At 46.5% G+C, this 143,434-nt stretch overlaps 3 protein-coding genes and 1 long non-coding RNA gene across 12 annotated transcripts; 1 reads left to right on the top strand and 3 right to left on the bottom strand.

Annotated features, from left to right (window-relative positions):
* Positions 1-32,659: 32,659 nt before the first annotated feature.
* Positions 32,660-69,468, bottom strand: LOC110356137 (uncharacterized). 5 transcript variants are annotated; one of them, XM_065032296.1, is made up of 11 exons: positions 69,361-69,468; positions 52,285-52,406; positions 50,089-50,198; positions 39,677-39,862; positions 38,138-38,317; positions 36,351-36,544; positions 36,191-36,250; positions 35,652-35,996; positions 34,858-34,933; positions 34,326-34,412; positions 32,660-33,671 (listed from the first exon to the last, which is right to left on the bottom strand). In XM_065032296.1, the coding sequence occupies exons 4-11, from the start codon at positions 39,784-39,786 to the stop codon at positions 33,224-33,226; spliced, it is 1,500 nt and encodes a 499-aa protein (XP_064888368.1). In that variant the 5' UTR covers positions 39,787-39,862; positions 50,089-50,198; positions 52,285-52,406; positions 69,361-69,468; the 3' UTR covers positions 32,660-33,223. The 5 variants fall into 5 exon arrangements, with proteins under 5 accessions (XP_064888368.1, XP_064888367.1, XP_064888370.1 ...); XM_065032295.1 differs by lacking the exons at positions 50,089-50,198; positions 52,285-52,406; positions 69,361-69,468 and having other exon boundaries at positions 39,677-40,510; XM_065032298.1 differs by lacking the exons at positions 39,677-39,862; positions 50,089-50,198; positions 52,285-52,406; positions 69,361-69,468 and adding an exon at positions 38,452-38,694.
* Positions 64,968-68,725, top strand: NPBWR2 (neuropeptides B and W receptor 2). 4 transcript variants are annotated; one of them, XM_065032294.1, is made up of 5 exons: positions 64,968-65,033; positions 65,105-65,313; positions 65,633-65,822; positions 65,910-66,048; positions 66,335-68,725. In XM_065032294.1, exon 5 carries the CDS (start codon positions 66,951-66,953, stop codon positions 67,947-67,949), a length of 999 nt encoding a protein of 332 aa, XP_064888366.1. In that variant the 5' UTR covers positions 64,968-65,033; positions 65,105-65,313; positions 65,633-65,822; positions 65,910-66,048; positions 66,335-66,950; the 3' UTR covers positions 67,950-68,725. The 4 variants fall into 4 exon arrangements, with proteins under 4 accessions (XP_064888366.1, XP_021138325.1, XP_021138318.1 ...); XM_021282650.2 differs by having other exon boundaries at positions 64,993-65,313; positions 65,910-65,950; XM_021282643.2 differs by having other exon boundaries at positions 64,993-65,313.
* Positions 69,469-77,347: 7,879 nt separating the features above from the next.
* Positions 77,348-91,669, bottom strand: OPRL1 (opioid related nociceptin receptor 1). The gene is made up of 5 exons (XM_065032293.1): positions 91,515-91,669; positions 91,004-91,291; positions 90,279-90,532; positions 80,676-81,031; positions 77,348-80,451 (listed from the first exon to the last, which is right to left on the bottom strand). Exons 3-5 carry the CDS (start codon positions 90,503-90,505, stop codon positions 79,928-79,930), a joined length of 1,107 nt encoding a protein of 368 aa, XP_064888365.1. The 5' UTR covers positions 90,506-90,532; positions 91,004-91,291; positions 91,515-91,669; the 3' UTR covers positions 77,348-79,927.
* Positions 91,670-97,427: 5,758 nt separating this feature from the next.
* LOC135575259 (uncharacterized) lies at positions 97,428-136,694 on the bottom strand. 2 transcript variants are annotated; one of them, XR_002409222.2, is made up of 3 exons: positions 136,344-136,694; positions 100,935-101,126; positions 97,428-100,110 (listed from the first exon to the last, which is right to left on the bottom strand). It is a non-coding gene; the product is annotated as an uncharacterized LOC135575259 (long non-coding RNA). The 2 variants fall into 2 exon arrangements; XR_010466494.1 differs by lacking the exon at positions 136,344-136,694 and adding an exon at positions 113,325-113,494.
* Between the last annotated feature and the right edge of the window lie 6,740 nt (positions 136,695-143,434).

Genomic DNA, 143,434 nt, shown 5'->3' with positions numbered 1-143,434 from the left:
GCAGGGCAGAGGGGCAAGCACTGGTCCACAGCCGACCAGCAGCATCCTGAATCCAGAGCCCTCCTTCCTCTGCAAACAGTGATAAAATGGACCATGAAAGTTTATCAGCCATGAACCAAATGGCTGTTTACATGTGTTTATTACACAGTTATTTGTGATCTGCAACCCTTCTTGTAATGCCTCGTCTGTAATAGTTCCTATCCTGATATCGAGCAGTGCAGGTCCAGGGAGGTGTGGATGCATTTCTAGCAGCAGCCCTCATGAAAGGGAAAGAAAGAAGCAGCTGAATAACCCTCAACCCCAGGTCAGGACCACAGGCCACCAGGCACCCTTGACACATTTTTGGACATGAGGTGGGACTCTTCAGCCTGTCACTGCTATGGGGTAAGGGGAGCCCATCACATCGCATAAATCCAGGCTGAAGTACAGGTGCCAAAGGCCTCTCTGGGCACAAATAATCCTTACAAAGTGGGGGGAAGCCACACACACAAAAAACAGCCCCACACTAACAGAAGGAGTCACAAGCTGTGAAAAGACCGACTGCAAGCTCAAATCCCCAGACCGGAGTGAATCAGGTACCTGATGCAGCTGGGGGTGGTGCAGAGCTGGGGCAGCTTTTGGCTCCCAGGAAAGGAGGATGGATGGTTTTCTTCTCCCAGGTGAAGAGCTGACTTCTTGCAGAGATGGGAAGAGCTGATAGAGCCGTGAGCAAATATTTAAGGCCAAAAAAAAAGCAAAACCTGTGTAAGGAAACAAATGCAGACTTTATCACTCTTTGTTGGAAAACACACCTCAAGGAAGCACTGGGGGCAGCTGGTGGCATCACTCCATGGCAAGCCAAACCCAGCAAACACTGGCAAGTTTTCTGAGGAAAAAGAGGTATCAGAGACCCATGTAACCCTGGCTCATCCCTAAACCACTGTGTTAGACTGGAACAGGGTCTGAGCTTAGGAGAAGGCAATCAAAGCCCTGAGCAGACTTTTATTTTTGAGGCTCAGACATACACATTTCACCATATTTCACTTTGTTCAGTGCAGAAGAGATCAAAAATAATTAATTGCTTGAACTCCCCCTACACATCCAGACCTGTATTTATATATGGAAATTAAATCCTTGGGTGTGCAAAGCCAACCACATCCAATGGATTTACAGCAGATTCCTCACCGAGACTTGCTTGGAAGTGTCTACAAAGCACCTAGACTCAGGGGCTGAGCCACAGCATGTCCCTGAGTGGCTGCTGGCAGAGGGACAAGCAAGGGCTCAAGGATGCCCTTGACCATAGCGGTCACCCCTGCAGCAAGTGCACATGGTGCCTAGCTGGCTCCATTCACCCCCAAAAACAGAGGTTAAACCCATACACCTCTCCATCTGCAAAAGAGAGTTCAGCAGCCTATTTAAAGGACAGTGCTACCAATTAACTGATTTACGCTTTTCTAATAGAAATTACCTAGTATACCGGGGTTTGTGCTTGCAGCTGAGTGCTCCTAATTGGCCACAGCCTTGGGGAGAGGAAAAGAGATTCAAACACCCATCCTCCGCAAAGAGAGGCTTTTGTGGTTGTACAAAACTATAGGGAGAGAGAAACAACCGCCAAAATGTGAACTGTCCCTTTAATTTCTGTCAAGGCTAAAGCCCACAGACTACAAAAACAACATTTTAATTTATATTCCGATTCCACATTCATTCATGGGAGCTGGCTCTGAGCGGGGATTTCATTAAAGGCTTTAATAGATTTTATAGGACTTGTCAGATCCGGAAAGGTTATGGAGCAAATGCATTTTCTCTGCTTCCAGAATTTCAACAACGGCTCGGTAAACAAATTTACCATGAAAATGCAAAGACTCCAGCCTTGTACAGACAAGGAGAAATGAACTTCATCGGAGTGACTATAAGACATCAAGACGTGCTGCCTGTCCCCTTCCCAACTTGCTTCTCTCCATTCCTTTCCTCAGTGTACTGTGTGGCTCTGATGATGTTTCTTTTTTTTTTTTGATGAAAAACCAGAAAAGGAGAAAAATATTTTTCTATTGATTAGACCTGGGTTTGGAGATATTAGTAGAAGTCAGCAGCTTTAGCATCACTACATGGACAGGGGACTTAGGAGGAGCTGTTGAGAGATCTCTCACCCCAGAAGAGCCCAGACCTCATGCAATGATTGACTCAGGGCAGTGGGTTTTGCAGCCAGAAGTTATTTTGCTAGAAAATCCTAGGTAATTGAGGACAGATGTGCATCAGCTGGTGAAGGTGATGGGGGTGTGGGAGAGCAAATGGACAGCAGAGCTAACAACAGCCTCAGCTTTGTTCCCAACCCATTAAGAGATCCAGGGCCCCGTTTCTGAGTCTTCTTGACCTTTCCATTCAGCAGGGAGATCAATGGTGATTTTAGTTGAACAGCCATATACGTATAAACTCGGAAAAAATATCATTTTGCGAGAGTATTTTCTACTTGAAGAGATGTGGGATCAGTGCTGGGATGGCTGAGCTCACTACTCGCCGTGCTCGGGAGGTGTCGGGCATCACCAGTTAGAGCCAAACCGCAGGAATCAAAAGCTGATGCCTTGGCAACCGAGTCGTGGTGATGCTGAATAAAGTGAAGAAAAGACCTCTTGTTTTTGGATGAGCTCTGTAAACAGAGATGAATGTCAGAGGAGATTTTGCCTGAGCATCGCTTATAGGCTGTATAGTGGCATCACAGGGAGAAATCAGCTTGGAGAAAATTATAACTAATGCAAACCTCCAACCAAAAACCTTTTTTTCCTATTGGAGGGTAAGACAAGTTGATGACTTTATTATTATTATTACGATGATTATTTTCCCTCCTTATGACTTTGCAATTTGAGATTGACAGGTCCTAACACAGCTGCTCTGGATCCTTTCCCAGCTCCACAAAGAGAGATGGAATGTGAAAAGCAGACGCGTGGTTCAAGAGCTGCCGGCAGGCTGGGAATGGGGACCGGTGGCTCCATGACAGAGGCCCCATAGATGCAGGACCCAGAGCCGAGAGGTGTTGAACATCTGGGGGTCCCTTTCACTGGGAACAGGCGCTGCAGGTGGCTGGGATGTGGCTGATAACTACGCTATAATTATAGGAAGCTGAGGAGAGAAGCCGATTTAAATCGAGTGACTACTGAGTTAAAGCATGAGAATTTCCTACATAATTTATGGTACATTAAATAGCCTAAATATTCCGTCTCCATGAGTTACTCTAGGAGCTAACAGCTCTCATTTTGAGAGAGCTTTTTCTATGATTCACCTTAATCTGGATGTTTCTTCCTAGCTGGCATGTACTACGCTAAAATTTCCTCTTCCACTGAGCGGTACATACTTCAAATTACCCTTGACATCAGCTTGCTAAACTCCTGTTACAGCAACCAAGAGCGAAGCTTTAAACTCATTCACTGAATAGAGCCTCAAAAAACATGTTCAGAAGCCTTGGCATGGCTGTACCTGGGAAACTCACAGGGATGTGGCCTTAAGGTCCTGCAAACACGCCTGGAACACACTGGCAGGTATCTGCAAGGTGTCAAACAGCCTGGAAGATGCTTCTGAAGACTCATCTGTCCTGGCTCAAAAAGAGGTAGCAGACTCTGCACAATCAGTGACAACACAGAGCAAACCACATTACATTAACCAGATGAGTACAATTAGCACACACAGAGGGTCAGAGATGAGACTGACAAGTGGAGAAAACCCCTGGAAATCCCCCATCCAACCTCCTGCTCTGCACAGGGCCAAGGTCAAAGTTAACTCAGGATGTCAGAGCCTCATCCAGTCGAGTTTTGAAAAATCTCCAAGAATGGAGATGCCACAACCTCTCTGCCAGCACTGCTGCTGCTTAAACTCTGTCTCCTGTAACAGCAGCCAAAACTCTCAGCTGGCTGTGATGCCCCAGTTTGCACCAAGACTTTTGGACTGCTAGGATGCAAAGTTTTGGGCGAGCATTTGCCTGCATCCCCCCAGGCACTCACAGCTCCCTCCTGTGTACACACCAGCAGATCACTGGAGCTGGAACACACACAGAAAACTCTCCTGACCCCGCTCAGCAAAGCCTGCGAACTGGCCTGAAGTCAAGACAGGGCTGCGAACTGGCCAGGAACACCACACTGGCCATCAGCAGGAAAATACTCGCCAGAGCAGAAGTCACAAAGAAATAGGAAAATCTTTTTTCCTGCTGCCATCTGCAGTTTGCGTTGTGGCAGGAGGCTGTGCTGGGAACCAGGGGGAAAGGCTGAACTCCAGATCATTATTGCAGTTTTTCCGAGCGAAGGCTCCTCCAGCAGCACCCGGGAAGCTGCTGCCACCTACTGATGTGAGGGACACGGTGTCCGGCACAGCGATGCTCTGAGCAGCAGCACAACACAAAGGATGGAAATAACTTCGTTGCATTTGAGGTCTGAGGAGCTGCACAGACCAGAGAATTTAAGATACATGGTTTGGTCCCTGCTCTGAAAAGCTTTGCTCTTAAAAAAGAGGCCCAAAGCTGTCTCAAGCCTGATGTGCTGCTAAGTCCGTCCTGTTCAGTAGCTGGAGTTAGAGGACAGTGGCTGGAATGCCCTCAGGCAGCCTTCTCGGTACTTCTCTGGGTGAGGAAAACCATGAACCCCCATGGCTGTGGTGCCCATCACCATGCCATACCACCCCAATGTGCTTTTTGGTGTCCCCAGCAGGAGTTTTCCCCAAAGAGGAAAGCGCTGCCATGCCAACATGCCAGAGACAAGAACCCAATGAGCATCCAGGGTTAGGTGGCCAGGAAGATACCTGCCTTTCCCCTTTCTTCCCCAGAATTCTCTGAGAGGTGGGAACTTGTTCTCACACAGCATTTTTGAGTCAGGCTGATCTCCAGCTCCCCTGCCCAGGTCAGATGTGATGACATGAGGGGGCATCGTCCTCTCAGTGCCACCACCTGCATTCTGAAGGCTGCTCTACTAATTCCAGATGGTATTTTTAACCCTGTTCCTCCTCCAGGAACACTGACATTTCTAGTCTCATGCAAATCTTCTTCCAGGACTAGCTGATGGCAAATGGATGAATCCCTACATCTGCGTCTCCTCGGGCACCACGCAGAGCTTTTGCAACAGAAAAAGAGAGACGAGGAGGATGGTTGAGTAATTCCATGGCTTAGAGTCAAAAAAATTCTGTTCTGTGCATCTTCAGCTTCCTCTGCATGGTTAAGTTGCACATTCACCCTCCCCAGAGGGTTTTTGGATTTGCTTTTGCTGTTCCTCCTTCTTTGTGCCCCTGAGGTGGTGGGATGGATGGAGAGGGTCCCCTGGCCAGACCCAATTCAGGAGAAATGAGAGAAGAATTCAAACCACATCGAAAGGCCAGGGCAGAGCTGTTCCAGGCCAGCAGCTATGACAAGGGGTCACACAGCCCTGGGGTGACCAGGGATGGAGCAGGAGCAAGCAGGGTCCCTGTCCACCCAGGTATGAACACTAGGATTAGTGCTGCAGGGCGGTGGGTTTGATACTCACAAGAGATTAACCTACACTTCGTTCCAAGGCAGGGTTGAAAATAACAGTAATAAATTATTCTGGAGTTAATTTTGAGCTGGTTTATTTTGGAGATGCAGGAGGAAAGAGAGCGGTACGGCCCCCACCTGGGAAAGATCTGTGGGGAACTTGTTCAAACAAACGTGAGAGAGAAAAACGCTTTTGGATTAATAAAGCAGAGAGAATACACGCTGGTGTGTGCTGTGGGGGAAATGAGGTCAGGCCCCATGAATGGAACCCTCAGCAGGTGAAAACCACTCCAAAGCACCTCGGACTTGCTCAGGAAGGTTTCCAAGGACAAAAAAGACCCTTTCGGCTCAGCTCCCTCCTTCAATGCCGGCTTTGTGGCTCTCCCACTGCCAGGACAGGCAATGTTCCTTCCTGCTCCATCTTCCTGCAGCCCCAGGGCCACAACAGAGCCAGGTTTGTTGGGCGGCACAAAGAGACCACACAGCATCTCCTCCAGCTGCCCCTGCTCTGCTCCTCCTCCCTTCTCTTACACACAGCAGAAAATACCAATTTTCCAGTTCCAACCCAAATATCTGTTCAGTTTGGACTGCCAGCCAGCATCACCCACACCTACGCTCCTCTCCAGCTCCTCTGAGCCCAGCCCTGGAGCATCCTTCATGTCTGTCACCCGAGTGTCACCCTGCTGTCCCCACCGTGGGGACAGAACACCTTCATATCCCCACCATTCCGAATGCAGGAGCGGAGGAGTGTGAGCACTGTCAGTGCCAGCAGTGTCAGGAGGATTTTGCAGAGCGAAATGAGTTCTCTCCAAGAAACAGCTATGGAGGAAAGAGAACAGTACGGCCTTTCCAGGGGCTGAAAAAGAATATGTGGGGGTTTTTGTTTGTTTTGTTGTTTTTGTTTGTTTTTCTTTTTTCAGAGAAGCTCAGCGTTGCTCAGGTAGGCAGAGCTCAGCGTGGTGCAAAGCTTTCCCAGCATCATCCCAGCAGCAAACTAAATTATCATGTCTGACATTTCCCACCCCCCGCCACAAAGGCCAAAATAATTCCTTTGCTCTGGATACAGATCAGTTGGCAAACAAGCTTTCAGACACAATTGTTTTGCCCTGAGAGGATTCTGCAGCTGCTCCTCTTTTTCTTGAGATCAATACCTAAAGGATAATCCTGCAGATTATCCTACAGTTTGGTGGTGTTAGCTCAAGCTCCCTTGTTTGCTTTATTTCCTTTATGAATTACAACTCCTTCTGGTTAGGGGGAGGGGAAGTGGTTTTTATATTTTGTATTGTCACAAATTGTCTATAGTTGGCTCAAAATAAATTTTGTTGACTTTTTAGTCAAATTGGAACATTTCTGAGAACATACCGATTTCAGGTGGTGACTCATCCCTTTACAAAAGAGCAGAGCAAACAATAGCAACCACCTAAACAAAAACAGAGCACATTTCTTTCTTCTAAATCTAGCAACTCTATTCTTTTAAAGCAATTCAAGCCTGTAGGAGTTTATTCTCCTGCCAGTCCCGTAGGTGGGAGGAAGCAGAGAACACGCTCTTTGATATGAAGGGTTATTTCTGTTTGTTTTTAACCTGTCGCGTGGTTCTGAAACCAGCTATATGCACCCAGAATAGCAGCTCATGACTATTTACTGCCGAAAAGTTTCCCAGGTGGTAAACTTGAAAAAAAAAGTCTGTGTCACTCCCAGGGCTGCTGCTAAAATAGGATTTTATCTCAGAATTACTGCCATGGAGTATTTGTTTGCTGTCCAATAGATCAGATTCATAAAGCTCCCTGATAGATCATTAAAAGCATCTGACGTGGGATAAAGAATTTTTCAAAGCCTGAGGGTGAGAGTTTGTTGGAATTTGAGGACTTTTAAAAACCTACCCGTGACCAAGGTAGATCCAGGCAGCTCCAGCTCATCCCTCTTGATCAGCCTGTGAAGGCGGAGGGTGGAATATTCCACACACTCGCTGAAAACATTGGCCTCTCTGGCCCAAATTTAACAAGTGCAGGGGTAATTTTAAGCATTTGCCTAAATTCTGCTGGAGAAGGCTAGAGATGGCTCCACGGCAGACCTCACGTGCTTTCCTAAATGTGCAGTGTGGTGGCATTTCTGGGGCAAAATTGTCCTTGGTGCTCTTAGATTTTAGCAGATGTTTAGTGCAAAACAATCTTGGCAAAAAGAATCAGTAAGTAACGAAATACGACAAAACACGCTAGAGCTGCCAGCAAAGCTGGTGTCCTGCTTCTCCACCTCTGTCTCCTGCCCAGGGTCCTCTCACCAGCAAAAGATCTCAGAGAATCAAGTAGGAGTTCGGACTCACTGATTAAGCATCAGATCAAGGTACATGACGGTGTTTTGAAACTTGAAATGAAACTTCACTGCAGTAGCACAGCTCCAACAGGTCCTCTCCGCTGTACGGGTGCCTGTCCCTTGCAGGGACATGACGGCGATGGTGGTGACAAAGAACCTGGCATGGCTCTTAGAGGCAGCAGCGCACTCATGTAGTTAAATCAACCAACAAGGTGGAGTGGGGCACGGCCACCACAGCATCTCCTGCCACTTGACAATTCAATTATATTGGTGATCAAAGCACTGTTGGGCTGTAAGTGAGCAGACAGGAAAGGGAAGGAAGGGCCAATTAGTGAAACGCAGCAGCCCTCCTAGTCCTTTCCCCTTTAGTTTTCTTTTCAAGGCTCAAAAAGACAATCTGAACATTGATGCTAATTGTTTCTTGCAGGGGGGTGCAGCGGGCAGGGAGGGGAGTGAGGCTGGTGCCTGCAGAAACCCGGCTGGCTGATGGCAGCCCCTGCAGAACTGTGGGCTGGGGGTTAAGCCTGACTTACAGCCCTTCCAGCAGTCTGTTTGCAGAGCCCACAGCTCACGAGGATCCTTCCCAGCCCCTTTGTTCCCCACGATGTAAGCCTCAAGGATGAGACTCCCCATCCCTTTTCTCTTTCAGTCCTCAGGTGCAGGACCACATCCATCCCTGCATCTTCACCCCACCTACATTTCAGCATCTCCAGAGCAGGATCGTGCTGGGCAGCACTTGCTACTGGCTGCATCCCTGACAAGGGCATCATTTCATACCAGGAGCTATTAATATGTCCAGTTTTGCTTCTGCCATTTCTTCTGTGTCAGTGTGGGGTTCTGCTGGCCAGCAGCCACCTCCCAAAAACAAGCAAGTGCCCCAAGACACCACATACCCCCTAATCTTGATGTGCAGACCTTGCCCTGCCCCTCACAACTCCCGAGGTCCTGCACAGGAACACCACGAGAACTGAAAAGCCATGAGGGAAGAACACCAGAGTCGATACAAATGTCACATTTCTTCCAAGAGGTTGCACTGAAATTGTACCTTTTCAGCATCAGGCGTATTCCTCGTGATCTTTGAGTCACAATCAAGGGACTTCTAGTGATGTTTTCCAATATGTGGCCTTTTTTTTTTTTAATTTCTCTAAAGTGTAAGGTAAAGAAAGGGACCTTTTGGGTACATTACCCATCGGGTGAAGTGACAGGGTTACAGTCCCACAAGGTGGCAGAGCTCCATCGCTCATCGGCGGCCGCCGAAACACTGTGCAGGAGGATGCACCAAGCTTGCCTGGAAAATGCTCTGCAGCCCCTGCAAAACTGCTCCTGGCAGGGGCCTCCTTGCTTGGCTGCTTCAGCTTTTCCAAGTTGGCAACTGGGTGTAAATTCGGTGTGCAGGTGCTGGGAAAGTGGGAGAAATGGTTCTTGGGGATTTTGGCACAGATGGGGGAAACAAAAAGCAAGAAGTTCATATTTTATGTCTGCACTGAGGTTTCTAAGAAAGTTTTTCTGGGAAGGAATTAACCCACTCGAGGGAATTGTAAACTAGGAAAGAAAATGCAAACTCTCAGGCAGGCAGGATTTGGTGTAAAAGAATATGGTAGAGGGGAGGTTTTGCTGAGATTTCAGCCCTGAGGCTGCGAGGGATTAGGGTGAGGAGGGCTCCTCATGAGGTATGTGTGGAAGGGAGGGACCAAGGAGTGAAATCCTGAATTTTTAGCATCTAATATTAAGTTTTCAAATTCCTTTCCAAGCTGTTCAGAAACAGGTGATTTCTTCCTGTCCTCTCTGGAGCTGCCCCACTGCAATTCAGTTCAACAAATGGCAATAACCTGGCCACAAAGACACTTCAGCAGGAGAATAACGCCAAGGTTCTAAGCTGCAGAGCAACTAAACACCCCCTCAAAAAGTCTGAAAAGTGGAAGCATTAGAAATAATAATCAAAAAAACAACTCCAACCCTACACATTATTTCTCTGTAGTTCTTGATCAGTGTAGGAAAAGATGCAAAGTAACTGCAACTGTAAGCCCTTTGCAGTCCTCCACCACCAGTGAGGTTGGCTGCCACTCCATGCTGGGCAGGAACAAGGTTGGTTCAGTTTGGGTAAATCAGAACATTCCTGCAGATATGGTTTTTCACTGATGTCCTTCTCTTCAGAGCACACCTGTGCTTTTCTCCCATGCAATCCACTTACTTTCAATAGGTCTGAAGTCTTTTTTATCACTAAGGACTCATTTCAGAGCTGACCGGTTTTAAATAACCATCAGGTCACAAAATTGGAGACAGGTCTTCAAAAGAGAAAAATTAATCACAGTCAGTCTAGTAAGGGGACAAATGAAAGGTTTCATGCTCCGAGTTGCAATCAGGGAGATGTGATCCTCATTGAAGATGTTCTCCAAAGCAATAGGAAGCTACAGTAGGAATTTTCCGCCAAAGGCAATCGCATTCAAAAGAATGGGCTAATTTGCTGAAGCAAAATTAAACCTTCCCTCGCTCAAACACCCAAACTGATGGCCTGACAAAACAGTTACCACAGCAACCAGAGGGAAAACAAGTCACTCCCCCCACCATCAGCATTAATTGAGAAAATCAGCTTTAATTGCAGTGAGCATAACCATAGGTGTTTGCTGCAAAGCAGCCCCAGCAGCTCAGCCAGCGCAGGTTGTGGCCGGGGTTTTACACCACGATGCTGTGGAGCCAGGACAAGGCTCATGGTCTGTTATCGCAAACCTTTCCTCTTCACCAGCCTCAGAAATGCTGGGAAACTCTGACTTCTGAAGAGTTTTGTTTGCCTGCTTTCTATGATAGGAGAAGGAGAAAGCCCTCAAAGAAGCTGTGGCACAAGTGCCCCAGGAAAGAAAGAAAAACATGTTCAAAAAAATCAAATTGTGATTTATGGTGGATGGATTTGGCCCATGGAGCCAAAGAGCTTCAGGTGTGTTTGCCCCTCACACTGACCCAAAACCCTCAGCAGTGTGTTTCCAAATAATCTACCAAAAATTGAGTTAAATAGTTGTATCGATCGATTCTTGAGCTGTGCGGTACCTCGCAATCAGGGATACAGCTCCTGCATCTCTGTGCAATGTGTGCATCCCCCACACTGAGCATCATCCTCACCTTGGAGCTCCAAACCCCAATGAGATGGGCTGCAATAAAGGCATGTTTGCTGTTGGCCAGTAAAAACCTCTAAAAAAACCACATAAGAACAACCTCTGCAAACATCCCATCTCTCTAAAGACACCTCAAAGTAACCCAACAGTGTCCTGCTTTTTAATAAAAGCAGCCTTTGCCCAGTCCAAATGGTAAATGCTGGCTCCCCAGATACCTCCGTCACACCATTTGTGGATATTTTGATCTTCCCAATAGAAAACCCACCTTGGTTGAAGGAACCAGAACTTGCCTGTAAGTCCCTTTCCAAACTGGCAGCACTTTAGGGCTCATCCACCCCACAAAGAGCCTCACCCCTCTCTCTCCATATTCCTTTTGTGCCTTTTTTTTTTGACTCTGCAATCTTCAAAGTCTTTTCCAACCAAAATGATTCTATGATTCTATGGTTTTCCTTAATAAAGTGGCTTTTAATTCTGATGCAGTGCTTCCAGTTCTCAGAAACAGCGTGGAAAGGACATTGCAGTCCCCCCAGGTTTATATAAACATGTTCTGTTTATTATCCTTTGCATGACTGTCTGAGCTGAAACACTAACATTTGGTTAAAAAATAAAAAATAAAAAAGAAGAACAAAAACAACTAAAAAAAAAATAAAACCAGCAGAAATTGGATCAATTTGTTACAGTGCTCACACAGGCTGCTCCATGGCTTGGATGCTCTTTTAAGATGGTCAATAAGGTCCTTATCTAGGGAAGAATTTTTTTAATGGCTGGAAATATACTTTCTGGTGACCACCAACCCCCCTGCACAGCTGAGCACATGAACTGGCAAAGCCCCATTAGCACCCAAAACACAGTCACCCAACCCCAGTCTGCACCCATCCACAGGCTGCTGGTCCCAGCAGCATCCCCATCACACTGATTCCAATCCAGAAAATAATGCTTCACTTCTGCCTTGTTTACATCACTTCACTGAGTCATCAAGTAAACACTTTTTTGTTTGCTTTTTCTTTTTGCAAAACTATCATTTCCAGCCTGTGATTCCAGCTAATTTATAAACACAGCACTGCCAAACAACAATGAATTATGGAGAAAGATTATGGGAAGGTTTGACACCATTAATGTTTGGAGGAATAAATGGGAGTAGACTGTTAAATATTATTATTCTCGTTCATGTCTGTCTTTCCTTGGGGTGCCTATCACTAGAGCACAAGTGCCACGTGCATTAATTAATTGAAACAACACATTTACATGATTAAGAATTAACTCCTGTGCTTCTCCTTGGGCTAATTAGTGTATCTATAGATCTATTTAGAAAGAAAATACCTCAGGGAAGACAGGAGCCTTCAGAGCTTATTTCATATAAACTGGCTGTCAAATTCAAGGATTAGAAAAATGCTCACTTCTCCCTTCTCTCCCATGGCACCTTATACTTGCTCGTTTTATTTCTCTTGACTTTCATGCAGCTGTATCAAGACTTTCACTAAGCTGTATCAAGAAAACACTACTGGGTTTTTCTTCCCTCTTTTTGCTCCCCAGTTTCTTCTTAATTGTCACCCTCAAGCTGCTCATGGCTCTGACTGCCCATGCACCCAGGTGGAGAAGGATGCTTTACAATGGGGACTGCAATGGCCCCTCAGGTCTCTGCTCTCGGCTCTCAGGGAGATCTGAAATTTCAACATGAAACACGTGCTTCCTGGGTGTGGGGTTCAGATACAGCCACCCTGTGCATCCTCCAAATCCAGCTGCTCATTTCTATAGCAAACAGCTGGGATCACTTGTTTCCTTGTGGGAACATCTGTATCCGGGCTCCTGCCAACTTACAGTCCACTCACTCACCTCCCACCTTCTGACATCTCCCCTTGCCCCAAAACTCTCTTTGCATCGACATTTTTCAGCCCGCGATCCCATGCAGCCAGGGCTATCCTGGTGGTGCACGGAGGAAGGGATGCTGCATTCCTTCTCCAAACTAATTGCATTTCATTAATGAGTGAAGTTGTCCTTGCATCTCCATTGCCTGCTTTACACTTTGTAAGGGCCTCTGACCTATTCACTGAGCTGTTGGTAAAGCACAAAGCACAGAAAAATCACCTAGAGAAATGCAGGAGTTTGAGAAATAAGCTTTTTTTGGCTGCTGGAACAATGCTTGCACCCATCAAATTAGATTTTAGGAAGAAAAAGTTTTAGCACCAAAGAAAATAGTGAATACTGCTCTATGGACTTGTGGATGAAAAACTTTTCCAGCTTACTCTGGAGGAATTTCCCCGTATGCAGCCCCCAGGAGCTGTGCTCTGACACAATTCAAAGAGGCAGCATTTTTGCCTCTTTGCCAGGAGTGGGAACACTCACCTCAAGACTATTTTTTGTTTAATGAGAAATTCCTCTCAGATGAAGAACAGTTTTTTCAGGGATCTCTGCATCAGGACAGTCCCCTGGGAATTGTCAAACACTGGCCAGCATCAGCAGAAACAAAGCCAAGAGAACCGAAGCCAAGACCGTCTAACAAGTAACAAATACTGTGCAAATAGGCTGGATACACCCAAACTACTGCTTCTTCAAAGAGCAATTGGACTAGCTGAGAAACTCCAGAGAAACCTTAAGGAAAAAAAGAGACTCTCTCACTTTTCTCCACCAGGATGAATAGTCCCTATTTAATTGTCTTTTTCTTTTTGTAGGCAAAAGGATGAGAGAAAAAGAGGTAAATCTTCCCCACTCCAGATACGAATGCAGGGCTTTGTCTGTAGTAGTCTGTAGCTACAGCCCATAAAATGCTTCTTCCCCAGCAGAAAACTGCACAGAATATTGACTCTTAACACCAAGTCACCCTTTAAAGCATTACCTGATTGCACAATAACACCCCACCAACATCCAGAGAAGAGGCTTTGCTTTCCCTGTCCTCTCACAGAGGCTTTTAGAGATGTTCCTGGTGGCTTAAAGGCACCACTTGAAGGTAGAAAAAGCAATAATGAAACCCCTCTGTCCCTTCAGAACCTGCCTTGTGTCCACTTAAATGAACCCTGACGAAAATCTCTTCAAAATTACCAGCTTGACCATCAACTCAGCTCCTTCCAGAAGCAGCTCTGCTTCCCTCCCAGGCCTCTGTCACTTATAGACTGGGGAATGGAGGAGAAAGAGTTAATTAATTAATTACCTGCACTTCATCCAGCCTTATGCCTTTCCTCAGCTCCCACAGTGCAGGTTTCTATGCTCATCACAGGCTGAGGAAGAGGAAACCTCTTTTTTCCTTTACCACTTTGTAAGGCTTTCATTTCAAAGTGGAGGGAAATATTTGCTGGAGTTTCTAATACATGATATGCTAATATTACCCCCTGTGGCTTCACATTCTGCATATCCTCATGAATTGCTGAAGCATGTCCTTGTTGTACAGACAGTAGGAAATTTAAACAGAAAAACAAGTATTAGTGCTGTTTGTTTTTGGATAAGATGACGCGGGAACAACTCCTGCTGTTGGAAATCCCTGGGGAAGAGCTGTAGAACCTCCTGGATGGGCTTTCAGGAGAAATTTTGCTGACCCAACATCACAGCCCCTCACATGGCCAATCCCCCCTTCAGTGCAAAGAAATATCATTTAATGCATCAGCATCAACCAACCTGCTGCAGATCTGACCCTGTTGGCTGTAAATCCCGTTTTAGATGCCCTTTCCGAGGAGCTGGTTCCCACCTCTCCCAGCAGCAGGCAGGGGAAGCAATAAGGCTGAGCCTGATTATGGCTCTGTTTGAAACCAGCCATCAAGGGAAAATGTCGTTTCGGAGTTTTTGTGCATGTTGCAGCCTGTGAGCGAGCTTCACCACGGAGACTCATCAGCAAAGACTGTATTTTAGTGATTCACACATTTTCCGTTATTGAAGGCTCAAACTCATTTCGGAAACCCAGGAAAAGTACAAGACTCACCACAGTGAAAAATGCTTTATTTTAACCGAAAAGAAATTCAGCAACTATTGCAAAAGGAAATCCCAACACTCCTTCACAATGACCCTTGTTTATGATCTTTAGATGCCTAATTATACAGAAGGTACCTACAAGATCAGGTTTGCAAGCTGATGCCAAGAGCAAACCAAAGTTCCGATGCTGCAAACTGCCTTCGGGAGAAGCTGTATCTACTTCCACAGGTCTAGAGTTGCTGTGAAGCAGGATAATTATTTTTTTCATAATTTCTGTGATGTCTTGGCCTCTGGAAGTATCTTAATATTCTTGCAAAACAAAGTATCATGGCTATATAAGTACATCTTGACTTTTAGGCTCAAATTCCAGTTTTCTGCTCTCTACAGCTGCTGATACCCAAATGTATTTTTCTAGGAACGTATTTCACTAACTCCCACAAAAGACGATTGAAATTAAAACCAGTTAAATGGGTCTCCATCTTTTCTTAAACTCATTTTGAATTTTAATCTCTGCTAAATAAGCTTTGATGGTTGAAATAATTTAAAACAATGGTTTGGCTTAAAGCGAAAATAATCATGCAGTCGAACATCAAAAATTATTATACTTTCCTCTTGATTTTGACAGGTTTTTAAGCAAGTAACACCAGTTTTCAAAGAGGAGGTTCAAGAAACCCACTCACTTTTTTTTTCCTGTATACAGAAAGGAAAAAGAGTTTAAAAATAAAATGCTGCAGAAGTGTCTCGCTTGGCACCCATTAGTAGTCAGTCCTTCACTACATTTAATTAGTGGAGCTGTTGGCTGTGGTCGCACACGCTGCTAAAAGTCTTTCCCTGCAAGTCCAATGCTGTTCATATATTTACACTGACACCACTAATGAAGCCAGAGCAGGAGGAGACGTGTTGGTCCTTGGAATGTGTGGAGTGGGCGTCTACACTGGCTAATAGGCAATAAAAATCTGTCAAAAATCTGTCGTGTGACTCATAGGACTAAAATTAGATGGGTGCTGCATCTGGCTGGAGGGCAGAGGCAGTAAAAAGGAAAAAAAAAAAAGCAATATTAACAGGTGTGACTTACAGGAGGAAATAGGCCACTGGAATATGTTTTGGTGAAGGTGGGTAATGTTGGAAGTTGGGTGATTCGCAGCTGAAGCAAGGGAGAAGCTCTGCTGAAGCAACATTGGTGGAAAACGGAATTGTAGAATCATTGTGATTGGAAAAGACCCTCAAGATCATAGAATCCAACCCTGGCACTGACCCATGTCCCTGAGAACCTCATCTCCATGTCTGTCCAACCCTCCAGAGATGATGGCTCCAGCATTGCCCTGGGCAGCCTGTTCCAATGCCCAACAGCCCTTTCTGGGGAGAAATTGTTCCCAAGATCCAACCTCAACCTCCCCTGGCGCAACTTGAGACTGTTTTCTCTCATCCTGATGCTTGTTCCTTGGAAGAAGAGACTAAGAAGGTCCAAGCTCCCTCTAAGGTTTATGCTGCTCCTGCGAGGTTTCTGCAGGAACATCACACTCCTGTCTGGGAAAACAGCTGAAGGGATGAAGGTGAATAAACAAGAGAAGCAAAACAGGAGATAATGGGGAAGGGGACAGCAGCGACTGGGCACCTTCGGCGCTGGTTCCTTCCTTGTGCAGGATCCATACGGGGCAAGATGGAACTCTTCCTTACATATATTTGCCCGTTTGTGTTAGTAAAATGCTCTGCATAATTCATTAATTCTGTATAATTCACTAAATGCAGCCATTCGGGGGGTCTCTTCAGACTAACTGTATGTTAAAACACTTTTGCCAGGTTTCTTAGCGTTCTGTTCTTTCTTTAATCGAAAACTAACAGAAAAGTGCAGCTATTTAATGATTAAGAGAGAATCCATAACCCACAAGAAATGCTGGAGAGTCTTAGGAAAATTAGCCCCTATGTTCCTTTGCCTAATCTAAAAGCGCAGCCCCAGTTTGACAGACTTTGAAATATTTCATAACATTTGCAATATTCTCAGCTTCAGCTTTGAAGCTCTCCCCTAAGACTGGATTTTCCCGTCTCTGCATGGATTTATAATCACCTGCCAACACCTGCACGGAGCCCAAACTATTCGCAGAGCTTTGTGCTTTGAAGTGACAATGCATCAAAGTCGAAGTACAATCGATGCTGCCCCCACATCACCTCCAGTCAAATATTGACACACAACAAGGTACCACTTCCAGCTTGCAGTAATAACATCTGTACACTGCGTACAGAGAAAGTTTTATCTTATATTACTTCCTAGGACTTGTCAGGATTAAGAATAAAACAAGAGGAGAAAAAAAATGCCATCAGTCCCTGCCCAAGATGCTGGGTGTGATGCCTCCGAGGGCTCTCCTGCTTGAATTTGTCTGATACAGTCAATAAATGCTCCTTCACAGAAAACAAAGCTATTGTCACCAAGAAATATGGTTCCTAAGCCAGGATGGTGAGACTAACATACCTCACCCCCTATTTCATGTAAACTAACATTTAGTAGCACTTTTTCTCCCAAAAGGGAAACTGAGGCAGGCAGCCACCCAACTGTGGCTTGAAAAGAGACCTGGCCCTCCAAACTCCATTTCAGCTGTCTCCCATCCCAAATCCTCGTTTTAAAAAAGTACCCAGTGGTGGTTTTGGTAGCTCCTAAGCAAGAGTATTCATTTCCATTTCAGGCCCCACCGCTAACCAGACAGATCTTAGGACATATGTGTCCTCATTGCCTTAGGGACAGGGCTTTGGAGGAAAAGAGGGGACATAGTCTGAGTTCTAGTATCAGCAGTTTTTTTTAGATTTCCATCTAAACAGAAGTAATAGATGCTATATTAATGATCAGTGCAGACTGAATGCAGCTACAAAGTCCTCCAGCAGAAACTGTTCATATGCAGTCATTACCAGGTACTTACAGAAGGGGAGAGAAACACAGAGAGATCTAGAAGAGCTCCTCTGGTTCCTGCCTAGAGAGATGAGGTCTTAAAAACAAACAAACAAACAAAAATGACAACAAGAAAACCCTAAAACCCAAATGACACTCTCAAATTCTCAAAACAAACATCTGTGCTTTCCTTTAGCTGAACAAAAGCTCAGTGTGTCAGATTAGAACTGCTTTTACTTCCTGGTAATTATTGATCCTGTGGCAGCATGACTTTAAACAGTGAAAATTACACCTCTAAAATATTGTTCTTCTCTTGGAGCAATCTATAACCCTCATGTTCTGCACGAAAATTCAGGGAATAAGTGATGGTGAAAGGTGGGAGGAGAGGCAAAGGGAGAGACTGAAATGCTGTATCCAGCCCTTGGGGTCAGCGTTGGGAGGATGAGGAACCATCCAGCCCTTCAGAGAAGGTGGTGATGGAGGCAGGAGCCCAGGACCAGTCCGGTTTTGGGAAGAACCTGACTCAGCCATGCCCAGGCAGGAGGAGGGAAGGATCTAAGTTTTCTTGGTTTCGTCTCACTGGCACAGATGCCCCGAGAACTTTGGGCCATTCCTCTTTGGTCTGTGAAGGTGGGATAAGGAGATACCAGTCTTGTTTGCACAGAAGTTGTTTGTGCCTGGGAGCAAAAAGCCAGGACCTTGGCTCTGACCTGGATTTGCAACTGTGGTTAAAGTGAATTCCATCTGCTCCCTGCAAAACTGAGGAAGCTACTGAAGTTTTAGAGCACAGGCAAGTTCTTCCTGAGATACCGACTCCCTTGGGAATCTCCATTGGCCTTATCTGCTCATCAGACCCCAGCAAGATTTTGAATGGGGCTGCACTGCCAGATACTGGAAGACAAGGTCTGATCTGTGACTTGTTCACACTTTTCTCCCCATAGGAAAAGCCCAGCCTGGGTTTTGCCTCTCTCATCTGAAACAACCCCAGCTCTCACCCTAGGGAACAGCTCAACTCACACCACTGCGTCCACAGAGTCACTCAACCCAGCTTCCTCATCACAGCCCCAAGGACCCAACACAGGCAACAACGCACACAGGAAGTGGCCAAACACCCAAACCATCAGGATTAGGGAAGGAATAACTGAGAGGAAAACACTTGCGTTTTTGCAGCACAGGTTTCACAGCTGTTTGCATCTGGCACACAGATGTGTTGATGCACACCAGCAGCCAAGCAGCTGGAGCAAAGCACATTGTGACCAGGCTTGCACGTGGAAAACAGCTTTTATCCCAACTGAAGCAGCTCTGATTAACCAGCAAATAATCAACAGTAAAACTGGAGGCTGGATCTAATAAGCCTGGCCTTCGTTAGCAGTGATAGGAAGCAGATGGCTCTGAGCAGCAAGCAGCAAGGCTTCCATTTGGTGGATTTCCAAAGAGATTTTGTTTCAAAAATGTAAAGCCCTTCACTTCTTTGGTCAATTCATGGTACCCTTGAGCTTCTCAACAGAATTTTGTGTCTGTGGGGAAGCACTATATTTTATAGGAGCTTAATACGATTTAGTGAACATGCAGGTGGACTAGTGTTTGCTTTTGCAGCCATAATATACGATGACTTACAAAGAAGCCTGAGAGAAGAATTATGTTTCTGTACTTCACGATGAAGGACTTACTATCGTTTTCACTCTTATTTGTGAAAAAAAAAAACAAAAAACAACTGTTTAAAGTGGTGCTGGATTTGAACAGTCAAAAATGAAGGCCGCTATGAAGATATAAGCACAGTCACATACTGACCCTTAGCTCTCCCTGGGCAAATAAATGAGCTCATATTAATTCTCCAACAAAGTGACATCATTACACTATTTTTCTACCTGGTAAGTACCATCTGTACAAACGTACATAACTTTTTCTGCATTTCTCCCAATCCTTGCATTAATTGAATTATCAGGACCATTCTACTCCATCACGTTTTAACCACACTTTTTGGCTTCACTTGTGCTGCAAGATGAGTTGTGGGCATGACGCTGAACATTTTCCAGCCCCAGCAGCTGAGCTGCAGGCACAAATCTGCTTGGCAGAGGTGGGAGAAATCAGGTCTCTGGGATGGTTTTGCGGCCAGTTTGGGATGAGCTGAGTCCACACCACAGCCTGAAATAGTCCATTCCTGTTGCACATGTCCACAGTAAAAATATCTTGCAGCTTCTTGGCCTGGCAATGAGCTTGGAGTCAACTTTTCAGAAGATATTTGATGAGACAGTGATGTTCCACTTCATTACTATGACCCGACATGTTTCATGCAGGAGAGATATTAGATAAAATTGATCCCAGTTATCACGACAGTAAATCAGCCGGTGCTGCTAGTGCACCATCAGTGCCTGTTGCACGAGATGCCAGCTCATTTACTGTGCACTAATTAGCAATGCAAAGCCTGTGCCAGCGTTTATCTCATTTCCCAGAATACAGAAGGCTCAGTCAAGCAGAACTCAGCCTCTCAGTAACTCAGTCTATGACTATTGCAAATTCACCAACGTGCTTAGAAAAATAGTGACCTGCAAATGGAGACCAGCAGCTGGAGAGGGGCAGGATGGCCAAGGAGGGGGCTGAGCTCCTGCTGTTGGGACAGGGGGACACAGCTCACCTGTGATGGAGCAGGGCAGGGTTTGCACCTGGTACCCCTTGGAGATGAATTGGGGTGAAATCTCCTATGCTAGACATCCTGGATGGAAATTACAGACCCTCAGCTGGAGCACAAAAACCCAGGGAAGTCACCAACATCGGAGACACTCAGATGTTCCTAATTCACTACCACCTCAAGAGTCTTCTCCTCTAACCAAATGAGTCTGAAATGAAATCATGGCCTCATCCAGCCGGTGGTTTTACCACCTACTAGGAAAGTCCCATCCTTGTCTTCGTGGCTGGAGGGCTCATTCCCCCGTGGAGACCATCCTGAATGGGGATGGCAATGGCAGATTTCATCTGTCACTGGCCACGGCTGCGATGGCACCGCTGGTCTGCAGAGAGGTCCATGCTGAGCACAGCCTGAGAGCAGCTGTTTGCCATGGCAGAAGGAAGGGACAGAAAAATTAATGAGCTTCTCTTCAATGCAGACAATTGTTCTGAACTCTTTTTACAAATGCACCTATAAATAACCAGTTTCTTTCTGAAAAGTTTGTTCAAGATGATGTTTCGCTCCCTAATATCACGATCAGATGTTGCGATATTGGAGAAATCTTTTCTTTCCTCTCCCCCTGCCACAAAAAAATATTTTGTTTAAAATAATCCTGCCTTGCAAAGTAGTTGAATGTGGAGAGAAAACCCATTTTCATTAGTATGCCCAGCTGTTCCACCCCACAATGCTGAAAAGCTCTAATCAAATGGCATTCACAAGCATCCCCTGGGAGGAATTATGTAGCATCTTTTGCCAGTGAATCCCCTCTCTGAACTTTGAAAATCCTTGCAACTGGATTTTAATCTTGGTTTCCAAAGGAGATGAGGTTTCTACAACTCTGCTGGTTGATTCGGCTGCTTCTTGTGCTCAGTTCACTGCCAATTTTTAAAAATCATTCGGTTCTGAGTGGAAGGATGGCTAGAAGAGAGGAAGTAGGGGTCTCAAATGTAAGTTTTGTGAAAAGCATGGCCCAAATAAAGCAAATGAAGCAATCCAGAAAATTTCATCCCTTGCATGTTCCCCATCTCCTCCAGCCAGGATGCCTGAAGAGCAGGATACAGGATCAAGGTTACTGAAATAAAAGGGGACAGATACAGGATAAAGGATACAACCCCATGGGACATTAAAGTTCATTAGTGCCCTGGCTGTAGGAGATGCTGCAGAACAAACCCCAGGAAAGCAGAGATGCTGGTAATGGGAGCAGGATGCAATAAACCATGAATCACATACTCCAAATGAGACAGTGGAAGGCAGGACCACACTCTTCTAATATTCTTTCCCGGCAGCAATAGGAACACTTAAGGGAAAGATGCAAGGAGCTCTTGTACGTGAAGCTCTGAAAAATACTACAGAGCTCTTCAGGGGCAATGTTAAACAAAATTGCAGTCATAAAAAAAAAAAACAAAACTGCAACGTAAGTAGAGCAATCCCCATTGGAACTGGGTCTGAATATATGTTTGGGGACAAGGAGGAGGGGAGAGGGTGTCCAGAGATGCATTTCACAAGGTGCTTCCCCTGATCGGGGCTGTTTCCCCCATGGGCAGCTCTGTTTCAGCAATGTTGTGTCACAGGGGAAAAACACATGTATTTAAAAATTTGGGGCTGATGCATAGAAAACCATCTGGCAGCCCAAAGGTATGTCTTATAAAACGTACAATATTCTACTCAACCACTTTTGAAATGACATGTAAGGTTATTTGCACAATGAACTCACCTCTGGAATCCCTGTAACCCATTCTAGGTAGGAGTTAGGAACCAGAGACAGCTCCCTTGTAGTAAGGACACAAGTAATAAAGCCAGTTGTGTGAGGAACAGTGAAGTCTCCAAATTTATGAGATTTGTGAAAATGGGACAGGAAATGATGCATCATATATAGGTAGATGAAGGAGTAGACTTCTGTGGTGGCCTGATGCCTTTCCCAGCCCCGCTTTCTGTGACTCTGAGACTTTATTAATATATATCTAAGAGCAACAGGGGAATTTCAGGCTGAAATTCCAACCCTGTTGAATTTGGGTCTTGCCAAGGAGTGCTGGGCTATGCTGGGTAGCAAAGAGCAGTTCTCTCTGACTCCATGTATTGGTGTCTGTACCCAGGCAGTGCTCAGAAAGCCTGGAAACTGGGTATTCTTGCTTTTTTTTGTCTGCTTAGGTCTGCTATTATAGTCCTGCACAGTCCCATTTGCCTCAAATTACCTGTACTGCATTAAATGAAGGGTAGAGTTGCTGCTGTTGCTGTTTGGGGTCTTTCCTCCCCTGTAGTCTCAGTGTTAGGAACAGATAAAAGACAAAGGCAGAAAACATTATGAGAGCACTATCAGCTAGCTTTGAAAATAAATCAAAGGAACAGACTGTGGAAATGACGTTCGATAACACAGAATTTTGGGAAGAAGATTTTTTTCAAGGTAAGTTGTTTGAATCCTCCATGAAATCAAATAATGCACTGTCATGACTCAGAAATTGGTGGTAATTTAATTCCACTTACTCTTTCTCTCTCCTGAACTGCTGTTTCCTCATGTCCTCTTCTTCCCTTTCAGTCCGCTGTTCTGTTTTCATAGTTCATTAAGGCTTAACTATGGCTCAAAGGCTGAACGAACAGAGCCAGAAATAGGACAGTGATTTTAAATATATATATATATATATGTATATATATATATCCAAAGGTTATATCAAGGCCCTGCTGGCTTCCGCACATTGCAAAGAGTTGGCTAATGACAACAACAGGACCAAGAAGCCAATATTTTAAGTAGAAAGGCCCTGATTTTGTGATGATTTTGTTCAGCTCTAGGTATTGCTGAGATCTTGTGGCAGTGAGTTCTCCAAGTTATTTGTGCCCAAGAACAGCACCTAGGGCTTCACCTTCAATAATCTCTTCTTGCCAAAGACATAACAGAGAAAGTGGGGTTCAAATAGAGAATGAACAGCTGAAGTTGGCACATCTGTTAATGTGGATACATGGACGAGTCACTGATGTCCATAACACAGGCTTCCTTGGCTGCTAAACAAAAGGCCCTTACCCTAACTGCGAATTAACATCTTCACCAAGCCAGCACTGAGAATCAAGGTGATTTTTCCCATTTTCAGCTCTGAAGAATCCTTTGAGGCTCATATTTAAGCATCCCTGTGCTGACAGCCAGCTGCATCCATTGGCTTTGAAGGATGGGAGACGTTGCTCCATCTGAGACATCAGCTTCTGGACCTGTCTCTTCAAATTCATCCCTGTTTCTTGGCAAGTGCAGATCTCTGAGCCATGTTGTGGGTTGTATTATGAAAGGAATCTCTGCAAGAAGCTGGGAGGCCCAGCTACATTTCAGTGGTGTTTGTTTGGGGATGCTTTGGAGTGATGACGCTCGGGAGATGCTCCTCCAAGAAGCACGGCACCCGCTCCCCTTTTGTAGTTTCTTCAGCCAGTATGTACAACAACAATATTTATCCTTTGCTTGCTTACCCACCACAGAAAATTTCATTTCCTGAGTTCACCCTCCCCATCTTGTTCATTAAATTGTCTTTTCTGATTTACAGTGATGAGGCTGTTAGGATGGCACTTATGGATGTGTGCAGATATTTGAAATGTACCCACTTCAACCACTGCTCATATGAAAAGTGGGTAGTTACATTCAGACATTCTATGAAAAATAATATGCCAGGCCCAAATGTCAAATATAATCATGGGTGATATTAACCTCCCCAGTGAAAGTAATACATCCCCTTTGTGAAATAACCTGGCTTTAATGTTCAAGATTGCTACAACAGATTAAACAGCAGCCCCTGATAAGTTGCCTACACTAAAAGCATAATGGAAAGTAAAAACATAATGTACCCCACTTAAGTGATTCACACTATTAATATGTAGAGTTTTCCAAGCTATAGTTTTATCAAAGTTGAACAGTGGGAATAAGTGAGGGTTTGTTTCTTCATTTTTTTTCTGAATAACAAAAGAAAAGAGATGCATTTATGTCCAGGGAAGAAAGAAGAAGTAAAATTGCTTCTGAGAAATAAAGGTTGGCACCTTGAACAAAATCTGTTCTATTCTAGGTAGATGAAAAGGGAGAGGGCTCGCTGTTGCCCTGTCTTTTTCCTGAAGAATGGGTATGTGGTGACATTTCATATTGGCACATGCAACACGTGTCTCCATTCATTATAGAACCACCGTGATGTATCTCGCCATTGATCTCCTGTCCAGCTGGCAGCCAGCAGCTCATTTAGCCACGGGGCTCTGGTTTCAGCTCTGTCTCTCCAGTTCACGGCTGTGCTTTTTCATCTAGAAATCCACCCCCTCAACACAAGCCACTGCGGTGAGTGGGGCTGCGTAGCATCCAAAACCACCGCGGGCAAGAAGTGCTGTAATCTGCTTTGTTAAACACAATCTGCACAGCAGGGCTGAGAATTCCCACAGAAACCCACAAACCTCAGTGAGAGTATTTAAATATACAGAGGCTGACCTGAAACTTAGATGGTGCTGATCAAAGCCAGACTCCACATCTGGTAGACGATGATGGAGGAGACATACTTCAGAGCATCATTTCTCCAAGTATGGGATGTAAGAGCTGGTCATCTATATGATGTAAGAACTTGTTGCATGAGATAATAAAAAAATAGTTACCAAAAGCCCAAATCAGACACACACTCACACTTCTCCACGTAGACAAAATGGCAAAGTGAAGTAGATGCAATAAATAATTAATAAGCTTATTCTAGACTTTGATGCAAGCAGGTGCTAATTATTATGGTAATATTGAACAAGATGATCCATGGATGCTTACAAGAAGCGTTAAATGGTCCATCAGAGGATGGACACACACACAAATATGTATACACCATCACCCAATCTGTGTTCACCTGCAGCTTCCAAACTTTGTAAAATTTAGAAATATCAGATTTCCTTTCAATTACAGTCTCTCATAACCAATTTCAGCAGCAAGCCTCAGGCTGGATATTTCAGCTCTAAGAGCTAAACTGTACCATTTAATCTGCTTGTTGACTTTTCAGATTTAGTGCTGCCAGAGCTGCACCTTCGGTCTACAAAAACATCTTGCAGCTGTTCCCGTTCCCTTAAAGGCGATTTAATACCCAGAGCTCAATCTCCTCACAAGCGGTACACTGGGAGAATAGAAATCCCCAGTGCTACCCACTCCCTGCCCGACAGCACAGCCAGAGCCTCTGCAAGCCTGGGATAAAGCTGTTTTAAAGTCTCCTTCCAAATGGACATCAACACCTCACCCACATTTCATACAGCTCTCGTTTTGTTTTCGCAGTGCTGTGAAACACCTGTGTTCAGCCCCCACAGGAGATGCTGAAGGACAGAAGAGGCCAAAAGCTTTATTTTCAATGCCAAAATGAGAAGGCAAAAAGCCAGTTCTCAGCGATGCCACCTCTGTTTCTCACTTTGTCACCGCTTATGGGACACCGGTTGACTTGATGGGTTTGAACCTGGTTGTGGAGCATCAGTTGTTCCTATTTCAGGCCCCTCATGGGACTACAGCAACCAGGGACTTGAAGTAAAAGAAGCCAAAGGTTCCCAGAAAGAAATCCCAGAGTCCGTACGTATAACTGCACTTGCCAGCGCTGTGGAGGCAGTGACGGGTGTCTGAAGGACTTGTTGGTTTTGTATTGAAAGGCAAGAGTGTTGCAGAAGTTATTTCTAGAACTAAACCTAGTTAATCATTAAAAGCAAAAACTTTGTCCAGTTCACAACAGCTCCTCAATTTGGATGGAAAATGTTGCTTTTTGGTTGTGTGAGTTATGGGGCACTGGGCAAGAGAAGGAGATGTGCTGCTCATCCCTAACGTGTCTGGTGAAGGGGGACAGGACCCACTCCTTAAAAGTTGATTCTCAAAGGACATAAAGGTCAGACCTTTGTAGAATTTCTAGCCACAACACTTCCTTGGTCTTTTTCCTCTGCTTTGCAGAAAGCTCATGATATAGCCAGTGAATAAGAGTCCCAGTGCACCAAAGCAATTTTCAGCAGCAATAGCCTGTGAAAAAAATCATGAAGCATTATCACTCATTAACATTATGAGAGAGAAAAGGCTGGAGTAGAGGAAAGAGCTGAAACCTCTTTGATTCTTTTTTTTTCTGTGGTGAAGTGGATCGCTAAACAAGAAGTAGACAGGGTGAATCCACAGAGGAACCGGGAAAAAAAAAACCACCTCACCCTTGTATTTAAGTGGATAAACACGAAGGTCTGGGGGAGGCGTTTCCACTCCGAGGAAGGTTTACTCGTTTCATCTCCTCACCTGTAAATGCATCCAGCACATTTCAAGCAGAATTTCACCAATTCACTTTCGGCAGGCAGGGCTTTAAAGCGATCAAACACCACGAGAGCTCTCAGCGCCCTCTTCATTTCTGTCTGCAGGAAAAAACAGTTGCATTTTTTCTTTCTGTGGATTGTTGTTGTCAAATTGAAATCCGGGGACTGAAAATTGAATCCTGATGAGTTATGATAATTTGATTTTCTTGGATGTAAACTTCTGACAGGTGAAGGTATTGAGCATAACTCACACCAACTTCAGCAAAGAAAATCAGACCTTGCATTGGCATCCTATGGAATGGAAGGGAGAGCTGGCAGTTCAGCAGCCAACCAAAATCATCATCCCAGTTTTCTGACTAGAAAATGAAAAAACAATTTCTGTGCTCAGGTATGTTTTAGTCTGTCATCTGGGGACACATCCACTTGTCTATATTTTTATTTATAAAGACAGAGCATGATGAAGCTTAACCTGTACCAGACAGGTATCACATGTGATTTTTTTTTTGTCTGTGTGATATTCTGAATAACCAGGCATTACAAATTCAAAATGAACCTGTACGAAGGCCTCAACTTCTGTGTTTTTATTCTCTTTGAAAGTTTCTGGCATGTCTGTCCTAGGAACCATAAAACACAATAAAGCATATTATGTAGCTAATTCATGGTAACTGTCGTTATCAGGCATTTAACTTTAACAGGCAATGTCAGGATAATATCCATGCAGCCGGAAATACCTCTATTTGCTGTCTTTCCTAATCAAGAATTAATTTAGCTTTCTTCTCACAAGGGAACATAACCTTCCTCCTCTCCCACCTTCCAGTCCGCTTGTCAGAGAATACTCCAGATTTATGACACAGTTTTGCAGGGGCAGGCAGGGTTAGCAGGTTATTTTTCATAGAGAACAGATATGTGCAGATATGACTTTGAGTCACCCACTCAGTCCAGGGATTAAATCCAGCTAAACTCTACAGGCAGAAGATATTTAATATTGCTGATTTTACTCAACTTTGCACCAGAACTTGGGAAAGCCGGAACGTCCAGGAGCTGCAAAATACAGCTTGCTGTCTGCAAATGAGGTTTTTCACAACAAAAGGGGGAGTCATGGCCTGGCAAAATTAGAGAAAAAATACAAGGTAGACAGTCTCAGCTCCCAAATAATTCACCAGAAAACAGGTCTGCCCCTGGGGCTGCTGTGTCTCTCAGGAATTGCTTTCCCTCCTGAAAATAAATGTTCCTAGCTCACTCCCCAGAGTACAAACTAGATCAACAATATATATTATATAAATAGGAATTAGTTGAATTAACAACAAGACTACAATAAGCTGTAAAATATATCTACCAAAACAATGCATTAAACTCTCTGATTTCATTTTTCACCCTAGTGGTCTTGTTGGACGGGTCCTGAATACATTGATATTTGCTTTTTCCACTCCGAGCCAAGAAATACAGAAACATCTCCAAATTGAAAGGCAGTACTTCTGTAGAAAGCAAACCCAACTTCTTGACTCAGCTCAAGAGAGAATTAGAAAATAAGCTGTAAGTACACCCAAAAAAAACCATAGACGAGTTTGCACCTTCCTTTTGGTCTGTGCAAATTACAACGTTTTTTATGGGTGTTTTATAGCTATTTTTGCTTTTTATTTTCCAGGAGAGGAGCAAGTCCTCTTGTGCAGGGCATTTCCATAACATGGTGGGTTACAAAGGAACATGCTCAAGTAATTTGGGGACTGTGATGAAGAGCAGGGTTCCCACATCATTACAGTATTTTACTCTTAGTCCGAACCACTTTAAAGGAAAAACATTAAATCTCTGACAGTGGGCCCATTCATGCTAAGGCTGGAGGGGGCTTTCTATGGCTTTCCTTCACTTTTGGTAATCGCTCTTGACTTCAGAGTGTGAAAAACCTCAGGAGGATAACAAATGGGATGGACAAACGTCAGACAATCCTGCCCACAAGTGAAGGTGTGAATGTTGGGAGGTGTTTACTGTTTCCCTTCTGCCTCCTGGGAACTGAGGGCAAACTAAGTCCTAAATTTGAGACATATAGAAGAGAGATTCAACCCTTCCCCAGCACCATTCTGGTGAGCCTGTTGAACATATAATAGCAATAACACTGCTTCACTAAAGTCAGTGCTTTTATCAGTCTTCTCACTTCAGAAATGATTGATTTTCTCATATTAGCAGGGTAAAATCTAGCCTGAAATATGTAGGTCATGAACTCATCTATCCCCACCTTCCACATCTCCTGGCATGGTACATCTAGAATTAATGGTAATACTAATAAACTCCTTTGGACTCTAACGATTATTCATTATCAGGAGTACATAGGTTCTACAGTCTCCTCTTCCATTGAATGGCCGATGCTCCAGGCTACACCGCTTATATTTAAGAGAAACAATCAACCAGCACCATGCAGTCCTTGGCTTGGTGGGGTGCCAATTTCTCCATTATTGTGTTGGGCACGCAGTCCCCTTCACTCCAGCTAACTCCCCGTGCCAAATAAAAAAACCCACCCAATAAAACATACCATTAAAAGAAAGCACATCTGCAAATGGTGTCTCATGAGGAGTGAGATGTCCTGGCACAGCAGGTAAATGCTGTTGACAAGGAAGATGAATTGGGGCACATTCCTCACCAGCCCTCATCCTCCACCGCTGAGATGAAGCCGTGAAACCATGTCCATACCTCGAATCCTTCCTGGGACCCTGAGGGGATTGGAGTGGGGAAAGAAGGGGGTTGAGAAGCCACCATTCCTCTGCAGGATCCTTCCTTCACCATCAAGAGACACAGCCAAGAACCCAAGCGATGGTTGAGCCCTCAGGAGGCAGCGCAAAGCGATCTCACAGTGATTAATATTTCATTGGGAAGGGTTTAACCACCTGTGGACCTGTGACACAAGTGTTTGATCAAGTCCTGAAGCTCACTTTCCAAGTAGAACATCACACCTGGTTCCAAAGCTTCATGATGTTTCGATGTTCTACACCTGTAGGCAATGAGAGCAGTCATCCTGCAGTCAGAGGGCTCCAAGTTCTTCCTTTTCTCCCTCTAAATATGATTAATTTCAGCTCTTATGAAGCAATCCATATCCAGATTTTATCAGAAATGGAAGGCCCTTTTATTTGCTCAGTGTATTCTGCACACAGAAATCTGGCACTGTGGTTAATTTTATTTCTGTGCTTGCTGTGTTTTAATAACAATCTCTCTAGTTCCATTTGACTCTGAATAGATGTGGGAGATAGACATGAGTCAGAATAATGTAATCATGTACTGCAGACAGAGAAATACTGGTAAAAACTATGTGTAATGAATATGTGACTGAAGCGGAGACAAGAAAGATTGCTTAAAGTTATAAAATCTGATATATTTGCACATCTACCAGGTATGTGTATGCACTCTCAGAAAAATATGCAGATATACTTTCAAGAAAAATGTAAAATTATAAAAACCCCCTACTTTTGTCAAAAAATATTCCAGAAGTGCAAATACAATACACACATACAGCTCTGGAGCCGCATCTCTATGTGCATTTTCTCTCTTTCACTGTTTTTTTGAAGCTAAATAAAATAAAGACTTACCAGAATAACAAAAAAAAACATCTTCTTATGGAACTGAGCAGTTGTGTGCCAGATGTCGGCAGGAAGTGGCACGCAGCTTCAAGCTCATATAGACCAAGGCTTGTCCTTTACGTATTTCATTTTTTCCCCTCCAAGCTGAGCTGTCTGTAGGTCGCATCCCTGTTCCCCTGGCTGTCTGAAGGAGGATGTCAAACCAAACGAAGCCACAAATATGAGACAGACACTTCCACCACCCACTGAGCCACTAATTCTGCATCAGAAGATGTTTCCAAGCACATCGAATAAGCTCAGAGCATCGGACGGCAGTGACTGCCTGAGACTTGCGTAAAGGCAGCCAGGATTTGTAAGCCTTGATTAAAATCCAAGAAGAGATTTAGTTATGTTTTGACCTTATTCCTCTTATTGATACTCACAGCTCGCATAATTTCATTAAACTAACATGATGACTTCTAAGGGACACACACAGTGCAAGTGTTGAGAGACTTAGCAGTACGTATTTCTTACGAGACAAGAAACAGGCAAATTAAAATCAGCCTGTGCTGGACGCTAGAATTGCCCTGGCAGAATCAGGGAGCTAAAATTGAAATGAATGGGGCTAAACACCAATTTCCCTCTTGGTTTGGCTTTTCTTTTTCCCCTACGCGAAGTCAGCAATCCCGTCAGCAGCATCTCTGCAACTGGAAATTGCAGAAGCCTCAAGCTGTGACCCAGCTGCAGTGCAAGGACTGACATCCAGCAGGCTGGGAATGTTCCCCTTTTTCCCCAAAAAGCTGTGTATTGTTGGCAGCATTGATGCCAGTGACTAATGCACAGCTTTCAGCTGGTTCCTAAGAAAACAAGAGGTGTAAGCACACAGCGAGGTGGGGTTGGCAATGTCCCATTGCAGGGTTTTGGGGTGCTGGGGAGTGAGGACCATCAGAGCCCTCTGGGGTCCCTGCCCAGTTGCTGCAGACCCTGTTTGAATAACACAAACCCCTGAGGTCACTGCTTCTGCTCCTGCCAACAGGAGGGAGGACTGAACCTTTCAGTACCATCCGATATTTGCAAAGCAAATTTAAAGTCCCATTTCTGCTCACTTTTGCACAAAGTACAAAACCTTCCTCAAAACCACCCTGAGTTTTGACCCCAGTTTTCACTGTCCATGTCTGCCTGTCCCCTGAGAGCCTAGAAGCTGAACAGCACCATCATTTTTAACAAGATGCTGCAAATTCAGCTGAGCAATTCATTTCAGCAGAAAGACCTGTCCAGCTTCTCACAGTAATTCTTTTAAAGTGGGAGCTTAATGCAATTTAATGGAGCTGCCCTTCGTCACTTAAAGAGAGACATGGGCTTTGAACATCCCCAAGCGAAGTGGTACTGGCATAAACCCTCCTCCTCCTCCTCTATCTTCCCTGACCCCTTGATCCCGAAGGCATGCCACATCTCAGCACCGTGTGATCTTCCTTCTCAAGGCTGATTAGCCAGAGGCGAGAGCATTGACATCCTCGTGGTGACTTTTGATTGCCCCTGGCTGTGAGTGATCCCAATTAGCCTGGAAACACTGCCCCAAGTTCACAAATACCATAAAACCGAAATTTAACAAAAAGCCACCTGGGTTGCTTTTCTTCAATCCTCTCCGCTATATCAAAGCCTTTGAGAGGAGCTAAGGACAACTTTTTTTTGCCAAAAAGGGCCCACCTGAGTGTTGACTCGTGTGTGCTGTGGCTGTGCTGTACATGGATCCAAGGAGCACCCATCAGCCACCAGCCCCGCTTCTCAGGATCTCTGAATATCTGTGTGTTAGGCTGAAGTTTACCTCCACGGGAGCCGCCAAAGGGCCTTTCAAGCAGAAAGGTCACCCAGCTCATCTGAGGAGCTAATTAGAGACTACTTGCTTCGGGAGCCATCACTGCCCGCAACAAGTCCTTCCTCTCCATGCATTTTCTCCCTCCTTTTGCAGTGAAGATCTGCAGCTCATCAGAGGGGGCTCAGCAGGGGAGGACAGCAGCAGCACACATTTTAATAAATAACACTGGTGAGCTGGCTTTCAAGGCTGCAGCTTGGCGAGGGATGTGATGAAGCACCAGGAAGGAAGATTAAGGTGAAAATGAGAGCCCAGGGAAATGGCTTTGGATGCAGCCTCAGCCACACAGGAGGTGATGGTGGTCCCATCCTCTCCATTCCTCTCAGGACAAGAAAGCCCTTGAGGTGCTGGAGCGAGCTGAGAGAATGGAACAGAGCTGGCTGAAGCACAAGTGTGATGGAAGTGGCTGAGGGACCTGGAGGGTTCAGCTGGAGAACAGGAGCTGAGGGGAGACCTTCTGATCTCTGAACTGCCTGAAAGAAGGTTGGAGTGAGCCATCTGTCCTCCACTCCTATGTCATAAAAATACACAGGATTTCTTCATGGAAATAATCTGGTTTTGAAAGGAAAATTAATGTAGAGTGATTTCCCTGGGTGACTACTTCTCTTGTTCAGCACCTTTTTGTTTAGTGAAGACACTTCTGTATAGCTACATTTAAACAGAGGAAAAAAATAAATCACTTTTCTCAGAATGTTTTATGGTGTTGTTTTAATGAGTCTACCTTTCTGTTACTGCAGAATATTGTAAAACACATTCAGGGGAAGCAAAGAGAACAGATATTGCCCCACAGGCAGAAGGGGGCAAACACAGACATGCAGAGAGAAGCCGTGTTGGGTGACACAAAGTCCATCTGCGCTGGAGACCCCACCACAGAGCTGCTCCTTCTCCCTAACACCCTGCAAGCTGGAACAAAGCTGAGCTACTGACCCATACCTGGACCCAAAGGGAACCCTCAGGCTTTTGAGCGTGCCCATCAAAAAGTCCCAGAGATCATTCCATGCACCCTGCAGTGAGGTTTGCATGCAAATGTGCAAAACCAGCCAGGCTGGGCAACCTTCCAACTCAGTTAATGCAGACAGAGGTTTGGCAGTGAAGGTTTGTGTTGTGTTTAGCACATTGTTCAGTCGGGTTGGTTTCTTGGGAAGAATCAGCTGAGCAGCAGCAGATCTGACTTGTCTTTTCTGGGAGGGTTGCCTGGGTACACCGATAGGCATGGTAGGAAGAGACACCCACTCCCCCACATATTAGAGACATTCTGTCTTAAACTTCTGCCTCAGGGCTTTCTGCACATTCTGTATCTTCTCCGTGATCACTGTGTCACTGAGATGATCCCCGAACTTCTGTTTCAACAGCACCCGAATTATTTTGATGCAACGTTCATCCATCATGGGCTTCGCCTCTCGGAAAGTATTGCCCCTCCGGCCCGTGATGGAGTGGCTCTGGATGTAGTCGGATGTGAAGAGCTTGTAGAGCAGCGTCTTGCAGGCAGTGCTGATTTTCTGGTCAAACCGGATGGTTTCTTTGAGCTGTTCCTTGGTGTAGCCATTGAAGAGCTCCACCACCTCACATGGCTGCCTGTGGGGCTCCTCCTGGAAGGACAAGGATTCCAGCCTCTGCACCTTCTTCTTCAGAGAAAGGACATCCTGTTGGAGGTCCACCACCATCCTCTCCAGCTGCTCCATCTTCTCCACCCTGAAAAATTAAACCCAGAGTACATGTGTAGAGGCAAGAAGACACCGTGGCCTCACCATGGATGTTGATAAAGGATGTAACACTTCTATCCAAGCCTCCGGCAAACAAGGACAGGACAACTTCTCTACCAGGGTGCCAGCCCATTCAGCTATGCTATGCAATGCATGGAGACTTTAATGCTTAACTTTCTTATCAGCTTTAAGGAAAGACAGAAGCCCTGTCCTGCTAGTCCCAGAACGCCCATATTTGTGATATGAAACAACAGACACACTGGAAATGACAATGCAAGTGCTGTAACATGATTTTTTTGCACCCATTTCTTTGCAGTAAAACTATCCCTATTCATCACTGGATACCGGTCAAAGTAACCAACAACAAAGCAAGCAACATACAACCATTTTCAAACATGACAGATGTCATTCTGATTGTTATAGGCAAGAACTTTGTGGTCTCTGCACTATTTTAGAGCTTTCTTGCATCTCTGACTGCAGGTCCTACAATCAGAATTAAATACCTGGCTCTGATTATCAAGAGATTCAGCAGCTCTTACTTCTAAAATTGCACCATTTTGTCACTCAGCTGTGGTCTCACCACTCTTTCTTGTAGTGAGGAGGAAAACACAGTTAAGAACAAGTGCCTTCTTTTGCTAATTACCTTTCCATTTCACCGGGACCAAAATTTTTTTGAACCCTCTCAAAGTCATCCATCTCTTGCAAAACATCGAGTTTTTGTTCTTCACAGCTGGAAGAAAAAAGGTAAAAAACACCATCATGAGAAGCTTCATGCTCTTATTCATTCCTGATGAGAATTATCTGGAATTCAAAGCAAATTCAATTCTGCTTTCATTTACAGAGCAAATACAAAATATCAATGGTTCTTCATGTGGACAACCTCCTGTGCACTCTCTTTTCCATGCAGAGCAATCCCTGGCACACAGATTTGGGGAACTCTCCTGTTTGACCCACCAAGCGATCAGGATTCCAAAGCACAAGACACCCCGTTGCTCTGCAGTATCTACCAACACAAGCTCCCTTCAACTTTTGCCCTTTGGGTTTAAGTCTACATTAACCTCTGTTCAACATGAGCCCCATCAGGGCATAGAAACTGAGTGGACAGACCCCACGCTGTGAAGTTAATATATTTGGTGTGAAATATTCAGGGCCCTTGCTGTGCTTTCAAGCGTTACCTGTTCAGACAGATGTGTTGCTGGCACGGGGACAAGATGCCATCTGACTTCCTCTTCATTGCCAGGGCAACGTAATCTACAGGCAGGAATGGGAGACAAGCTGAATGAACCAACTGCTGAAGAAGTCCTGAATCTGCCTCCAGAACAGATTACCTAAGAACTCCTGCTAGATCTCATGGCAACACATTATTCCATTTGCAGAAACAAAGTGATCCAGATGTGCTTTCAAGGGCTAAACAATAGGGATTTTGTTATTAGAAAAAGGTGGTAACTAAAGGGCTGCTTCTGTTCCCATCACAAAAGACATAGCAGGCAAGGTAATCGGAGCCAAAGTGTCCCTGGACACTGCTGTTAGCCAGCAGGTAGATAATGCTTTGGTGTATTTTTATAAAAGTGCATTTACCGTATGTAGTAGTGGATGGGCAAGCAGGGAAATAAACAAATCTGGAAAGGTCTGGCCAATTGAGACACAAGGATTTAGGTATTTCAGTTATTTGGGCAGGCTGCACTGTTTCTTGGCTTGTGAAGAAAGAACTGCTAGCCCAGTAGAAGGAGTTGATGCCTGGTAGAGCAGACATCATACATTATCACACAGGTATCTCTCTTTAGACAGCCCTCCCCCAGGTTGAAAGGAGCAGAAAATGTGATCTCTAACCTTTGTAGCCCTGGGAGAAAACACACAGAGCCCTGGAGCAAAGCAGAGGTCCCTGGCAGTTCCACCCCAACCTGCTGTTCAGGATGAGACAGGAGAGACCTAAAAGCTCTAAAATGCCCCAATTTACTGCCCCGATTACCTCTGGTAGGTGGACCAGCCCTGTCCTCTTCACCCTGGGAAGTCCCTGGCACGGCCATGGTGACAAATGCGGGCGGGGGTGTGTAGGTGCTGGCTGGGTGGGGGGGCCCCACCAGCGCGCAGGGGCCTCCTGCCACATTGCCCAGAGCACATCTCTCCTTGGCTATGGAGGAGCTGCCAGCATCATGGGGCAGGCTGGCCTCGGCCGCCCGCAGCAGCGGCTTGGAAACATATGTCCTATCGCCGTGGTATTTTCTGGATGCATTCCCCGAGGTCCATTTTGGGAAGGTTTTCCTGGATTTTTTTGGCTGGGGTGGCATCATGCTGTGGACAGCTGGTTCTTCTTCTGAAAGCAAGTTAGACACCCAAGATATGCAAGGGGGTATCAGTGTTGTGTATCTCCCACCTCCCGCTTAGCGCTTTTTACCCTGATTGTAGGGCTGTGACGTTTATGCCAGGACTACAATACTCTCAGAATCCTTCCATCTTAAAACCCCAATAGAGGTAAGAAAGGTGCAATCTTCAAAAGACCCTACTTACTCAACTTCTCCAGGAGCTGTCTGTCTTCCAACAGCTTCTTCTCTAAAATATCTTTATGCTCTGTAGGAAGAGAGGATTTTTCAGCACTGAACTCATTCTCTAAAGGCTGCTCCTGAGCAGCCCCAAGTTGCAAAGCCCTGGACAGAGGGATGTCGCTCACCACTTATGCCTTCCAGCATCCCCCAGTAGAGCCCACTGAAGCCGGGGCAGCGGGCCAGCACCTGCTCGCCCACCGTGTAGAGGTGGAAGGGTTTGCGTGGCTCCTTGATGTTCTCAATGTTGATCACCCGGCTGCCATCAGGCCAGCTGATGAGCACATAGAGCTTGACCGACATCAGGGCTGCCCACCTGGTCCTGGGGAGAAGGGAAGCATCACTGCATGGCTTTGTGTTCTCCTGTGGTTAGGGAGATTAGCAAATTATGCTCTACCCAAGGCACTGTAGCCTACAGATAGAAAATACTTCTCTCTGCACCTTTTCTACCAGTTCTTGCCCTTCTGTGCTTACCTTATACTAAATCCCTTCCCTGGGACTGACCTAGGCACAGCCCCATGTGCCTTTAGCATACCCCAGTTTAATTTGGAGAGAAACTGCAGCTCCATCCATTGGCATGTGTCACCAGGGGACATGCAGGATGCCTTGAGCAGACACCGAGCAGAGACAGGCTGGTTCCCCCGCCCCTGTGAACCAGCACAGCTCAATTAACTTCAATAGGTCTACAGCAATTTGCGACAGCACAGGATCGTATCCGTGTGATATCAAGGCAGTACAGAGAATACGCTTGAAAAGACCCAGGTGTATTCCAGGAAATGATCACTTCTTCGCCTGTACAGTTATTTTCCACAGTAAATGTCAAAGTGTTTTGATAAGGAAGACAGCAAATTACCTCAATTTCACACATGGGGAAACTGAGGCACAGACTAAAGAAAGGTGCATCCAAGACAGCCAAATAGCAAAGCTGCAAAGAGCTGGTCTCCTGGGTCTTGACCCACTGACATACTCTGTTTTACCACTTACAGCTTCAGGCTTAAATCCCTGGAGAAACTGGAGTGATGGGGACAAAAACAGGCAGACATGGGGAAAACCAGATGGGGACAACCCAGCCCCTCTGCTCTGCAGCAGGATTTGGCAGAAGGGTTTGGGGACTGAGACTGAAGCCTTGTCCTGGGCACCACATGGAGAACGGCCACGGTGTCCAAAGCTGATGGGAGGGAGCCAGGACAGGGAGAGGAAAGATGGAGCAGGGATAAGCTGTCAGGAAATGCAGCTATGACCCAATTTATTGCAGTCTCTTGTTTTGCCTCCACACCGTCATTTAAGTCAAGCTTGGTTTTGATTCCTCCTGCTTGGGAGGTTCAGTTCACCCTGGAGAACTTTCTCCCTTTCCTTCCCCTCCTCCACCATCATCAGCTACAGTAAAGCTGCAGGAACCCAAAACCTTCCCCAAATGTGCCAGCCTGCCCTGTTGCCACCGACTCACATCTGCCTCATACAACGCTTTTCTCTTGGCCGAGACACACTCTGCGGTTTATTTTTATAAGGCAGCACCACATACAAATTAACTGTGCAGTACCCACCTGGCTCCCCACATCTCTGTCCCTGCCGCTGGATGCTCTGCAGCTGCATCCGACCCTCGCCTGAGCCCAGGGAAGGGCACAGACCAAGAAACTGGGATAAACGCATAGCTGAGACCTCCCAGAAACACATCTCTGGTTTAAAAAGCTCCACATTCCAAACAGCAAACAACCCCAGCCCCAAAAAGCTTTCCTTAACACAAAGTAAAAACACTGATTTTATAGATGCTGCTGCTCCTCCTGCCCCACTTACCAGTTGCTCATTTACCTTAACTAATGCAACAAAGCTGCACAAATACACACATACAGAGATAGAGAAAGAAAGAGATAAAGAAGGTATCGTAATTCTGACAGCAACAGAGCTCAGTCCTTGCCTGGTTTGCACTGCTCCAGGTGTTGAGTCTTGCAAAATGTCTCCAGTCTTTCCAGATCCCAGCTTGTGCTCCAGGAGAGGAGGTGACCGGACACTTCTTTGCCCTGGGCTTGTCCCTTCACCACAGTTGTTTGTCAGGTCTCCTTTGTCTGGCTTAGAAAGCTCCCACCTGCTGTCCCCACTGCAATGAAAAGAAAAAGACCCTTTCCTTTCTTTTTTTCCTGGTTGTTTTGTTTCAGTATTATTATTCCTGCTATTTTTCCATATACATATCTATGTTTTTTTTCCTTGGCTCATTTCAGGTCTGTTTCTTACAGGGAGAGAGAGCAGAAGAGAAGAGAAAAAGCCTTAGGTTTTTTGGAGCATGAATAAACCTTGCATTTCCATGAGTTATTCATGAATAATTCATGAAAATGCATGATTAATTCAGGTTCATGAATTATTCAGGAATAATTCTCGAACATTCCTGGTTAATTCATGCTCACACAGCGAGTGAGTCAGGCTCTGGGGCTTGGTGAATTCCTTTCTCCCTGAGACAGGAGCAGAGAGGCTCAGGGTTGGCTGCTTTGTGCCCTTCCTGCTTGTTGCATCTTAGAAGAAAACACACACACAGGAATCAAAGGGACTTCCCAAACCTAATAGATAAGGCCCTGGGCTCCTAAACCAGGGGTTTGTGGGTTTGAGTCCCAGCTAAGCTGACTCACCACCCACCCAGCAAGTGCCTCTGTTCAACAGGTGTGAGGTCCTGGATGGGGAAGGAAGGGACCTGATTTAGGTGGCAACGGGAGCACCTTGCTGCCCAGTGCAGAAGGACAAGGCACTGAATAGGAAAAAGCGCTGCACAAGACCTCCCACATGCAACCTTCTTGCAACCATACTACAACATTGAGGGAGGTGGTAGGAGGTGACAGGGTCACCCTGCATCAAAAACACCCTCCATCAAAACACCTCCTGCAAAGCAAAACAGGCAGCTTGTGAGAGCCTCCTTTCTAAAGGGAACAGAAGGCTCAACATGCAGAGTTTTCAGAGGAATGCTGCCTTGCCTGGGACCAAGGCGCAAAAAACTTACCACCCTGGTTAAAACCTCAAACCATTTAGGAACATCGTTGTGGCTGGACTTGATGATCCAACCAAAATGATGTCCTTGCACATGTGTTTGCAAGCTCCTTGACTCGGTGACCTGTGCAAGCAGAGATGTTGAGCTGGCCATGCACATCTCTGCTTTCTCTGTGCATTTCTCCCAAAAACATCACCACTGCAGTTTCCTACCACAGGGCTTTCCACAGCTGGTGTGCACAGGATGGCTGCGCATGGCGAGGGGTGATGGTCCTGGGGTCACCCCTGTGTTGGGACAGTCCCAGGGGTGATGCAGACAGGCATTGTCTGGCATTAGGGAGAGAGCCACAAGGCCAGACAATTTATTTTGTTGAGATGCTCATGAGCAAAACAAGTTTTTGCAGTGGAGCCTCTGCTGTGGGGATACTGAGCTCTGCAGCATGTTGAGACCCGCACTTCAGTGCCACTTAACAGGGGGACTTACCCTCCTCCTGAAACCAGTTGCAGTTGGTGGCTGAAGACCCCACACCTCAAGAGAGACGTCAGCACCATCTTCCCAGCTTGATGCTCAGCTTCGCAGGTCAGGCTCCCCATTTCTGTTGTGTTCTCCCCAACGTCCTTGGAGAAACATGGCCGCAGCACTGATCTGCCTTTGGGGAGGGTTTCCTGGCTGGAAAATAAAGTTCAAATCCTGACAGACCACATCTTCAGCTAAAATGTAAACCAGTAGCTTTGTCAGAGCCCACAGTGAAGAAAAGGTCCCATGTAGCATCCAGCCTGTGGTTGTCTGGGCTGGACACCAGCAGGAAAAGGTGCAGCAGGTTGGGACCATCTGCAAATGTCTGCCCACCCAAAAATCCAGCCCCACGTGAGATGGGAACATGGCAAGAGAGTGAATCCAAACAGCGCTTTCTCTTAGCCCAAAGCAGCTCCAGAGGTTGTCGGAAGAAAGGGAGACTTCAGATGTTCAGCGAGATACTAGAAAAGAACCTCGATTAGATTCACGGGGCGAGAAGATTTCTGTATCCCTGATTCGCAATATTTACAGCTCCAAGAATACATCTGTCAGCCCAGGCAAAACCAGATGTTAAACAGAGATCTAGTTGAGACAAGGTACCAGAGCAGATGCGAGAATAAAAGAAGCCATATCTGAATTCTATGTAGTTTAAAATTATGCTGCTGAAAAAGGAGAACTGCGTAGGAAGAAGAAATAGAAAAGCAATGATGAGGGGGGGAAATAAGAGTTACATGACAACGGAAATGAGATTGGATTCTGTTTTTATGCAGGACCTGGTCCAGATAAAATCTGCTTACAAAGTGGATTTGCTTAAGCAAGCATTGTTTGCTTTCCTTTGAAGAACAAACAATATGCAAAGCAAAACAGATGAACAGTCCTGGGGCAGGAGTGCAAACCACAGGAGAGGAGAGACTGCAGTGACCACAAGAGGAAGACAAATTCTAGTCTCATCAAACAACAGAAAAGTCAAGTGTCCATGTATAAATACACAGTGTTTGTGTTGAATTATTCCAGGAAAACGAGAGTCTGAAGTGAATCCCCAGTGTTTGACTTCATGAAAATTAGCAAGTCCTGATTAGATTTCCCTCCCTGTGTTTGAATACAAAAATCCCTTGGCAGAGACTCCGTTGTGGGCTGCACGTAGAATTATTATTTTCAGGAACCTCTGCTTCTGCATTTCCCAATTCTTTGACAACAAATCCCACACTGTGCCCCCAGCATCAGGACACGTTTCGCTCTCCAAGCTGCACTTGCTGAGATTTAGATTTCAGCTGCGACTAAGGCACAACAACCGCTTCTTTGTGATCTTACCCAGAGATGCACCAGAGGAATCGTGTTCTGCATCTGTTTGAATGCCACCCTGTCTTTATTAGGACAACAATAACTGATGTTTGAAGGGATTTAAATAGCAAACACAGGTGGTCTCAATCTCCCTTTGCATTTCACTCTTTATCCTAGGTTTAGCAGCCCAGACACACACTTCAGCATTTCAGAATGCAGCCACAGTTCAGTAATTGAGGGACAAGAGCTCTATCACTCATTAATTTTTATTTTCATGAGCAAATGACATGGGAACCATCAAGCACTAAGCCCGGCTCTGCATTCCTCCCATGCTGCAGGGAAAGGGGGGATCAGCATGGCCAGATACATGGCCCCGCTACAAGGAGGACACAGAGACCCCGATATTCAGCAATGTCCCTTGTCACCACTCCCCTTTGGGACGGCAGGTTGGGCTGATGGAGTCATTAGGATGGATCTGGGTGACAGTTTTGCAGCCGTCCGTGACAAACACTGCAGCGCAAGTCACTGGCTGTACCCGAGAGCGACCACCTGGTGGCATTTTGCATTTTTAATGAAACAAATACAAGTCCTATCTCTGCCTGTGGTACAAGGAGCAGTGAAATATGATCCAGGCTAATGAGCCTGGAATTAACTGCATTTTAATTAAAGCTTGTCTCTTTACTAATAAGCTAAATTACTTAGAAATGGGGAGTAAAGCAACAACCCCATGTCAGCAGCCAGCTATGTTGGTACACATAAGTCCTACCTACTGCACTTCGTTAAATGCTTTTCTAGACTGGAGCATTTGCATACTATTCCTCATGTGACAGCGGCCATAAAATGATGAGAAAAATCAGACCAAACGTGCAGGGCAGGTTGCAGAGGCGGCATGAGCTCTTGCAACAAATCCGCAGGCCTGCCAGGTGTTCACATTTACCAAAATGCAAGTTATTATTCCCCCTTTTCTGCTGCTCTGAATTCAATGAGATATTTTTTGGAGGCTAAAGCATTCTTTTTCTCTGCAGAAAAGTTTCCCCCTCTTGGAATCCCATTCCAAAAAACCTTTGTTTTCACCTCTTCAGCTTATCAAAGCCTTTTCCTTGAGCTGTCTGTATTTATTTGACCTTTGTGCTCTACAGCATGTGTTTCCTTATCTGCTCATCTGGCTGGTTTCTGGGGTTTCTATTGTGAGCTGACTGGGGAACTGGCATAAGCAGAGTTAGTAAAAAAGAAAAAAAGATCACAAAAAATATGGAAAGAACTTTGGCTGAGGGAGGGTAGAGTCATAGAACACAACAATGGCTTTTAAATACCCTCAGACCTTTTTCTGATGCTTTCAAGTGTTTAGGTTCAGCCTCTTTTCAGTATTCATAGGGAAACAAGGGAACTAGCAGGAATTAACTGCACTAAGGATGCACCAGAAACTAAATAGATCAGTCTTGTGAAACTGAAAAGGAAGAAATTAATGTAATTAAAGCTGTAGGTACCCCAATAATATAAACCTGCTTAATTTCAGGTATCTGAGCAGCTCCCGAGAGGGTGACAGGGCTGACCACATCTTTTAAATTAAGCACACGCCTGCCAAGTCACAAAATCAGGGCCAAAAGCAGAAAACTCTGAGGAGTGTCACATAGTAATAAACCACACTGAAAGCTATAGGGATATTCCTGATGTTCAGGTCAAAGTAGAAAGACCAAAAACCTAAGAATGCATTTTTTAGGTTCAGATTTCCTGACTGCAATGGTGAAGGAGCAGAAGAAACATCCGAGGGCATCATCTCACAAGGAGAGGACACAACCCAGCGAGAAAGGACTGATGTGGGAAATTCATCCCATTGCCTCTTGGCACCACATCCCCAGGGACTCATCACCCTTTTCTGCACCGTTTCTGGATGAAAAGGTGCTGCAGGGACACAAGGTCCCTGCTCAGGAGCACCAAATCTGAGTGTTCAGGTTCCATGGAGCCAACACTGTGCTCCAGCTGCTGCCAGCGCATCTTCTGAGTCATCCCCCCCCTTACCCGGCAAACGCGGGTGCGGGTACCATCAGAGGAGCTCCAGCGCTGGGAGAACATGCTGTTTCATGTTCCTCCACCAGCACAATTCTGATTCCAGAATTTCAACCTGCTGTTAATTAATTAAATATAATCAGAAGCACACTGGCAGCTGCGGAAGGGACATAGTGGGTGGCACACAGGGTGTGAGTGCCCACAAGCACGGTCAGGGTGCTGCCTCCAGCTCCCTGCAGAACCAAGTCCTGACCCCAGCATCACTCAGCTGTTTTTTTCCTCCCATTTCCTCCTGTTTCTGGCAGAAAACACAAAGAGCAGTGCTTTGCATTGGGAGGGGTTGGGCTGATTTTGGACAGGACACTGGGCCAGGTGGGACAGAGGTGCCCACAGGGAACCTCTTCCCCCTCTCCGTGATGTCCCCAGTTGCTGCATCCTGGATCAGAGCTTCTGCAGCAGCACCCGCTCCACTGCCAAAACACACGAAATCCTCTGCTTTTACCTTACACAACCACAGCTGCTAATTATTTCCTCACGGGACCTTTCATGCTGTTGAATAATTCAAATTCCCTCTTATCTGTCACAGCTTTGAATGAAAGGGGACAGAGCCCTCGCAGATGCTGGTGCATCATGCAAGTCACATTGGTGCCACCACACTAGCAGGATGGTCTCATGGAGGACCCCAACCACAGGGTTGCCAAGGGATTGGAAAACACTATCAAGCAGGCTTGTAGCAATTTCTCAGACAGCAAAATCATCCTTGAACAAGTGTCTCTCTGGGCTCTGTTTCTGGAGCTGGCATCAGCAAATGGGCTCTTGTGTGAGCAGAGCCGTCAAAACCCTCAGAAGCGCAAGCGATTCCCACCCCTGCCTATTCAGTGACATTATTTTGGTACCTGACTACTGAAAAGGTGCAAGCATGCTCTCTCTAATTTGCTAAATTGACAAATTCATTCTTCACAGGAGACAACCTCATCTCCACCTTCACTCTCTCCAGCCTTGTACACTCAGTTCATAACATGAAAAGGTTTTTCTTTAATTTCCACTCCAAGAAAGGATTTGATTTCTTATTCGTAGCAGTTTAAATGGACATGTTGACCGCAAAAATCCACTGCTCGTCACATCAAAGGCTGATCCAACAGTGCCGATTACTCCAGTAATGGAAGTGGTCTCAGGGGTGAGTGGACTAGTACAAAGGGAAGCAGGGGTGGGAGAGACAAAGTGACAGGACTGAAATGGATGGGTCTTCTCTCCAGAGATGCACATCAGTGCAAGAAGGCAGAGGAAGAATCAAAAGCTTAGGAAGCAGTGTCACTTTAAATTAGGATATTTGCTGTATAGGACAAAACATAACATGTTTCTCATCTTGTTGATGGCTGCAATTCAGCCCCCCCATCTCCAGCTGTGGGAATGCAGTGCAGAGGCTGGTCCTTGCTCACCTGGTCCAGGCTCAGCCTGAAACCCCCCACATTGACTTCACAGACTTGTACAAGATGCAACAAGCACAGCATCAACCGGTGGGGTTGGCTTCATCCCTTCCACTCCCCAGGTATTTCTCTAGTAAGATGCACTCTGCCCTGTGGACCACTTTTACCTCCTGCCAAATTTACCTGCCCAGAGTAATCATTTTGCTGACATAACTATTTATTCCAGAAAAGGCTCAAGCCATGAGAGAGGGCTCAGAAAGAAGAGTGTTCCTAACTTATTAGCATGTATAGAGAAAATATGGCTGAATCCATCCCAGTGCTGTTCTTTAGACTGACCTGATGCCTGGCACATGGTAGGTACAGTGAGTCGCAGACACCTGGCTCAAAACGTGGGTGGCAGAACTGAAAAGTCCACTGATAAGCAATAGAAATAATTAAAATAATATAGAAGTGAGCATGGTGATTAGGCCTTGGAGAAGAAAGAACCTGAAAAGGCTAGACATCATATAATAACATGTATAATGAGAGTAAAATAGATGCTGCTATTCATTGTGTATCAAAAGAGTGACAGACTGTTCAAAGAAATGAAAAAACAATATATTAACTGTCTGGGAGAACTATATTGAAAGCAACCTAGAATTAACTCCAAAACAGCAACTTTCAGAGTATCTAAAGTTTTATCAATATACAGATAAAGGTTTAGATTTTCATATAGGTAGCGTGATAACCACATTGAATTGGAGCAGAGAAGGATGTAAGTCTGCACCTTGCAGGCTGTGACAATCAGCGACAGAGAGGGACAAGGAGAGCCCAGCCATGTCTCCTCAACTTCTGACCCTGCCCTGCTCAAAACAGGTGTTAAAAGTGCTTGGCATATCTATTCTTTAACACTGATCACTGTACTTTTTAGTCAACAGAATGCCCTTATCCAGCACCATCTTTGCACATTCTCAGCTCAGCTGGGAGCTTTGAAATCTGTAGGAGAGCTCAGAGCGGCTCGAAGGGATGGGACCAACCTGCACCCAAGGGGACAAGCGACCCTTCCACATCCCAAGCCCCTTTTCCAGTGCTATGTTGTGCCCCAGAGAAGCAAAACCAGCATCAGTTCACCCTGCCTGGAGCATCCTGCATCCCCCGCCTGCCTGCTGGCTGCCGGCCAGGCTGCGCTGCTTAATTACCCCCACACAGATGGCTAGTGACTTCGTCTTCTCCTCACTGATGGACTGGAGGAGGATGGTACAAGTTTGCTTGTTAGCAGTGTGACCCTTCAGGCTGCCTGGTACAAAATAAAAGAGACTTCGAGCACTCCAGCAGTGCAAAGAATATGAGGTGGACATATTGCAGGGATATTTTGAATTTGGGAGCAGCACAGTTGATCTCTATAGATCATCATCTGGGCTCTGCATCCGTCACCTGTTCATTAACACACCCCCTTAGTGTTCTGCTGCCTGTTTTGTGACACAAACATGAAGGAAACACCAGAAAAAAAGAACATCCCACCGCTCTGATTTCCCCATATCATGTTATAGAGCATCTCCCTCCTCACTGGCTCCTGCAGCATCATCGACATGTGTGAAACACCACCCAGAAAAATGCATCAGCACTCCTAGAAAATAAGGCAGTTTTTACCTGAAGATCAAGCAGCACTAAATTTCTCTGGAAAACCCAGTGCAGGATAAGCAGGGACAGAAAAGGGATGTCTCCCTGGAGCAGTGCCTGGTTTAAATTCTCATTAGGCCGTTAACTGCTGGTTTCATTAGGCTGCCTACAGACAAAACATAATTGCTTAGTGGCTACTGCACAGTGAATAGCCATTTTGGTTTATTAATGTTCTCACAGTTGTAAACCTGCCAGTGAAGATACTTTAACATGCTTTGTAAAGTTTGCTCCTTCTCAAAGAATGTGTCAGGTCGATGGGCTGGTGGTTGGAACTAACACCCCCATAAAAAGGAGTTTTAGTGAGGTTTAACAGCGCTTGAAAGTGTTCTGCTCCGAGATTCTGTCCCACAAATCCAGGTGGACCTTTCTCTGTTGGATCTCATAGAAATCTGTGGAAGTTTCAAATTTTGTGTTAATTTCACAGGAGAATTTACAGCCCAAGAGTCAAGATCAAGGCCATAAAATTCCACTTAGGCCCTGAGCTTTGTCCAGCCACAGGAAAACTTGGATCTAAAGGTCTGTTTCAAGCCTGGGACTACAAAGTCCTCTTTAGTAGGGTTCTGTTTTAAAGCTTAACTTGCAATGAAGACAGACTCTTATCTTAATTTAGTTAAATGTTCCCCCTGAGCTGGCATAAATTATAACTGCTCTGCTAAAACTCGTGGTTTGTCCTCTCCTAGTTTGCTTTTCCTACTTGTACAAGAGCCAGTTATCTTAGCCCTAAACACTGCCCTTACTCCTACAACAGTCTGATGGCTCCCACTTAACTTGTTGCTATGCAGACAAATGTTTGATTGAAGTTTACCTGAATGAGACCATTATCCAGTTCCTGCTGGAAAAAATGAAGAAGATATTTCAGTGTATTCAATGCACCTATTATATGAGAAAAAGGATGTTGCTTACATTAGAATAAAAATTCTGCCAGAATCAGTATTCCTTTGTTTCACACAACCCTTTGGTAAAAGTTCTTGCTCATCTAGGAGGTTTTTATATCATTTCTAGTGTTCACTACATAGTCAGTTATTCAAAGAGCAGTGTAGTTAATGATGGTCTCTAGCATATTTTTTACTTTTTTTTTCTCTCTCAATATTTTCTTCAACGAAAACTAGCCAGTTGCCCTCCCCCTTTCTATCTCCTGTTTAATCCACTTACTATCATCTTTCATGGCACAGAACATGATGTTTCCACAGCACCTCCTGCACATGAGCCCATACTGGCTGCTGTTTCACCATCCACCCATAAAAACCAGCCCCCAGCCTTTCCACTCCCACCTCTTCATCTCGCCGTCCGGGAGGAAAGTCAAGGTCAGCCAGATGCAAATGAGGCATTTGAAGCCGAAGTGTGACAGGGCTGTGATTGCTTGATGGGCAGAAGAGGAGTGAAAGGTCTCGGTTGTGCCTCATTTATTAAATGACCATCAATTGCGCAGGGAAAATTAAGGACAGAGCAGTGACGCTCCTCCAACCAGCTTCCCTGTGTCATCAGTACTGTCACTAAGAGAAAGGCAGGCAGGTTACATGGATCCTCTTACCCTGACTCCTGCTGTGATAAAAACACTGGGAAAATAATAACAACAACAACAACAACAACAACAATAATAATAATAATAATAATGGATTTTGAATCACATGAGGTCTGAATTTCCACCTTTCTTACAAAGAGGGAAGATTTGGCAGGCAAATATACGAAAGAGCCTCAAATTCTCCAAAATACCAGTAAAACCATTTTTGCCTAGGCAAGCCTTAGCAATCTAAGCAAAGCAGCTTGGCTTTTCAGACCCTTTTGCACACTCCGTTTCTTTAAGTGCATCTCCCAGGGGTGTGTGTTCCCACTATCCCAGCATCCCAACACAAAACCTCACGGTGTCACACAGAGATGTCCCCAAGGAGCTGCTGCCACCCCTACAATTCACATACTTGCAATGGGCACCTCTGTGCTGATCCAAACCCGTGCCTCCCCAAAATCAGCTGGCCAATTTATCCCTGAAAAGCTGGATAATAGCGTTCTTGCTCTTTCAAGAAGAGTCATCGCTTCACACCTACAATCTCTGCACTTCACTCCTCTAAAATGGTCCAAGGACACGGGCAGCATCAAGGAAAAGCATTTAAGGGAGATGAGTTTAACCCTAGAGAGCTGCTCGCCTCCTTGTGACAGCTAGGACAAGCCATAGAGAAAGAATGAATAGTCACAGAACTGGCACCTAACAACCCCAGAGCAAGCGAAAAGTTGAATTCAGAGAATGAGGGAATATAGAATAAAAAAACAAAGAGAGAGAGAAAAAAAAAAAGAAAACATTAAGTAACAAGGAGCAAAAAAAAAAAAAAAATCCATCACTACAAGAGGCAGGGAAATGAAGATAAACAATTCAAAGAAACAGATATATAGCTAGGGAAAACTGAAAAAGCAATTAACAAATAGCGAGCATGATACCCAGAGCCAAAACTAGCCCAGGGAGATCAGGAAAGAGCCAAGATGTGCTCCAAACACGGGAGAAGTGAGTTCATGTGAAAGGGGAACAGAAGGAAGAGGCAGCCTCAAGAATGAAAAAAAAACCTTCCACACCTCTTCCTAAGTATCTAATCCATCCCCCGCCTGCTATTATTTTTTTAACCCCTAGCTTCTTGTATCATGCAACAGAAACCCCGAAGCATGAGAGTAAAAGTCAGGAGAACCACGGCTTATTGTGAATACTCCTGCATAGCAGACAAGATGCAAGCTTGTGTATCAGCAGGTTCATGTCTGGGTGGTGCAACATCTCAGAGAGATCAAGAAAAAAGCAAAGAGAAAGAAAAAGGGCTCAGAAAACACCAGAGTTTTCTCCCTCTCTCCTGCAGGGACAATTTTAGACCCAATGCTTTCTGCTGGTGATTACGGCAGGTCAGGGGGTGCTGGGGAGGTCCAGATCGCTGCCTCATTTGCAAACGCTCAGGCTAATGATGCAAACGATCCCATGCAGCGCTCACATCTTTAATTGCTTCTTTTCCTCCTCCCAGGGAAGCCACGTTGCCCTAGTTACTACAAGCAATATTTTCCTCCTCCTCCCTGCCAAATAACAAGCCCCCTCCTCCCCTTAGCAAGTGCTCCCAGGGTTACCTAATGCTCATCACACCCCTGATAAGGGGAAAGAAACAGCTTCATTTATCTCTAATTACACTGATTAACTTCCCCAGTCACTGAGTTCAAGAGCCCCAGAGAGCCTCAGGTTACAATGATCAGAAGAAAAAAGCTCCTCTGAATTAAGCTACAGACCCGTCCTCTTTGCCTGGCAAATAGATACAGCTGCTCTTTCGCTGCCTTATGAAAATACCCAAAATAATGCAAGTTCTGAAATCCCTCACCCACACAGGGCGCTGCGTGGGGTCTCCATTACAAAACGCAGTGGGGTATTTGTGATCTCCCCTTGCAAAGGCAATATTCTCAGGAAAACAGAATGTTTGCTTTGTTCCACCCATTCTTAAAATCATACCAAAAACCTCAGGGATGTATTTCTCTTGAATATTTCTATCTATTTCTATTAAACAGCTACATTTCTTAATTAAAGGCACACATCAAACCCTCTTTTTATTTGTATCCAACTCTTCAAAATCAACATGAGCTCTTTAGAAAGGGCTGCCAGCCCGTTCTCTTATTTTTCCACATTTGGTGGAACATTTTATTTCTGTTGTTGTTGTTTGCAACGGTATTTTTATGTATCTGGCTGAGGCTGCTTAAAATAGTACAATGAGATACCAAGGTGGCAGGGATGGAAAACTGTTCTTGCTCATCCAGCGTTCCTGTTGCTGGAAGCCTTAAATCCCACCTCTCTGGTGGGATGAAATAGATGCTGCTAATCTAATTTCCAAAATATCAGGCACGAAGACAACACTATTTTAAGACTGAAAAAAAGCAAATTTAATCAAACCTCTGCTATTTTCCCTGTTCTCTGTTCCAGAATTTATGATAGAAGACAAGAGAAGGAGATGGGTTTGGCAATAGGGTGTTTAAACATATGGAGTCAAAACCAACCTTCAAACCTCTGCTGAAATATTTATCGTTCTGTAGACTCCCACTTCTTCAACATCATATTACAGAATCAGGCTTTTCCCTTCGTGTTTATTCGGCCACTGTTTGTATACCTGTGGAGACAGAAGGTAACTGGAAGGGAGGCAGAAGCTGGGGGTAAAGCAGAAAATGAATCATGAGCGGTGGTTTCACAGCTGGTTTCATTGCTGACCATGAGAAAATGCTCTTGAGCTCCTGATGTGAAAACCAGGACCTTTCTTGTACTTCACGTGGACACCAGTGAGGCTGGGAGGAAAACAGCCACAGGTTTGAAAGAGCTAGGATTTATGCCCATAAGCATATAGAAAAGAAACCAGTTAATTCTGACTAGATGTAAAGTCGCAGCCCAGAGAGGGGAGCCCAGCACCTCCTGGCAGCATCCATCAAACACCCAGGTCAGAGCACTCCTTCCCCTCCCCACAATTTATTTTTAAAGCACTTTTGCTGTATTGACGTTGGGCCGTGAAAGCAACGATGGGAGCAGATGGGAAAGCGGTGGCAATGAGTACAGAGCCGCGCAGTGTGTGACGGGCGGTCGCTGGGCAGCTGTTTGCAGCAGCTGGATGCTGCAAGGGCTGGAAAACATCAGCATGGGGGACACACGGTCTCGTGTGGCTGGGCATAAATTCCTGCTGACCTTTGCAGCTTTTGGGATTGGGATTTGTCTCTGAGGTGGTAGAAGGGGTGGGATTGTCGTGGCTTTTTGCGAAGCAGGAAAGGTGACACCATCATCCTCAGGTCTACACGCACAGTTGGGAGCCTGTGCTGAGCTTTACCCTTCCAAAGAGGAGCTGTGATCCCAGGAGGGGCCAAACATCCCTGAAAAACAGGTGGGAACACTGGGGGATTTCTACAGCGAGAGACAATTTACTTTGTTCTCATGCACTCATCCAAATAGCAAACTTGCACAAAAAAGTTTGCTTTGAAATAAACTTTTCCAAAACCAAAGAGCCAGACTTTGAGTACATGCTTATTAAAAACAAAACAAAACCCAGTGACTTCAGCATCCCCAGTTCTCACTTACCAGCACCCACTTTCACTCTGTGGCAGTGATGCAGCCGCTGTGATTTACATTAATTGACACCCACAGTCATCTGGGGTCACCTTTGTCCCCAGAAATTTCCAGCTGCTGTATGACCACGCAAGGTATCTGTACATGGGACATCACTACGAGAACTCCCATGGTTCAGACATTTATTGTTCTCCTATGAATAACTACGGCATTTCTGTGCGGCAAAGCAAACATGAGGGTCTATTAATGGTCCTTGGAATTGGATGCATGAAATGAGGTACATGGAACCAGAGACCAGCAGAGTCTGATCTGTGAATGAGTCTTCACATTCCTCCCAGGAGGATGAATCGAAATCACCATTTTGCCAGTGAAACCACATCAGCTGGGAATCTGGCTTAAAAAATGTGCTTTCTGCTCCCTGCTGAGCCAAAATTCCTAAAGATTTCTTGCCCAGTTAGACAAGGACCATGTCCATCTGAGTGACAGTGAGGTGACAATCCAGGAATATACTTTTCTGCACACAGTATCATCCATGTGCATGACTGATGAAGCACAGGCACATGTGAATAAGGGAAGGAACCCAAATGCATCACTGTACATAAATAAGGTCATGGTTTTTGGAGGTGAGAGTGTCCTGCAGACAAACTGGAGACCACCTGTGAAAACCTGATTTAGGGGAAGCCTGAGCTGTTCCCTGGTTCTAGGGATGAAGATGCTCAGGAGCTTTCATGAATGCTCCACAGGCAGCAGGATTGTGCCCAAATCCCGCTCTGGAAATACCAGCAGCTCAATTGAGAACTGTGGGAATGATTTATATCATACTGAGAGGGGCCGAGGTCATGCAAGAGCCTTTCGTCAGCAGCAAACCGCAGTCTGGGGAGCTCCATCCTTCACCTTGACATGGAGCTGCCGCAGCTGGGACTGCCATTTGCCCCCAAAGGCACTGTGTATCACTATTTGTATTTCTGCTGTCACATTTATTTTTGAGCAGCTGGTATGCCTGGCTTTTCATGATGATCCTGTAGAGAACAGCCATTTGCAGGCTGGGACACACACAACTAACACCGACATCTCATATATATTTTAAACAATTACTGGTGAGGTTTACAATGCCAAACTCAAGAAAACACAAGCCAGGCCTGACTTACCAGAAGTGACATTTGACTGGGTGTAGCTGCATCCCCGGGTAGAGCTGGGCTCAGGATCCCCAGCACGTTTGCAGGGTTTGCTCTGCACCACCAGCCTGCCCAGGCTCCACGTGCTCAGCACTCTGCAAAGGGAGAGGAAGGAGGAAGATGAACACTGCACTGAGCTTCTTTTCAAATGGCAAAACCTAGGTGAGCATGACAAACAAAAGCAGGAGGGGAAAAAAGAGACAATATTAATCAGCTCAGCGCACAGACAGGTCATCACACTGTCTGATACTTTGCTTTTATTAATTTTTGACATTTTTCTTTCTATTTCTGATACAATTTGCCACCCCCAGCTTCCTTTCCTGATGGTTTAAGTCACCGCTCTCTCCATGCAGAACAGAGGAGAAAAGCACCACGGACCAAGTTGTCCCTTTGAGGTCACCTCTGTCCCCAGACTCCGGTACAAGCATCACACAACTTGATCCTCCTAGTTTAAAGGTGTGAAGTTAATTGGGATGAGTTTGCTCCTTGGACTTTATACTGCAGCAAATGTCAGCACTCGTAATCCATGTTCTACAGTCCTGCTCAGGCACCAGAACAGATGAACTCCCAGAACATCTTTAATTAGCACTGACCTGCGGAGAGATACAGGGGGAGAACACAACACCTGCAACGACACAGGGAAATAAAAAACTTGGCATTGGTAGTCTGGGTTGTAGCTGAAACCAAGGAAAGAGAAATTTTAACACCAAGAAGGGAGGTTTTTAATGCTGAATTTATTCTCCAAGAAGAAGGATAAACTTAATGAAAGCTTTAGGTCTCCTCATCCGCCACAAATGCACATTGCAAAGGTTTGCTTCTGGTTTACGACTGACTTTTATTAAGAGGTTCAGATCTTAAATATTTTTCCTGTTAAGACGCAGAGATAATACTTCAGATCAAGATGAGCTCAGCACAGCTTCTGCAACACACAGCATGACTATTCAGATCCAGACATTTAGGCCATGCAAACGGATACTTTTTCACCCCCATCTAAATATAATTATTAGTACGTCACCAGTGTGCCACAGACTTCTCAGAGCTGTCCCATCTGCCCCAAGCTCCTGAGTCCCTTTGCTGTTCTCACTCCTGAGCGCTATTGATGCCATTAAGTGACATGTGACATTTCATCCCGGTTTTCCCTTGCCTTCTCCTCCTGAGCCGTCTCCAGACACGGTGTGTGGGCACTGCCTGACAAGCCGACAGCAGCAGCATTAAAGTGTCTCCTCCTTGACACCGAGGTGCCTGTCACAACTTTTCGTCAAGAGCAGCAAACAAACGACTCACAGCGGGTCCCACGCAGCCCCATGGGGACCCTGCGTGGCTGCAGCTCCAGCACCAGCCCTGGTGCGCTGGGAAAACCCACCCAGGAGCACCCAAGGGACAAGGTGGGACATGGCTTGGGGGTGATGCTGCTGGGATGAGGCTTCCACAGGTAATGCAGCCACCCTGCAGCACTGAGCTGGGGTCTCCCGGGGGAAACAGCAGCAACACAAAGCTCTGTGGAGTCTGGCAGAACCTGAGGTTGCGTCTTTTTGTATGGTTTTATCTACTGTTTAGCAAACTATTAAAACAGCAAATAAAAAACTTGTCAGGAAAAAAAATCAATAGTAATTCGGTTTTGGAAAGACAAATATGTATATTTTATATATATATATATATATATATATATATGTTTAAAATTTCCAGCTGACTCAATTGTCTTCTCTTCGTTTATGATCCAGAGGACTCTTCAAAAACCCAAGGAACCAACTCAACTTGACGAGAAGTACAAGCCCTTGATCCCACAGAGGCAAATTTGACAGATCGGCCAGAATTAACATCAGGGCTGGACTTCGATGGCTCTTGTACCAAACAGCTTCCCTATGGACCAGTGGTGCTCCCTCCGGAGCTGGGACCGTGTTTGTTGGGCTACCGCCTTCCTCCTGTCTGGCACCTGCTCTGAGGACAACTCATGTTCCTCCCAGGAAATACTGCTTTTGGGCAGCAGAATAGAAACCAGCTGGCATGTGAGTAACTTGTGAATGTATAGAAAAAGATCAAACCCACAAAACTTTTTCAAAACTTTCTCAAAACTTTTTCTGCCCAAGCAGAGACCTCCCCTTAAAGAGGTCTGAGCTTGGTGCACAAGACAAAACCCAAGGCAGAGCATCCCTGGGATGCTGAGCCTAAACTCAGGTCCATGGCAAGGAGATTAGTCCAATTACAGCCTCTTCAGATCAGAACTAATGTTTTTCTACATGACACACATTAGTTCAAGCAGAGCTGGCTCAAAACTCCCTAATACAGCAACTCACACCCATCCCAGCTCCTGGGGACTTTGAAATACATTTATTTCCTTTAATCAGCCCATTGCAACCACTCAGAGCAGCTGAGCTTGGGAACAGGAACACTGCAGTGAATTGCCCTTGGTCACTCATCCCTGGCCACATCCCTTCTGCTGCAGGAGACCCCAGTGCCCAGCACAGCCAACAATGGCTTTTTTTTTTTAAAAAAAAAAAAAAAAATTAAAAAAAGAGCACAAGTGACTGGCTTGTAATGACATGTAATTAGCAGGAGCCTGAAGTGCCCCAGCCAGCTCTGGTTGCCCTCCAAAATGGCACATCTCAAGGGGTTCACTATTTGACACCAGCAGAACAAAGAGCTGATTGCAAAACACTGGGGTTTGGTTTTTTTGTTTGTTTGTATTTTTGAAGGCACAATAGACAAAATACAGCCATTTAGCAGCTGGAAATTGTCCTGTTCCCCATGTAGAGAGGTCATTCAGCAGCACAAACATCATTGTTTGCAGGGCATTTCAGCAGCAAGGGGAAACAGCAGGGACCCCCTGGAGACCCTGGAGCATGGTCCCACATATTGTCTGCTTCCAGAAGAGGGACAACAAGAGCCCGAGACAAGCAATATTGTCACTAAGAAGAAAAAATATGCCAAAAAAGTAAAGTAACTATTTATCTGCAGAAAAAAAAAACCAAACTTGCTACAGAATAATTCACAAGATGAGCTGAAAAGAGCCCAGGTGTTTTTTACTCATTTAATGTTTAGACTTTTCAGTTGTTTTCCAAAAGGAAGGATGCATTAAAGACACATGGGCAAGGCCAAGAAGGTGACAGATCTGTAAACACACCTCACTCAGAGATGCTCCTCCGTGCCAGCAGGATTTCATCCTCATGCCAGGCTGGGAACATCTGCTCCCGGTCCCCTTCAGACATAGGACAGACCGTGCTGTTCATCTGGCTCAATTCACCACCTGAGATAACATGTTCGCATCCCATTGCCATTTACGTAGGAATTTCAGGATAAAACACCACAGGAGTCATCAATTCACAGAGGAAACATTAATTCACCCAGTCCAAATCCCCACTACAGTGACCCAGACACTACATTTACACTTTTGCCCCTGTGCCTTATTTTTTCCCCTCTCCAAAGTCACCAGCAGCTCTTCCCATGCCCACATTCCCAAGATAATTAAAAACAGCATTAGGAAAGGGGACGGGTGACTTGTGCAAGTCCAAGGCTCAGTAAAATTTCTCAGGGCTGACATTTCCAGCCAAGAAGGGAGAAAAATCAAATCTGAGTATAATGAGAGAAGCCGGAGAGGTTTTCAACATTCAGAACAACATTAGCAGCTCCGAGCACAGGAGGAACGTGGCATTTCCCTCACTTTAACGAGTCTGTGGTACAAATTGTACCCAATATCCTTCTCCCCAGTTCTGGGGCCCATTCAGCTGCTGACGTGGTGCTGAATTTTTAAAGCAAAGCACAGGCTGGTAGGAGAGATGGTCTGCAAATAAAATCGCAGAGGACAGCTTGGAAGCAAAAAGCAGAAGAGCCAGGGCCCTGGGGTGTAGCCTGAAGCTCCAGGAAATAAATGGCTCTAGCACTTGTTTTCCTCCCCGCAGGAGATACAGAAGATGCTTTACAGACTCTTTGACTCCTTCAGGCTGTGTCAGTGTGCGGGGGGGGCACAAGGATGAAGGGTTACACTGTCTTCTGCTGCCATTTCTGTGTCCTGCCTTAAGTGTCTCCAAAAGCTGATGTTTACCAAGTCTCCCGGAGCCCCCGATGTGCTCAGTCCCTGCAGGATTTCAGGGCTGAAGAGCATGAAGGGAGATGGAGGTGCCTGCAGAGACCAGAGCTGCAATTGCTGCCCCAGGTGCACTTCACTGCCCTTCAAGTGAATGGCCCTAAAAATCATTAAAATCAACCACCTCGACAGCATCAAGCCAAGACCAGAACATCAGAGCCCACAAACAGCTGGAAATGTCATTTCTTAATATTTCTATGCCAGTCTCCCATCCCATGATGCCATCGCAGGCGGTTATCCCGTTACTCAGCAGCAGCCGCAGGGCTTGGCAATTGGCTTCTGGTGGATTTGAGCAAATATGAGGCAATTTTACTTAATCCACAGTAAAAGAGATTTCAGCTAAGTCAGATAACTTCTGCTCTGAGGCTGGCCAGCCAGTAGCCGCTGCCAGGTCCCCATGCTGAAGCCCCCTGGATGTCAAAGAGCCATCATTTCATCATGAAATGAAGCTGATGGTATCACTTAACAGCCTAACACAAGTGCTGGGCTCTTGGGGTCAAGGTGGTCATGCCCCAAGGGGACAGCCCAGGACCTGCCAGCATCCCTCTCTTCCTGCAAACAGTTCAGCAAATTGTAAATCCTTCCCTTTCTGTCTGTGAAAGAAGGAATTGAATCCTCCAGTCTTGCCTAGGTTCATCTCTGCCTCAAGGGACCATGGGGACATGCCAGGAAAAGGATTAATCAGCCCGTCCTGAGTGAGATGGGGACAATGACGATCCAGCTGCATTCATCCAGCAACAGCATCTTTACAGTGAAATGCTTTATTGCAAAAAAATGAAGTGAAGAATAGGAAGTTCCTTTGTCCCCCGAGCTGCACAATACCAAGGGGCAGCAAAAAACATCCAGTTTTCAGTTCTTGTAGTTTAAGGAGAAAACTGAGTATCAGACACAGTGGGAGGAACAGGGCGCCTGTTGGGGTTTCTTGAGGGAGATTGGGGAAATTCCACCCAATTCAAGCAAAACCAGTAAGAACTCAAGTCTCCATCCCTCAGAGCAAAAATAAATCAGTTTGACCTAAATGCCTTTAGACTGTAGCAAGTTGGAAAGGCTGGTGGGAGGCACCAGTTGTGAAGCAAATCGTCCCAGAGGGACCAGTCCTGGCCATGGGACAGGGATGTTCCCCTGGGAATCTTCCAGCATCAGCCATGAGACTCACAAGATCTGACCCCACATCCGAAAAGTTCCACCTTAAGTCTGCAGTTTGGTATTTGGCTTCTCCATCTTCCTGCTGTCACTGGGCAGCTGCTCTATGTCTGCACTCTCTGATGGGCACAAAGTTTCTTATTTCCAGTCTAAAAGGCAAGTTCTTTCTATTCATTTTTCTGCAAATACTAGGGGGTTTTGTACCTAATTTTCTCCTTCCCTCCCTGGTGTGCACTTCTACACACAGGATGCCAAGGCAAAGTGCATTTAATTGCTTAAATTATGCCATTTCTCCATGTTATTTTTCTTCTCAGATCATTGCACGGATTTGGTACTGGATAAACACTCAGAGCCTTGACACCACCGAGTTGGCAGTTTTCCTACTGATCTCCCCAGGCTTTGGATCAAGCTTGTAAAGAAGAAAATACAACAAAAATTCCAAACAGAGCCCCTAGAAAAGCTAATAAATTGCCACACGCCTGCACTTGCTGCAGGGAAGGATCAGCTTTCCCTGTTTAGTGTTGCTTATTAAGTCATTACAAACAATTAAAGCAGCAGAGGAGAGGAAGCCAGAGCGATGGTTCCCAGCTCCCCAGCCTGCCTCTCTGCCCCCCGGCATGAACTTCATAAAGCACAAATCTCCCAGCAGGAATCCCTCAGCAATTGATTTCCTACTCGTGAAATACAGCAGGCAGACAGCCTGCCTTTCCTGGCCAGAAAAGGGAAAATTTGCCTCAATTATTTCCCCTCCTAAGTCGTGTGGCTGTGATGTCAAAACTTCCCCTGGCAGGAGGCTCCTGCAGGAACATGTAACAACCCTTTGTAGACGCACCAAGAGCATCATGTGAGCATCAGCGACACCCGCAAGGACAGATCCTCATTGTCAAGCTCCGTCTTTGCTCACAAGCAGGTCCCAGAAGAAAAGTCACTGTCTGCATTTCCCCAGAAAAGTTAATTTCCAGCCTGTTTTTCTCTCCAGTTATCCTACCTCCCACAAAAGCAGCGTGCCTGCGATAGCTTCGGAGCCGAGCAAGCAGCTCCATCACCGGGAAGCAGCAAAAACCTGACGGCTGAGACAATACAAACCCACGTGTCAGTCCATCCTTGTGTCTCCTGGACTCACTTTAATGTTCAAGAGTATTAAAAAAGCCAACCTGCTTCCTAAGAAGCAGCCGTGCAATCGAAATGTAAATGACAGACACAATCTGCCGTGCTACAAGTGCCTCTCGGCAGGCGCGGTGCAGAGATCGGAGATGCTCCACCAGTGACAATGATACCAGCTCAATTGATGCTCGCTCACTATTTGGGTCACTTTTGTCACTTTTACATTAACAATGAATATCACACTCTGCAGTTGTGGGTTTTTCCCCCCTCCCTGCAGCCACATTAAAAAGATCCACTGATCGCCCATCTTTTTCTCACAGCTTTCTGCCTGATACCATTTTCCCCTTATATAATGGGCAAAATTGAGCTTGTTTTCACGCTGGAAATAAGCCCATAAACTCTTCTACCAATTTCAATGCAGTCAATGAAACTACAAAATCTCTGTTATTCAGGTGCCTCAGAGCAACAAGAAAAATAAAACGAGTAGAAGTGGGAACACCAGCCTTGGGTAACAGCATCACGCTCTGCCTCTCTCATGAACATTTTTCTTTCCAACCCAGAAAGTCCCCTGTCCCTTGTAGGGCCATAGAAAGATCCTGCTGCTCCACAAAACCCAGAGCAAGACAAGCAGAAGCTCTGCAGAACTGCACATGGAAACCAGGGGAGATGCTGCTCCAGCCCAGAAGCTTCTCTCATCTTAAATCCTGGTCAGATAACAGGGAGATTCAAAGTCTCAAAAATAAGTCGGCTGCTGAGCATAGTGTTTTTTGGCTGAGCCCATAAACTCATGAGAGAAGAGGTGCCTGATTGCAGGTGAGGAGCTGATCGGAACCTCCCTGCAGCTCCAGACAGCTCCAAGAACAAGATGTGTAATGATGCACAACCTGCAGACGTGCAGCTGCTCTGCAGTTATCTGGGACTTACTAAGCAACACAAAAAGGTTATTGATGTTGTTGGGGAGTGTTTCCATACAGCATGTGCTTCCACACCTCCTGACATCCACTGCAGAGAAACACATCACTTGGCACTTAGAAGAAGGCAGCAATTCTTATTACCAAAATAAAATAAGATAAACACAAACAGAAAAATTCAACTTCCCAGTCAGGAGCCTCAGTGTGAGTTTGCAGAAGTCTGTGGCAACGGGTCATTTACAAGGAAATAGTTTTCCTCAGCCTTCAAGTGGAATTGAGAAAGAGATGGAGAAGTCTCACAGAGGCAAGTGTGCTCCTTACTGATAAAATGAAACTGATATTGCCGACGATCACTGGTATCAGAAGTGGAAAGACTGACGTGGTCCTAACTCGGCCCTCCAACACAAAACTACTTCTCCTGCTCGCTCAGCTCTTGTCTGGAAGTACTCACATGGTAGCAGGCCCAAGGAGTGTTATGCTTTGGAAATTATTCCCAGTGGAAAATGCAGAAATATATATTTTTCTTCTTCCTCTCCATAAATATCTTCCTTATGGTGTAGTTATCTATATTTAATTCTGATGGGAACCCCATTTTCCATGCCATGCTCTGAAAACCTCAGTCAGTGACCCGGCAGCTTCAGTTCCCTGGAGAACTCAATTTTGGGGGTTTGCTTGGGTGCTGCCCAGGATTTGGGGTCCAAATTAGATTTTTAAAGGGAAAAGAACCAGGTCCTACTGACTTTTGCTGTTCCATTGGTTATTTCTGGTGCTCATATCGAATCCACTCCCTCACTTGCTCAGGGACAAATATCCATGGCCAAGGGCTGTAGATGAGCAGATGGCACCACCTGGAAACCTCACTTTGCAGCAGCATCTTCCCTTGGATTTTGTTTTTTGCCTGGCTTTTTGCAGCACACCATTTCCCACTGAAGTTCACCTCCACTACCCAGCTTCCATTTGCTCCATCACACTGACACATCCAACCAGGATCACACTCTCTAAACTGAATTTTCATTAGCAGACATTTGGCCAAATTACAGTGACCTATTTAAATAGGTCAGGCTGGCATTAATTGCAAAAGTGAGCTCTAATAAGTGATTCTAATTCAAAGCCATAGAGTCAAGTTTCACTAAGATCAAATCAGGCCGCCTGCTTTTCACTTTTTCCCCTTTTTGACAGTATTGCAAGCCTTGTACTCCACTGTGTTTGTTGGCCTGAAGAACATATGGAGAAAGGTGCTGGCTCCTTCTAATTGCACCAGAATAAGTTGTCCTAGAAGATGGATTTCAAGTGGTGTGGGTTTTTTTTTTAAACAATGAACATTGTACAAAGTATTAAAACATTTTTCTAAAACACGATACTAAGGTGAAGATGAGTCACTTCGCTGTCATAACACAGGAAGAAGGGGAAACTGGAGTGAACAAAGGAGCAAATTCATTCAGCAGCAATTTGCACTCCATAACCCTCTGATTAGGCTTTTAGGCCAGACGAGCTCTACTACTTCAGCAGACGAGATGACACATCTAGCTGTTGCTTGGAGATATTGGAATATATTGCACAGAGCCTGCTTGCCAGCGAGCATCCTCGAAGGGCTCCGCACTGGTGTTCCAAGAGTGTTTATAACCCCATTGTTTGCAAAGCCTCAGAGCTTTCAAAGTGGGTCAAGCAGCGACAGAAAGGGATGACTCTTCAGAAGCAACAGTTCAGATGCCATTAAAAGTCAAGATGACAACTTAAATAATCTGAAAGTGCACAGATGCCAAAGACCCTTAGCAGCTGTATAATAACCAGCTTAATAGCAACTAAATAATGTATAGGCCATGCATGAGATGTTCATGTGTTGCAGCATGTGTCCTCATCCCCAGCAGCACAGCATGAGAAAACAGTGCGGACCAGGACCCAGGAGAAGAGCAGATCTCTACCTGACTCACACCCATTTATTTTTGACCCAATTAGGGCAACTAACATCCTTTTATTTCTCTTTTACTCCAGTTCTTTTGAAACTAGGATTCCTTCTTATGTCTTCCTTGTTACCTCTGCAATCCAACAACTGTGCTGTCCTTTAGACATGCCCTGCATGTCTGCTAAAGGTAACCAGCAGGAAAACGGAATCCTGTGAACATTTCAGCGGTCATTGATAGTTTCAAGAGTTAACAACATTCCAAGATAGCTGCGCAAGTGAGCAATTAACTACTGCAGCACAAGGTACTATCACACATGATGCTTTTTCCTCATAGGCATAAGTCCTGCAGTCAGATTACACGAACGCTGTGACTCACGTGAGCTGACTGAGGAATCCCAAGATAGGGACCAGCAAAATCTCAAAGTGCAGAAAACAAATCACTCCAGTAATTGATCCAATACAGTAATTTCCCGTGTTTCTAGACAGAGTTAAGGAGGACGAGGCAGCCGCATCCTGAGCCATGGCAGGAGATGCTGTGGGACAGGCTTTGCTTGGTGCTGGTGGCACCTCCAGCACCCACCCCAGACCCTCAAAGGGGATGAGCAGCATGAAACAGGGCAATGGTCCCCTTCCAAAAACCTTCCTCCCCAAAAGGGCCAGGCTCTGGACTCAGCAGGCCCAGGGCAGAAAACAAACCAAGGTACAGACTCACATCCAGCTCTAGGGAAAATAGGAAAAAATACTGGAGAACTAAAGCATCCTAGAATGGAAACCTATTTTCATTTCTCTCTGGAGCAAGGCTGTTTGAAGCCCAACCAAAGGGGCATGAAAAATGAGTGTTTAAAGAAACTGCATAGTGTTCTGCCTGCAATTTTTAAATCCTGTATTAATTGACATGCTGCTGTCAGCACAGGCTCCTTGCTGGGAGCCAGGCAGCTCCTTGCAAAGCCACTCACCCTCTTCAGCTGGATGGCACCTCCAGGAACATGCCCTGGCCAGGGCTGTGACTGTCTCATGGGCCGGAGGATGTCCTGCACAAGAGGCAGCGTCTCCAAAAGCTGCAGGGGATCAGCACTGACCCATCGCAGGAGCTTCACATCCTCCTTTCCATCTTGCAGGGAGGGCACAAACAGCTCCAGCCACCCACCTTCCACCTCAGGTGCTGTAGCCTCTGTCACCCATCACCTCTGGGCTGAGAAATTATTCACACAGCATTTGCCCTGATTGCTTCCCTGCAGAGACACCAATGGGACAGTTATTGATACCTCCCTTGTCTGACAAAACCAGGCCGTTTACAAGTAAGATTCATTATTCTGGTTTTCTTTAAAGCAACTCCAGTACCACTTAAGTGTCACTGGGTGCTGGATCCATTGCAATTGTTATTACCGTTGAAAGGCACTTTCTTCACCCACAACACGCCAGTTCCCTGATGCAGAAATCTGCTCTGTCCTCCTTCCCCTGAAAAAGCAGCATTACACCCCTTTCCTGGTTCCCAGGGGTGTCCCACAAGCTGAACACCATCACCTGCCTAAAACAACCTGGCTCACCTTGGCTGGGAAGGGTTAGGAAGCAGAAGGACACATCCCAGCATGAGCAGCCAGCACAGGGGTGATGAATAAGCTTGAGTTTCCCCTTTCCAGCTCCACCCAACACCCACCAACTGCTCCTTGGTTGAGCCAGTACCACAGCCAGGAGGAGCAGGTGTCTCCTGGGGACACAATGGCCACGCTCTGAGAATCCCCAGGTGGAACCAGAGCAGCTCCAGAACATTCAACCCAAGGCAGAGGTTACACCAGTTAATGTTACCTTACCATACATAAATAACCTGACTGGGCACAGTGGCCTGCCTTACCAAAAGCCATCACTTACAGACCATTCGTCACAATCGGTTCTGGATATTAACCTGCAGTGCTGTATCACCTTTTGAAAAGCCTAAACACCTCACACAAATAAATCACCCTAATCACCAGCCACCGCAAGATAGTTAGCCGAGAACATTTTGTTTTGGTGAGCAAAGAGTATCGATTGTGTATCTGTGTCCTTGAGATGAACTTCACTCTTTCACAGCAGCTAGAGACCAAGAGAACAGGATGATCACCCCTGCCTGCCCCTCAGGGAGCAGGGGAGGGAAGCAAAACAGTTTTATCTAACTAGACCCAGTCACAGGACTTCTCTGGGGCTGCAGGAGCTCCATGGTCATGCCCAGAGCATGTGAAGCAATGAGCATCAAGTGAAGGGATACCCAGCCATACAAAACCACATTAATAAAACATCCATCCCCCCAGGCACTCCCTGTTCACATCACCCATGTTCCTCCTCTGTGCTCAGCCACAGGCTCTGGCTGGACCCAGAGACACAAGGGAAAGATTTTCTTTGTTGATGTCAGCTGCAGTACAACTTCATACATCAATTTAGATGTTTGCAATTGTTTTCCCCAGAGCAGGTGAGTTTTACTGTAAATCTGTTAAAAGGAACTAGGTGAGGAGCAGAACTCAGAAAGCAGGTGCCGTGAATTTGTCTGGGGGATAGAAAAGAAACAAAACCCCTTCTATTCTCACCAGACAATGAGATTCGATTCTTTATCTCCATCTCATCTCTGACAAGGTTGTTTTAATCAAACGCATCCTAACCAAGACACGCTGTGGATAATGAGAAATAAGGCGGCACAGACACCGCCCATGCGTGATCCGCAGGAGCCCCGCTGCCCTCCCCAGACCCCAAAATCCCATTTCTTGAGGAATATATCCCAAAAAATGCAGCACCTGGGCACACATGCGCTGGCCAAGGCAGCCTGGCAGCTGGTTCCAAGATAACACAGTTTGGGCAGTGAGAGGACAGATTTCAGCTCTCCCAGGGACCCAAGAGATGTGCTTTCTGCTTCAGGGGGATGGGGGGAAAGCCACAATGGAAGGATTTTCAAAGCAAAATGCTTTTACAGCCTTTTACACTGGGAACTAGTTACAGATCAGAAAATTTAACATCATGTTCTCCTGAATTTTTCTATCTTCCAGTATTTCCTTATCTTTGTCAGAGAAAACAGTAATTCCTGGAAAACTGCCTCCCCCCACAGACCTGTAATAATTCCCTTTTTCTTACAACTATTTACAAACTGTGCCAGTTTTCCTGAAAGAGGCAAGGGGAGGGTTCTGGAGGTCTTAATCTGAAGAAATATCATCCTTATAATTCCTACGGATCTTCTTAGATGCTCTTCAGTTTGTTTGATTTTGCTTAGGCCTAGCAGCTGGTCAGATTTTGGTCAGAATACAGAAAATAACTGTAAGAGTTGTACATTGGGTACAAAAAAACAAATACTATCTGCTGAAAAGTCCATTGTACCCATGGCCTTAAGGAGCTGCCTCCCTGAGTGCAATGAAGTGTTTTGTTCCCACTCAGTTACCGGCGCACAGCAATCTTGCCAGAAGAGGTTAAACATCCCCAGAAGAGGAGCAAAGTCAAACCGAGCTCTGAGCTACAGGGCTCATTTAAACCAGGTGACCTGCTTGGTTCAATGACACTGCGCTCTGCCAGGCACAGCGCTGATGGATGCTTGTGTTTTCTCTCCCCTGGTATTGAAACAAAGGTCAGACAACCTACAATTAATTGGGGGATACATTTAAAGGACCCTTGATTTCCTTTTTCCTCTTTTTGTAGAGACACGAAGGGAAAGTGATTTTGCGTTGTTGCTGGTTTTGCTGTATAACCCGGGGTGGGTTTCTGCTGAGCTTTATAGAACTGCTGCACCCTGTGCTGTACAGCTGAATTATTTAGCTGCATTTCCAAAGCTGGACCAGAGACCCAGCTGGGAAAAAGAAGCAGCTGACCTCCTCCAGGGCAGCCAAAACCTGCACATATCTGATAAGGTACGGCTGTTTATTTGTTCATTTTGAGCACTGTAAGGTTGTATACCCTCCCCCTCACCCCCCATTTGTGCATCTTCCTTTGTTAAAACCTGCCAGTGTTCCCTATCGAAGCAGTTTAACCCTCTCGCTTCCCACCATTTCACACATCCCTTGCTCAGCCAGCCCTGGGTGCTGCCCCTCAACATCCCCCTCATTCCTCCAGAAAACAGCCCTGGAGCACCAGCTGCTCACCAGCATCCACCTTACTTATCATTTAAATAACCCTGCAGAGAGACAACTTTATTTTTTTTGTTTCCCCTCCTTCCATGTTGTTCACAAGTTCTAATTGCTCCGACACGCGAGGCACACGCAGAGCCACTGTGTAGATATGATTGCAAAGCCGGGTAACGTCAGCAGCCCAGAGACCGTCAGCATCCCAGAGACCCTCCTCCAACTCGGATCAGAGAGAAGCAGCTCAACAGCGCGGAGCAGCAGGTGCCAGAGGAGGCAGCCGGAGCCGCTCACACCAGGTAAGAGCCACTTCACCCCTCAATTCCCAAATCTCAGCTTTATTGCTGTGAGACAACAAAATGCAAGCAAATCACTTCTCTTTGCAGAGCCTGGGAAACAGCTGCCAGAGCTTTGATCTCCACAGAGGGTCGGTGGTTTGTTCACTTTACTGTGGAGAAATTCTTGGAAGGATGGGTCAGGCAATAGCAATGGATGTGGCAACTACTACAGACATGAGCAGAGGGGGTAATTCTTGCTTTGACTTTCAAGTGGGTTTGTGTTCAGGTTACCTCTCCCCCCACTTTCCTGAATAATCCTGAAGTTCTGAGATTTACAGGTTTATCTGTCCACCTGTGCCAAGTTTTGTGTGCTGCTACAGTTGTTTGCAATTGGTATGGGCTTCATATTGAATAAGATCATAACATACCCTTGCTTAAAGAGTTACTTTAATTGCAGGTTATGCTCCTTTAACCCTTAGTTTTGAAAGTACTCCTTGAATTCGCATTTTTTTTCCCCCTCCTTCTTTTGCTAGGGGACCCTGAGAGTGGGGAGCAGCCACGTCGGAAACTTCGTTGTTTGTGAAATCTCAGTCAATGAAGAGAGTCTGAACTCCGAGACAAAGAAAGGCAATAATTAAACACCACAACACTTCCGCTCCAGCGTGAAAAAGCAAACGCTGTGCAAGTGAAGAGCCACCATCCCTCAAGTCCTCAGAGGGCTGGGAGGAGTCGAACAGGCACAGAGCTCCTGCTGCCCTCCCCGACAGGGACTCCAGCTGCCAACCGCTGAACTGGAGCCACTTGATTCCCCCAGCAGAGAGCCAAAGCTCACCAGGATGCTCTTGAAGAGAAGAGTTCCCTGACTTAAATAGGGAGTTATAATTCTCTTGTTTGCTTTGTTCCTGGAGCCTCATGTGTATCTTTCAATTGTTTTCTCCCCCTAGCCCCCTCACTTCTGATCACTTCAAAATCTAAATTCTCAAAGGTGGGGGACAGGACAGGTAAGTTATATAGTCCATGCTGCCTCACAACCCACTCCTAAATGAGATAGCAGCTGCTTCTCACAATAAAATAAAATTTAAAAAAGCTGTCCCTTCTGGTCTAGCAAGGCTTTCGGTGACATCTGAGGGCAGCCTGTGACCGGCAGGCATGGGAAACAGCTCTGTTTGGGATGAGCTGAACAGCACCTGCAGCAATGCTGGCAACAGCTGCTATCTGGACAAGAGCGTGAGGTTCAACTTAACCTTCCAAGAGCAGGCAGCCGATTTCTACATCGTCCTCCCTGTCATTTACTCTGTGATCTGCGCTGTTGGGCTCACAGGCAACACTGCCGTCATCTACGTGATCCTCAAGGCCCCCAAGATGAAGACTGTGACAAACATGTTCATCCTGAACCTTGCTATAGCTGATGACTTGTTCACACTCGTCTTGCCCATTAATATTGCTGAACACCTTCTCCACTACTGGCCCTTTGGAGAAGTCCTCTGCAAGGTCATCTTGTCCATAGACCACTACAATATCTTCTCCAGCATTTATTTCCTAACAGTGATGAGCATAGACAGGTATCTGGTAGTACTGGCTACAGTCAAGTCCAAGAGGATGCCACATCGTACATACAGAGCTGCCAGGATTGTCAGTTTGTGCATCTGGATTCTAGTCACCATCATAGTCCTTCCTTTCATCATTTTTGCCAATGTCTATGTAGATGACCTGGAGATCAAAAGTTGTGGTCTCAATTTCCCCAAGCCTGAAAGGTTTTGGTTCAAAGCCAGCAGGATTTACACCCTCATCCTTGGCTTTGCCATTCCAGTATCCACCATCTGCATCCTCTACATCATGATGCTCTACAAGCTGAGGAACATGCACTTGAACTCTAATGCTAAAGCCTTGGACAAAGCCAAGAAGAAAGTCACTGTTATGGTCTTCATAGTCCTGGCTGTGTGTCTCTTCTGTTGGACACCCTTCCACTTGGCCACCATTGTGGCTTTGACCACAGACTTGCCCCAGACCTCCATGGTCATTGGTCTATCCTACTTCATCACCAGCCTAAGCTATGCTAACTCGTGCTTGAATCCCTTCTTGTATGCTTTCCTGGATGACAGTTTTCGGAAAAGTTTCCGGAAGATGCTGGAATGCAGAACTTCTTGAACAGTGGGGGCTGGGGCTCATGGATCCCTTCCCTCCCGTGGCTTTGCAGACTGATGGGGTGGCTACTGAATGCACAATGTTCTTTCTCTCATTTACATGTAACATATGTGTCTGCGTATCATTACCATCCACATGGTCTGCCCTGCTTGCTTTCAGCTCTTGCATTTTCCCTCCCTGCACCTTCCAGCTCCTCAAAGTTGCATTTCCATGTTCTTATTTTTTAATGACACACTCTGAAGCATTAAGGACAGAAAACTTCCTTTTCAGAGGTGAACTTCTACTGTATAGTGGTCCTTTATTGCCATCTGCTGTACAGCACAGACAAGCTGGAGAGCAGCTTTCAGATTAGTGTAATGCTCAGTATTTAATAGCTGTTATTGGGAGGGCTGTTTCACGGAGCAAAGCTAAGGAGCACTTTCAATGAAATATCAATAAAACAAACAGAGGATGCAAGATGAGTATTTGGAAGAGAAAACAAACCACTTTCATGTCCATGTATGTGCATATGTGTGTTATTGCTTGTTTTTTTGAGGAATGTTTATTTTCCACCCCTACCCCAAATTCCCTCTTTCCTGAACTCTTAACACAAGTTAAATTTAAACCAGAAGCAAGATTTGGGTCTCAGAGAAAGTGTTAAACAACACACCATACAAATAATATGGCACCTGTGGGAATCTGTGGTAGAAATTATTTTTAACTAATTGTTCCTGTTAAATGTCAAATAAATATTTATTTAAGAGTGATTAATTAAATAAACCTCATGGAAAAAAAAAAAAGACTGGTCCTTCTTTCACCAGAGAAAATTTATGGTACTTGTCCCATATCTTTGCTAGATATATTGCATTTTACTTACTGTAAAATAAAATAGTGTAGATTTGTAACAAAATTAGGGTGTTATGCAAGCCGCAAGAAAAACTCTAGCAAGCACTGCTAGTTCCTTCTTTAACAGATAAACAGTAAAAGTACTTCAACAGAACCAGGGCTTAAGAGAAGAGTCTGGAGCCACAGCTCCCTTGTTTTGGCTCTATATTGGCCACTAAAGCACCTTGTTGAATGCAAGTGGACTTTTTTTAGCCAAAGCAATGCCAGAGACCACCTCCCTTCATCACCTCCCCAAAACCCAAACTGCTCCCAGCCCTTGTCCTGGAGGGTGATGCCCAGTTCAATACAGCACTACACTGTCTTGTAGGGCTGTGGAAAGGGGGAAATTGGTGAAATGCTTATTCTCACACCTTTTAATCCCTGTAGGGTACATATATTCTTGGTTTGAGGCAGACTGTGTCAGTTAATATTTTCCTCTCCAGCTTTCCCCAGATCCACAAGCACCAAGCTGGGCTCTTAGCTCTCCACACCCCCACAGGAAAGTACAGAACAGATAAAACAAAAGAAGACAAAGTTATATTGCACATACCAGAGCCCATCCAGGGGACAAGGCACATGCAGCAGACATCCAAGGTCTATCCCAAAAACAAGACAGGAGACAAGGCTGTGACATGAGTTCAAAGTCCATTCAAAAGACAGAGCTAGAAACACATATGCCTCCCAAAAGAAGGCATGTGAGTTGTAGGGCTGGGCTTAAATGGAGCAAAGGGTGAGGGTGTGGCCCCAGGTGAGGCCACTCAATGGGTAATTCAGTCCCATCTGTGTTCTCTGACACTAAAACGAACAACCTTCAATAAAGGATGGCAATTTCATGTTTCCCTTTTAGAGAACTGAGATTTGTGAATACAAGATCACTTGTGTTGCCTTCTCAGTATTAAAGGTGCTAACTTTGGAAGAACAATGAAGGAGAACACATTCTTCCAGGTGAAACTTCTCTGGGAACTTTTTTTTTTTTTAATATATATATACCATCACATTAACTTCCTGTAAAGATCAAGAGATGAACCCCCTGTTCCAGCTAGCCTGACGAGGAGCAGATCACAGCGGTGGGACCTTAATCCCACAGTATTAAACCTCCCAGACATACTGCCCACAAGGTTCCCAGGGCCAAGTTTCATGGGTTATCTCTGTTTCGTGTTAGCTGCACCTTGCAACTATCAGCAAACACAAGTTTTTTCCAAACCTGGTCCTGACAGCGTGTGTTGGCACGTACAGGTTTGTGTCCCAAGAGCAGGAGCACGGAGACACCTGGAGAAGACATCAGCTCCACTTAGAAGGTCCTGATGGATCTGAAGAGGTACCAAATGACTTAAAGAATTTGGAGAAGAGGGGGAAGATCTGGAAGATGGAGGAGTGGGGACCACAGAGGCAGCTGATTCTGGAAAGAGAGCTGTGTGCTGTGTGCTGACCAACCTATGCAGGATGGGACACCGGTGGCATCAGCAGATGAGAGGGCACAAGGGGGTTGCACGACTCCTTGGAGCAGCCCAGCCCAGCCCAGGGAACAGAGCCAGCCTGGGCAGGTGGAGACCACGGCACCCATTGCCTTGGCACGGTTGCCACCTGCTGGCAATGGGCTCCAGAGGTGGAAAAACCTCTCTGTGTGAAAAATACTGACTCAAATGCTGCCACCTCACAGACAAATTCCCTAGATAACTGCAACGCCGCTGTTCATTGGCATTAGGGCTGTGGGAAAGGCAACATATTTCATTAGGCAGAAAACCTAATGTATTTCATTAGGTGGAAAGGACCTTTCAAGTATAAGTCACCCACTTTCAGACCTGACAGTGTCGTTGCTGGAGCTTTTCCCCTTTAAATCAAATGTCACGATTGTCACAGGATCACAGTGGCTGAGGCTGGAGGTACCTCTGAGAATGCCCAGTCCAACCCGCTGTTCAAGCAGGGTCATGTCTGCCCAGGACATGTCCACTTGGGTTTGAATGTCTCTGAGGATGGAGATGCCAAAACATCTTCAGGTAACCTGTTCCAGTACTTCACCACCCTCACAATATTTTTTTTCCCTATGTTTAAATGGAATTTGCCATATTTCACTCTGTGCCTCCTGTCCTGCAACTGGACCCCACTGAGAAGAGTCTGGCTCCCTCTTGTCTGCACCCTCCACCACGCACTTCCACACATCACTCAGCTCCGTCCCCTCCCCGAGGATGAGCATCCCCATCTCTCAGCATCTCCTCTTAAAACAGCATCCTCCCCACCTCTGTGCTTTTCTTTATGTAAAATGCTTAACACAGGAGTGTCAGCTCCTCTCTGCTCTCATGGGGTGCAAGATTACAAAGGGAGAAGGGTCCTCCTCTCGCCAAGGTCTCCCTAGGAAGGGCTCTGGCTCCCATGGGTGCCATGAGCTGGCCGGTGTGCAGGTGGCAGAGCATCCAGCGGGTCCCTGTGTTTCAGGCCAGCAGCACTAAGCGGCACTCTCTGCTTTCAGCTCAGCATCGCTGCATCTCCCGCAAAGCTGCTCACCTAACATGAGAGCTGGTACCATGCTTCTGCGGGGAAAGGCTGCAAATTCAGGCTGTCCATGCCCGGGCAGACCCTCTCTGAGCACACCAGCCCAGGCCAGGGTGCTACAGCTGTTTTTGGGAGAGCAGAAACCACCTTGGAGGAGACACTTGCCTGCTCATTGCATGAATTCACCCAGGGAAAACCTGCTCATTCATTTGAATTTCCTCAGGCTGCTGGGAATCACACCAGCCCACATTAACCCCATCTTGATTGGAGGAGAGCAGACAAATCCCCTTAACAATTCGATAAATAAATCCCTCTCTAAAACAAGCATCCCTTCCAGGGCCTGCAGGACCATGGGAGGCTGAGTTAGTGACCCTCACATCTCCCTTCCATCCCAACCCCCTTTCCATCCAGCCTGATCTGCATCAAGCAGGGAAAACTCAGCCCTGGAACCCAGGAAATTTCCTTCTGGGCCAGTCCAGGATGTCTTAATGAGTGCAAAGGTGCCAGGTAACCTCACAATTCCCTGGTTACAGCAGGAGTTGATGGTTTCCTCTTGCTCCTGCACACTGAGCAGCATGGAGGAAGGCAGCAGGTTCCTGCCTCCTCCTCCTCTCTGGGAAGGACATCGCCTTCCCCGCTCCGGCTGCACCCACAGAGACAGACATCCTTGGAGGACTCAGCTTCATCCTTGTGAGAGGGAGAAGAAGCCATTTCCCAACCCAGAAACAGGAATTAGGGCTCATATTCCCACTGCAGGCTTTAAATGCAGGCATCAGAGATAAGAGGCGGGGATTGGAAATTGCTATTGCTTTTTAAGTCTTTGTGCTGCAGCAATAATGGTTGTTTCGATCATCCTCGTCCGAGCTGTGCTGCAGCTTGTTCCCCTGTGAAGCTGTAATCCCCTGGTACCTGCGCAGTCTCGCACTGTCTCCTGCTGCTGGTCACGATTTTGGGTGAGAAAAGAAACAATACACCACTGAGGGATGAAGGCCCTGCTCTCAGAAGCATCTTTAGATGGGGAAAAAAAAAAATATATATTAAAAATGAATGAGTAAAAACTTGGAATACAGAAGACATGAAGCAGAAGCATCTCTAGAGGATACTGTTAAAAGTAATCCAAGAGAGAGAGAATTTGTCCCTTTTCTGTACAGCCTGACTCATCCATAGTACTCGCTGTGTCACTTGTGGGATGCTGGGAGCCCCTAGGTGTCATGTGCTAATGTGACAGTGATGTTCCCACTGCTGAAGAGACATTCCCACCTACTGTTGAAGAGAAGGGGCTCACCAGGCTGAGGTCCCTTTGTGGGACATGGGGACACAGGGCTGGAAGGTTCCTGTCCCATGCTCAGGGCAGACAGAATAGTGACAGTAAATATTGCCAAGAGTTTCTCGTTGGCATTTGTTTTTGGTAAGCAAAGATGCAAAAATGCGGAGGGAAAAATCAAAGCGGTCTGAATAGCTTTTAATTACAAGCCTCAATTGCTCTATTTTCTGTCAGAAAAGTATCACAATTATCTAACAAAGCTGTTTGAGTTGAATTAGACACTAGCCCCAAGCTTCAAGGGCTGTTTAGTGGCTGTTTGCCCTTTAAAAAAGAAATAATGTTTGATGTCTAGATAAAAACCAGGCACTCCCAGAAGTGCTTACAGCCAAGTCCAGTGTTCATTGGGAAAACAGAGTGAGGCTGGAAAGCTTTTCCCAGGAGGAGATGGGCAGCCTGGGCTGCATCGATGGTGGCTAAAGAACCCCACCATAGTGTCCCCTCACTGCCACCAGTGGGAAGGGGGAATTCCCGGCAAATGGAAAATAAAGTGTAGTCTGGGGAGAAGACCTTCCGCAACAGGCAGCTGTCCCCATTTTCAGTTTTCCTGAGATGTCACTTCTTTCTATGCCTTTCACCAAGACATCTGTACATCTCCATCTTTCCTTGTGCTGCTGCTTCTCCTGCACAGCTCGTGCCTGAAGAACAAGACACCTCCGAAGCCCAGAACATCCACTGCATGAAACTCAATAAGGCAGCCGGATAAGGACAACAGTGAAATAAGGATTTGGTTTCATAAACTCAACCCTCAAATGAGATCAGAGGCTGGTAATTAATAAAGTCAGATTTCAACGCAATGAAAAACCTCCCCCGAGACACAGCCTGCTGCTGCTTGGTATTGATGGAAACGCTGTGGCTGTAATTACATTTCTCTTAGCTGTGTGATGGAGACAGCAGGCTCCTCTGTGCCATGGGCTGCTCTCGGCCGAGCTTTGTCCTCCCAAGCTGATCCTAAGCTGAGGAGATGAGGCTGATAGTCACCATTTCACCATGGATGGGGCAGGCCAGAGCCAGCAGCTCATCGTACACCATCCTGAAGGGCTCAGCGGCATCGCTAACACACACTCATCAGAAAACAAGAGGTGGTTTTTCCAAGCGAGCACATTCAAGCTAAACCTCAGTGCAGATGCCAAAGCAAACTGTGGGGAGAAGAGCCCTGGTCGAGTTTCCAGACCCACCCCTGAGCCACCGCAGGAATGCAGGGAGCCAGGATACACACCAGCACCAGAGCCTGGGCTCATTTTCTGCTCTTTTATGCTTAATTCCTGGAGGCAAGTGATTATCTCAGGGAATTTCCTCTGTGGTTAAGCAAAGCAAGAGCAGTGCAAGGCTGAGTTGAGGGCAAGTCCAAAATATGTGACCAAATGACCTGTGCATGTGGAGAAGTTGCTATTAATGCCTAACATTGAACAAACATTAAATAGCCAAATCACAACACAAGATTCATTTCACACAGAGGAACTCAAGCTGAAAAGCCACTAATCTTGATTTCATATTAACTACATAGCTTTCGGTTTTACTCCCCGTCACTGAATGAACCAGCATGGCATGAGCCTCTTGGAGCACTCACTGCACATGGCAGACTGAAAACACACAGAGAAATAAATGTTTATAGGACAGACAGAGCCAGTTCCAAATTTGACTGGTCTCTGTGGCCAGGAGAAAGGTGATCTGATGCAATCAAAACCACACTGGGGAAGACGCTAATTCTGTCCATGGTTTCCTTGGAAAAAATCAAGTTTCCTGCTTGGTTTCTCACAGATTCATCCTTCATTTCACTACACTGAAAATCTGCTGTTGGGCAGGGCTGGTGCCCCTCAGCCCTTGGCTCCAGCCCATCCTGCTTGGCTGCAGATGCAGTGCATGCTCTCCCTGACCACTGCAAGCTACATCCCTTCACAGCAGTAACATATACTGGGTGAAAACACCTTTTGCTGCAAGAGTGGGCTGGCTGCAAAGGTGCCAAGACCTCCCAGTAATATCTGCTTGCACGGGCTCTGCAGGTAGCATTTCCCAGCCAGCACCTACAAATCGCAAAAGGTACAAAGATTTGAGAGGAAAGCAGGAGGAAGAGGCGAGGACATGTGTAACACCATGCTATACAAACCCACCAATGACCCAACCTGCTGATTACTCAGGAAGATCCCGAGCGATGCCACGTGCCAGCACAGAGTGATGGGTTTGCTCTTGAAGGCCCTTCCAGCAGCTTGACCACAGGAGGACCACATTCCCAACATGAGAGTTGTTATCCAGGAGGGTGAAGGTGATCCCAGCTGGTGTTGGATATTACTGTGCACTTTCTACCCCAAAGAGCGTTTAGCGAGATTTTGGGTTGCTGAAGCAGCAACCTTGTGTAGCAGGAGAGGCAGGAGGTGGGGCACAGGGCTCTGTGTCCCCAGCATCACTGCTGCAGACATCTGAGGTTTCACTGCATTAAGGGAGAGAGAGAAAAGACGGTTTACATCGTTGATTATCATCATCGTTGCCAAGATACATAACGGTGTTGCTCTCTTTATTGATTATTTAATTCTGTCATGCAATTTATTCAGGTTTCAGGGTACTGAAAAAAGGACCAAGGGGAGTTTGTGAGCTATGGGGCTCTGACCTAAAGTGCATCCACTCCAACAGCAGTCCCTTTACTTGAAAAAATCCTGAGATTTTTTCTTTCAAAGTGAATGATGGCCTCAACAAATCTGTTAGCCTATCTTGAGCAAAGGTAGCCCCAATCTGAATGAGCAAGAGGGCAGGTGCAGGCAGCCAAAATAGACATGTATCAGCTCAGCCATGGCACGGAGGGGCTACAGATCCTGTAACATTACATCCCCATCCCTAAAAAACCCTGTGCCAAGCACCTATTAGCATCACACGGCATATTCTCTAGTTTCTTATAGTCCATCTCTGTTCCTCATGCAGCTCCCGGGTTATGGGCTGATGATGAAGCCTCAGGTCCACCTCCCATTTTCTCTCCCTTCTTCCAGCATCACTGCCTCATAAGCCATTTTTCACCACAAAGCTGAGACAGTTTTCCCTCCTGCAACCCTCCATCCCTCCCATCTCAGCTTTGTGGTTCTCCTCAGCATAGGAGAAGAACAGGGAATAAGAGCTGGTCCTTCAGACAGGCCCAGGCAGGGCTTGGGAGGTGCAGATGGCAATTACCAGCTGATTCTGCAAAGTCACAGCCATGAAGCTTCACTGCCACAGATTCACATGGAAACATGACATGAAGCCATGAATGCACAATGAGGGCTACAGCTCAGGGTCCGTCCGAAGGAGATTCTGCCTGTTGAAGGAAGGAGAAAATTGCTTATACATAAATATCCACAAAAATAGCTGAAGGGAAGCCCAGGAAGATGAGTGGGAAATCAAACCAGAGTTTTTTCTGGCAGTCTAATCCCTTTTCTGAGCAGACAGCTAAGGCTGCTCCAGAACCAGCTGCTTCTGGAGATCCTTTTCATTTAAACAAAGAAGATGCAGCTATGGAGAGCACCCACCTTCCCTATTGCAGGGCAGAGGCATCCCCCTCTGGGCGCACATGGTCCTACCCAGCAATGATGGCCCAAAGTGCTCAGAGAGAGATCAGAGCCCAGTCACAGCTCTTTAAGGAGTTAAGGAATCTTTCTCTGGGTTTAAAAAAAAATACATTTACAGCTGATTTCTGCTGAATATTCACCCAAACCAGCTAACCCGTTTGATCTGCAGCTCAGTAAAGAATAATTCTTCCCATGGCATGAAACCACCCAAACTTCAGTGAAGGTGTAAATTCTGCACCTTATTTCTACTTTTAGAAATTGCGATTCGTGTTGGGGAGCAAGTTGTTGGCTGAAGAACCTGGGTAGGGGAGAGGAGGGAGAAGTGGCACCAGGAGAGCGGAGCATCCTTCAGACCCAGAGCTGTGCCCAGGACCTCCTGGGGGAGAGCTCAGTCCCCCCTCATCCATTCCTCAGCCTTCCCAGCAGTTGTCTCCAGCCAGCAGCAGCAGGGAGAACACTTAGTACATTAATAAATCTCATAATACTGAATAAAGCACTTTGGTTTATAGTTTTGCTATAAGAACTCACCCCTGGGTACCTGTCATTAACTAAAGTAGAAAACAAATGAGATTTCAATTGTTTCCCATCAATTTTTTTTTTTTTTTCTTTTAAGAAAATCATCACCACTAATAAAAAGCCTCTCCTGATACTTACCTGCCTGGGTAGGTACATTGATCTCTGTGCAGAGAAAAGGCAGTTTCCTTATTGCACATCTCACTGGCTAACTCCTCTTTCCTGGCTACAAAACACAGCTTTGGATTTATTTACAGAGCAGTTCTGTAATTCATCGTTCTCCATGATTATGCCTAACCCCGTAACTCCTGGGAAGTGTGCGGGGAGTCACTGGGAAGAGCTGGTTTTAGTCCCACATCTTGCCCTCTAACATCAGGCAGCTGCCAGCACCGGGACCCGGAGCAGCTGGGGTGGTTTGCAGCATGCAGGCAGCTCCAACCACCTATTTTCTATCATTTTCACATCTTCTGTTTCCAGATTGAGCGCAGACAATTTTGCCCACACAACAAAAGCTCCTACTGACCTCTATAAAAAGGGATGGGATGCTTTGGTGTTATCGCATGTGCTCGGCAGCCCTTTTGGCTGGAAAAATAAATGAATGTGAGAAGATCCCGGCAGTGCCGGGGTTGAAATAACCCCCTCATCCATGCAGTCAAGTCTTTCAGACTCCACATCACTCCAAGTACAAGGTTTTATTTTCCTTTATTGAAGCACACAAGTAGCCACCTAGGAAATTGTCATGTACACTGCAGTAATTGTAAAATCGAACCAACACAACCATTTCAGCAGAGAATTCAAGAGCCTGCGCTTCAGCCAATCGCAAGCCTTTAATTCCATAGGCACAGTACAATAAAGCTTTTGCTCTCAGGTTTTTGTTGCTCTTCTCATAACAAACTCCACTGAGCATTGAACAGAATGCCGGAACACATTCACTGCAAGGGCCACAGAATTACCCAAAAGCTTAGTAAATGCACATTTATTGAGTACTTCATTATGTAAGATCATTGCAGCATTGTCATTATAACAAAATCCATATTTAAAAAAATGCCAAACACTGGTATATTTTCTTTTTTCAGAGGACATTAATCTATTTAAAAACCCACCCAAGAACGACAAAGGTAGGGTGGCTGTTCCTTAGCCAGCCACTAATGAAAACTTCCCTGCTCCCTAATGGCACTGCAAGAAGAGCCCGGCCGGTGTCTCCCAGCTCCATGCACAACCGTACAGCAGGTGATGGGCTGGGAAAACTCAAGGTTGCTCACTGACCAAGGCTACTATTTAATCCATGAACACAAGAGCCCACCAAACTCATTTTTTTCCAGGGCGTGGATGCAGCTTGCTGGCAATGCAGTTCTCAGGGAGTTCTCCCAAGCGTGCTTGGGGGTTGTATGAGATTTCCTAGTGAGTGCTTGGGGATAAACATCCATCACAAAGTGCTTAAAGTGCCCAGATTTCCTCCTCCCCCTGCATTATTCAGAGGAAGTGCTAATTGCAAAGTTTGCTATGGTATCCCTCTGGATTCCCAATCAAATGCTAATCATCATGAAAATCATCCCAGCTTGAACAGTTTACAAGGGATCTGGGTCCTATACGTGGGACACTGGTATTGCATCTATATTTTAAGCCCAACCGTAAGGGAAACACTCTACATAGAAATATAACATTCGATTCTTTTATACAGCATATATAAAGAACATGACAGCATTAAAATATTGGCAAATTGATACATTAAAAATACAGAATCTCATAGACCAGAGCACAAGAAATATATTCACATGAAATCTGTACAGTCCGGACAAAGCTGCCGGTTCTCGCGCTGGAGTTGACCTCCCATCTCCAAACGGAGGTTGTTGCTTTGCTTCCCCATCAGCACCACTGGCCACTGCTGCCCAGATTTCCCCAGGGTTTTGTGCCACAGGGAGAACACAAGTCTGCTGTCCCTGCCAGCACGGAGGGCACTCAGCGGCTAAAATCTTTGGGAACGCTTTCATTATCAAATGAAAGGATGGGGTATTTCATTTTCCACAGAGGTCTGGCCTACTGGGAAAAATCCATCTGTGATTGGCAGGAGGGGTCGGACCTCAGCAGCATTTCCCCAAGTGCTCTAAGCATCACAGATCTCATTTCATTTAAAAAATAATAATAACAATAAACTATCTTTTATATGGTTTCTGCACCACTTATCTCATGTGGAGCAGGTGGGACTGGTTTAGGCTGCCCCTCCCACCAGAAATGTCCATGTCTCCTGGAGGAGCTGCTGTTCTGACTTGTCTGAAATGTTTTCCTCTATACATAAATACATGTATATATAGGCCACTTCGTTCCTTCCTCCTCTCACCAAGGAAGATCCCCAAGGCGTGCTTGGCAAGATGAAATCCTATGTTATAGTTGTTCCTATAGCACTATAGAAATGTGTATATACAGACGCATTCTGTCCATTATTACAATGGAAAAACAGGCTTAAAAAACAAGCAAACAAAAAGCAATAGCAGCATGTAAACAAGGATTTGTGTTCCTTTAATCCATCTTCCTCCTCTTCTGAGGGACATTCCTCAGTTTTGACGGTCCCTTCTCATCCCCTGTTCCCCTCTCAGGGGTTTTACTGCAGGTCCCATCCCCAGGAGCTGCCGTTGTCCCCAAGCTCCCATCACGGGGCAGGCTGAATTTCCCTTTCCAGCAGCTCCCTCCTCCTCCCGCATCCTTCCCTTCCTGATGACTCATCCCGGAGATGATCTTGGGTTTGGTTTTTTTTTTTTTGTCTGACGGCTGCTGCCCACTTTGGCTTCAGCAGAGTCTAATTTCAGAGCGATGCCGCAGGAACAAAACCTGCACACAAGCGCCTGGTGAGCCACATGAGCTGTTGGTATCTTCAACAACTCAGAGGAAAAAAAGAAATGGAACAGTCTGCATTTTGTCTGTCTCCCAGCAGCAAAAGTGTAAGTTGCAGGAGCAATGCCTGTTTCAAACCCTTAATTCCTGAATTCTCAACAGTGTTGCAAACCACCAGGGTTCTGCAGGAATCAAAGGGCTGATTTCAAACGTTCCTCAGTGCAAGGTGCACTGAAAGTACAAAGCATCAAACAGGCTCACTTTTCCTGCATGCTCTCGCAGTATCCGCTTTTCCCAACCCCCAAAATCGTTTCCTTGGTTTCTCGCCTCTGAGTTTTGAGGTCCTGCTAAAGAGCCGTTATCTGAGTTAGCTCTGATGTGGGGGTGGTTGGACTCTGCTGGGCGACAGCCACCATGGGAATTTCCATGCCTAGTCATGCCGGATTGTTAGTCCCCTCCGAGTTCTTGCAGGCATAAGCCACATCCTTGGCGATGCTGCACATTCTGTTGGACATCTGGAGCTCGGTCCTGAAGGCAGTGGGGAAGCAGAACTTCTTGAAGCAGGCCTTGAAGTTCTCGTCTAAGAAGGCGTATAGCACGGGGTTCAGGCTGCTGTTGGCATAGCCCAGTGCGGTGCAGAAGCAGGAGATGGCCAACTCCAGCTCGCTCTCTGCCTTGGCACCCAAACACTGGACCAGCACGAAAATCTGGATGGGAGTCCAGCAAATGATGAAGACGGCGACAACCACCAGGACCATTCGGGTGATGCGCCTCAGGTTGCGGTCCTTCTCCTTGGAGCCTGAGAGAACACGGACGTTCTTCAGTCTTCTGATCATGAGACTGTAGCAAATGGTGATGATCAACACGGGGATCATAAAGGAGAAGAGAAAGACACAGATGCCAAACACTGGATCCCAGTAATCCACGGGTGAAGGGAGTTTAATTAGACAATCGATTTCTGTGAATCAAAAAGATAAAAAGGAAGGGAAGATCAGCAAACCCATATCAAGAAGAAAAAACATTTCGTTTAGTTTAGGCATGTTTAATACTGGGGAAAAAAAGTGGTGCAGAGATGCAAAGAGCTAAGGTGGCTTTACAATAGAGAGCTCATCACACCGACAAAACTAGTACTCCTTCTTCTGGCCACCAACACTCCCACCCCACGGATGCCCTTTTACTGACCGTTGTTTTCATTCTCTGCAGACCCCATGACCATCGCTGGGATGCCGAAGACGGAGGCCAGTGCCCAGATGCAGACATTCACCACTTTGGCCTTGTGGGGAGTGCGGATGTCCAGCGCTTTGATGGGGTGGCAGATAGCAATGTAGCGGTCCACGCTCATCATTGTCAGGGTGAAGGTGCTTGTGAACATGTTGTAGTAGTCTATGGAGATGGCAATCTTGCAGAGGACATTGCCAAAGGGCCAGAAGCCCAGGAACGTGTCTGTACCCTGGAAGGGTAAGGTCATCAGACACAAGGTGTCAGCCAGAGCGAGATTAAAGATGTAGATGTTGGTTGCTGTCTTCATCTTGGTGAATCTGAAATGTCAGAATGAGCAGCGGTTAGAGCTCCACCGGACCGTGATGGGTAAGACATTGAAGTCTACGATTTCTGTCACTTTAGGAAGAAAATGCTGTATTTTCCTTATGTAACAAGAGCCTGAACTCCACCCTTTGCTTTCTACCCCCCACGTGCTTATCAACACACAGCTCAGCCCCTACAACAGCACAAACGGTGCCTTCACAATCACTTTCATGGGCAGAAGCTTTATTCCCAAAGACTGCAAGTAAGGACTGTGACAGCCTGAGGCTGTCAACTCGGACTGTGCTTTTTGAAAAGTCACTTTAGTGAGGCTAATCTAGGATGTCATCAGATCTAGCTTCTTTATTATAAGTAGTAGTGAGAGCTTTACTCAGTAAGCTAATCTGAAAGGCATCATATGGTCCAGGGGGAAGTTGATTAGCCATTTTGTATGGGCTCGTAGCCAAAGACTGTGGCTAATGCGAGCTACCGAATCAGAAAGGGCAAATGGCCAGCGGAAAACTAGTGATGAATGAGGTTTGTATCAGAAATCAAAATATTGCAATGAATCTTTCTAAAGAAAGAGATAGTTTGGGGATAAAGTCATGAATAAACTCTACTTTAAAAGGGTTTTTTTAATTTCCATGTTACTTTTATCACAGGAACCAACTACCCCAAAAGAAGATTCACCTTGCTCATCACCTTTTTACGGATGGGAAATGATCAAAGAAAGATATGATCACATACCCAAGGACACATGCAGAGTCTGCAGAAAGGGAAACTCAATTGCGATTCTGCGAATCTAATGTTTCAGCTCCAGGATGTTCCTCTCACGGGCAAAATAAGAGCTCAAATAGGTATCATTTCAAAACTACAGCTCATCTACCATTTACTACACTAATAGCTTTTGCAGAAATGTTGCCAGAAACGGCAGACAGTGATGTGTGTTATTAACAGAGAGCAAGTTCATTTGACGGTAACACTTAAACCCGTAAACTGCCACACTATTTGCCGTTTGACATGTGTTGGAATATTACAGGGTCTGATCTGACCTAAAAAGCCCTTTTTGTCAAACCGATTCAGAACAGCAAACCCACAACTGCAGTCCTCAGCAGTGTATCCTCCCTGACGATCCAAGTTCCACCTCTTGATAGATTACTTGAATGCTCAGAGGAACATTATCACTGCCACACTCTGAACTCTGCTGAGACACATGGTGACCTGGCCAGATTTGCAAGAATAGCAGCCAGAAAATCCACAATCCAGAATATAAAGTCTTTTTTTTACTTCTCTTAGAGCTCTGAGCTGTGCTTGTATTACAAGTCAGATGTTTGGAAGTGCTATCTACCCAACTGTGGCTTCAGAACGCAAGAAAAACAATTCTACGTTGGACCTTGAAAGCCAAGGTAAGCTTTTGGAGCACTGATGGAAACGCTTGAGGTCCTCACACAAACCTGGACCAGGCTCCTCCTGGCCCAGAAATCCCAGCAGCCAACAACGGTGGTGGGTTCTCAGAAAGCCAGCCCAGATAAACTCATATAACCCAAACCAGAAGAGGAAAAATACCTACTTTGAAGGAATAAACAAGCAAAATGCTTTGCAAATCCAACTAGGCAACTGTCAGGGCTTTAACACTTTGGGATTTTCTAATCAGAATTACACAGAAACAAACCCCAGAGCAGCATCTCGGGTCTGTGAGTTTTGCTTTATTTGTTTGGATTCTTGCACTTGGAATAAAGGAGGTGATGAATCCAGGGAGCATGAGATAGGTCTGTGAATGGATTCAGACACTTTCCCCTCTAGGTTAGCACAGGGATAATTAAATTAAGTTAAATCACTGCTCTTTACCAGCCCACACAAAAATAAGTATTGGCAGCTCAGGACATTATTCAGTCACCTAAGCCTGTGCTAGCAAAGCTCTCCTGGAAGCTCTAGTCTCCCTCTGCACACCACAGACCTGGCTGGGCTTGCTCAAGCTTCCCAAAGGTCAAGTTTATTTCAGTCTGTTCTTCCCAAAGGACTGGACTCGCAGGCAATTCATCACAACACACCTCTAACCTTCGCTGCTTTTACTGGTGTTGCAACTTGAGGGAATAACACTTGTGGTTTTGAACAAGCGATGAGCAACTTCACTGTGAAACAGGAAAATGAGAGGTCGCTTCGGTTTTCTTTTATTGACCAGTGGGAGAAACAAGCAGCGATTCACCCACCTCTACCACCAGCATCCACAGGGGACAACGTCACCTTAGACACAGCCCTGTCCCCAACACAGGGAAAAGTTTGGGGCATCTCAGCGAACCCTGAGCTTGGGATGTGCAGGTTACAAACCTTCAGCTTTGTTCTCTCCACCCCAGGAGACCCCCTGGCCCCACTTCAGGACAATTCTCAGCAAGAATTCAGAGTCCAGGTGCAATTGCTCAGCCTGGTCCTGCAAAAACTGCTCTCCCCAACGCACAGATCCTTCTCTGCTGCCCCTTTTGTCACTTACCTTCTCCCCAAGGTGACAGCACAGCCACCATCCCTCGATGCAGGGACATACTGGGGCAGCTGTTTCATCGCTTACTTCCTTCAAGTGGGTTTTAAGGCTGATTTTGTGCTCTTGAAAAGGTGGGGAAAATTAATTTGCACCTAATTAATTACTTCTAGCTCTGCTTTCTCTGCACTCTGAGAGCCAACAGCCATTATCCCAAACAACTAATGTTCCCAAACATCTCCAGAATGTTCAGTACAAACAAAAAATCAATTAATCACTTCTCGGTAGGATTAACCTCTTTTTTCCTTTTCCTCTGGGAACTGAAAGTGTTCTCTTTCTTAATCTACACAAAAAAAAAAAAAAAAAAATACAAATTAAACCCTCAGGCTCCAGGAGGCACCTCAGGTCCCCCACATGGCACAGCTTTGATGCAGACAAGCCCGTGGCCTCCACTGAGGACATTAACTCCCCACTGAGCCACTTTCTTGCACTCGGTCACGGAGGCAATTTCCTAATGGAGCATCTCCCACCGGGCAGTTCTCAGCTCTCCAGCCAGCTCCACCTTTGTCATCAAAGTAATCGCTTTTGCTCTGCTTCTCCTGCCCACTGAAGCCTACAAGAAATAAAAACAACACCTGGATATCAGCTCAGCACTCAGCTTCCCCCTCCTTTTTGCTGAAGTAAAGCTCAAGCAGCGTTACCTGGAACAAAGCTGGGCTTTAGTGAGGGGACCCATGGTTTGGGAGAGGAGATGGGTAGAAAAAGGCTCTTCCACATATGGGGCTTTGAGGTCCTGTTTTTCACCAGGATGGATTCTGTCCCCGGCTGAGCTGCAAACCTGTTTGAGCACCACTCCCTCCTTCGCACGCAGGGACACCCCAGGGTGAAGGACCAGCCAGCTGCTAGAAACCCACCACACGGTTGCAGAGTGACCAGAGTGAAGCCTTCAGCCTTGGGGAGCCGCGGCATCACCTCCACAAGCCCTCTGCCTCTTGATTTTGGTTGTCGTAGATCCAGCTAATTGGGATGCAGACAGTGCTGTTCACCTCAAGCAGCTCCCTCTGTCCCCACCCCACGCCCTGGCATCAGTGACAGCCTTGGCCACCCTCCACAGACAAGCACAGAGAAGCAAAACTAAGCAGAAAAGGCTCAGGGAGGATTTTTGCAGAGCTGTTCCCAGCCTCTGATGGTGGAAATAAGCACCAGTTCACTGACATCTCTGCTCCCAACCTGCTCTCAGGCCATCAGTTGTACGAAGCTGATATTTGATCTGGCACGTACCACTGTAATCTGTCTTCCCAGCCATACACCCACACCATGCTCTCCATGTCCCTGCTGCTCTGATCACCTTTTCAGAGTCCACATCATCCTGAAATTACCCAATTCAAGCCAGTTTATTTTTAATGGCCACAAAAAAAAAAAAAAGGAAAAAGTTAAATAACTTTGGACTATGAAGCCAGGCACCCAGGCACTACAGCACAAGCAGCCACCAATGCCAGGATATAAAAAACCATTAATTACCTGGCAGGATGGTGATGGACTAGCAGGGGTTAATGACTCTGCTGCCAGCCAGGGTGAGCACTGATGCTTTAGGAAAGAGGATTTTCTTGCCCTTTGAGCCTGGACACTGTGTTTAGGTGACTGCAATGAAAAAAAGAGCACTGCCCTCCCTCATTCACGCACTCCATGGGGACCTGTATGGACGGGGACATTGTGTGGCCCCAATTGCCGCCGTGCTGAGGGCAGAGCTGGGTGGCCGCTGCTGCAAAAGCCTCTGTGACTCACAGGGATGCTCACGCACCCCTGAGCAGGCAATTGGCCACCAGGAACGATGCTTGGGTCTAAGGGAGGCTTTTGTCAGCATCCCTCCTGCAGCAAGGTGTTCTCATCCCTGTTCACCTGCCACACCTGCCTCTGCTGAACTGCTTGTCTCCTAAATGTTGCTGGGAATCACCCAGTCCCTGAAAAGCACTGGGAACACCTCACACTAAACAAAGAATTACTGCTGCACAGGAGTAATCCCTTCCCACTGAAGGCAAGGGAAACCAAGAGCCCTCCAGCACATATCAGAGCTGCAGGAGCTGTTTTAGCAGGGGACACACAGGGCTGCTATGAGCCATATGGCTCATAGAGGGCTTGGAAAGTGGGGAGCTGCAGACCTGCCCCTTGCAGCAGGTCCCCCTGCTGCTCACCTCACCATTCTCCCTCAGCTCCAGTCACTCTACGCAGCACAGAGCCCTTGGCCCGGGTTTCCTTTCTCTACGAATTGCAACAACTGCATTCTATTTTTTGCCAGGAAAAACTAAAAGAGGCTAATTTGGAGAGAGCTGAAGTCTCAGATGGCCCCACCAATGTCCGCTGGGTCCCCACTGCCTTAAACACTCACTCGATTTCAGCTCTGAGACACACAGCTGGTCGAGGCTCTTCCCTTAGAAAGCTTTCTATTAAGCAATCAGCATCTCCGCAATGTCATAATTAACTTCATTTTCCCTGTCTCAGCACAGCCAGCTGCCCTCACCCTGTTCTCAGGGATCAATGCTGTTTTCAAGCAGAATAACAGCTGGCGCAGCCATCCCCAGGCACGTCCCCATCACATCCTCATCCTAGTGCTTCACCTGGGAGCAGGGAACAAAAATGTAGGGGCCTGACAGCCCTAATCTGCCTAAAATGCTCTGAAACAGTGTTCTTCACCAGGGAGAGCTGAGCATCCCCAGCACTTTTCTGGCTCCCAACAGAGAGCTGCAAAGAGAAGGGCCCCAGAAATGAGGCATCATCGCTGCTGTGTTCAAACCAGGTGAGCAGAGCTGACGCTGAGGAAGGAAAAATCCTCCAAACCAGCCCTGCTGAGCATCGCAGCAGCATGATGGAGAAGCAGACAAGAAAGGACTTCCTGGGCCAGAAGCTGCACATTGTCCCTGGTCTCTTTGGTGGCAGCTTGGGGGTCTCTGTCACGCCCTGTGCAGCAACACTTGGGTCACCATCACCTCCAGCCCCATGGGTCACCCACCCCCAGGGCCATTGCAAGAACAATACGCCCCCTTCCCCTTTGCTTTTCTTCCTAAAAAAAATAATTTACAAACTAATTTACAGTTAATTCAATTTTCTTCTTAGCATCATGTCAAGAAAACAACCAGCGTTGCACCCACTGATTCAATCAGATACTAAAAGCAATTGGCTTATGAAGTCTGGGCAACAACAGGAGCCACTAGTGCAAGTTATTTCCCTGCTCATGGCAATGGGGTTGGAGGAGATGACCTTTGAAGGTCCCTTCTAACCCAAACTATTCTGTGGAAGCTCTCGGGCATACAGCCAATAGATCAGAGGGACCTCAGCAGCTTCGCTTCCCCCATCCTCCCCCCAAACCCTCTCTGCCTTGCGCTGTTCAGCTCCTTGTTTCACATTAATTAAAGCACAGTACAGGAAATATATGCAGCAGAGAGCAAACAGCAGCAGGAGGAGGAGGAGAGGCTTTATCTCTGCTGGAGGAACCCCACAATGAGCAGAACAAAGCCCAGACCAGGCAGGTTCCCACAACAGACCCTTCACCATCCAGGAAACTGTATTCCTGACAAGAGCCTTTCTCCGTCTTATCCAATTAGTGCTGCTCAGCATTAGGAGTGGATTGATAGTCACATGATGACCATCTCTATAAATTAATCATTCCAACTGTTAAATCACTCCAAATGTAATAGAGGTGTAAGCTGGGTTCTCCAACAGAGGGGAAAACCCAGAGGAGGCTTTGAATCTGTATTTTTTTGTGCAAAATACCGGGAGATTTTAAACTTTTCCCTTGGTGATGCAAAAAATTCATTCAAGAGGAACAAAAAACAAGCCTTGCTGATGCCTCCAATTTCCTAAAGTGCCAATATTAGAGTCTTTGTATTTCCCAACTCCTTCAAAAACAGGAAACAATTACTGACTACATCACTGTACCATTCTTTTGATGGAAGATAATACACCATTTTCTTACAGGTCATGTAACATGTTGAAGACTGGTTATCCCTAGTGAAGTATAAGCATGGAAAGAGGCAAAAACCCCAGCTTTTGGAGAGTGCATCATACCTACAGATGGCAGGGGTGCAGCACAGAGGGTTTACCAGTCTTTTTTCCATTAATAGAAGAGATGTATCATTATGAGTCCCAAAACCCCACATTGACTTACCAGCAACCAACTTTCAACCTACTTAAAAAGATGCTATTTAAGGCATGATGCCCAGAAGCACCAAAGCTCCAGGCTGAGGAGAAAAGCCTGTGCTTAGGACATCATTACCATCCTCCTTGCATGGCCACTAATTCGGAAGCTCTCCTTGAGCCCACATACATGGCCAGGGTCAAGAATTTGAGATATTGAGTCCAGTTTATCACCAAACTTGTTCATGATCTCAATAGACAGGCCAAGGAGAAGAAAATCCTGGGCAGAAATAACCAAAAGTTGCAATTACGGACCCAAGGAGGGTCATTTCCCTGGGTATAACTCAGTGTTAGTCTCAGCTCAGCCCTGAGCTCCCAGGAGACACTGATGGGGAGGACCAGGGGAAACAGCAGCTTCTTCACACTGCTCTAGTTCAGTTGTAACTTCCCCAGCACACATTATTCAAGGGACCCCTCCAGGCTCACAGAAAAGGTTTTCTGGAAAAAAAGAGGTGAATCTAAAAAAAAAAAGAAAAAAGGAATTCCCAAGTAATTAAAGCTTCTTTTAGCTCTTCATATATGTAGGGATTGACTGAATAAAGGAGAAACACATGGAGAAGGCCTGGGGGAGATGAGGGTGACACGTGTCTCCAGTTTTCAATTGCTTAGAACAAGCAAAATGCAGAAGACATGAAAAAAAAAAAAAAAAAGCTAACTTTGAGGGCAATTCCAGTGCTAAATCCCACTTTCTTTTCTTGGGTCTCATCCAGACAGAAGGTACCAAAGCCAAAAAGAAGCAGAACAGAAGCCATCATTTTGAAAGCCTGGTCCAACACAGTCATGGCACATGGCCACCCAACCAGGATGCTGCTTTGGGACATTCAGCCTTGGTGATGCCCCAGGCTGGATCCTGCTGCCCACATCCCACGAGACCTTTGCAGACAGGGAGAAGATTTCTGCCAAGGCTTCTCCTCCTGACACACATCTGAGGTTCACCCATGGGACAGCAACTCCCTTGCACACCGATCACCCCAGGGAGCTGCATCACCATGGGACAGGGACTTCTCAGTCCTCACCCCACTTACACACACAAACACTGAGCTTACTCTGATGTTTGCTACCACACTGAACAGAAACACGAGCTCTCCAAACATGGCACTGCTGCCCTGCAAACCTCCTCTCTGCATCTCCAGACTCCCCAGGGCCAACATGATTCCTTCTCCCTGCCACAAACTCCTTGGTAGAAAGAGCATGGACAGACTGCTTGATGAACAGTCATGTTGCTTTGCCCTTGCAGCAGAGAATTAGCCACCGTTCACCACCCTGCGATACCAAAGACTTCATTTTGCAGCCTCTCCCCCAGCCAAGTTTTCTGTATTCAAGGGAAAGATGCTTTGGAAGCAGCAGGGCTCCTGGCAAGAGTGAGACTGAATCTCATAAGTGTCTGAATACCTGCTAAATATTTTCATCCTCTGTTGGAGGAAAAAACATATTCAAATTTTCCACTGAAGGTGGTGAGAGCCTGGCCCAGGTTCCCCAGAGAGGTGGTAGATGAACCATCCCTGGAAACATCCCAGGACAGGCTGGACGGGGCTCTGAGCAACCTGAGCTGGTGAAGATGTCCCTGTCATGGCAGGAGTGGCACTGGATGAGCCGGGAAGGTCCCTTCCCACCCAAACTATTCTATGATCCTGTCTTTTCTGTGCTGGCAGCACCCACCTGCATTAGGAATCTGCTCCAAGACATGAATAAAATGGAAGCTCACTCTTTAACACACAGGGTACAGAGATCAGAAGTGAGTTGCTGGCATTTAACACAGAATCACAGCCCTAATGGTTACATGAACTTATTTTGTGCTTACAGGAGGGAACAGAGTTTCTGATTCCAGGAAACAGGGTGGTTCAAACCACAGCAGAACCAGACAGGGACACTTAAAATGCCCTCAATGTTCAGGGAGGCTGGATAGAACACACGTTGTGCTCCGTCCCTCTGCAAAGGTCCCGCTGCTCTCCCAACTTCAACGTGAAGAGCCAGAGAAGTTGCCTTTGACTCTGCAGCATCATGTCACATTTTTGCCTATAGTTTCCAAAGGGTTGGCAGAGCTACACCTGTGATTTTTTTTCCGCTGTAAAATAAGACTGAGCCTCCCAGCAGACCATTTCCCTTGCAACTATATGGAGGTTTGGGAAGTGCCGGTTCCCAGATGGAGCAGCACCTGCAGCCACAGCTGAGGAGCCAGACAGGGCATGGGAGGGACAGGTCCTGGTAAAGGTCCAGCACACCCTGGCAGCAGGAGATGCTCCTGGCACTTCACTGTCCCTCCCCAGGGACATCCAGCTCCCTGCCCAGCAGTTTACAAAAATTTTTTAAAAAGCCATTTTTTTAGCAGATCTGATCACTCTGTTCCATTCTCTGGGTTAAACTTTAGGAGGCACCAGAGGGCAGCTGAAAGCTGGTGGGAACCTTCATCACAGCCTAGGAAGGGAGAAAAAAAAATAAAGCCAAAACAGTAAAACAAATGCCACATCATTATCTCTATAGCACATCGCAATTACCAGGGAAGCACCTGCCTGCTTCACCAGCACCAGGGATTTCAGGGGAAGGTCTGCCTGGCTCACAGCCCTTGCCCGGAGCCCCCATCTTGCTCCTGCATGTCCTACCTGACGATGACATACATGACGGAGCAGTTGCCCACCAACCCCACGATGCACACAATGGAGTAGACAACCACGATGGTGATCTTGATGCTCAGCGGCAGGAAACTGTCCCCGGTGCCGTTGTTGAACCAGTTACTGGGGAGAAAGCTCAGGTTCAGCATGGAGGAGTCATTCAGTAGCTTTCTCAGGTCAGGATCTTCCAAAATATGGGCAGGGAAGAGTGGGTCCATCCTGAAACACTAGCCTGTACCAAGGACCTGGAGCACCAAAGAGACAGTTTTAAGATCCACGGGTAGCACGGGACCGTAGCAAAGCATGTGCATGAGAAACGCGGGGGGAGAAGAGTGATTTATTGCCAGGGAGGTCACAGCTGCCCTCAAACCTCCCCAAAAGCATTTTAAAGGGATGCAACCCCAAAAGCTTGGTGCATCCTGAGCGCCCAGGGAGCTCCCACATTTCTCCACACCTCCGGCACAGGGAACGTGCAGTCTGCACAACGCCAGCTCTCCTCAGCCTTGGATGCTCCCACCTGCCTCCTCCAGCTCCGTGAGTCCCCATATGCGGCTTTGTGCCCCCAAACCTCCCCGCTGTGCCTCTCTGAGAACCACCGCAGCCTCCGGCTGGGGGCTCAACCTGCCGCTCAGGCACACCCCCCCCGGCCTTGATTCAGCCCCGGTAAAACAGCAGGAAAAGACTAAAGTTGAAAATAAACCCCACTGGCTCCTTACCTGGGTGGAGGGATCCTCTCTAGCGCTGCTCCCTGCCCCGTGGCTCTGCTCCCCGGGGCCGCATCCAGGTACCCCGGGATGGAGGTGACAAAGCCGGAGGCTCCGCTTCGGAGGCGGCCGGTGGAAGGGGGAGGCGGTGAGGGGCTGGTCCTCGCAGGCAGGGATGCTGCCAGAGCAGGGGGCTGCACCCCGGAGCCCACGTTTTTAAGGAAAAGGGAGGGATGGGGAGAGGGAGGGAGGACGGACGGCGGCTGGGCAGAGCCAGCCCCGGCTGCCTGGCTGCTCCCACTGCGTAAGAGAAAAGCGGAGGGGGGAAGGAGAAAAAGGAGGGGGGAAGCATAATAAATAACCAAAGGCACCAAACAGAAAGCGAGCCCACACCTGCGAGCCCAAGGGCAGCGTCCTCCCCCCGCTCCGACCTTCCACCGCTCCATCCCATCCCCGGAGCCGGGTCCAGAACCGCCCCCCCCAACCCTGCCGCAGCCCCCAGCGGGGGAGGGGACCCGCATACCTGGGGGGCTCCTGGCTGGAGGTGATGGAAGGAAGAGGTATGGGGGTATATAGGGGACACGTTTTCGGGAAGAGAATTCCGCCCTCCTCTGCAATCGTGCAACCTGAAGGTTGTGCTAGCGCAGGAGAAGCGGAATGGGGAATATGACCTAGAAACTGGCAAAGATACAAGGAGGACTAAGAGCTGAGGGGGGAGAAAAATTGTCAGTATTTAGTATTCTCATAGCAGCACTGGCTAAAGGTCATTTTGTAACCCAAAACATCCTGCAGTTAGAGCAGCACATTTCTTTTCAGAAGCTGCAGTGGCACATTCATCATCTCCAGACAGGGTGATCCATGCAGAGCCCACAGGTCCCAGTCTGGCCATGGGACACTGACCTTGACAGACCCAGTGCTGAAGAGCTGCAGAGCCACCCTGTATGCCAGTCCCCCACACAAGGTGCAAAGAGAACTTTGGGGTCCATCCCCAGTTTGATCCCAGCTCAGGGGCATATTGACTGCTGAGAACTAGAGCTGAATGGTCCAGTGCCTCTGGCCATCTGTAGAATTTCCCCGAAAAAGCCATTTCCCAAGAATTTGTGTTGGGGACACAAGCAGAGACACACAGATCAGATCCAATTTGGGGCACGTCGTTATTGCCCAGGAGATGGAGAGAAGGAAAACGAGCTTTTGAACAGCAAATGCTGCTTCTCTTCCAAAGACCATGCACAACCCAACGCAGAAGGCACATTCTGCTCCAGTTCTGCTTCAACGAATAACTGGGGATATTTAGCACATAAGTTGCATCTTCTTTACATAGAATGTAGCAGTATGGTAATGCATGGTGATTTTCGTGAATGCTTCCACAAGAACAGGTTTCAGCTCTATCAGAGAACAACGGGGAAAAAAACATGACCCAGGGATACAGCCTTCTTGTGAAAGATATCAGGTCCTAATGCTTGAAGAAGTTTTTTATGTCAGTCCATTAACAGGAGAGTGAGAAAAAAAATACTAGGCATTACTTTAATTGTTAATGGATTGATTTTCAAAGGCTGAAAGAAGGACAGCAGTAAATCAGCACAAGAGAGCCCAGCTGGACAGCCCAGGAGTCCATGAGAGTGTTTGCAAATGCAGCTTTGCTCCTCTCTGCTGGCTCCCACCCCAAGAAATGCACTTAGCCCTTTGCATACTCATTTTATGGTAATTCCGTGCAGCAAATACAGCATGTTCACCTATTTATCTTCTTGTTGTGCTTGTTTTGACTCGAGACAGCCTAGTGTTTCAGAATGACTGCTGTAAAAGGGGACCAGGACTGCCACCTTGAACTACTGACAGCCAAGACACGCTTTGTGCCTGGGATAAAAATCTGTTCCAAAAATTCTCCTCCTCCTCCCATCTAGCATCTTCACACTGCTCAGCCCTCTGCACAGGAAAAAGCCCAGGGTGCTCATGCTGCACCTTTGGTCCCAGTCTCACTATTCCATATGATTTGAGCCCAATGCTAATTCAACCATGAAGAGATCTGTCCCTCCAAAACATCTCATGGTATCTCCCATTCCAGTCTTCTCAGGATCCCGGGCATGAGGGGGACAGTCATTTTGAGAGCAGGAGACTGGCCAGATTTCTTCCTCATCAGAAGTCTTCCCCATGTCCACTGGGATCTCTGCACCAAGGCTGAGAAGGAAGGGCACCAACATTTCACCCATATGACAAAACGAGCAAGTCAAAAACACATTCATGGTGTAAATATATATATTTTTTTTTCCTCAACCCCACTTTCAATTGAATATCTGCAAAATAAGATTCAAACTGAATATACAGAAAAGTCTTTTAATTGGCTAAATAATTAGAATAGTCATAAAAAAATTAAAATCTATCCCAGAGCAAGCTTTGCACATATTTGGGGCTTGGGGTTTTTTGCAAATTTTCAGAGGCTTATATTATAAAGAACCACAGCTGGGGCCCAAGCAGGCTTGTTCTCTGCTTGGTTAACAGATATCTATACATTGGCAGAGGCAGCACCCTGGGCTTTCCCCACATACCTATAGCATAACTATCCCAAACTCCTGGAGCATCAGTACAGCCTACCCAGCCAAGGATGAACAAACGTTATCTATTTCAAGTTAATCTAGTTCAAGCACCAATAATTATATGTACTATTGTTTCAACCAGGTTGACTTGACAGACACTGCTCCTAAATGTGGAGAATTTTTGCTGCTTTTGCAGAAAACAGCCCACAGCCACCTGCATCTCATAATAGCAACAGCCCACAGGTTTTTTGCCTTTCAGGAGGGGAAGACGTCTGCATGTCAGAGCTGCTTTGCCACCTTTAGCACAGTTTGCCAACCTGTTTAATCAAGGCCATCGTGAGCAGAGAATTAATTTTGCAAGCAGTGAAATCATTTCTCATGCAGGGAACAAGCGCTTGGGGAGGATGGGAGGAAGGCTGGGGGGATGTGGAGAGGCTGGAAAGTGAAGGTTCAAAAATGCAGCTGTCACCCCAGCAATGACGGGCACCTGCCAAAGGCTAATTAGCTGAGTTTGTACCACAGCCACTAGCGGCAGGTGAAATTTGTTCTTAGGACACGAGCAGTCATGTAAATTCAGCAACCAAGAACAGGCACACACAGGGGGATGAGAAGCCTCATCTCTCCCACCAGTGTCCACAGCACAACCACTGGAAACATCTCTGGTTAATACAAACACCATCGTCCACCCATCAGAGCGGGTGGTGCTGGCAGAACTTTGCCACTGGAAACCCATTCCCACAGGTGTCACAGCTCACGCTATGACTGGGGACTCAGCAGTCCTCCACAAAGCGGTGACAAATTCTGTTCCTGGTGTGATTTTATAAATCATGTAACAACGCAAGGCAAGAGAGGCTCCAGAAGTGGATTATCTGCCCTCCATTGCCAAAGGACTTGTTCAAAGAATGAGAAATAGCATCTATTAAGAAGGGAGACATTGACTTCTTCGATATTTGCAATAATACATATTCATTGTAGCTTCTGTATTTGCTCCACCAGACTCCTTTAGAGACAGCAGAAATCTCTGCAGAGCCTCTTTGGCAATGCGAGGCATCAGAATAAAGAAAGAAAACCAGAATAAAGAAAGAAAACCAGAATAACTGCTCACAATGAGCAAACGGGCTTAGGAACAAACACACCATGGAAAAAAGATTCCCACTGACTTCAGCCCATGTTGGGACACTACTTAAAAAGCCAGGCCCACTGAGGGTCAGCAGGATGTCACAGGCCATGTCCACACCTCTTTCAAAGTCCCCATTTCCCTCCCATGACCATTGAACTTCTCAGGGAGAGCCCATCAGAGACAAGACCTCAGGATGCACACAGTAGGGTGATGGTGAGGGTCCAGTCCACATCACAGGGACTGTATATCCCATCTACTCTTAGACCCAGCCATATATATAACAAGCCCAGACACCTGCACTCAGCCTTTGGTTCCAGCCAGCAGAGAGAAGCAGCTGAGCTCCCGCAGCCCCACGTCCCTGCGAGGCAGCTCCACCTGCCCACTCTGGGGTCAGCAACCTGAAAACCCAACAGCGCTGCTGGCTGGTAACCCCCTGCCCATCCCTGAGCCTGCAAGCCAGAAACTGATCCATAGGAATGGGTGTATTATACAATAAAACAACTTAATGCAAGAGACAGCTGATCCCCAGGGGCACCTCGCTAACAGAGCTGGCGTCAATTGATTCCTCTTTCTAAAATAGCAGGACAGCAAAACAAGTATAATTCATTCCCATTTCAAGCACAAATACAAAGAAAATCTCTACACTTCTACCTATCTTTTTCCTCCAATTTGTTCTCCCGTTCCCAAAGCCGCAGAGTTACAATATCAAGAAATACATCAGCTCTTGCTACATTCCCTGGGACCACGTAAGGGGAGAAGAAAGAGCCACTTAGCCTTCAAAACTTGAGCGCAACCTCACAGGAGGAGTCGGTTCAGTCCTATTCCAGTCTCTCCCATGTCTCCATGACCTGCTCGTGCCCTTTGGTCACATCCAAATACAGCGGCCACCAAGATCAGAGGCCCCACACCCCCAAGCTACAAAGGTTCATGGTAAGGAAAATAACCAGATGCACTTAATGCCAGCAGCATTTTGAAGAATATCACGTGCAGTGGTGAGCCTGATCCTCACCACTTAAAAATAATTAAAGTGGGTTCTGCTTTCACCAAAACTTCATTTAGAGCAAAATACCTCAAGCTCTAGCAGGAAAAAGAGAGTACATGATGCTACCCACTTCACTGATATTTTATTGTTTGCCATCATTATTTGCAATTTTCCAGGGACTGATTATTTCAGGTGATTGTGCATGAGGCCATTAACAATCCTCTCCACAGTATCATATGCTTTTTTACAGCCTTATTCCCCTTTGCACCTCAAACCCATCAACCTTAAGGTGAGCAAATCCCTAAACTCTTGCAAGAGAGAAACCCCTCCTCCGTTCTTCCTCCCGTCATTACCTCACTCAGGGCACTGATTCTGGTTTTTTAAATCTATCATTCTGGGAATGGGCTCTCAGCATCCAGGGCTCACTATCTGGGGGTCCCCACAGCCCCAGTGCTGGGAGAGGAAAGGTCTCTGATTTCGGGAAAGGAAATGATGGTTGCATGATTTACACAGGTACTCAGTATGAAACTGAAGCAGATGCTGAATTCAGATTCTCCAAGCTCCATCCCAGCACTTTAACCTCTTACCCCTTCAGGAGGAAAACATCTTTGTGCTCAGATGGCGATTTTCACAGAAGTCCTTCAAAGCAAGGACCTGCTTATCACCTCTGTGCTGAAGTCATTTTATGTAGTGAACAGCCTTAAGAGCAGTAAATTCACTGCAAAGACTCCAGCACCCAGATATTCAGCATCCATTTGCTGTCTGCCTTCCCCAAAGAGGTGTCACTCAAGATCTTACTGTTATTTGGATCAATAGCAGCTGATGCCTGATAACTCACTTTTGGGCAGTTTGTTTTCACAGTTTCATCCCACCTGGATGCAGTTTCAGCAGCTTTCCCTTGTTCCATTTTCTAGCAAGAGGAAACAATAGATGTTTTCTGCACATTACAAGCAACTGTAGAGAGAAAAATATTCCCATCAGTTTTTCAAAGGCTTGAATGTCTGTCTTGAAAAGACTCCAGTCGTTAACAGATCTATAACTAGGAAGAACTAGGTAGAGGATATGTATGTAAATAACATGCAACAAGCAGCAGATATGCAATATCTCCTCACATATGCTATTTATGCAGCTGTCATGCTCATTATGAAGATGTCATGCACAGAGCCATGCCAGGAGGACCGTACACACACTCCAACTCCCCATCGTTTTATGTGGGACCGAGAGTCAATAGCCCTGCTAAGATAAGCTGGTTCCAGCAAAGCTGTGCTGCTTCACAGGAGCCAAAAACCCAGGGCTGAAGGTCTGAGAGAACAGGAAAACACTTCTACATTTGTGTCACAGGGATGCCAGTGAGTGCAACCACCCATAGGACCATGAGCACACATATACTGAGTGTGCCCAAGTGCACTGGTGACTATGAGAGGGGCTGTCCAGCACCCCAAGCTGCTCAGCTGTCCCTCCCATGAAGGAAATTGTACCATTCTCCTACTAAAATAATATTTAACCCTCATCGAGAACCTCACCCACCTCACCCCAAGTCAAAGCCTTACCTAGAGGTTGCTTGGTCCCACAGGGCTGATCTGCTCCACATGCCCCCTCACCCTCCACACCACCAAACCTCCTTCCCCAACCCCACATTGACCTTCTATCCCTCACCCACCCAACCTGCATCACCTGCACTCGTTACAGGGTGAAATTGTGTCACCTGGGTCTGCTCCTCTCCATGGGCTCTTCCAGCCTCAGCAAAGCTCGGAGCACAAATCATGGCTTGGGAACTGCGAGAAGTTTTCAGACCTGGCTCAGCAAAAGCATTGATGCTGGGACTGAGTGTGTGTGATTAAGCCAGGCATCAGGATGTGAAAAACTGTGCAAAAAGTCCCTAAGAAACACATATCCTACTACAATCTCCTCTTCTGAATGTGAAAAATTGTGTGAAAGATCTTTAAGAAATAGACACCCTACTGCAGTTTTCACTACTGGGCTCTCAGAAACGCAAATGGAACAAATTTAGGGGCTGTTATTTAAGAGGTGAAGAGATTGAGACCTTCCAAGAGAGCGATCCATTGCAGAAGTGGTTGGATCGTTTGCTGACCATCACGTGTCTCGGAAGCCACCCCAAGTGGGGTTTAGCTGCACTTTGGCACCTCATCCTTTCTCTCGCACTCCTGCCAGGCCTGTCCCCAGCTCAGTCCCAGCCTCTGAACCTCTCATTACTTCCCCTAAATTGTCCTCAAGGTCATTTTGCTTCATATTTTCTGCTTTTTCCAGACTTTCGTCCTCCATCACCTTCGCTGAGGCAGCATCTACTTGAGTCCATCTCCCAGAGCAGTGTGAGCTCAGTGCCGGAGGCAGGACCTGCCAGCTACACTAATCGCACAAATAAAGATTGACTTTTTACACCGTGCTTCTCCTGCAGAAACCCAGACAGTGCTGCACACTCTACAAACTCATTTATGAGATGGATGGAGGGGGAGAGATACCAGGAGATGAGAGTAAAGGAGCATCCTGGAGAGGTAAAAATGTCTGAGCCTTGCAAAGTGCTGCCATGCCAGTAGATCTGCAGCCATGAGAGCCATACAAATCGAGGGCAATGTCATCTGAAAGGAACGTCCCACCAGTGACAGGACACCCACCCCTCCATGGCTTTACCACCCATCCGCTCGCCAGCACCATCCCAGCCATGAGCATCCCCAGTCCCCATTTATCACATCTCTTGCTCACATCACCTCCTCTCAAAGCATTTTTGTTTGCTCTGTTCCAAACAGTCCAGCACCAATACAAACCGGACCAGATTTTGCCCTGGAAACCATCCCAGTTTGCTGAGAAATTCAAATAGCATCCACAAGAGCTAAAGCTTTGAGACCACGGATATGCCCAGATATCACATTGCTCAGATCTCAGCAACATCAAAGGGTGGAACAGCTGTGACACACGAAACTGGGACATTTCACATGCTTTTGTGAAATCTTATTACTAATTTGTTGTTTGGGTTTTTTTTTCCACTATAAAGTAGTGTCTTAGATTCAATCCAGTAAGTAAGGGAGGTTTTCTAATTTTTTGGCATGCTCTGTGGGACAGGAAACCTATTCCCCCCACCCAGGTCTCATCAAGACATCTGAGCACCAAACTTCCACATTTTGGAATGATAAAGTAGCAACAGAGCTGCCTTGAGGAACTTAAAAACAGTTTAAAACATCTAATTCCTCTGGGATCTCATTTAATTCATTTCTGTAGGCACTTCGGGAGACCTTTGCCATATCTGTATTATTATTATTACTATTACTATGTATGTTGAATGCTTCCAGCTACCACTGCTGATGTGTGGTTGAAGCTGCCTAGTTCTAACATAATAAAAATGCTGCACAGGGCAGGGTCAACCCTGGGAGCAATTTCTCCTCCCTGCCCTGACAGCCTGTGTCCCACGATTCTGAAACAGCCACCACACGCTGCCTGAGCTTTCACCGCATCTTCATATATCAGTGTATCCCCAAGACTGGCTGTTCTAGGAAGATGTTCCTGCAGGTTGTTCCCAAGGGCTGAGGTTTGGTGCGGTTGGCCTAAGTCCTTGCTCTGCATTGAGGGTCAATCCATGTGAGAAGACAGACTCAAGAACAAAAAAAAAAAATCTTCAAGCTGTTTTGGAAATTAATTCTTTTTTTTTTTTTTTTTTTTAAAGCCCCAAAATTAGGAAGCTCAGTTGCGATCTTACCCTCATATGAGATCACCCCACAAGCTGAAGCGTCATCTCATGCAATCAAATTGTTTCATGAAAATCTCAATGTGGGCTGAGGAAAGGGAAAAAGCAGGGAAATGGCATCTTCAATATTGTGTCTGGAGCTCAGGGGCAATTACACTTGTGGAGGTCTGGATCTGTGCTTTCCTGCTGACTTTGGTCTTTCAGACAAGATGAATTAGATTTGACAATATACTTGGAGTTGCTTCTACTGACTTTAAACTGGATACTGAAGCAGTTCAATGCCACAGTCACCAAGGCTGCTTGTTAAATTTTTCCCAAGGATGCCTTTTACTGCATCCTCATTGCAAATCTCAGAGTAAGACAGTAAAATTTAAGTTATTTAATGAGCCTGTCTTATTACTGTCCTCCTCCTTGCCCTTGTTTTCTTCATTTAAGCCTTCAGGTCGTGAGCCATTACAGAGCAGTACCCATTAAAAACTCCCAAGCCCATGAAATGGGCTCCTCTGCACCTCCTGAGCTCTTCCATAGGTTTGCAAATCCCCTTGGAACCAGCAGGTGATGCTGAAGCAGAAAACATGGAGTTCATTCTCTCTTCCATTAGGCTTTTTATTTTCCTTCCATAAAATTCATAAGTGAGAAAAATACTGTAATCTTGGTGGGGGATTTAGAAAGTGTAGGATATAAATGATGACATGTAGCATATGGCTTTGTTCTCACTGTGTAGAGTCAGCTTTTCAATCCCAGGGAATATACACGGGATCTCTCGCACCTAGGATGGAGTGAGGACACCTGAAAGAAAACAGGAGTATTTCTCTAGTGGAAGGTTAGTGTGGTCTCAGCTTCCCTTGAGCTGACCTTCTCACAGCAAAGCCCCAAAGCTGCACTTTTCTGACCTCGCTGTGACATTCCCAGGGTGTGACAGACACCACATGTCCCTGGGCAGGTGTTGGAGTGAACACTGTGGGCAGCAGCTGCACCAGGAGACTCGTGCTCAGCATCTTCCTAATTTCTAGTGCAAACATAAGGCTGGCAGTAAATGACCCTGTCTGAAGCCAGAAGAGGTGGCTTTTTCCTCTCCAAGGAACACATCAGCAGCAGTTCATGGGAGTCATACTGATTCGTGAGTCTCCCCAGCAAATCACCTTGATAGTTTTCCCTTGAAGCCTGAACATCGCTAGGGTTAGCAGTGCTACAGATCCACCTCTCTGAGTTGTTATGCTGCTTTTAGTGCTTGAGCTGATTTCAGGTGAGATCTCTGCTTGTGAGAGAGATCATAATTATTAGGTATTATTTAGATAAGAATAAAAATAAGAAATCGATATGTCATCTCTAAATACCAGCAAGATCTCTTGCTGTTGCCAGTGTTCCCATATAGACACAAAATCTTCACCACCCACCACTGCAGGGGAGCCTGAACCCCTGCACAGCCCCCACTCAGCTTCTACCTCCAGCCAGCCCCAGCACACATCTGGCCAGTCCATCCAGATGTGCAGCCACCTCCTCCTCCCCAGCTGCCACCAGGGGCAAGCGCAGCTGCAGCGGCATCCTCGCCCCAAAACGTTCATACCTGTAACCGGGGCAGACCCTGTCCCAGTGCCCTACACGCCACTCACCTTCTGTAGCTGTCACCCATGTGATGTGAAAAGAGGGATCCCATGGACTAAAAATGGCTTTTGCCTTGCGGTTGGGCTACTGATGTAGCTCCAGGAGGGATAACTTGTTTTGTTCCCCTGACCATTCCTTGGCTTTTCCTTTAACTGGCAGCTCAAGTATGTGATATGTGCTAATTCTGTTCAGACAAAAATCTAAAGAAAAAAAAAAAAATCAAATCAGTAGTTTTACCAGAAACATTAAACTGCAGAGAAGAGACACTTGATAGGCAGCCTCCACTCCAGGGGATGGGAAATGAAAAAGATCTTCCTGACAAGCAATGACATTTGAAAGTGTTGCCAAACTTCAGGAGCTGCAGGGGAAACAAACTTCAGTATTCTAAGGGAAGAGTTTGACACCTTCAGTCCTGCCCCGCTCAAGACCCAAACATCCAGAAGACCGTGGCCACCAGCAAATTCACCAGCGGCGCCACAACACCCCACTTTCTGTGTATTATATTTACAACACTGTGTGTAAATTGGGGGCTGCAACACACTGACCCACACATGCAAAGACACGGGTGGGCACGCAGAGAGAACCTGCACACAGGTTTTCATCCATCCTGCTGGGGCTAATGGGTTTGCACAGGGGATGTCTTTGTCCCTCCGTCCTCCATTGCTTTACCTACAAAAATGCCTGAAACCCCTGGTTCCTTCCACAAAAACCAAGAGCAACCCCTGGTAGCTCAGGGCTCTGCAGCATGCCTTTATTTCCAGCATGGAAATGTACTGGCCTTAAAAGTTTTGCTTGATGCATATTTTTGTAAAGGTTTTAGCTCCTTTTATTTTTCTTCCCCTGGGGATTTAGTTCAGTTGATGTGCACTGATCCCCCTGAAAGTACACGCACCACGAGGATCCAAACAAAACAAAGACCACAAGTTCAAGGAAAACTTTCATATTCCCTCAATCCTAGATGAATTCCATCCACATTTTCCTGCAGTTCCAGCCTCACACAGCCTTTTTCCCCAGAAAGAAATGATGCCACAAACATTTTCTTAAAAACTCCAGCTATAAGGTAAGAGCCAAATCCTGGGTAAAAGTCATGGTGACCTTGACGGAAAATAAATGTGAAACACTCCAAGTCCTCCATGGTGTCCTCCCATGACATGGGCTACCCCAGCTGCAGAAAATGTCACCTCTGGCAACCAGATGGTGTGATTGAAAATTAATTTCTAGGAAAAAAAAATAAAAGGAAGAAACAAAGAAAGAAAACATATTTGCTTTCATTCTAAGAAATACCAGGTGCAGCTGCTGTCCTCAGGAGAGCATTGGAAAAATCATATCCTGGTTAGCTGGGGCTGTTGGGTTTTTTGCTCCTTAATGTGACAGATACAGCAAAAGCTGACAAGGGAGTTGGCCAAGGCACATGAAAGCCTGGGAAGCCAGAGGAGAGCTCTGCTCTGTCCGCCGGCAGCTGCCTGTGCCCGAGATGCAGCAAAGGGCTCTCGAGAGTCGGCCGGGAATTCAGGAGCGACGAGACAGTTTATGGAAGGCAGTAAACACGTGCTGCTCCAAATGCAAGCCCTGCCAGTGCTGCCATAAACACACACAGCAGTGACTTCCAAATTCTTACCCCCTGCAAGTCTATGCTCATGCATTTTCTATTAATCTGTTTGCAGTGCATTTGCAGTACTCTGGGCTGAAGCATTGCCTCAATCCCTCTGTGCAGGTCTGTCAGCACCATGGAACAGTTTGGGTTGAAGGGCCCTTCCCAGCTCATCCAGTGCCACCCCTGCTATGAACAGGGACATCTTCACCAATTCAGGTTGCTCAGAGCCCCGTCCAGCCCGGCCTGGGATGTCTCCAGGGATGGTTCATCCACCACCTCTCGGGGCAACCTGGACCAGGCTCTCACCGTAAAAAATTTCTTCCTCTTCCTCCTACCCCAAAAAAACACAAGGACCTTTCTCATCCTCAGCGATCCCCTTGCCAGTGCTGAGCCTCCACCCTGAGTTACAGTAGAGCACCAGCCAGATCTCCTTCATCACAGCCCTAGACAACGGGGTATATTTAAAAACCACAGGAAAGCCTTTAGGAAGTCATGTAGGAAATCATGTTTCCCAGTTCCCAGGTCACTCCTCAGGTTGTGGATCAGCGCCAGAAGCAGGGGCTATGCCCTCCCCAGCTCCCAGGAGCATCTTCAGAAGGATGCAGCTCTCTGCAGATGCTAAATAAATCCTGTTCCCCACCATGGCAGACCTGTTGTACAATCCTGTAGAACAGCAAAAGCCTCAGCAGCACTAGGATCTGGATAAGATGCTGTCTGTAGATCTGTAGCATCAGCCATGCACAACTGTCAGGTTCACCCATCTGGACGTCCCTAAGCCTGCTGTAAAAGAAGTTGACTTGGTCCAAGCCTTGGAGCCCCCTTGAAATTTTGCAAAAGCAGAACCCAACAGCACCCAGTGCCTTTGCACAGGCCGCAAAGGAGCCAAAGACCCATTCCCCACTCACCTTGTCTTAGACCAAGTTAGGGACCCTGGGAGGTACCTACTGATGGTCCCAGCCCCATCCATCAGCTTTGACTTGCTGCCCTGGGACCTCACTCACTCCTGGAGAAGAGCAGGCCTGTTGCACTGATTCACCTGGGACTCTACCAAGGGTTTCAGACAGTGATGAAGATGCTCAAGATAATTTCTCTTGGGATCAAGCATTACTTCCAGCCCTACTGAGACAGATCTCTGAGCTTCTCTCAACCCAGCTGAGCAGCTGCTGCTCTCACTCAGTTCTAATCCATCCCCTCAAGTGTTTATGCACTGGAAATGCGCTACGTGTCTTTTTTCCTGGTTAACTCCTGGTTTTGTCTTTTATACGTACAGCGAATCTCGCTCAGCTCTGAATCATCAGCTCCAGCTCTCCTTTACAAATTCCTGTCTTTCAGCAAGTCCAGCGCACACATCTCAAGGTTGTTCCTCACATGAAACATTTACGTGGCTCTGGGCTGAATATTTAGGTGGGCTGTTTGGAGGATTTCATCCTTCAATGTAAACATGCAGCTGCATAAATACAGCTCCTAATTTTTTTTTTTTTTTATGTGAAAGCATTAATGTCTGAGGACAGCTGCTGTCCCTATGACTGACTCATTTTGAGAGTACAGCTGTATTTTTCTGGCCTGTCTTCTTTTTGCCTCCTCATGCAGTATTTGTTTCCTGTGAGAAAACAACAGATCAATTTTGCTCCATTACGTTCACTGCACAATTTTAGACATTTCTTACAAAATTCACCGCATTGTTCCACCCTGTTTATCTGAAAGGTTGCAGGAACTTGAAGCATCATTAGATCCTTGATAGGATTTTTTTTTTCCTACAATTTACCATCCCTGCCTGGAGAAAAGCCTGAAATCAAAGGCAGATGAGCTGCCCTGGAGCTTGGTAGTTGTGTAAGGCTATGCCCTTTGTGTAGATCATATCAACAGCTCACCAAGGGCTTCCAAAACCTGATGTTTTGTGAAAGAAACCACCCCAGGCCCCACTAGAGGACCAGCCTCACTTTACTGCCCACCCTCTGCTCCCAAACCAAGTTTCCCATCTCATTTGCAGCAGCTTTTTTTCAACAACTAAATCCTAGTGGAAAAATAAAAGTCTTTCCTTCACCTCTTAGTATGTGTTTCCTGAACCCAGGTGGAAATGAGCATGTCCAATACCATTGATTAAAATAATGGCTCATATTTCACCACTGATCCCTCATACTCACCCAATCCTCTCCATTTAGCTTTAATTGCAAACTCTTCGAGACATGACCCGCTGTTCTGTTTGTGTGTCCTGTGACTGTACACCTGGCTGCTGCCAATGGACAACAAGTGCTGGGAGCTGTATCCCATCACTTTGCAACCACCATTTCACCCTTCTGATGCCACAAATTAGGAGGAACAGCTTGAAAACTTGACAGCTTATAATTCTTCTAACTTGGCCCAAGATAGTTACAAGTTTCCCTTTACTTTGTAATATGTTCTGAAGAGAGAGCATTCAGGCATTAAAATCATTTGCTACAACGGACTAAAATATCTCGTTTGTCCTCTTAGAAGAAACAACCTTAAAAGACTTGCTCATTGATTCCCCTCTAGTATCACTGGGCCACTGCCAAAACAGCATTTAACCTGAAACCATGCCTTACCTGTGAAACCAGGGGGAAGATCAGCCAAACAACTTTGTTATGCTATAACTGTCTTTAACTTGAGAAATTCATTTAAAAACTTGGAAGTCCACAGTCACAAGTATGTGCTTGCACATCCAGAGGGGTCTATGCCTGCACCCCAGTCCTGGCTGCACCTGGAACTGGTCTCTCTACCTTTCCACCCTGACCTTAGAATCACAGAATCATTTTGGTTGCAAGAGACCCTCAAGATAATTGATTCCAACCATTCACCCACCCCTGGCAATACCCCATGTCCCTGAGAACCTCATCTCTGCATCTGTTCAGCCCCTCCAGGGATGGTGACTCCAGCACTGCCCTGGACAGCCTGTTCCAATGCCCAACAGCCCCTTCCATGAATAAACTTTTCCTAATATCCAATCTAAACATCTCCAGTGCAACTTGAGGCCATTTCCTCTCATCCTACCACTTGTTATTTGGGACTCCTATCTTGGTCTCCCCATCTTTACAGTCAGGCTGTGAAAGGCTTCCCTGCCCTCCAAGGACAGTTCAAAAAATTTAGATGTGTCTTTGTCCATTATCCAAATAGTAGTGGCCAGACACCCCTTTTTGTTGCTATTGCTGTGCTGTGTGTCAAGAGCAGCTCTTCAGTGGGTGCCTGGGATGCTCCCTGGGGCCAACCCCAGCCCAGCAGGAGAGGTTTCCTCTGGGGGCTGAGCACTTCCAGGGTGGCAGGAGCCTTTCTTGGCCACCCCCATAACCCATTGCTCCCAGCGGGAATGACTCAAGCAGCAAGACCCAAGTGACAGTGTTTTTGTCCAACGGATGCAAACGAGATGCGTTTCTCATGTTGGGAGCGGGCGGGATTGGGGAATCATGCCCTGAGGGCAGCAGTCACCTAGCAACTCTGAGAGGCTCTGCCTGCGCTCATCAGCTCTCCTGGCACGTCTTCCACAGCAGCCTCGTGTCCTTCCAAGCGAATGTTAGAAATAAATTAGGAGCAGAAGAAGAATGAATAGCTCAGGTCCTCTTTTGGAGGGAATTTGTGATTCTCCTTGGGCTTCATGGCAGTTTCAGCTGATCCTCTTGTCCACGTGGAGTCTTTGGCACCTTTGGAAAGGCAGAAAGATTAAGATCCTGCCTCCTGGCTTTGGAAGACGCTGTTTGCAGTGCTGCTCTGGGCACTGTAGAGAAGGAATCTCTGGACACAGATCCTACCATAGCCATGTGTTGGTAGATGGGTTAAAAGTTGAGCACTGAGAACTTATCCAAGTGCCTACTTGGCTGGAGGATGGCCATGTTAGTAGATTATGACACTATTTTTTAACTGCTTTAAAAAAAAAAAAAAATAATAAAATTGGTTTGATGCAGGGGCCATGCGAAAATGTCAAATGCTTCACAAAACATTCAGTGCTTTAGAGCTCCCTAATAACCACGACTAAGCTGATGAATTCAGACTTTTTCTGAAAGCCCATGTTTTATAAACCCATTAGTTTTATTCCTAGCCTTTAATTCTTCATTGTTTGAATTCTCTTTCACCTATTCCATTATTTTGTCCAGGATTACTAGCTTGTAGTTATCTGGGACATAATGACAGCCCTTTTAAAATATAAACTAACCCTTTCCCAGAGTTTCTGTCATTGATTAAAAATGAACATCTGCAGACCTCAATATTCTGAGCTGGCTTGGCTGAGACTCACAAATACAAGTTATATGGACACTGATTTCTCAGCACACCCCCTAACAATACAGATATAATTTATTACCCTGCTGATTAGAGATGGAACAGGAAAGATTATTTTCTCCCATCAGGGAGATAAAGCACATCATTTTGTCTTTCCAAATGCCACAAAGAAATACTGACCAGATATTATTGCGCTGATTGAACCATGTCATCCAGTGATGAAACCACCAGCTGCTACCATTTTAAAAATAAAGATTTTTTGTCCTTGCTCTTGATAGCCACAGATTTCATGTTATTTTAATAACTGTTCCTCATCAGCTGCCTAAGCTTCATATTTCTAGTACACACCATTTGCTCTCTAGTTCCTTTTTCAAACTACTGGTTTTTGTTGTTTTGTTTGTTTGTTTGGGGGTTTTTTTGTATGTGTTTTGTTTTTGTTGTTTGGTTTTTTGTGTGGTTTTTTTTTTTTTAATATCTGCTCTAACTCGGCTCCTGAATCTGGGAGATCTTCAAGGCAAAAAAAACCCACCTCTTTTAGATGAAATCCAAGGGTTCATCCATATTATCTCCATCTAAATATTCCAAATGTTCATTTACCCTTTTCTGCCCATATTTTACCTCCCAGACAATTTCAAGCTCAATTTTCCCCCACTCTGGAGAGTTGGCCCTTTGGAAGCTGCCAAATGGCTGTAAAAAATGATGATATTGATGAAAATACCCTTTGTCAGCCCATATCGGACGTAATCAGGCTCTGATCACCAGTTTCTAGGCAACCACAAAACTCCTGTCCAGCAACCAGGTCCAGAATAGGCTTGGGGTTTGCTTTGGTCAAAACACCTTTTGTGTTAGAAAATTATTAGTTATCATTATGAGGAACCTTTTACGGCATCTTAATTACTGGCTGCGCAGGAGAAGTTGCCCTCAGTGCCACCTGCAATGACAGCAGGTTTATTCCTATGGATCATCAGCTGGAACAGCAGATCCCACCCCTCAGTGCAGCATCCCCTGGGGAAAAGGAGCCCCAGGGACCCCACTCACCCACCTCAGGCTTCTCCAACATGAGGCCAGAGATCTCTCAGAAGAACAAGCAAAAGCAATTCCTGCTCATGGGGATGGTAATCTTCCTTCCCACAAAAGCAATTTCTCAAATTTCCAGCTTCCCAGCATTTCCCATCACATTTCTGAGCAGTTATTTACAGGAGTTAGGTCTCTGTAGGCTTCTGCACCTACTTGCCTGTCTTAAGCCACTTATAATTCCACCCTCCCCCCATCCTAAACAGAAATTAAATCCGAATAAGGAAATTCTTGGTGGAAAATAAAAATATATCCTTTGGAGAGAGAATGTTTTCTTCAATTAATAAGAAAGTGAGTTAGACTCATCCTTTTCCACATTTTCTGAGGGTCCTAACCAGTCTGGAGGTTGCAGGCAACTTCAAAGCACAAGGTCTCAAAAGATCATGAAACCACCTTCTGCAGCAAGAGGTGAGAGTCAACGCACAACAAACCTCCCAGCACGCTTCAAAGGAGCCGAGTGTCAGCAGCTGACCATCAGGAGGGCAAGCTTGAAACGGAGACCACGGGGAGTGTTTGTCACATGAACCTGCTCTCAGATCCCAGCAGGACCCCAGGAGAATGGTGTCCTGAAATAGAAATGGTCTAAAGACAACTGTCAGTTGGAAAACTGCACTGTGGCCACCTTGTCACATCTCCTTTGTGACCTCTGCAGAGGGCACGTGGCCATCACAGCCCAGGTCACCAGCAAGGAGAGTCCACAGCCACCCACAAAAATCAAACACCAAAACAACTTCCTTCTTCCTCCATCCTCAAGTTCTTCTAGACTCAGTTTTAGAGCAACCATCTGCAGTCTGAGCTCTCTCCTAGTCCTCAGCACATTTAAGGCCTCCCCAAATCTCACATCCTTCCTCCCATGTATCCAAGATCTCCCAGACTTGCTGAACTATGAGCATCATCCCCAACGAGCAGCTCATTGGGAAGCTCGGCTCATGCTTTGTTCTGTTGTCCTCATTTTGGGGACAAGAGAAACTGTCCTATGAGAACATTTCATCCCACAGCTAGTGATACATCTACTTTCACAGCAACACAGCAGTTTCTTGGGCTGTGTGAAACCCAAAGCCTCTGCATGTCCAGGCATTACCACTGTCAGCAAATTGGAGATTCAACCCATATTTCTTTTAATAAGGCTTTTCAGCCCAGCAGACAGAAAGCAAGACAAAGTTTCTCTGCTAAAACCCCACTGAATCAAAACTCTGCTTTTGCTGGGACATTCCAGGTAAGTGACAACTCCTGGAGTCCTCCTCACCCAGAACATCCAGTAGCTTTGCTGACTTATTAAAGGATTCAGCTCCAAAGGTGGGGATTTAAAGATTTTTCCACATCTTCCCTCCTGTTAGAGCTGTGCTTCCCTGGAGCAGCGCATCTGGAAGGTAAAAGCCAGTGAACACCACCCTGAATTCAGCACAATGTTATTTATCTAAGCGGAGAGCAATAATAACACAGCAGAAATTTCATTTCCTTGCAGCACACAAGAATTCCACTGAGCAAAGGTGAGATTAAATAATACAATAGACAGAAAGAGAGCAAGGCAAAGGAAGGTTTTCAAGTCCTTTTCTTTCACCAGGAAAGGCAAAAAGCCTTCACATCTAAAGCTCCCTGGATATGTTCAGCCTCTTAACGAGGATGGTCCAAATACAGACTCATCACCTGCCCTCCCTGGCAGCTCCAGCATGACCCTACTCCACAGCTAATAGAATATAACATAGATTGCTTTGGGTTTTGCCACTCAAGCCATAGACCCAACTCCTTCATTATGCTGCAAAATTGCAGGGTTTTTTTCTTTCATACGTCCAGAAAAAGGTGCTGCTTATTTCTAGAGGATAATGAGCAGCATAAAGGAATCTAAATTCCTGATGCTGTTACCAGCAAAACATAATGGGTGTGTTGGCATGGGCTGTGCAGACACAGCACGGGGCCTGGCTCAATGCTGACAAACTGTGAAACAACCAACTCTGACAAAAGTGGAAAGAATACACATGCAAGATGCACAGAAGGAGGAGTGACATCTTGGCACTTGGTTGTGATCAAAAAGCTGGGTTTTGGCTGTGCCTCATGGCTTTACTTTCAGCCAATACAACAGAAAATGCCATGCCTCCCGTGCAAGCTACTGCAAGAACCCATCAGTCTCATTCGAAGTCAAAATACTCCTTATCAAAGACTTCTTGAGATCTGAACATGAGCCAAGGACTGCAATGAAATGTAGGACTTAATTATGTCTGACAAAAGCAAATCAATTAAAGGCTGTTTCACATACGTGTCTTTTGATCGGGGTTTCTGCTTTATCATCTCTTCTCTGCTGCCTTGCAGAAACTGAATATTTATGGCCAGGAATTAGGTCAAAGCCCAGGAATGAGTAAATGTTTGCTGTGCTGTGCAGGAGACAAGGAAAATCTCAGATTGGTAAATGTGAAGTAAAAAAAAAAACCCAAACAACTTTAGTTCTCAAAATGGTCAGATGAAGCCTCCACCAGCAAAGAAAGAGCCTCATTCAAGGGTGAGCCGGACCTGGGAACACTGGGACTGGAGCAGAAGACCCGCAGAGTGGGGATGTTCCATCCACAGAGCCACTGCCCATTGCTGGGTGGTTTATTTCTCTGGCATCCATTAGATTTGCTCTTCAAGCTGATGTTAGAAATGACCCTTTTAGAAGAGCTCAGGTACTCCACAATTCACTGGGTTTTAAGTGCCCCGAAGCAATGCTCTCACAGCAAAGCTCTTCCCTGCTGCAGGGCTTGTGTGCAACAAAATCCCTTTGCTCCCAGCCCTCCATCCTTTTCATCTCCTCCTGAGACTTTCTTTTCACTTGAACACCCTTGACCCCCGTCAGCTGCTCAAAGGAATAGGAAACAGCGCAATTTAATAACTGTCTATTTACCAGGCAGGGCTACCTGCTCCCAAAGCACCAGGCTTAGTCAGAATATATAGGTAAGGTAAAACTCATGTGCTCAATGCAGCTGCACAGCCCCGACCACCTGCAATGTACTGTGGTATTAAAGATCACACCTGCTCAGCCCTTACACCTTCAAAACCCACTTGCTATTCCCCTTGTGTTCAGCATCCAGTCAAATAAACTGGATAAAATCCAGAAAAGTAACTCCCAAGTTACTTCTAAAAACTCAGAGGCAAAAAGTGAAAAAAACAACAGTTTTCTTTTTGATGACTGGTGGCAAGTTTTTCCCCATACACCCAAACATAAGATCTGAATTAAATTTAGTAGAACCCTTTTAAGTGAATTTATTGAAATGCAATATTTACCCATTACTCCTCATACCATTCAGGGATTGTCTTTCTTATACACTTTCCCTTGACACTTTAATATTTACATCTATATTAAACTATTCATACTGCTTTCAAGGCATCTTCTGCCATCATTTGATCTTTAATAACTTCTCTAAAACAAAAATTTCTTTCCAGTACACTTTCTAGTCCTACAGCAAAGTCTTTGGTGCAAAGCTGACACTAAAATGGTTGCAAGTTTGGACCCAGAAAGGTCTTGCAAAACAAATACCTGAGTTTACCAAAGTAGGGCTAGGAATAACCACACCTGGAAATGGGGCATCACAGGCTTCAGAGCACCAAACACTGCTTTGGTTTCTACAGCATCCCAAGCTGGGGAAGTTATTTCTGCTGCAGAAGTCTCCAGGTATCTATATTTCCAGCTGGGCTCATATCAGAGGCTGTTCATGGGCCAAAAGCCATCGGAATAAATCAGAACCCCCCCTCTCTGCCAGCCAAACTGAAATGTTCAACACTTTTCTCAACATTAATAATGAAACAACCCTCGTTAATACACAGGCTGTCCACCACCTTCACACTCCTGTCCCATCCCCTCTCCCCACAGTGCGGAAATTTCAGCCAGAGCCACGCAAAGTGATCATCCTGCTGGAATAATCATATCTGCCTTGAGCTAATTCGTCTCCTAAGAGCCTGGCAAACACTGAGCAAAGGCAACACAGTGTGTCCGTCACCCAAGTGCATCAGACAGGGCTCACACCGAGCAAAAACCAGCACTGACAGCATGGCTCTCTAAAAAATTAAATGGAGGGAGAAACACATGGAGTAAAGTGTCAAATGGAGTGGGGTTTTATTTGCAGGCAGGAGCGTTTCTGACACGCTGTCAGCCAGAGCGAGCCAGGTGGCAGCTAGGGAGGGACAAGGACATGAGCGAGAGGCGGCTCATTGCCAGGACACCTACCCCAGGGACAAGGACAGGTCCCCCATCCAGCCCCAGGGAAATGAGAAATGCAACCTCCAGCCTGTTCAATCCCTAAAAGTTTCACAAAAATAGGTATTTGGATAGAGGAGGAAGCCTCCACGAACATCCGCCACCAAATGGAAGCGCAATCTTCTTATTAGACATGAGAAAAAACAATAAGGGAGAGAAACACTGCAAACACCCCTGGATGCAGCAAGCAGAGCTGGGACCCCCTGGCAGGTCCCACCACCACAGGGGATGATGTCCCCTCTGCTCTGCTGTCCCCTGGCAGCTCCATCTCTTACCCACCCTCTCCTCCTTGCAGTTTTCCATGAATGACCTACAGAAACACAGCAGCTGATTAATAAGCTGATCCTATAGAGGAGCTGGTGAAACCAGCTACACCAGGAAGGAACTGGAAGGGAGAAAAACAGAGGATTTTTTTCCTCCTCCTTTCTCAAGTGTATATTAGGAATAAGGGGTCCCTACTTTATTTGAGCCAACAGTAAGTGAGCACTCATGAAATACAAGTAGGATGGTTTGTCCTTTTTTAGCTCAGAACTAGGTCTCTTTCATATCGTTAGAAATCTTTGAAGGGAAGAAACCAGATTTTCTTTTTTCTCTGTTCATCTCTTTATTGTGGCATTTTCCACCCATTATAATTTGCAGCTCCCTCCATCCCAGCAGGCTAGAACATTAGCTCTGCCACCTTGTCTGTCCAAAAGCACCGTACAGCTGGCAGCAACACCAATTGCCCAATTTTCTTCAATAGTTAACTCCTCTGCCAAGACGAACAAAACCATTTGTAGATGTGCTGCCTGTGTATTTTATTACTTTATGTGTTTTTTCTGACTTCATCTTGCAATTGGTTCCTAACTGGTGGTGCTGCCTCCTGCAAGAAGTGCTCTGCAGCCTTGCGGTGACATTTGATGGGGGGAAATATGGTGTGAAAAGGGTTAGGCTACAAAATATAAAAAAATAGCCTCTGGGGGAGAGAATTTGCTACTTGATGGTCATCTGGGGTCTCCCAGATGAGCTGGGATTCTTGACCCTATGTCATCTAGGAGAAAAAAATGGCAAGGAGGAATCAAATCACCATTGGCACCAAAATGCTTCTATTTTGGGCTCCTTCCTACTTCCAAAGCATCAGACACCCCCCAGAAGGCAGAAGCATGACACCCAGAGGGCTGTTACCAACCCGCACACAGTAAAGCCATTTCAGCTAATGAATCCCCGCTAGAATCTGAATTAGCATCTCTCGGCAATAACAAATCACTCCTGATTTCTGATTGCTTATAAATAACCTACCAATGACCTCAGGAGCTTTTAGGAAAGACTTGGGAGCAATACAGCCCCGCCGAGTTGCCGACTTCTCCTGCATCCCACGGGATTCACCAGTCCCTGGACACAACCCAGCCAGGCTGGAGCTTCAGCCTCTGCTCTTGTTGCTGGCAAGAGAGAAAATAAGACTTATTTTTAATGCCCAGGAGGCTAGTGAAAATATTTATAGCATTACATGATAACAAAACTGTTTGTGATATATCCCAATTTCCTTTTCCATATGTTTGACAGATTTTGATAGATAGATTGATGAATTAAATGCATGCAACAGATCTTGGTAGATTGATGAGTTAAATGCACACAACAGATCTTGTTCTCCGGGACATTTTTGTTGCGGCACCTCCCGGCTGCACAGGGAGCAAAGGGCACCCAGGACCACACAGAACCCACCTCCATTTGCCCAGAAAAATCACACTTTTTGTCCCAACCTTCTCATTTCTCTGTCCTGCCACCCTAATCTAATTCTCTCACTCATATTTAATTCTAAAAACTGCTTTTGGAAGTCTTGGTATGTGAAAAGTGAAGTTATTATCTTCTAATGTTTCCACACGCAAAAATAATTCATCCTTTTACATTTAAAGGTACTGAGGGGTGGAAGAGCTCAAGAAGAGCTGGGTAGCAGGGAGATTACAAACCTCCACTGTGTTGGGCATCAGGAAAAGTAGCTTTTAATTGCTTTTATTTCCATTTAGTAGGGCCTGGCACTGCAACACAATCTGTCACCTAAAGGTACCAGATCATCTCATCAATGGGCATTAATGAGGCTCCGCATCCCACTGGGAGCCCCAGTTTCTACACGATAGCGCAGGGCTGGGTCTCCTCCGGAGCCAGCAGCACTATTTCTGCTTCCCCATGTATCACTGGCAGGGTTTCTTTAAGTAAACCAGTCTCTGCAACTGGATTTCTTCCATTTCAGAAAAGACAGTAAACAGAAGCACAAAATCTAGCTCTGTAATTAAGGAAATACTTGACTGTTAATCACAGTTTAATTGTTTTGTACCTTTTGTTCAGTCCTGAACTACTCAGACAGTGATAATACTTGTCATTAGTGTACGAACCTTGGGGCAATATTATTCTAACATCTTAACATTTGCACTCTCTCGTTAGAGAATGGCATCAAATATGCAGAACAGAAGCCAGGGTGGAAATGAAAGGCTTCATTGGAATCACAAATGCTCTAATCAGAGCTAACGACCTCCCTCCCACCGCAGTGAAGGACAACTCCAGAGCTGGGACTGGCACCCCTTTCCACATCCCAGTAGCATCTGTGCATCTTCTCCCCAAAAATACTGTCTTTTCCATCCTCCAGCACCAGCTACTGCCAGCCCATCCACAGGAGGGGGAAAAAGGGACTCCCCCACACCCAGCTGTGGCATGGAGGGACTATCACCCCCCCCATACCACACCAATAGTAACCATATTTCACTTTCACTGCCCCAAATATGTCCAGACCAAGGAACAGCACTGGGTTAGCATGGGGCACAGCAGGGGAGCTGGTACCCAGGACACACGAGATGCTTCATGAGTTGAGACCCACAGAGTCAAATGCCAAGTAATTTCAGCTCCCCGGGATGGCCTGTTATCTATCCAGCTTCACTTAGTGTGATGTACTGTCTCTCATACGCTGTCACTCAGAACAGTTTACAGCTGGAGAGGAAAATAACTTCAGGCTTTGGCGGATGGCATCCAGCACAGCCCTCTGGAAGAACAGCAAAGCTTTCTTACCCAGTTCTTGTAACATTTTTATAATAGTTGGGTAAATATATCTCAGCCCACGTGGCTTCACAGATCACTCCCCATCCACAGAAACTCAGCACACAATCAGGCAGCATTCCTCTCTGTGGAAGTGGTAATACCTGGAAATAAAACTGGTAGCATCTTGTTTTTAACATAGGAGCTAAACAACCAGCTCTGGGCTGGCAAGGGCTCTGCATCTGATGAGAGAATGTGCTGCTGGTGCTCACAATGTGCTGCAGGCTCCATCCACAGAGCTCTGGAACTTGGATAGTGCACAGACAGTCAGCAGATCCACGTTACGGAGGTTGGGAGGTGGAGTGCAAGCCCCTCTCTTGTTCATCAGTGGTCCAGCACCTCCTTCCAGGAGAGGACAGCATCCAGCAGTTAGTTATTCAGTTGTCCATCAGCATCACAAAATTTGGGTTGGGCACAGTCAAGGAGGAAAGCCAAGCTACCCAAGAGCCAGCAAGGAGGTGGGAAAGGGACATCTTAGTCCCAGGTCACCACAATGCACTTCCTTTCCAGATGACAAAAAGAGATGCCGACATGAGACCCTTAAGATCATCAAGTCCAAACATGACCTAAATCTAAACCATGCACTAAACCATATCCCTAAGGGCCTCATCTATACGCATCTTTTAAACACCTCCAGGGATAGTACTCCACCACTTCCCTGGGCAGCCTGTTCCAGCACTTCACAACCCTTTCCTTGAAGAAATATCCAATCTGAACCTTCCCTGGTACAACTTGAGGCCATTTCCTCTTGTCCTGACATTTGAACCATCTCTCATTTTATCACCCTTTCCCTGGGGCAAACACAACATGACCCCTCCACACAGCATCTTGCAGCACAGCACATATGTTGAGTTCTTCAGAAAGCTTTGAGGCCACAATGTTCTCATCTAATTCTACTTTCTGCAGACAAGAACCATCTACAAAGCTCCAGCTCTCCACAGAAGCCTGGTGTCCCCATCAGACCTCAAGCAATCGTGTCTGTGACAAAGGATGCCATCGACAAACCAAAGGTCTTTTTCTTCAGCAACTTCATCCGCTCTTCCCAGGAATGTATTTTCAGTCAGCCTCTATTTAATCTTCCTTTCTCTAAAGCAATAGGCAGTGGCTTTTATCAGAAAAATCTGCAGGGCATGTGCGGTCAATGGCTTCTTAACAGCATTTTTAGCATTATGTTCCCAAAGGCTCATGTGAAAAAAAAAAAAAAAAACAAAATTAAACAAAATAAAAAGCGTGGAAAAAAGAGCAAAAACAAATAGTTTGTGCATGGTCTCCTTGAATTGTTTAATAAACCACCAAGCGAAAGACACGGTAGGGGTAAGGCAAGAGCAGCACCCCCTGTTACACCCTCTCCATCCTTCTAATAAACCAGAAAAATGAGGCTATTGCTGGTACTTGCCAAAGCCTAATGCTTCTTAATTACCTATATTTCCTCTATTTGGTTATTACTGTGGTTTGAAGGGCAAGCCCCTGACTCCCAGAGGTGAAGGCACGGGGGAGAGCAAATACCCCCCATGCGGCAATTTCCATTTGGTCTTTCTGCTCCTGGCAGGAGCGTTCACAGAAACCAGAGGCTGAGCTGGAGCTCCTGAGGTTCCGTCAAAGGAAAATCTGAATCTTCCACATATAGATGAGATTTGCAGCTCGCCCTGTGCTGGTTCCAGTCACAAATGCATCAGATTAGAGCAGAGCTGGGATGTTTTCCAGCAAATCCACAAAATTGAAATTGCTCAAAACTGGAGAAGAACCACTAGGACATGTCCTATTTTCACCATAACATCTCCAACCCAATTCCAAAATGATCTGAATCTTGCAGCAGGAGTGCTGCTGTAGCCACAGTAGCTCAGCAAGGGAACAACACTTTTGGTAGCAAGACCCAAAGAGTTCACTGTCATTTTACGGGACCTGGAGGGGACATTGACATTTTCATTGCTCTTTTGATTCATAACGTGGCTTCCATGGGAAGGTCATGTGGCAATGCACCAATGAAGTTTATTTGAGCTGATTTCTCCCCCAATTACCATAAAACTCCCGCAGACACACACGACCATCCACACCTCACATCCTGGGAGCATTTTTGACTGCTTCTCACAACTTCTAATGTTTCAAATATTTCAAGTTTAGCATCCCTTAGCTTGGGATTGGAGATAAGAGTCTAAGGAATAATGAAGAAAAAAGTCAATTTGTTGGAAAACAACTTTAAGCTTCCCTTGGCAAGGAGTTATCTGTCATTCGTCCTGTACTAAGCAAGCCAGGCATTATGTTACACGGACCTTTTAGGAAAATTAAAATGCTATCGCTCCTCCAACCCTGCCACACTGAAAGCCGACACCATTACTCACTAATAAGCTTAAGGGATTTCACAATTTCATTGCAATTCCCTCAGTATCTGGACATTACCCCGGTCTCAGTCACAGGTACATGCCAGAGTCACTTCATGCAATTGAGAACGGTAGGATTAATTTGTAAATTGAATGAAAGCCCAGAAATACATCAGGGATAACTCCCGCAGGCCGGGCTGCTGGGGATGCTCAGCAGAGGAGCTCAGCAGCCTGCGCTGACCCTGCTTCCCACTCTGCCAGCTCTTCACTGCATGCAAACGGGGACGTATCATGAAAGAAAATGTACATGATTGTTTCTCACTGCTCTGTATTGCACCTCCCTCCATGTGGGACCCTCTGGCCCATGTCTTGCTCTCCTCCCCAGTTCCATACCCCCTTGTAGAGCTGCTCTAGGTGTGAGCAGGACATGGGAGAACTGATTTGCCACGCAACATAACTTGTTTTTATAGCAACTCATGGTATGTTACAGTCACCCTGAAGAGGGAGGAAACCGCTTCCTTCAGCAAAGAGCAATTGGAAAAAAGCATCTGCATTAAAACAGGAATATTTTGCTATACAGCACCAGTAAGAGCAGAAGTGCCCCACGACCAGCTGGTTTTAGGGAAGAGGCAGAGGAGCACAGACCCATTTTTACAAGCACCCACAGCGTGGGATGCAGCCTTGCTCAGGCAGGATCCATCCCTCCAGCACTGCCAAACCAGCAGTTAGTCCAAAAGGTCCAGACCAGGACCCCTTCCATCTAGGCAAAATCTTTCCAGCTGTCTTTCTCCCAAAGAGCCACCTCGTAAAGCACAGCAGTGCTTCCAACCCCAGCTCCATCACTGGAGACAAGCAGCAGAACAGACAGACAAGGCTAATCCCTTCTCTGCCTGTTGCTGAGGAGGTAAATCTCCTTGCTGGGGAGTTTTAACAGCTTGTTTTGCAGTTGTCATAATAACTATGATAAATGGCCTTGGTGGGATGTGCTTGCAGGGCTGGGAGCTCCAGCAAGTCCCTGCCCGAGCTGCATCGCAGCCTCATTCAGCCAGGACAGAGGGAAAGGAGGTTTTGCCTCCTGATCATGGGTAAGAATGAAATGAGAGAAGATGCTCACTGATTCAGTGAGATTCAACAGCTTTTTGTGCTTGCAGCAAGTCACCAGGAGCTCAGCAGAACTTTCCTTCATCCCTTGATGGTCTCCTGCAGGAACTGCCTCCAAGAAAAACAACGACCTTGGGGACCCCCACCTTTTTATGGTCTCCTCAAGCTTTGTCCCTACCCTCCTCAGAAATGCCAATGAAGTGCAGCAATTCCCCATGGATCTGAGCAGGGGACTAGCTTTCTATAAATATCCCCTAATTGGCACCTCTGCAGCTTGAAGTTCTCAGAGGCTGGAGCTGCTGAGAGAGAACCACACCAGGACAATTACATCCCCGCACCAGCCATCAGCATGAAGAACAGCGCAGAGGAAAGCAGCCATAGAGTCAAAGAATCATTTTGGTTGGAAGTGACTGTCAAGGTCACTGAGTTCAACTGTTCCCCCACCCCTGGCACTACCCATGTCCCTGAGAACCTCATCTCCATGTCTGTTCAATTCCTCCAGGGATGGTGACTCCAGCACTGCCCTGGGCAGCCTGTTCCAATGCCCGACAGCCCTTTCCGGGAAGGATCCCAAGATCCAACCTCAACCTCCCCTGGTGCAACTTGAGGCCGTTTCCTCTCATCCTGATGCTTGTTCCTTGGGAGCAGAGCCCGACCCCCCCAGCTCCAAGCTCCTTTCAGGCAGTTCAGAGATCAGAAGGTCTCCCCTCAGCTCCTGTTCTCCAGCTGAACCCCCCAGCTCCCTCAGTCACTCCCATCACACTTGTGCTCCAGCCTCTCACCAGCTCCATTCCCTTCTCTGAACTGATGGCCCAGACAGACACAAGCCAGAGGCAAACAGTGATATGCAGCAAGGCTAGGAGGCTCCGCCGTGCTCATCCCTTCATCCCGTGTCCATCCCACACAGCCCTGTCTTCCTCCGCACAGACATGACAAGCTTGGATCAGGATTCACTCAGAGGCATCCAGAGAGTCCACGGTGATGCCCCACGGCAGGCAGCAGCCCCAGGACGTGATTAAAACCAAGCTCAGGACAGCTCAGCTCACAATCACAGCTAGGGACCCAACAAGTCGGCTTTTACAATTTCCCCAGGCAATTTGCCTGTGAGGTGCAAGACAACTTATCAACACTTACAGATAACCAGGCAGTTTGCTTTCGCCACAGTAATTGCACATAGAGATTAGAACCTTAATTGAATATATACTCTTCTCCATGCAGATGTAAGCCAGTTTTTCCTTCTGTTTTGCCTTTTTTAAACAAGGACTCCTTGTGACCTGTGCAGTCATTAACATCTACTGGGAGTCTCTCATTGTCACTTTCAAGACCCCTCTGGCCTCAGAGCAGGACAGACCCTGCAAACTGCTCCCACCTGCCAGCACCCAGTGCTGGTAATTGAGGACAGAGCGGAGAACTTGTCCAATTAGCTAATTCCGTTAATTCAAAACATCTCAGCAAGGCATACAACAACATGTAATTCAACCTGCCCTCACTTCGGTGAGTCATTTTGCAGATTCAGTGATTTGTTTTTCAGGGCAATATAAAATTAGAGCTACTGAAGAAAACCAGCAGGCACGTTCCCTTGGAGGGGGAATTCCCCCTGCAGGGCAGCACCTCCGACTTGAGAAGGGCTGTGGGTCACCCCGGGATGATCTCAGGGACTCCCACGGTCCTGTTGGTTCCAGCAAAACACACTCAGCTGCTTAAAACACTTGTGAAGTTTGAGACATTAGAAAAACAGGCAAGATTCTGGAGAAAAACCTTGAGTGGCAATTTATCTTTGATGTCTCTCCACTCCATGTTTTGTGACATCCCTCCATTTATCTCACATGTTTTTGCAATGCTCTAAACACCATTTGTTTCACATTATGTCCCTGCAACATGCAAGTATCTCAGCAAGAGGGATCCCACATATGCATCAGGTACCATCAGGAGATCTGGTTAATGCTGGGCTTCAGTGCAGATCTTCTACCTACCACCTATGAGAGGGTTTATCCATCATTAGCTACCTCTTCTATCTCCAGTTTTCTTGACAACCATGTAGATAAGGCCTAGCTATACATCTAGTGAAAGCAGAAAGAAAGATACTTATTTATTGCTATCAGCAGCTGAGATGCTGAAGGTTTGCAGAAGCACATCTGCCAGGAGCTGAGTCCCTGTGTCAGCAGCTGGAGAAGGAGGAAGGTTGGGGAGGACACACAGACCAAGCAGGAGGGCTGGTGTGCACAGCTGGAACACAAGCCAGTCACCCAACATGCTCACTGACCTTTCAGAGAGGTGGAGGATGAATTAAGCAGGGAAAGCCAAACAGAAGGCTACAATCAGTCCATCATTAGTTAAGCTGCAAATCATATTTCAATTATAAATTGTTTCCTCCAGGACGAGCACTGGACATGGACATGATTGTCCAAGATTTTCCTTTCAGCTTCAGAGCTGAACTGACCCAGCTCATACTCCATCCAACTCTCTGGCTTTCTCCTGTGCTTGGGCAGCTAACAAAGTGACCTCCATGTGACAAAATGACCTCCGTGTGGCTTCACAAGTTGGCATGACTGACACTTGCCCAGCAGCAAAAAAACACCTGTTTCATCAACCCAGCTGTCCCTCGCTCAGCAACACTGCTTGATGCTTTTCAATCATGGTTAAGTAACAAAAAGACAGAAAGAAAAAAAAACAACACCACACCGAAAAAACCCCACAGCTCCACAAGGCAGCCTTAAGCAATATTGACCAGTCAAGGAGCAAATCTGAGATCCTGCACCAGTAGCAGAGACAAAACCCGGGAGCTGGCGGCTCTCCAAGGGACAGATTGCATCTGGCTCCCGAGAGGCTCGGAATTTCAATCAGGAACTCCAGCCCGCTCCTGCTCCGGTGCTGTGACTGCATCAAAGAGCATTGCATGGCTGCTGCATCAAACACCAAGTGTGAAGAATTGCCAAAGGAAAATTAAGGTCAAATTAGCACCGTAAGCTGTTGCACGTAAAAATATCTCAGGCGAAGGTAGCGTTTCCAAGCTCGCGTTTCTCACACAATGTACCTATGCAGTGTGCAAGGTCTCTGGGGATGGAATATTTCCTCAGGCCACCCAACCCACCTCCTTCCCAGCATCAGGTTTTCACATTTATTATTATTTCCAGGTTTACCAACTCAGAATAAAACTCTTTCTAAAGTAAATCAATTTAATTAAGCCAAGTTTGAAGGAAGAAATAAATAAGAAAATGGCTACAGTGTATCCTCAGGATCCCACGTCAGGCCTAGGATCTGATTTATCCCATTGGAAACTCCCACCCTGGGAGCACCGCAAGCCAGAAACAGCATTTCCGTGCAGCACTCACAGAGGAGATAAAACATTAATGACAGTCAACAAATCCCATAATTTTTAAGTGCTTTCCCTTCCCAACTGCCGCTGCTGGCAGAGGGGAGCATTTGGGGATGTTCCCAGCTCGCTCATAGTAAATAAATGCCTTTTCTCTCCATCTGCCACACTGGAGGAGGTGCGGCGGGTCCCCCTCTTTGCTGGAAACCCCTAGAGCAACACTGAAAACAGAGACATGGTGCAGGATGGCCAGGGGGGTTATAAATATTCCTACCCAAGAACCAGACATGTCTAGGGAAGCCACATCTCCCTTGGTGGAGGCATAAATCTGCCCTTCGCCCCAAAACGGTGTCAGAAATGATGTCACCTTCTCAGAAATTACACAGAAAATAACATCCCATAATGCCACTGGGCTGGGGGTGGGTATCTGATAACAGACCCCCCCCTTGCACACAACTGCACGGGAAAACATGTGCTGGTCCTTGTGACAACAGGAACAAAAAAAAATGCAAAGGAGCACAGAAAATGTCCACAAAAATCAGTAGAAGGAATCCTAAGGCTTTACATTTCTGCGAGTGAAATGAATCGCCTGAAAAGGAAAGTGATGCAATTATATTTAAAGGTAAATAAGAGTGGGAGAGGTGCTGGAGGTCACTGTGTCTCTTGGGGGGATCCAATCACCACATTTCACACCCAACAGCTCATTAAGCCCATCCCAATGGCAGGAGATGGGCTGGTGTCACCAGTCTCCATCCCACCCCAGCCACCCCGGTCTTCCCAGTCACTCTTTAGCAGCAGAAAAGGGAAAATAAGGAGTAATTTCAGTCCTTAGGAAATATAGCCTGCAGGAGCCTCACCAGCAGCTCCACATGGCACCAGGGAGGTCCTGAAGCTGGTAGATGCCTCCTGGGCTTCTGGAGGTGAACAGTGGTGGCATTTGATCTGAGCTGGGGCAATTAACAACCTCTATGTGAGAGCAATTCTCATTGCTAATTGCTCCTAGAGAGGAAAAATTCCAGTGAAAATTAAAGTCTGATAGGGTTTAAGCAGGATATCTTTGAAGTACAAGGCAAAAGACCTTTATCCACCAGGATACATGGTGTTTGTACAGCACATCTAGGAACCATGCACTGCCGTGTGAAAATTAAATGTCATTCTTTTTTATTGTTTCTTACAGAGATGAAGCAGAAATGTAAGATTTTGAGGACAGAAGAGCAATAAAAACAACAAACTGTGAGAGCTGCAAAGTTCAAAATACATTTTGTTCCTTGGTATTCTTCAAGCAATTAAGAAAGGAGGCAGCACACGTCATGGAGCGGTGGAAGGGGTCCTGGTGCTTTGCTGCACACCAGGAGCTTTATCCCAGCATCTGTGGGGTGTCGCAGGGCCTGTCCTGGTGCCAGGCTGTGGCTGTGCCCATCACTGCACCACTGCCTGCTTGTACCACATCTCCAACCCATCCCCTCTCCTCCTCCTATGGGCTCCCACCCGCGACATGTTTGCAGGGAACTATTTTCTGCAATGTCTGCCACTCCAGAGCCATTAGCATCCTCCCACAATTTGGGCTGTCATTTTCTCTAATGATATATTTAAAAAGAAAATGATACCACGAGGCAAAGCATTTCTGGGTGATTATAACACATGGCGAGGAACACCATCAGGCGTGAGTCAACCCGCCGGAGCTCCAGCTGCCGTCTGCTCCCCCCGGCAGCATCACAGGCATGGCTGAGCTCGGCATAGAGTCAACAGCCTCCCAGCCCTGCACCCCAACAATGCCCAGCACATAGGGCAGCCCGCAGGGAGATGCTCCCCCCAAAAAAACCCCACCAAGCTGGGGAGGTCCTGCCACATCCAGGGCTCCATGTGCTCCCACAGCTGTAACCAGCCTGTATTTCTGAAGAGATGATGCTCAAGCCCAAATAGGATGGGGGCTGCAGTGTTTAAACCAGGGCAAGGCTTATGTACAGTGACATTCAGTGAAGGTTTTATATACAGCTATGGCTGGTTCATTTGCTAGTTTGATATTTTTTTTTCTCCCTTTATGGCTGAGCTATAACAACCGCACAACAAAGCTCAGGGACCGTATTGCACCTCTAACTCATTCGGCCTTGGAGCTGCAGGGCAAACAGGTGATTTTAAAAGTCTGAACAGTAAGAAGAAAGAAAAGAAGAGCTAAACCAGGCTACCCAAGCACAGGGACATCCTAAAGACACCATTAAGACCACCTGGGAGTTCATTTATTGCCATTAAGTTGATGAGCAGCTGTATAAAACCCGGAGACAGGCAGCTGTCATGCGCGTGTCTCATTCAAAACTGGGTTTTCTCAATGGCAGGTCCCCTCAAGAGAATTGCCAACTGTTCCAGATTTGTCGTGCACATCTCCAATAAAACTACAGGAGAGGAGAGAAATGCTAAATCTCATTTTAATCGCAATGACTGAGCTCACCAGGGCAGACGGGTCCACATGGAAAGCCCAACACATCCTTTGCTTTCAACCACACAACTTTCTGGTTTGGTTCATCACCTTCAGCCCCACACAAACCCACAGCTCCTGTCCAGAAACACAGTCCTGCCTCTTGCAGATCTCTCCTGGTGAAGCTGCTGCTGAAATCAATACACTGGGCAAGACCCCTGGGCTTTTTTTCTTATGTTGCAACGAACAGACCTGCATCCTCCAACCCTTGGTCCATCAGTGGCTCTGAGCAGCAAGTCAAAGTGAAGATACAGAAAACAAGGGTGAAGTTCATTGCAGGGGGGTTGAACTAGATGAGCTTTGAAGGTTCCTTCCAACCCAAACTGTTCTATGACATGGAGAAAGGCTGCAATCCCTGCCTTGGGGTAGATCTAGCTCTGGAGAGGACAAAAAATAATGGAAGTGGTTAAAATTCTGTTTAGGAGATTGTACCAATGAACCCAACGCACAACAAGTCGCTTCTGCCCGCTTTCCAGTACATCTCTAACAATCCTTGTGATTCATTTTTCCCTTCTGTCACCTTGGCAAGTCTGGGGAGACACGTTCCTGGCAAAATCTGGGCACAGACCCCTAGCTGCCACTCAGTGCAGATGGAGGAGGGCTCATCCACCACCCACGCTACAAAAACCACCGTATCCAGATGATCAAAAACTATTTAAAAAGTGGTTTTCTTCCATGCAAGCTCTCCTGGGTCCTCACAGCCCTGAACTGTCGGGGTGAAGCATCACCCAAGGTTTTCCCGCACTCCCCCTTCCCGCTGTTCTGCAAAGTTCTTAATTATTGAAGGGGGTGGCAGCGAGCTCTCAGGCTGTCAGCATGCTGAGTGTTTGCCCTTCTTAAGTATTAATTTCTAATACGCAAGTAATTTGGAAATATCAAAAGGATTGGGGGTGTAATTTGGAGCACTGTGTCACTAAATAACAAGCTTGTCACAGGGTGGATTTCAATCAAATCGGAGCAATTTAACTTGCAAAATACAGGTTGCAGTTGTTGAAGGAATGGAAATGTCTCCTTTTGTCTGATATACGGTACTCGGATCGCTCACCGGGAGATGCTGTTGTCAGACACTTCCATTGCAGAAGGCATTATTATTGCTAAACACTGTCTTCTGCTATTTTGGGAAGAAAAAGCAGAATTTGCATAGGACTCTGCAATTGCACAGTAGCTCTGCATTGCTTCATTTACGAAGAGCAGAAAAACAGGGCTGGGCAGCAGGAAGGTGCTTTTCACCAGGCAGGCTGCAAGGGAGGAGATGCTGCTCCAGCTCTCCAAAAACCAGGATGCTGGGGAGGCTGGGAGGAAAAGCAGATACTAGCCACCTCAAAAACTGGGAGTGAAACACACAGAGCCCATTTGGACAGCAAACGGGGGGGTTATTTTCCTCCTCCTTCATTCTTTTCAGCAAACAAAATGCCATTAGAAGATAACAGGAATGAGCACAGTACTAACAGAAGCATCTCAGGACATCACGGGAGACATAAGCAGTATCTTTTTGGGCAGGAATGTCTCCCTGCCACAGTGACACAAACATTGACTTCACACCAGCCCCGACTTCACTGCGAAGTAAAATCTTGGCCAGAATTTAAGATCTCCCCCCAACCAAGCCACGAGCCTCCTCTCCCCCACACACCAGGACCGCAGCACCATGCACAAACCTGCCCAGCCCAGGGAGATGATGCAACCACTGATAACGGCACAGGCAGGTTTTGATGCATGACAATGAGGCGGGACACGGCTGATTTGCATTTCTATGGCCTTGTTTGGATCAACATAAATTTTATACGCTGCATTTACGCTGATAAGCATGCACCTGCATCCATGCACGACTTCGTCCTGCCCCATCTCCCCTCAGTTTCCCTCAATCAAGCTGAGAGACAGAGCCAAGCCCAAAACCCTCCTAATGATCTCTAGAAATAGCACCAAGACAACAAGGCTGAGAAAAGCATCCATCATCAAGATGAACGGCAGAAGACGAGGACTCACAGGATCCAGCTCAGGGACCTCGTGGGTCACCAGCAGCCGCTGTTTGCTCGGTGACAAGTCGTTTCTTCCCCAGATTCGGGTGGCTTGGTCCCAGCACAGCTCTCATCACCATCCAGCCCAGTCAATCCTTCCATGACCATATTTTTCTATTTCTCTGCCTTATTCTTTCCCATAGCAACTCTATGTACTCAGCAACTGCCCTCAGAAAAGTTTACATTCATTTAGAGATAAAAACATATAAAGGTGCCAGGATTGTGTCAGCAGTGCTAGGATAGTAACACTGGGATCCTTTGTGTTATTTCCCACCTTCAGCCCCAGGGTAGGAGGGAAATTTTGGCACGGCTGGTGCAGGACTAATGTCTGAGTCAGCATCAGGTTGTAAATACCCCAAAGCAGCCAAAAAAAAAACAGTTCTCCAGGTTAAATTAGTGCAAGCTGTGAAAAATCTTTTCTTAAAAAGAAGTCTGATCTGGCAGCTCCGAAACTCCAGAATTCAGGATTAAAAGCATATGGTTGGAGAAGAACCAGAGGAAATTATTTTCCCATCCAGGCACTTGGGGAATAACTGGCCCAAGTATGTGATGAGCCCATGGCTTCAGCTCAGCACCATCTCACACCCGCCACCCTCGGGTGATGAACAGGGCTGGTTCAGCTCTATTCCTTTCCCTAGAGGAGAGAAATTTAAGAAGTCACAGAAACTGAGACTTCACAGGCTGTCTGAAGCAAAACCACCCACAATATTCATGTATCTGTGTTTGCACTGAGCAGCTCTGGAAAAAAAAAAAATCTGATGGCTTTGACAGCCTTCACCTCTTCTTGATGCTCCCATTAACAAAAGCCAGGTCTGGAGGATTACGGCCATATTGCTGCAGGGGAACTTGGACTTATTTCTGCATGCCTCAGGCACAGAAAGCTGGAAATCACAAAAGCTGCTCCTGCCGTTGTGTAGCTGGTACCTCAGAGGACCCATCAAGTGCAAAATGGCAGCCTGCAAAGCCAGCTCCGCTCCATCCCTTCCCTGCCCGCAGGCAAGGAGAACTGCTCAGCAGCACTGAAATGAGCCAAGTTACAATAAGCAAAAGGTACATTAATCATTTGCAGCATCTGCCCCTAAGGGATGGCAAAGGAGGATGAGAACGGAGCCAGGAATCACCCTGGGTGCGCAGGGAGGTGATGGAGCAGAGCAGGGAGACGCGACCAGCACAACAGTTACTGCCCAAACACAGCAGCACATCTTGGACAGGAGGAATCGCCAGCAATCGCCATTCCACCAGGATCGCTCCCTGCCCTCCAGGTGCTTTGCTCTCCTCCTCTTCCTCACCTCCACCACACTCTCTTCCCTCTTTTCTCACTAATTATGTTCAGGAAAAGTTAATGAAAGCCAAGAGGTTCCCCAGCTGCTCCTCACTGAGCATGTCCTGGGACTTCAGAATCCAATTAAAAGTGCTTTGGTCCAGGCTGCAGACTCATTTGCAATGTAGTGGAATATTTTCTTTAATTATTTTGATTTGTTTTATTCTTCTCCGTTTCCTCTAAGATCTTTCTCTCTACAAACAAGCAAAATAAGTGTTTTCTACGGTACTCGAACACCAATTTTGCTTAGTGTTTGCATCATTATCCCATTAGAATAAACTGTCAATAGCTTTGCAAGCCGCTGGCTGAGCTGAAGAGAGCAGTTGTCCCTGCATCCTGATCAGACTCTGGGTGGCACAGCATCGTCACCTTCAATAGGACATCAGCACCCAAACACCAGCCACCTCGCAAAAACCCTCCTCAGACTCCACAGACACAGTCTGGCATTGAGACTTTAATGCAGCCGCTGAGGTTTTCTGGGAGCAAATCTCACAGCTCCCACAGGCTGGGGAATAAGTTGTTTCCCCCACGAGCATCCCGTATCAGTCACACAATGGGGAGGGCACATTTGCAAACCCCTGCTTCCCCCCCGCCAGGTATTCAAGCTGCACCAAACCAACTCAGTTTAAACGCTGACATCACCCATTTGGCCAGACAGGGTCATTGCTAATCCCTAGGAAAAGGATTTTGAGCAGATGGTTCATTAGGAAAACACAGCTCCTTGCACGCATGATACATTCATGAACAGCTTTTTGCTTTTCTCAGAGCGACAGCCATTAGCAGGAGCAATCTCACTTTTGCTTAACACAAAGGCGTTTTGGTCTACACGTTACAGGCTCTTGGCTCTGCTGGAGCTGATGCTCAGCAGCTTTGCCGTGCATCGCTCAGGCCTGGGCTGTGTCACCATCTCCACGGTGGATCCTCCAGCATCGCCCGCTGCTGGCAGCGCTGCCATTGCTGCCCACCAGCGCTGCAGCCACAGCATCCCAGCCCCGGGATGCAGATTCTTGCCAAAACACTCTTCTGCGTGGTCTGGTTGCTGGGAGGGATAGGGAGTATTTCACAACCCAAGCCAAAAGCACCACTTTGACAACACAGCACCGTCACCTCAGCACTGCCACCTTAACACAACCACACTCTGGGTTAGGAGGGATTTCCAGCACCTGGATGATGCTGTTCAAAGCCAGATGGTCATCAAAACACCTCCAGCATGGGCAGGAGCTGACAGCTGCAGGTAGGGCATCTGAGCTGCACCCACTGACCACCCCAGCTATCAGAGGGGTGAACCCCACCTTCAACGCAGCCTTCGCACCTTCAGCACCCCCCAGTCTAGCAGGAGGCTCCACCAATTCCCTGGCACAAGCAGCAGCCTGGTCCCCTGTGGGCACAGGCCACACGTCACCCCGCGAGCTCGCACAGCAGCACACATGTGGGATCGCAGTCACCTCCAAGGGGAAAAAACACCCTGTGCTTTCTCCTTCCATAAAAGCTTGCTGCTTTTCTTCTTGTGGAAAGGGTAATAAATGCAGTAAGGTTTTCTTATCAACATTACAAGCCAGACACGATGTTGTTATAAAGACTGCTTGAAACACCCGGTACAACATCCTGGAATGAGAATTGCTATAAATCCTCTTCTTCAGTATCTCTTATTTCTGTCTCCAGGTGGACAGATTTATGGCTGGGATAGTCCAAGAAGCACCTGTTCTTACTTGCCAGGAAGAAATACAATGCCAGATCCCTTCTTTATTGCAAGAAATCCTCTTCAAAGCTAATAACCACCTTCCACCCTCCATCCCACTGTGAATATTTTACTGCCACTTAAATTCATCCTTAGCCCTGATCTTGCTGCTGGCACAGGGTTTAACCTGCTTTGGATAATCACCAGGCAAGTGACACGTTCTGTTCTCATTTTTGTTTGCGAGGTTGACTGCAGAAGTAAAATCATGTCCCTGTCATGCCTAATGCAGATGGGTTTTGTACAAGCGCTTCCCACCAGTGGAGATCATTGTTAATCCTTCCCAACCCCACTCATCCCTAGGGATGCAGGGCAGCTTTCGGAGCCGGCAGGGATAGCAGGGTGGATTTAATTCCCTGCCTCCAGGAGACCCTTCCCTGCTATGCCAGAATAAGGGGGAATAATATCTTTTGACTTTGATATCCCCCCTCACTGGAGCCATCTGCCTGCCAAAATCTGTCGCTGTGCGGAACTGGGCACCTCAATTCACCTCCAGCATCCACCTCCCAGCCCAGCTAATGACACATTTCTACCCAAATACACTGTTAGAGATGGAAGATCAGATGGCAAGGAGGAAAAAAAAAATATATTCCCTTGAATATTTAATATTAATTGAGGAAGTGGATGGGAAAGTCGGGTACACTCTGCACAAACACTTAATACGCCAGATGGGTTGGAGTAATTCTAAGCAGTGGTTTAGTAAATGTCTTAAGAAGATAATCAACGCAGGCACAGAGCTGCATAAGTGGCATCCAATAAATGCTTCAATCAACATGCATTAAAGACCAGAATAAAGGCTATTTACAAAACTTCAGTAGGTAAAACAAAAAAAAAAAAAAGAAAAACCATAACACATTATGATTTTAATGAGATATGAAGGCTAATTAGTAAAAGACAGCAATAGCTGATGGAAAAAATGGAAAGCACCCATTCAAAAGCATCACTTCTGGGTAACTGCATTTTTCTTCTATCGCTCCTGAACAGTTTTTAACAGGAAAACTGTCAGGCAGATGTTTTTTACTCATTTAAGCAGTAAGAGCCACTGCAGTGATGACAAGGAGGAGCAGATTTAGGCTGTGCATCCATCTGCCCAGCAAGGATGGTCAGAGACACGAGGGGATGTTCCCACAGCCCTGTGGGCAAAATCACCCTTTCCACAGCAAAAAGCAAATGCGGACTTGCATCTCTGATCCAGAGACATTTCCTCTCCCTGTGGTAGACAACCTGCCTTTCACAGCCTTTATCCTTTGAAACAGAGTAAAAGATGTGGTGTCAGAGGGCTTAAGTGGGTGCTGAGAAAGCAAAGTGAGTTTCCAGATTAATGCATTTCTTGACATTTCACATCATCTTCTGCATTCATCTGTGCAAACAACAGTTGTATTCTTATCGCTGTTTTGAACCATATTGTTGCTGTGCCATACTCCGTGGCAATTCCAGTATCCCTTGATAAAGAGAAGCCACCCGCAGCACCGGGAGGCTGATGCTGATTCTGCTCTTGCTTGTTATAAAAAGCTCATACAGAGAAAAGTAATTCAGAAAGACTACAAGCCACGAGCAGCTCTTACTCAGATATTTCACCAGGTAAAGCACTTGTGTGTCTTCTCTTTGCAGGGGACCAATCCTCACCCTGCTGAACACCAGGAAAACCTTGTGCTCTGCCCTGCCTGTGCACCTCCCCAGGCTGCTCCAGAATTTTAGGAGAAGAACATAAAGGCGACACTGAAAAACCTCTCAGAGAAACAGCAGAGAGGCAAACTCCCCCAAAAAAAATCCCTCTTGGAAACAAACGACTCATCTAAATGAAAAGAACAAAACCTACAAAAGCTGTTGCCGAGGCAAACCTGTGATCTAATCCCCTGAGTCATGCAGCAGTGCCTGGAAAGCAGCGCAGGCTCTGCCTTGGCAGTTCTACCACTTGTTCCATTGACTTCCCCACCTCCCAGCAAAGCCTCGGGACACCCAACCCCATCCCTCATACCCTTCTCCTCAGAAATGGGTACTGGTAGTGAGCAAGACGTGTTTTTCGGAGGGGTGAATCACTACCCGCATCCTCCCCAAGCACCCACTGGTACCCAAATCACCCACCTTTCCCCCAGTGCCGAGACATGATGTACAGGAGATGCTCTGCCAGCAATTGACAGCTGCCCATGTGAATTATCCATCCCACTATGCATAATGCAGAGTTAGATAACGCAAAATAGGCACCTATTATTAATGATCAATTCCAGCATATAGAAAAGTTATTCCATGAACACCAGGATTTGAGTTGGCACCATTAGAAAGAAGCGACACTGCAGAACTGCAAAGACACAGGAAAGTTTGAAGGGACAACAGCCTCTGGTCACAGAGAATGCCCATGGGGTGTCAGTGTTTCCGGGAGTTAAGTGGCATGGAAGATAATCTTTCAAGAAAAAGGTTAAAATTAACATCCTGATTAAGTTACAGCTCTCAGAAATCAGCTCATAGACACTGGGAGGGAAGGATTTGAGTACAAATGGAGCCTTGGGGAAGGCCTGGGTGTAAAGGTTACAAGTTTTTAATCTTCAGCCTCTTCCATGAAAGAAAATCCATCAACATCAGTGCTGGATTGCCAGCTGGTTGGCTGGGGGAGCATCCTCAGAGCTGGGAAATACAGAGAGGAAAAAGCGCTCTGGAGCAGATGGCAGCAGAGGAACACGCAAGCGTGACGTTCTGCACTTCTGTAGGCTTCGCTCTTCAAAAGCCTCTTGCATTTCCTTACAATGCGACAATTTTTGAGTCCGGCTTACAGCACATTGGCCCTGGATTGTGTCAGAGAGACACTTCAGGATTGCAAATTCCATTAACCAGGGCTCCGAGGGGCTGCTCCAAAACACCAGCATCACTCGAGCATTCCTCTGCCTCACACGTGGGGATGAGCTCAGCACGAGATGATGCATTGGTAGTTATTAAAGTCTCAGCTCTTTGGAATAATTGGTGTCATTAACTTTGGGAGACTTGCGGAAAACAAATATGACTTCGGCAGAATTAAATCACCTCCTTCTGTGGGACATCAATTACGGAAAATGCCATCTCAGTCTGCAGCAGACCACTCAGCACAAGGCTCGATGAGGGACCATTTTAATCAGGGATCATTATGGGATGTGTAAAACGCAGGACTGCTTTCCAAAGTATTTACTCAGGATATTCTAGCAAGAAGCAACTCTTCAGTGGCTTTCATGATCAGAACACAGAGCAGAGATGCTGCAGGGAAAGGAGGAGGAACTGGGGGAGAGAGAAAGGAACAAAGACAAATGCTTTAGTGCCAAGCACAGTTATCGATAATGCAAGTAATTAGTACAGGGTTGTGATTACCATAGTGAACAGATCATACAGTGGGATCCTCCTACAAATGCATTCAGGGGATCACAGTTAAATTTAATACCAAACTGCAGGGTGGAAAAAAATAACAGAAACACGTAGGCCATGGAAGAGCTGCCAGATGATCAAGATATTAAAGAAGCCCTGTGGAAACACTCGAAAGGGCTCTGTTTAGTCAATCCTGGAGCAAAGCACACACACCAAGAATGAAAAATAAGATTAAGAAAGAAAAAAACCTGTCTTAGCCTACTTCCCATGGAGCACAAGGGCAGGCAATTGCATTTGCCTAAAGGAAGCTGTTTGGTTTTTTTACCATCTCAAAGCCTCTGCCGCGTTCCCCCTTCTCTAGACACCCGCGCTCTGCATGCGGAACACACGCTGCTCATGGCAGAGCTGCCGCGCATCACATCCCTTTGCAGAGACGATGCTCTGCAAGCCAGGGAGGGGACTCGCTTCGCTTTTCACTGCCTCTGAAATCCCGCCAACGGTTACAAGGACATTTGCGAGTCACCAGGCAAAGCACGGCTTGGGAGTACAAGGACCTGAGCCCTGCGGTCCCACCATGACACAGAGCAAACCAGCTCCAGAGCTGGGAACCACACAAAGCACATCCCCCAGGATACATCTGCCCCTTGCAAGTTGTCTACAAAGCTGGATGATGCTAACAAGAAATCAGGGACATTAATGGGGCTCCAGTGACCCCCAACATTGGTTTACCCTAAATCATGCATCCTTTGAGCTCTGAGTGTCCCTCACCAGAACTAACAGCAGCTGGACATGGAGCAGATCATCTCCTCCTCTCGGGATTGTCTGACCACGCATTTGACTCCTTTTTTTCCCCATTTATCCTGCTCTCAGCAGTCAGAATTAATCGAGTCCATCAAGCAGCTTCTGTGAAGGATGTTCCTTCCTCTGCTCAGTGTGTTTAAGAGCAATGCGAGCTGCCATTTAGTTGATGGGTAAATAACTTTGTTTAGCTTCTTCCCCTGTCATTAGTGGACACCACATTAAGAACATGGCAAATCACTGAGGAGAGGAAGAAACACTTGTGCTAATCAGATTTAAATAGCTGACAGCACACACAGTGCATCAGACCGAGTTACAGGCAGCTGATAACGGATGGCACTCACTGCCTGATGGAAAACGCCAGCGTCCCTCTGGATACACATTTTTCTCACCATCCAAACGCAAAGACCTCTCCATAACACCCCAGACTTCAGCATACACCTGTGAGAGTTTGCTTTGACAACGGTAGCTTGTGAATCTCTCCATCACCTTAGCATACATCCCTACCTGCCCCCTTCCCAAAACAGCCTGCAAATCCCATTTACCAGCCCAGACCATCCAGTAACTTTTGGCTAACCTCTCTGGGACAGTCCTGTCTGGTGCTCCCTGATAACAGGTATCTCTTTAATGCAGCAGAGAAAACCATAATGAGCTCCCAGCACTGGAAACTGCAGCAAAATAAACTTAGCCAGAAACAAGACAGTTATTAATTACAAGGGTAATTTCCAAACTTGCCAAGGACTTCCAGGGGTTTGCTATCACACATCACTCAGCCTTGAAATTCAGATGCAACAATATGCAAGAGCTCAGACAGAAACATGGGCTCAGGGCAGTGATGGGGTAAAGCTTTACACCCCATGGGAGGTCAGATTAAATAATCAGAACAATCCTTCCTGGTTTCAAAGGCAGTGAGCAACCAAGCTTAACAGAGCACAGAACCCCATGAAATTAAACCAGACCAAGGGTTCCCACACAGAAATGCTTTAATCTGGTGCAATTTAACACAAACTGCCCTTCCATACATATCTGCAGCCTGCACGTGGAACCCCCAAGCACAGACATTTTACTGGTCTCGGCAGAAGCACAAAGCCCTGCGTGTCCCACCTCGACTCACAGACTGTATGTGGCAAAGGCTGGAAAACCCACGCAGATGCATCAGGTCTCCTGAATAATGAGACATGAGATACAGCACTTGCTTTCCAATAGAAAAGTTAGAATTAAAAAAAAAGTGTAAAAGTACCACCAGTCCCGCTGCCTGGGAGGACAGCATACGTGTATTTTTGCTGCTGCTGTCTCAGCCCAGCACTGTTCAGAACTGCCACCAGCTAGACTGGAACTTGCAGTAGGAAATTGAGTCAGGCTTTGGCTCCTTGTCCCCTGAGCAAAGAAATGATGACATCCCAAATGCCACTAAATCACAGTCTCTTTAGCCCCATCCTCAGGGCACCTCCCTGGGCTCAGCATCACCCCATCATCTGGGTCCCAATGCACTTCCCAGACTCTAGGCAACCTCCATGAGATGTCACAGGGTTTGCAACACAAGGCTGTAGCTGCACAAGGGTTCCCGATTTATGGCAATAACAGGAAATTAAAGCAATATTTCATTGCTAACTAATGGTATTAGGTGTCGCTAATCCCTCAAGCACAAAGTGATGAGAAAAGACACAGCTGCAGCTGTGGACACCCAGCCCATAACCCACCGGTTCCTTCATAACCCCGCTCATCACACTTACCATGAGCATTAAATGGATTGGGAAAGAGTGTGGAAAATATAAGTTCTGCAGAACTTTCACCTGCTTTTTCCAGCTTTCAGCCAGCAGGAGCTATTCACCGCCACTGCAATTACTTGCATTAAACTATCCCACTAAGGAGACCCACCTGCACCAGGGCTGGGGTGCCCCAGGTGCACTAAGGTGTCCCTGGGGATTATCCTTACCCACACCTGGACAGAAAAGAGCACAAGGGTCAACCATAAGGTCTCCCACTTCTCAGCTAGACCCTCAATGAAGGTCAAAAACCCAGGAGTACGTCAGACACCTGATGTCCGCCCAAGTCCCAAAGTCCTTTTGATGGCAAAGCCTCAAATCGGTGACTTCAACCTCTTCACCCATAGGTTTTGAATAGGAGGGCTCAGGCTGGTTTTAAACCATTTGTACAGTCAATTCTTTACAAATCTTCCCAGTCACTTGGGGACACGAGATTTGCCCAGTTCAGCTCAGTAATATAATTTCCTCTGTTTCCTTTATTCAGGGGATGCAAGTACATTTTATATATTAACCTGAGCCTTTCACCAGCACAATTAATTCGGCAGGCTGGGCTATTCATAGGGCCATTGTTACTGAAAGATAGGCAATATGAGCTAATAAAATAAACAACAACATATGGGATTGCAGGGTGGATTGGCAGAATGTAATTAAGTGAGCTGGAAACTGGCCAGGATAGTAAAAGGAATTATTTTATTTGGACTTTTTTTTTAAAGGCCAGAAGTGGTCTGGGCTTTGCATTCCTCCCCAGCCCCGGGTGCAGCTGGGGGTCAGGCCCTGCTTGCTGCAGCTGTGCAAGCCCAGCTGACTCCAATGGTCTTTTTGCAAAAGCAAGGGGACTTCACTGATCACAACTCCATGGGCTGAGTTGTGCTTGGCCAAGTGTTCACATGAACAACCTTGCCAGAGAAAGAAGCCTATGGATTAGTACCCTAAAAATCTCACCTGGATTCCCATCTTGGCCCTGTATATCACCTCTGACACCCATCAGCATGAGGCAGAGCATCGCCTTTTAACCCGCTTCGCCCTTGAAAGATCCCATGCAGAGGACGCAAACATTTGCTACTTACAGCAGCTGATGCAGCTGGACACAGATGCCACCTGGGGTCTCTGGAAGAGCAGAGGATGGCATCTGTAACCGCTGAGCCAGGTGCTGGCACTCCCATTTTTGCCAGTTCTTGCAGACTCAGGGTCCAAGCCTTGTAGGACATCTCCACAGCTTCAGCACAGCCCCACTGCACCTGGGCCAGCTCCTCCTGAGCTGCCCCACAAAAACCTCCTTCAGCCTCAACTAAAGCATCCCAGGAGCTTCTTCAGCACCTCCCTAGGTTCTCTCCTGAAAATCCCTCCACTGATCAGAGCTCCAGTCCCTCCTTCACACCCAAATACACATCCTAGGTGAGGCAGCTTCAAAGCTACTGCCTGCTCTGCCCAAGAAAAGAGACCCAAACCAGCTTCTCTGCCCTATCTGGCTTTTATTAAGGGACAATTAGTGACCGATTGGGCCCCTGCAGCTCCTCCTTCCCAGTGCAGCCCCACAGCTGCATCTGTTAACACCTGAGAGCTGGGGTCAACTCGTCCTTAGAAGACCTTCTCCTTCCAAGATCCCACCATGAGTCCCAAGGACCTTCCCTGTCCCAGAGCGATGCTGGGGTGTGCTGCAGCACATCTGAACCAGCCTCTTCCCCTTCCTCCATCACCCTGCTCAGCCATCACATCCCAGAGTTCTGTTCTGACCCAAAACACTCCCCATCCTGGCCCAAAATACTCCCCATCCTGACCTCGAAATGCTCCCCATACTGACCCAAAATGCTTCCCTCTTCTCCCAGCCCTCCTCTGAGCACCCGCAATAATTACATCAGTTTGTCCCATGGGGAGGGAAGGAGAAGCAAACCACCCAAGCTCTAACACAAAAGGCCAAAATGCCCTGAAAATTGCTATTTCTCTGGGAAATAAACAGCTGGGAAGAGCACTGAGGTCATGGCAAAAGGCAGAGCCAGAAAAAGCGAACCTCTTCTTGACTTCTTCTGCCTCTAGAGAGCATTGTTGCATTTTCTTCCCAGCAAGAGCCAGGAACAGACGCATGTCCCCGCACCAGGAGCAGCAGCACTGGAAATGCTGCAGTGGCACACGGCAATCTCACACTAAAACCCCCACACACCTCTTCTGCCAGCCCTCAGGACTAACAAAGCCAGGCAGAGAAGGTCACGGCAGTTCTGGACCCGGCTCGCCTTCCATCAAACGCGCTTCACTGCCTCATGGCAAAACACTGCTGGGGAAAGGGCAATTAATTGTTGCTTCTCCAAGATGGCAAAGCAGTCCACAGTGCACCAGGGAAGGGAGAGGAAGCTGCCGGAATGGCTGGCAGAGAGAGGAGGAGGAGGAGGGGGGAGGAGGAAGAAAAGCCCTCACATGCATGTGCCCTGCCTGCAGGATCAGCCCTTCCGCACCCTCTCCATGGGACATCCTCTCCTTTCACCCCGCTATCCCACATCCACCCATTCCTCATCTCTCCGCTGCTCTCTCCCTGATAAGTCCAACTCATTATCCAAAATCAATTACAATACATATATTTTTTTAAGGGAGCATCCTTGCCGTTACGGAGAGAAAGGTTATTACGGGCCCAATTTGCAATGGCTGAGATAATTACTTTCTCCCACGCAGCATGAGTCAGGCTGCAGCTACCGGAGCCGTCGGCTGTGGAGGTACGAGGCGCTGGCTGAAGCGTGATCTCTCTGGGCTGATGGTCTGATAAAAGGGCAGCAGAAATTTGTGAGAACACACTGTGATGAGCTGAATTCACCCAACCGCCCACCGCCCCGGCAGAGCTGTTCAAAGCAGGCGTTTCTTCCATCATTATCTTCTCCAGACCACAGCCAGGTTGGCAGGGTGGGAGAGGTGATGGAGCAGGACCAGGGCAGAGGGCAGGACAGAACCGGGGTGACAAGGACAAGGGAAGGTGTGTGAAGGGCAAAGTAAATACACCATTTTGCATGAGCTCTGCTACTGCAAAAGCATTTAGAAAACACCCATCTGCACATCCTGCTTGTCTCAGGGGAGGACATGAGGAGGACTTCAACTTCTCCAGGTCACGGCCACCTGACTGAGCAATGTTTTACACTCAGCGGCTGGTGATCTGCAAGAGCTGAATGCAAATTGTTTGATTCTGTATTTATTTGCAGAGGAAAGGAAAACTCCAGCAGCTCTGCAGAAGAGTAAACACCTGCGCTGAGCTCCAAAGCTGCTCCTCAAACTGTCCCCATGCAGGCCGTACCCTGCACACTTTCCCTTGGCCTTCATGGCTCCAGGCCAGTAGCTGAGCCCAACCTCACACCATTTCTATAGTACTTGGAGCAACATTTTTCCCTGAAAGCATTAAGCATCCTCCCCAAACCCTGTAGGGCTCAGGAGTGGAAATTACTCAGAGCATCAGGCGAGTCCTCCGCTGTTGTCAAATTTTGGAGAGCATTCTCCAGGCCCTGGAGAAGAGGCACCTACAGCGAGCAGGACAGGACTGCAGAACTGCCCGGGCAACCAGACCCTTTCTGGGAATGAAAACAGACTCCAAAAAACCCTTGGATACTTGTAAAACATTCATTTTGAACGCAGAGCTGCTGTCTGTGCATGGCCACCCCGCATGACACGGAGCTCTCAGGTTTCACACGGCAGCTCGGAAGTGCTTCTCCCCACTCTGTTCCCTGCAATCTGCTGAGCCGATTTCTTTGCCAGATGAGATCTTAATCACTGTGTAAACCCCGACTGCGAGCGGGGAAGCCGTGGCCCTGCCACCATGGGAGCGCTTCCCTTCCGGGATGATTAAAGGTTTTGCTTTGGGGGCTCTGGACACAGAAGAAAGGGGTGGCTCTGGTTTTTGGCCACTGGCTTTCCTTTCTTCCATGGTTTTATTTGGTTCCACTCCTCCCCAGAGCCCCACTGTGTCCCTCAGCCCTGCTGATGAAGCAGATGATCTGTCACCCCGGTCCCAAAGAGGACAGTTGTGCCAGTGCTCCTGTCATCAGCCTCCCCTCCACGATGCCGCTCTCATTTCCGAGCACTCTGCCTATTGCACCACTCCGCTCTTCCCCATCGCACTCCAATTACAATATGGCAAAGGAGCAAATACCTTTTATTCTTTTTTTTTCATTCTCCCAGATGCACTTTTAGTTTTTCTAAGGATGTCACATTTTTGGCTCAATATTGTAAATTCACAGTGACTTCGGAGGCGTGGTGCTGAGCGCTGGGGCAGCAGAGGTTTGGATTCCAGTTTCTCAAGAGTCGAATGTTTTCAGTCTTTTAATTCATAAAGTGGATTAATGACCTTGGAATCCTTAAGGGGAGAGATGGGTCCCTGAGGTGCTGGGGTGCTGGGGAGGGCAACAGCACCTTAGGGATGGCAGAGAGGTGAGAGCAGCACAGCAACCCCCAGACCCAAATACAGGGAGGTTTCTCCCTGCAGAAAAGTCATAATTTCCCCAGATTCATGCTTGCAGCGGACAATCATGCAGAGGCATTTCCCCCTACAGAAAATCTTCAAAAAATCAGCTTCATTTGGGGAGGGACCGTCCCTGCATCCCCATGGCCACAGCAGCCCCCAAAGCCAGTGGTTGTTGCTTTCAGCAGCTCTGCCCAGGAATTGCTGGAAATCACCCCCATGTGTCAAAACACAGGCAGGGAAGAGGGTAATTCGGAGGTTGTTTTTGTGACTTTTGTCCTGTTATTTTTTACAGTGGCTGTGCTCCAAGTATTAAACAATTGGCCGGCCGAGGGATGCTGCTGGGTCAGGAGTTATACTGATGTTTTGGCTTTGCCAGTGAGCCTGGGACTGACTGAGGAAGAGGGATGGATTAGACACCTCTTTCCCAGAGAAGTCCATAAAGGAGCAGAGATATTCCCCATTGCATGGCCAGACCGAATACCCCGTAACAAAGCAGCATCATCCACATGGAAATTAATGCACTGCCCAGATGCTGCAGGAGGGGTTTTCTGATGCTTTATGAATGGTCACAATGGACAGAGAAAGCCAGAAAATCATCATGGACTGCAAATTCAGGTGGCCACGCACTAGAAAAAGGTTATTTTTAGCCAAAGAATAAAAGACATTTCCTTCTGCTAAATTGCCCTCTGGTCAGTATTGAAAGCGCTGCGGCCCCTGCAAGCAGAACAGAAGTAGGAGAGCGAAGTCTTTGTCCTGTGACTCGTTGTTATGCTGGACTTGGTAGGAGCCTTCCCTCGGCACCGTGTGGGCTTGGGGGAGCTCTTTTCATACCCACACAAGCAAAAAGTGTATTTTCTAGCACAGAAAAGCCTGTCAGGCCACTGATTTCTTGAGCAACTGCACTGCAGAGTAGACAGAGCTAAACTCAGCAATGCATTCGGCTGTTGGCTGCAAACTCAACACCTAGCAAAAAGTGCTTAAAAAACAATTTTTTTTGTTGTTTTCCTGGTGCATTTGGAGAATAACTTGCCTGCTCTCGGGTCTCCCCTTTTGCCCTGGGCTACCCCATGCCAAATAGAAGGGATGGTGTCACTTGGGCTCTCTCGGCATCACAGAGGGATGCTTCCATTGAAAATCAGGCAAATTGGAGAGAAAAGGCAAAATTACAGGACGTGTTGGGAAGAGGTGTTTGTGTCTGGTGGGAAATGAGAAATTATCCCCAGAGGTACAGCCTGGCCTGCCCGACATCCGGCATCACTGCCGGGAAGACATCAGCATCCCACCTGCACGGAGCCGGAGGGAGCTGGTGCACTGGAACGTGTCCTCCTTGCCATGTACTGTCACCAGCGGCCCCATGACTGTCCACGGGCTGACAAGCAACAGCCTGTGCCAAGGAGCTGAGCACAGGAGCAGCCGAAAAGGCTGCGGAAGACAGCAGACAACTGCTGACACCTTTGTCTGGAAGGATTTCCACGCTGGCTCTCAGCAGCCGCGCTATGAATATCCAAAGAGGATAACGTCAGCCCTGGGAAGGAGCGGAGGATCGATAGAGAAGCACCGCACTTAATCACCTGCCTTAATCGCTTTGCATCTGGCAGCAGCGTGCAAGGAAAAGAGCAGCCCCGAACATGGGCAGTTGCTACAAGCCACCAAGCAAACAGGCAGGTCCCATTTCAGAAGCAGGAGAGTCCTGCAACACAGCAGGGACAGCAGCTCACCCTCCACAGGGACTGACGAGGGCTGAACAACACCCTGTCTTTTGTTTTACACAGCATTTACTCGGTAAGTGTTCACTGTGTAGCCTCCAACAGTTGCTTTCCTCGCAGGAGCACCAGGCTCAGCAAATATCTGAAGCCACCCCCACATTTTCCCCCCTTGTGAAGCTCACGATGTCCTGGGATTTTGGATGCTTTTGCTATAAGCATGGTGAGTTTCTCCTTCTGGCCTCCAATCCCTTTCAGTAGGTTTGGCCAGATGGAGACAGACGATGGCAAGAGCAACGGTTGGCACCATGTCTCCATCCGCTCCGCTCTGGTTTGCAAATGCGGAATAACAAGAAGCAATTGGCTGGCAAGACTTGGCCACCACGGGCTCCATCTGCAAACAACGGCACCTCAAATGCACCCATCCATCAAAGGAAGGTGGGGGCAGCCCCACCTGCACCCCAGCACTTGGCTCTGATGCTCCATGTACTCAACCAAACTGCACCAAGCAGATTTATGTTGGTCCAGAGATGCGGAGGCTGAAGTCAGACTGGTTTCACCGGGCAAATTTTACAAATCCAACTGAATTCCCTTGGAAATGTTTGTCTACAGGCAAGGTTTGCCTTGGAAATCTCTGCAAAGTGGCCTAGATAGAGATATCAACCCAGACATACGTGCACTGTCGCATCTAGCAAGTGCTGGAGGATTTGCCCAACGCCGAACTGGATTCCTGCATGTCGCATGTCAGTCAGATGATGGAAGGATAGATGGATGGATGGATGGATGGATGGATGGATGGATGGATGGATGGATGGACCACGCGCCTTGCCCACACCATCACTGCCCACCCCGAGCTCATGATTCTCGTGGGCTCCTCTCCCAAAATCCCAGCGCATCCCAGCACCATGGGTTTGCTCACACATGGAGAGAAACCCACATAACTGGAAAGGCAAAAGGATGGTTCTCCAGCACCCACAAGCACCACTGGTATAGAGGTTTTAAGACAGTCATCATTTCTTTAGAGAACATTTCCAGGCATGCCTGGATAAATTATTCACAAGGAATAAGAGATGAACCCATCTGGAAAAAAAAAATAAAGGAGAAAAGGCCGTTGGGATCAGGCCAGCAGCTTTTTCCGGTAATGCTATTGCCAGCTCGCAATGTCCGTGTCTGCTCGGTGAAAGAATATAGCAATTATTTATATTGGTTTAATGGAAATAAAACATGAGTAGATCGTGAAGCGGAGAGCAATGCCACACTCCGGGATAGGCAGGGCAGTAGGAAGGGGAACCCACTTCACCCTTGCAATAATAAAGAAAAATAATCTCAGAACCAACCCGGCTAATTTTTAAGCCATTTCCATGTCAGCACTAAGAACATTAAAATTCTGTTGCCATTTTTAGAGAAGCAAACATATTTTGGTAATGTTTGTTGGAAGTATCATTAGGATAACAGTCACCCCCGCAATGTTTTATTGCAAGCATTTACTTCCACGCTGCCATTCGCAGCGATTACTCCCCAAATTGCTTCTAAACATCCAAACTACAAAGGGAAGGAGTTAGTCTAGCGCTGGGATTGATTGCTGCAGTTTCTCTTGCATGACTAATAACACAGTATCTATCACTTTTGCAGTATTTTGCTTATAAAAGAGGTTCTGGAGCACTTGGGGAAGCGGAGTAAATGCCTCCCCAAAACAGCAGAGCTGAGAGCAAAGATACGACCTGACACCCCTTCAATGAAGCCAAGCAAATCAGAAACAAACCCAAAGGTTAACCCACAAATCTCCTGTTAAAAAGACATTTCTCTGGCATGAAAGTACTTAGAATTGGGGGGAAAACCCCTAAAAACTAAAAATTACACAAAGCAGTTGAAGAGTGCATCTCACCACGGTGTTTGACAACAAACAACTGGGATTTCTGCTTCTTTAATCAACATTTAGTGCGGGTTTAATAAGGTGTATGAAGAGCAGACAGGCAAAAGGAATTTGGGAAACAACAGGAAAATAAAGTAGATAAATGCACTA

Source organism: Columba livia, chromosome 16, assembly GCF_036013475.1.
Source record: "Columba livia isolate bColLiv1 breed racing homer chromosome 16, bColLiv1.pat.W.v2, whole genome shotgun sequence".
Taxonomy (NCBI): domain Eukaryota; kingdom Metazoa; phylum Chordata; class Aves; order Columbiformes; family Columbidae; genus Columba; species Columba livia.
The sequence above is the reverse complement of the archived record's forward strand: the minus strand, read 5'-3'. Positions and strand labels throughout refer to the sequence as shown.

What these genes read in the sequence shown, in the direction of transcription:
- OPRL1 (XM_065032293.1), bottom strand. Translation starts at nt 90,505, where the DNA reads ATGGACCCACTCTTCCCTGCCCATATTTTGGAAGATCCTGACCTGAGA. An exon ending in GTCATGTATGTCATCGTCAG is followed by an intron (nt 81,032 to 90,278) that starts GTAGGACATGCA and finishes CTGACATTTCAG; the next exon opens with ATTCACCAAGATGAAGACAG. An exon ending in TGCAGAGAATGAAAACAACG is followed by an intron (nt 80,452 to 80,675) that starts GTCAGTAAAAGG and finishes TTTGATTCACAG; the next exon opens with AAATCGATTGTCTAATTAAA.
- NPBWR2 (XM_065032294.1), top strand. Translation starts at nt 66,951, where the DNA reads ATGGGAAACAGCTCTGTTTGGGATGAGCTGAACAGCACCTGCAGCAAT.
- LOC110356137 (XM_065032296.1), bottom strand. Translation starts at nt 39,786, where the DNA reads ATGGGGAGCCTGACCTGCGAAGCTGAGCATCAAGCTGGGAAGATGGTG. An exon ending in CAACTGGTTTCAGGAGGAGG is followed by an intron (nt 38,318 to 39,676) that starts GTAAGTCCCCCT and finishes TTTTCATTGCAG; the next exon opens with TGGGGACAGCAGGTGGGAGC. An exon ending in GATGCTGGAAGGCATAAGTG is followed by an intron (nt 36,251 to 36,350) that starts GTGAGCGACATC and finishes CTCTTCCTACAG; the next exon opens with AGCATAAAGATATTTTAGAG.